Source organism: Artibeus jamaicensis, unplaced genomic scaffold (assembly GCF_021234435.1).
Source record: "Artibeus jamaicensis isolate MK-2021 breed Jamaican fruit bat unplaced genomic scaffold, CSHL_Jam_final contig_311, whole genome shotgun sequence".
In the NCBI taxonomy this organism is placed as follows: domain Eukaryota; kingdom Metazoa; phylum Chordata; class Mammalia; order Chiroptera; family Phyllostomidae; genus Artibeus; species Artibeus jamaicensis.
Genome location: NW_026521717.1, coordinates 4,765,478 through 4,909,656, shown reverse-complemented (window position 1 = coordinate 4,909,656; position 144,179 = coordinate 4,765,478). Strand labels below are relative to the sequence as shown.

Genomic DNA, 144,179 nt, shown 5'->3' with positions numbered 1-144,179 from the left:
AAGTAGTTCTTTTAATATCTCTTGCAAAGCTGGTTCGGTAGAGGTATATTCTTTTGGACTTCTTTCATCTGGGAAGCTCCTTATTTAGCCTTCCATTTTAATTGAGAGCCTTGCTGGGTAATGTAGCCTTGGTTGCAGGCCTCTGGTTTTCATTACTTGGAATATTTCTTGACATTCTCTTCTGGCCTAGTGTGTTTCCATTGAGAAGTCAGCTGCCAGCCTTATCATGCCTTTCTTATATGTTCCTTCCTGTTTTTCACTTGCTGCCTTTAAAATTCTGTCTTTTTCTTGAAATTTTGCCATTTTAATTATGATGTGCCTTTAAGTGGACCTCTTTGGGTTCGTCTTGATTGGGACTCTGTGTTTTCTGGGTTTGTGTGACTTTTTTCTTTTGAAATTAGGGAAGTTTTCTATCATTACTTTTTCAAACAGGTTTCATATCCCTTGCTCTTCTTATTCTCATTCTGGTGTCCCTATTACATGGATATTATTATGTTTCATATTTTCTTGCAGCTCCCTTACAATGTGTTTGTTCTTTCTGAGTCTCTTCTCCTTTTCTTGCTCAATCTGGATGTTTTTTTCTACCTTCTCTTCCCAGTCCCTGATTCAATCCTCTGCTTCAACAAGCCTGCTTATAATTCCTTCTAATGTGTTTTTTTTTATTTCTGACATATTTTTGTTTATTTCTCCCTGGTTTTTGTTTGTAGTTTCTATTTCCTTTTTCATGTTGATGTAGTTCTCACTCAGTTCTCTGTAGTTGTATGTAAGTTCCTTGAGCATCTTTACAATCATTATTTTAAATTCTACATCAGATAGTTTGGTCACCTTCATTTTGTTTTGCTCTTTTAGTGGGGAGTCTTCCATTCTTTTGCATGTACTTTTTTGTCTTCTCACTTTAGATGACTCTTTTTGTTTGTTTCTGCACTTTCTGGCATTTTGCTTTGGTAGCTTTCTTTGTAGGATGAACTTCTATGTTAGGAATTCTTTGAAGTTCAGTGGTGTGGTCTCTTTGATCTCCTTGTCTGGTTGTTCTAGGTTAGCCTTTTTTCTGTGTGTGTGGGATCTCTTGTTGTACTTGGGTTTTTACTTTTTGGTGGCTTCTTTGTTGTTAGTTTCTTTCCTCAAGCAGGTATACTGATGTTCACAGCTCCCACCTAATGTTGTATATGACCAGTGGCAGGGGGAGACAAAATGGATTAAGACAGCAAGAGAATATTACATGGGATCTAAAGTTCCAGCAAGTAGAGAATAGATAGGAGATTCTTTGGATAAGTATAGCATTAAGTGTAATATTTCACCCAACTAGCCATTTTTTATAAAAGGTGAAAAAGAGATAAGATTCTTGTTAGAGGGGAGGATGATTGTGAGCTGAATCCAGAAAACAGAGTGCTTGTGCAAGGTTAGATGATGAGATATAGTAAAATTAAAGGATAAAAAGTAGGCATAGTATGAGAGAGAATAGAGTTAACCACAACAAAAATAATGCTTAAGATTAAAGTGAAGTGAGCTAAGAACATGGAGGGTTGCTGTGTAGTATATACAATTGTATGGAGCAATAATTATTTACAATAGTACTGGAACAACAATAAAATGGCCAGAAATATATGATTTGGATAACCAAAATAGAAGGTACCTGATCAAGAGTTGTATGTTATTGGAACATGTTTGAAGTGAAAGAAGGAAAATTAAAATGCAATAAAGAATAAGGAAAATCAGTCAAACAAAATAATTAAACAGAGAAATAAAATGAGGAATGCTAAAGATAATGAGGAGAAATTTTAAAAATACTAATAAAATAAAAGTGGTAAAAACAATGAAAAGATAGTAATAATACACATAAACAATAAAATGCCAGCTCTAGGCATAGCAAAGTGACATTTGTCTCAGTTTCTCAGTTTTGGAGGTTAGCTTTTTTCTCCCCCTTTCAATCTGTCTCTGGACCCTTTGTAACTCCACATCTATTGTGTCAATTGAGGGAAGAAAAAAAAAGAGAGAGGATTAAAAAAAAATAAGCCTCCTGCTGACTTTAAACCTGTTCAGTGAGTTCTGCTGGTCTTCCTAGATGCCACGGGAAGTCAGGGGCTTGGCTTTGCTTTTCTCCCATCGTATGGGAGACCAGGCCTGGGTCACAATATTCACAGTTTCTCTGCTTCTTGCCCAGGTCCTCTGTGAGCTGCCAGGCTCAAACCAGCTACTCAGCTGCTCATAGCATGAGTCAATCTCAGGCAGGGATCCCCAGACAAGCTGGGCATGCAGTTCTGCTCAGCTACTCAGTTTCTGCATACAGCTGAAATCACCCTTGGCACAAGCCAGCCTCTGCTGGAGGGTTCCTTACAAAGCAGCTGCATTCAGTTCTTAATAAGAGCACTGCTTTTCACACAGCCCAACTTTCCAACCAGTCCAGAGACTATCCAAGTCAGGGTCCAACATGGCCCAACTCCTCCCTTCTCCTGGTGTCGCTGAGCCCCTCAATTTCTCTGGTGCTAGCAGATGTGTACTGCCTCTGTGTGTCTCCCACTTTGTCACTATTTCCCCCAGCAACTTCAGCATCCAGGTCCCTCCTGGTGCTGGGCTGCCCTCCCGGGTCTGGTAGGGAAGGGAACTGGTGATCTAACTTTCCTCTCCATATCCTGTAGAGGCACTCAGGACAAGGGTCTACAGCAGCCTTGGTCCCTGCACAGATCCCAGGGGCTTTACCATCACAGCACCATCTCCCCCCCCCATCTGTTTTTCAATGTCCTCTGCAATTTTTTGCCTCCAAACTTCATATAAATTGGGATTCCATTGGCTGTTCACTCTGTTCCTTAGAAGATCGGCAAGGTGTTCCAGCTGGGCACAGGAAGAATTGGACTCCACTCCCACCCACCTGGAAGCCATCTTCAAGGATCCATCATGCTTACACATTCTTAATAAGTCATGATGCATCCCCTTTCTCTGGTTTAGTATGTTTGTTATGACAAAAAAAATGCATTTTTACATATTATAAAGAAATAAAAACAGTTTTTTAAAATACAAATAATTGTTTCTACAAAATTTTAATGAGTTAACACCTCTACAAAAGCCAAAATTCCATATAGTTCCTGAAGTTCGTAGAGGGTTGTAAACTTTCTCTTATCTATGTTTTTCAGTTGTTCGGATATAAATAATGTTCCGTTCAACCAAAAAAGAATCCTGTTGCTTTGTTTTCAGAAGACATGGTTTAAACTGACTGGGAGAATTACCCATTTAGTAAGCCTAATAGAATCTTGGAAATATCTGGAACAAAAATAGACTACTGCTTCACTATCCAATAGGATAACATCCTTAAACCATGAGATCCCTGAGAAATACATATGACCATTTCTAGCAAAATCATTGGGTTCTCAGGTCTTACAGTCTTGGGCTATTTTAGCTATTTCCAAAGCCTTTTTTCAAATTTATCTTTTCATAGACATTACACACACACAACACAGATATTTTTATAGATAACTAAGTGACAGAGAAAGAAACATGACACTTTTAAGATAAATGTTAAACTAAGTGAGAAAAAAATATGGAGCTGAATATCCCTATAGTAATTTCTGTTATAAGGGAAGGCCCTCATTATTCTGGATATACTTTTGTCAGATGAAGTTTGTAAAAATGTTAGAATTTACTCTAGATGAAGTCAATTCCTAACTGTAGATTTATTTGTACTTTTATGATTATTGTGTTTTTCCATTAGAATGCAAACTCTTTGTAAGCAGTTATGAACCTGCATTATTTGCTATTATTTAGGTAGTACTTAGCACATAGTAATTTCTCAGGAAATTAAGTTTAGCACAAAAAAGTTTTTTTTAAATTGATTATGCTGTTACAGTTGTTCTATTCCCCCCTTCATTCCCCTCCACCCTGCCCCCCCATCCCCACCATTACCCCCCTTTAGTTTATGTCCCTGTGTCTCAAGTCCTTTAGGTTCTATATTTCCCATGCTATTCTTGCCCCCCCCATCTATTTTCTATCTACTGTCTATGCTACTTATTTTCTGTACCTTCTCCCCCCATCTCCTCCTCCCACTCCCCTGTTGCTAACCCTCCTTGAGATCTTCATTTCTATGTTTCCACTCCTGATCTAGCTGTCCTTTTAGTTTGCTTTCGTTTTAGGTGTGGTTATTAATAACTGTGAGCTTGTTCTTTCACTGTTCATGTTTCTTTAACTTCTTTTTCTTAGATAAGTCCCTTTAACATTTCATATAATAAGGGCTTGGTGATGATGAACTCCTTGAATTTGATCTTATCTGAGAAGCACCTTATCTGTCCTTCCATTCTAAATGAAAGTTTTGCTGGATAGAGCAATCTTGGTTGTAGGTCTTTAGATTTCATGACTTGGAATATTTCTTTCCAGCCCCTTCTTGCCTGTAAGGTCTCTTTTGAGAAATCTGCTGACAGTCTGATGGGGACTCCTTTGTAGGTGATTGTCCCCTTAGCTCTTGCTGCTTCTAGGATTCTCTCCTTCATTTTAATTTTGGCTAATGTAATTATGATATGCCTTGGTGTGTTTCTTCTTGAGTCCAACTTTTTTGGTACTCTCTGAGCTTCTTGGATTTCTTGGAAGTCTATTTCCTTTGCCAGATTGGGGAAATTTTCTTTTATTATTTGTTCAAATAAGTTTTCCACTGGTGGCTGTGCCTTTCCCCCTTCTGGTACCCCTATAATTCGGATATTGGAGCGTTTAAAGATGTCCTGGAGGTTCCTAAGACTCTCCTCATTTCTTTGAATTCTTGCTCCTTGACTCTTTTCTGTTTGGCCATTATTTGCTTTCTTCTGGTCCACTCCATTGATTTGAGTCCCAGTTTCCTTTTCATCGCTATTGGTTTCCTGTGGAATTCCATTCATTTCCATTAGTTTAGCCTTCATATGTTTCTCTAATTTGTGGCTATAATCAACCAGATCTGTGAGGATCCTGATGACCAGTGTTTTAAACTGTGCGTCTGAGAATTTTGCTATTTCTTCATCGCTTAGATTTATCTCTGGGGCTTTGAGGTCTTCCTGCAACATTTTTGGTCTGTTCTGGCCCTTTAAGTGTGAGAAGCGGCGCCTTGGACTCCCAGGTCGCTGGGTTGTGAAGCTGTATGTGGGGGCGTAGTCAGAGCGGGGAAATGGCGGTGCCCTCTATCCCCGAGGCCGCCCTGTATCGCCGCTGCCGGTCCAACCGCTGCCGGTCCAACCGCCCACTCCCTCGCCTGTTCGCTCGCGCGCAACTAGGCAACTGCAGTCAACACGCTGCACCGCCTCCCCACTGTCTCCTCTGCAGTCACTCATCCGGTGGGTTGCTCGGTCGCTCACTAGGTCCAATCCTGCATTTGGAACCCGTGTGTCTGGATTCGCGCGTCTGGATTCCGTGCCCGGGTCCGACCTAGCCCTCCTGTGCAATCCCTCACCAGACGCCGGTTTCGCCCCTTACCTGTTGGGCTGAAGAATTTGTTGTTAACGGACTTCCGAAAAGTTCAATTTTCCGTGTTCTGGTTGTGTTTTCTGATGCTAATATTTAGTTGTCCCTAAACTTGGTTGTGTGAGAAGGCACAGCACATCCACCTATACCTCCATCTTGGCAGAAGTCCTGTTTAGCACAAAAATTTTTAATTTCACCATAAAGTGATAAAACATCAGAGTCTTCTGTTTTATGTTATTGACCGCTTATTTGAAAATTAGATCTACCAGTATGTATTTCTAACACCCTTTTATCTGTCATGTCAAAATGAAACTTGAATATGTTCTGAAAATATCCTATAAGGAAATTAGAAAGTATTTTGCATTCATCAAAATGTAGTAGTAGTATGTAAATAATATCATTATTTTTATTACTGGTCCCCTCCCTATCTAATTTACAGCATTTAAAAAATCTAGTAAGAAAGCTGAATGGCCCACTATTTTATAATTCATCTCAATTTAGATTTTTAAGTTTTTCTGTTAATTTACCTTAATCATTTTATTACTTGATTACTCAGTTTTTTAATTGAGCCCACATAAAATCTAGATTGTGGAACATTAATGTTAACAAACGAAAGGAGTTCATTTGCCAGCACATATCAAAGCACAATAAAACAAAACCAGAAATTTGTAGCAAAGAAAATAAAGGTTTATTTAAGGATGGTGGTCTAAGACCTGGTTCCCTGATGTCCTCTCAGGGATATACTATACACAGGAGAATCATTAGTCATGGTGACCAAGGAAGTTCAGGTCATGGGCTCTACTGACTGGTTGGGGTCATGGGTGAGGAGAAGTTGATCATTGTGTCAGGTCTTAATATCAGCCATGCCATTGTTCTGTCTGGTTTCATGAGGGTGTGGTCCATAGGGTCATTCAACTTTTATGGGTCTGGGGCTAAAACACAAATAGGGTCAAGATGTTATATTTAGTTTGAACAAAGCTGTTTTTTTTGACCAGCAGGCCTGGGGCTTTACTATTAAGACAGTTTGACATAACCAGAGCCTGACAGTCTAAGGTCTTAATGATTAAGGGAGTGAACAGGCAGTATGTGCAAAGGTGGAAGGATCTGGATGAATGAAGACAAGTGAGTGATTGTGCTATTGGACTGGATGAAACTGGCTTGAATTAAAGAAAAAAAGTAATATTAAGGAAATGAAGTTCCTGTGTGATTATATTAATTTGAAAAATACAATACAGCCTTGAAATTAAAAAGTCACCATTTGATAATGGTTAATAAACTTATATTTGCATCAGTTTTATTGAGGATAACTTTCAAAAATATAGATTCCTAGTTTCCACCCAATAGAGCTATTAGGTCTGTCCTGGGGACTAGAAATCTGTATTTTTAAATATTAGTCTATCTTCATTCCTAGGTATGAGGAAAATACTGAAAATGCTGCCCTCACGGTTTAGGTTTCAGTTCACATTTTGTATGTTGGGAAACGGTCATACTTTTTTTTTTTAATGGAACTTTTTAAAATACAAGTATTTCCTATCATGCCATGGAGACTATCCTTTCTCTCAAGTATTGAATATCTCTGCATAAACAGTAGTTGATGTGGTGGGTAGACTTTCTGGAAATGGTTTCCTTGTACAAAGATGGTTAGTTTACTTCTTTCTATATACCTCTAAGAAGAATAAGGGCTTGGATTATGTAAAAGATAAGCTTGCTGCAGTATACTCCCATTGCAGATAAGCAAACTGACATAAGAGCAACAAATCTGAGAAAGACAGCCAAAGAGGGTTTTGGGGGAGGTTCTGGTCTAAGGCCTCTGGGATGATTGTGTTGTCTTCTCCAGGTTTGTAAAACTCTTTTGTCATTTCCCTAAAAGAAGTTTATCCTCTTTTCCAGGTAAATCATCATCCCAGCTAGATTTTCTCCAAAGCACTAATTATCTTTTGAAATGATAAATTCACACTTATATGTTTGTTTGCTTGATTGTTACTTGTTTCCCGAAATCAAATGTAAATGCTATGAGAGCAGATGGATATAAAGCAAAAACAACAATTAGAAATCCTAAAAATAAAATTACAATTTTAAAAATAACAGTATTTTTTAAATATATTTTTAAATTTTATTTAGTTACTTTTCAAGTACATTTTTTTTTTATCTATTTCTCCCCTCCCACCCCCCTCCACCCGGTCTCCCCCCTCCCTCCCATTCCCCCCCCAGTCCTCATCTCTGTGTCTTTCATACTTGTTCCTCAAAATCCCTCCCCCCTTTTTTCCCCTTAAGTTCCCTTCCCTCTCCCCTCTGGTCGCTGCCCACTTGTTCTCTATTTCAGCGTCTTTGTTTTTATTCTGTTTGCTTGTTTGTTTTATTCTTTAGCTTCCTGTCAAAGGTGAGATCATATGGTATTTGTCCTTCAATGCCTGGCCTATTTCACTCAGCATAATGCTTTCCAGTTCCATCCATGTTGTTGCAAAAGGTAGTAGCTCCTTCTTTCTCTCTGCTGCATAGAATTCCATGGTGTATATGTACCACAATTTTTTGATCCATTCATTTACTGATGGGCACCTAGGTTGCTTCCAACTCTTGGCTATTGTAAATTGTGCTGCTATGAACATTGTGGTGCATAGGTTCTTTGAAATTGATGTTTTAGGATTCTTGGGGTATAATCCTAGCAGTGGAATTGCTGGGTCAAAAGGCAGGTCAATTTTTATTTTTCTGAGAAAATTCCATACTGTTTTCCATAATGGTTGTACCAGTCTGCAATCCCACCAACAGTGAACTAAGGTCCCCTTTTCCCCACACCCTCTCCAACATTTGTTGTTTGTTGCTTTGTCTATTATAGCCATCCTGACTGGTGTAAAGTGGTATCTCATTGTGGTTTTAATTTGCATCTCTCTGATAGCTAACGATACAGTATTTTAAAATCTCTTAATAGGATAAACTTTAGATTTTTGTTAGAGAATTGGTGAATTAGAAAGTAGTACTGGAGTATTTTATTTCTAATTCATTATTTTTACTATTGTTTTTTGTGTATTTGTTCTCAATTAAATGCAAGCAAATGTTTCTTAAATGTCATGGTATCTACATATTAATTGGGTACACAAACATAAAACAAGTAAATGTACAAATGTATTTGAAATAGTTTAGTGCTCTGAAAAAAAAAACCAAACTGAGTAGCATGATAATTCTCCTTGAGGAGGGAAGACACATTATGTATGGCTGCAATAGAAGAGTTTTACAAATTAGGAGAAAAGAAAACTCTCTTAGTCTTTAGGCCAGGTCCTATCCCATAGATATCTCCCACTGCCTCTCTCTTGTTCATCTCAAATACTTGGATCACATGGGTACTATTTTTATTGTGTGATTTTTCTCTTGGACTTATTAATATGCATAGTAGTTTTTAAAATACCACTTTCATAAAAAATGGCTCCAGATGGTCTTGCCTTTCTTAGCTAGGAAGAGAGAATAGAGGCTTTATCACCTCAATCCATTTAGGAGCTGAACTGAGTTGAGTTTGTGTTGAAATTCTGGTAAGTTTCCTACCTTTTCTGGTTTGCTTCAACTCCAGAAATTCCAACTGAAAGCCTAGTTGTCTAACCAGGACTTTTCCACTTACAAGTACTGACCCTTAATCTTTGTCTCTTCCATATCACAGTAACAGAAGCTCAACTCTGCTTTGCAGAAAATTTCTGCTCAGCCACTTAGCCTCCAGCCCCATACAAACTTCAGAATTTGACAAATATCTTGAGAGATAATTGTTTATGTGTCAGGCTAAATTCTGTCTTCCTTGATGAGTAACATTTTGGCCTCTCAAGTCTTTCAGCACTGTAAAACCACCAAAAGTTTTCCCAGTTTCTTAATCTCTTCTGCCTAAAGAATACTAAGTCCTCAGACATTTGCTCTATGCTCAGAATAAGCAAATTCTCCAGGAAAAAATGGCTGAATATTATTAATTCACTTGTCCCTTCTCTCTGTAATCTTTTCATTTCTCATTCTGGTTGCCTTACCAGCTCTCCGAGGATTCCGAGCAGATTACTTTTATTCTATATTAGGCTTGATCTTGACTAAAGCACTGGTCTGCTGGAAAGTACTACTATGTACCTAAAAGTGGAAGTCTTAGACATAATTTTTATTAGTTATTTACTGTCATGTAACAAATTACATTAGAACTTAAGTGACTTAAAAAACTACAAGCATTTATTATTTCATAGTTTGTGTGCATCATTAATTGCTGGATGGGTCTGGCTCAAGGTCTCTCATGAAGTTGCCATGATGATGATGTCTTGGACTGGATTCTGAGATTCCAAGACAGCTCATCTCCAAGATTGACAAACAGGTGCAGACTATTTTCAAGAGGTCTCCATCTATTTTTACATAGGTATGCTTGAATGTCTTCATGATCTGGGAGCTAGCTTCCTCCATAACAAGTGATCCAAGAATGAGCAAAATAAAAGTCTTTTATGACTGAGTGTTGGAAGTTACATTTCTCTATTCTACAATATCCTACAGGTTATATAGATTAGTGTATTAAATGTAGAAAGGTTACACAGGGAATGAATACCAGGAGACAATAATCATTATCAATAGGGGCTATCTTGGAGACTGGTTCCCATGATACTTAAAAGACAATTTTTTCATATAGATATAGATATTTAAGAATTTTTATGCTGGTACTAGTGGATCATTCTAAAATAACCACAGAGTTTTGCATGTGTGGGTTGGTAGCAATTCTGCTCTTGTATCACACACCATCTTCATTCACACATCTAGACTGAAAAGAGCAACTTCTCTCTGGGACATGCTGTACTGTTGAGGGAGGGAGATGAGAACAAGAAATTAAATCTTTACTTGGATGTGGCATCCATTACTTCTGTTCACCTCATTGGCCAAAACAAGTCATATGGCCAAATCAAATAACAGTGGGATAGTGTGTATATTCCTCTGATAGAAAAACACTATTTCATGGAAATGGTAAGGATATATATAATATTTCAAAAAATGAACAATAAATAATTGGTAACAATAATAAAACTTACCACAAACTTTTAATACAAACATAAAGCAATCTATTTCATTTACACAAAACAGTTCAGTTTGGATGTGAATAGCTTCACTTACCATATTGGCCTTAGTCCTGAAGAAAAGCAAATGGTAAAATAATTTTTAATCTTTTAAGCTTTCCATTTTTTCTCATTTTTAGACATATTTCACTGGAATACTTTGGACAACTTAATGACTATTAACAATTCCTTTTTTATTCTATTTTTCAAACTATACTTATTCTACTCTATAAATGTAGGGTAAATCTGATCCAATTATAATTAAGAAATCAAATGATATTCTAAAAAAAGAGTAGGTAGAGAAACACTCTGAGACCTATCTCCAATTTTTTGAAAATTTTCTGAAAATATTAACTATCAATTGTGGGAAAATATTGGAATCAAACCTAATAATTTTATATACTATCTTTCTAATAATTCAACATCACAAGCAAATAAAATTGATGTTATAATAATTAATGACCTTGAGGACTGACATATATAATGTATCCATTCTCTGAAAGAATGTCATAACAAAATGATTAGGATAATTATCTACAAATTTTATTTTTAGCATGCAAACTACTCATACTTTTTTGTATAGAAGCAAGCTGATAATCATATTTAAAGACTCTATATTCTGATTTGGTATGTCAAACTGTGATAAATGTATGTCTCAAAAGAGAATAGTTATTAAATTTTTTACAAAACACAAAATAACACTGGTTTCTAATATCCCTTTTCAAACATATAGTTCTACTTACTTTGTTTAGGTGTGGCAATTAAAATTTCTGAAAAAGCTGAGGTTGCCTTTAGCCTTGTAAATGTAGGAGGAATTCTGTTGGCCTTAGAATGAAATTCAAGAAAAAATAGGAATTTTACATGCACATGGAATATAGTAAAGTATCACTTGATAAAGCAAACTGTGTTATCCCTCAGCTATATAGTTTAGTTCAGCTATAATTAATAATATTAATTGTGATCATTTTATTGAGTTCTAGTTCTCACAGTTTTTAAACTTAATTCTAACCTTTATTCATTTTAATGTCTCCGTGAGCCAACCTAGCTAATATGTATAAGTTAGAAAAATTGCTTTTATATGATGTTTCCTCAAGATTTTTTTCTGGCTGAGATCTCTGTCAGGTAAGAAATTGTTTTCACCAAGCAATCTGTCAAATGACTATTTATTAATTATTTCACTAACATTTTGGTGAAACAGCAACATTTTTCAGCATACACAAAATAAATACATCTTCAAAGCATGTTAAAACACATATTTAAAAATTGAGGTTCACGTTAATTTTAAAAACCATTGTATTGCTTATGCTATTTTTTGTTGTTTCAATTTTCTCCTTTGCCCCCTCCACCCAGCCTCCATTCCATTTTCACAGTCAAGCCCCACACCATGTCTATGTCTGTGGGTCCTTCCTATATGTTTGACTAATCCCTTCACTTTCTTTCAGATAGTCCCTGTCACTCTGATCCATAATCTATGCCTCTAGTTCTATTTTGCTTATTAGTTTATTTTATTAATTAGATTCCTCTTATAAGTGAGATCATATGGTATTTGTCTTACACTGACTGGATTATTTCACTTAGCATAATAATATCAAGTTCCACTGATGCTGCTGCATCCAGCTAGGAATTCCTTTTTTTCCTTTCAGCTGTATAATATACCATTTTGTAGATGTTGATTTTTTTCATCCATTCAGCTACTGATGGGTTCTTAGTCTGTTTCCAAATCTTATCTATTGTAAATATCACTGCTATGAACATGGGGGTGCATAAATACTTTTGAATTGGCATTTTGGGATTCTTCAGATATAGTCCCAGCAGTGGAATCACAGGGTCAAAAGGCAGTTTTATTTTTAGGTTTTTGATGTATTTCTAAAGTGGCTATACCAATCTGCATTTCCACTAACAGTGAACTAGGGTTCCCTTTTCTCCGCATCCTTACCAGCACTCGTTTATATTTATTGATGATAGACATTTTGACAAGTGTGTGGTGATTATTTCATTGTGGTTTTAATTTACCCCTCTCTGATGGCTAGTGATATGGAGCATTTTTTATGTGTCTATGGGACATCTGTATGTCCTCCTTGGAGAAGTGTCTATGCAGATCCTTTACCCATTTCCTAATTGGAATATTTGTATTCCTGGTGTTGAATCATATAAGCTCTTTATATATTTTAGGTATTAAAATATTGTCAAATATATCAGTGGCAAATATCTTCTGCCATGTAGTCAGTTCTTTTTTTCATTTTGATAATGGTTTCTTCAGTTGTGCAGCAGCTTTTTAATTTTATGTAGTCCCATTTGTTTATTTTTTTATTTGTTTCCCTTGCACTAGGAGATATATTGGCAAAAAATTTTATGTAAGATATCTGAAATTTTACTGCCTATGTTTTCCTCAAGGATTTTTATGGTATCACAACTTATATGTAAGTCTTTTAACCATTTTGAGTTTATTCTGGTGTATGGTGTAAGATGGTGGTCTAGTTTCATTTTTTCTTATGTACCAGTCCAGTTTTCCCAACATCATTTATTGAAGAGACTGTCTTTATTCCATTCTATGCTCTTGCCTCCTTTGTCATACAGTACTTGACCATAAATACATGGGCTTATTTCTGGACTCTCTATTCTCTTCCACTGATAAATGTGTATGTTTTTATGCCAGTACAAGACTATTTTCATAAGAGTGGCCTTGTAGTATAGTTTCATATCAGGTATTGTGATCTCTCCAACTTTTTTCTTCCTTCTCAAGATTGCTGAGGCTACTTGGGATCTCTTTTGGTTCCATAATAATTTTTGGAATGTTTGTTCTAGTTCTGTAAAATATGCCATTAGTATCTGTATTTGACACTTTAAAAATAAATTTATTTTATTTTATGTTATTCTTTAAGTTTAAAAACAATTTATTGTATTTTTCCATTACTATTTAGTTTTCTTATACACCACTCCAACCTACAATCATCACCCTATTGTCCATATTCATGAGATCCTTTTCCTTTTCTCTTGATCTCTCTATCTGCTACCCACCATGCACCTTAGCAGTCAATCTGCTCTTTATCTTTGAGTCTGTCTCAATGTTGCTCATTAGTTCAGTTTGTTCATTAAGTTCCACATACGAGTGAAATTGTATGGTATTTGTCTTTTTCTGACTGGCTTATGTCACTTAGAATATTGTTCTCCAGGTCCATCTATAATGTCACAAAGGGTAAAATTTTCTTCATTTTTACTGACAAGTAGTATTCTTATGTGCAAATGTCCCATAGTTATTTTATCGACTCATTTACTGATGGACACTTGGGCCACTTCCATATCTTGACAATTATAAGTAATGTTGCAATAAACAAGGGGAATTTATGTACTTTCCGATTAGTGTTTTGGGTTTCTTCGGATATATCCCCAGAAGTGAGATTACTGGATCAAAAAGCAGGTCCATTTTAATTATTTGAGGTATTTCCATACTGTTTTCCACAGTGGCTGCACCACTCTGCATTCCCACCAACGGTGCAAAAGGGTTCCCCTTTCTCCACATCCTCACCAGCACTTGTTGTTTGTCGATTTATTGATGGTAGTCATTCTGACAGGTGTGAGTGAGATGGTATCTCATTGTGGTTTTAATTTGCAGTTTTTGATGATTAGTGACTGATGTTGAGCATCTTTTCATGTGTCTATAGATTACCTGTATGTCTTCTTTGAAGAAGTGCCTATTCAGGTCCTTTGCTACTCTTTTAACTGAGTTGTTCATTTTTGTGGTGTTGAGTTTTGTATGATCTTTATAAATTTTAAATATTAACCCCATCAGATGGCAAAAAACTTTTTAGTTTGATGTAGTGCCATTTGTTTATTTATTTTATTTCTTTTCTTGCCTGGAAAGATACATATGATAAAATATTTCTATGAGCAGTGTCTGAGATTTTGCTGTCTATGTTTTCTTGTACAATTTTCATGGTTTCAGGTATAACATTTAAGCGTTTAACCTATTTGGAATTTATGAATGTATAGTGTAAGGATGTGGCCTAGTTTCATTTTTCTTCACATCTGTCCAATTTTTCCAACACCATTTACTGAGTAAACTGTCTTTTCTTCACATTTTTAATTGTTGTTCAAGTACAGTTGTCTCCATTTGTTCTCCACTACTCCCCCCGCCAACCCCAGCCATCCCAACTTTCCACCCTTGATCCTACACCACTTTGGTTTTGTCCATGTGTCCTTTATACATGTTCCTGAAAACATTTTCCCCTTTCTCCCCATTACTCTCTTCCCCTCCCCTCTGGTTACTGTCAGTTTGTTGTTAATTTCAATATCTCTGGTTCTATTTTGTTGATTAGGTTCCACTTGTAGGTGAAATCATATGGTATTTGTCTTTCACCACCTGGCTTATTTCATATGCATAATGCTCTCCAGATCCATCCATGCTGTTGCAAAGGGTAGGAGTGACTTTTTTCTTTCTGGTGCATAGTATTTTAGCTCATTGTATTTGCTTGCTTCCTCTGTCAAATATTAATTGACTATAAAGGTGTGGGTTCATTTCTGGGCTCTCTATTTTGTTCCATTCATCTATGTGTCTCTTTTTATTGTAGTACCATGCTGTTTTGATTACTATGGCATTGTAGTAGTGTTTGATATTAGGTAGCACAGTTCCTCCAACTTTGTGGGTTTTTGTCAGAATCACTCTTGCTATGCAAGGCCCTTTGTGGTTCCATGTAAGTTTTTGAAATATTTGTTTTAGTTCTGTGAAATGCAACATTGAAAACTTGATAGGAATTGCATTGAATCTATAGATTGCTTTGGATAGTATGGGCATTTTAATGATATTAACTTGTCCTATCCAAGAGCATGGTATGTACTTATTTGTATCTTCTTCAGTTTCTTCAGTGTCTTGTAATTTTCTGAGTGCATGTATTTTACATCCTTGGTTAGGTTTATTCCTAGGCATTTTATTCTTTTTGAAGCAATTGTGATTGGGATAGTTTTCTTAATTTCCCTTTCTGTTGTTTCATTATTGACATGTAAAAAATACAACTCATTTCTGAATATTAATTTGTATCCTGTTTCTTTGCTGGATTCACTTATCAGTTTTAGTAGTTTCTTGGTAGAATCCTTGGGATTCTCACTATATAGCATCTTGTCATCTCCAAATAAAGTTTTGTTTTTTACTTTTCAATTTGGATGTCTTTTATTCCTTCTTGTTTTCAGATTCCCATGGATCAGACTCCCAGTACTATGTTGAACAAGAGAGGTGAAAGCAGACATCCCTGTCTTATTCTCAATCTTAAGTGGAACACTTTTAGTCTTTGCCCATTGAGTTTGTTGCTTGCAGTGGGTTTGTCAAACATGGACTTTATTATGTTAGGTATATCCCCACTCTATTCCCACTCTGATGAGAGTTTTTATCATAAATGGGTGATGTATTTTATCAAAAAGCTTTTTCACATTATTGATATAATCAGGTGGTTTTTATCCTTCATTTTGTTTATGTGATAAATCACATGTATTATTTGTGAATCTTATACAACTGTTCCAGTCTCAAAATAAATTCCACTTGATCATGGTGTATTATCTTTTTCATGAATTGTTGTATTTGGCTTGTTAATATCTTACTGAGGATTTTAGCATCTATGTTCATCTAGAACATAGATGCTAAAATCCTCAGTAAGATATTAACAAGTCATATTGGCCTATAATTGTCTTCCTTTTTAGTGTCTTTATCTAGTTTTGAAATTAGGATAATACTGACTTCATTAAATTGGTTTGGAAACCTTCCCTCCTCTTGAATTTCATGAAATATTTTGAAAAGGAGAGGTGTTTGTTATTCTCAGAATGTTTGGTAAATTCACCTGGGAAGCCATCAGGTGTAGGGCTTTGGTTTGTTCGGAGTTTTTTGATTACTGCTTCAATTTCATTAGGTGTGATCAGTCTATTCAGATTATCTGATTCTCCCTGATTTATTTTGGAAGACTGTGTGTTTAGGAATGTATCCATTTTATTCAGGTTGTCCAATTTGTTGGCATATAATTGTTCATAATACTTTTTTTTACAACCCTTTGCATTTCTTTAGTGTCTGTTGTTATTTTTCCTCTTTCATTTTTTTAAATTTTTTTAATTTATTTTTTATTGATTATGCTGTTACAGTTGTTCTCTTCCCCCCTTCATTCCCCTCCACCCTACCCCCTGTCCCACCATTACCCACCCTTTAGTTTATGACCATGTGTCTCAAGTTCTTTAGATTCTATATTTCCCATACTATTCTTATCCTCCCCCTATCTATTTTCTATCTACTGTCTATGCTACTTATTTTCTGTACCTTCTCCCCCCTTCTCCTCCTCCCACTCCCCTGTTGCTAACCCTCCTTGAGATCTTCATTTCTATGTTTCCACTCCTAATCTAGCTGTCCTTTTAGTTTGCTTTTATTTTAGGTGTGGTTGTTAATAACTGAGTTTGTTGTCCTTTCACTGTTCATGTTTTTTTAACTTCTTTTTCTTAGATAAGTTCCTTTAGCATTTCATATAATAAGGGCTTGGTGATGATGAACTCCTTGAATTTGATCTTATCTGAGAAGCACCTTATCTGTCCTTCCATTCTAAATGAAAGTTTTGCTGGATAGAGCAATCTTGGTTGTAGGTCTTTGGATTTCATGACTTGGAATACCTCTTTCCAGCCCCTTCTTGCCTGTAAGGTCTCTTTTGAGAAATCTGCTGACAGTCTGATGGGGATTCCTTTGTAGGTGACTGTTCCCTTAGCTCTTGCTGCTTCTAGGATTCTCTCCTTCATTTTAATCTTGGCTAATGTAATGATGATGTGCCTTGGTGTGTTTCTTCTTGGGTCCAACTTCTTTGGTACTCTTTGAGCTTCCTGGATTTCCTGGAAGTCTATTTCCTTTGCCAGAATGGGGAAGTTCTCCTTTATTATTTGTTCAAATAAGTTTTCCACTGGTGGCTGTTCCTTTCCCCCTTCTGGTATCCCTATAATTCAGATGTTGGAGCGTTTAAAGATGTCCTGGAGGTTCCTAAGACTCTCCTCATTTCTTTGAATTCTTGCTTCTTGACTCTTTTCTGTTTGGCCATTATTTGCTTTCTTCTGGTCCACTCCATTGATTTGAGTCCCAGTTTCCTTTTCATCGCTATGGGTTTCCTGTGCAATTCCATTCATTTCAATTAGTTTCACCTTCATATGTTTGTCTAATTTGTGGCTATAATCAACCAGTTCTGTGAGGATCCTGATCATCAGTGTTTTAAACTGTGCATCTGAGAGTTTTGCTATTTCTCCATCGCTTAGATTTATAGACTCTGGGGCTTTGAGATCTTCTTGAGCCATTTTTGGTCTGTTTGCACCCGTTAAGTCTGAGGAGCGGAGCCTTGGACTCCCAGGTCGCTGGGTTGTGACTCTGTATGTGGAGGTGGGGTTAGAGCGGGGAAATGGCGGCCCCCTCCACCACCGCTTGCTGCTGGGGCTGCTGGCTCTTGTCCAATCGCCCACTCCCTCACTTGTCTATCCACACACCAATGCGCGACCACAGTCAACCCGCAGCCCTGCTCCCTGGCTGCTTCCCTGCGGTCGCTTGCTGAGTTGCCCACCAGGTCCAACCCTGCGCCTGGATTCCATGCACCTGAGTCCGTCTGACTGAGTTTTCCTTTGCTACCCTGCTCTGCCAGCTGCTGGTTTCGCTCCTCTTACCGGTCAGGCTGAAGAATTTGTTGTTATTAGACTTCCGAAAAATTCAATTTTCTGTGTTCTGGCTATGTTTTCTGTTGCTATTATTTAGTTGTCTCTAAACTTGGTTGTGTGAGGAAGCACAGCATCTCCACCTATGCCTCCATCTTGGCGGAAGTCCTCTTTCATTTTTTAAAAAAATCATTTGGGTCGTTTCTCTTTATTTCTTGATGAATCTGGTTAAAGGTTTGCCAATCTTGTTTATCTCTCAAAGATCCAACTCTTGGACTCATTGACCCTTTGTATCTTTTTTTTTTTACTCTATTCATTTATTCTCTGATGTTATTTCTTTTCCTTTCACTAACATTCATCCTGCTTTTTTTCTAGTTTCTAAATTGTGTAGTTAGATTTTTTTATTTGAGCTTTTTCTTATTTTTTGAGGAGTCCTGTAATGCTATGAATATCCCTGTCAGGATTGCTTTCCTTGTGTCCCACTGATCTTTGGATTGTGAAATACAGATTAAGTAAAAAGTAACCCATGTTGATAGAGATTATATAGTTATTAGTAGGGGCCGCAATCAGTCAGTAGTAATAATGTCAGGAAAAGTCAGAAAGAAACTTTCTTGAGTGGTGAATATATCTGATAGCTTGTTCAGGGTAATGGTACATAGAAATATACAACTGTTAAAACTTATCAAACTAAACAGTTACAATCTGTACTATTTATTACCTATCAATAATACCTCAATTGAAAAAATATCAGGATAATTGATTCCTTAATGAAGTAGAAGAATTCACTTATTTACCCATAAGCATAAAGAAAAACATCAGAGCTAACAGATTAGGCACACATTTACTTTTTGTCTGAAGGACAACTCTCTTTGTTTGGGTTGAGAAGTGAAGGTGCAATGATCAATCATCCTCTGTTCTAGGAACATCAGTTTAAGTATTTGGCACTAAGGCAAGTGCCAAGGCTTATGCACTCTATGGTTCTGAATAGTGTTTTATTGTATTCTGTGCACTTAACAAGAAAAAAAAAAACTTGCTCAATGATTGTATTAGTTATCTATTCTTGAATTACAAACTACCCCAAAATTTAGAGACTTCAACCAACATCCACTTACCATCTTATGATTTCTGTGGGCAATGAGTCAAAACTTAGCTGGGTCTTTCCCAGGTGGAAATCAAGCTATCTGCAAGGGCTTTGGTCCCATCTGAAGGCTCAAGTTGGGGAGGATCCAGTTTCAAGTTCACTCATGAGGTTTTTGGCAGCATTCAGTTCTTTGAGAGCTATTTGCTGAAGGATATACTCAGTTCCTCCTCTTAGTGCAGAGAGAAAGAGTCTACTAATAAGATACAATTCTGAGGCTTTTGTAACCTATTATGTAAGATATAAACTATCGCTTTTGCCTTATTCTGCTCATTGCAAACAGGTTACTAGGTTCAGCCTGCACTCAAGAAAAGGCTACCTCTGGCTGGTGTGGCTCAGTGGATTGAGTAAGTGGTGGCCTACGAACTCAAGGGTTGCTGGTTGAGTTCATAGGCAGGGTACATACCTCAGTTGTGGGCCAGGTCCCCAGTAGCGGATACCTGAGAAGCAATCAGAAATTGGTGTTTCTTTTGTTTTCTTTTTCCTTCTCTTCCCCTCTCTTTAAAAATAAATAAATAAAATCTTTAAAAAAAGGGGACTGTATGAGAGCTGAGCATCATTAAAGGTCATCATAAAATGCTTCCTGTCATGATATTTACTAATGTTCTTAGCATAGAAGATACTAAGTGTAAGGTACTCTTCTATGGAGAGTTGTATTTTCTAGCATTCAGTATGCATAAGGTATTTTATTTAATAACATTAAGAAATTTACAAGATAAATGGAAAATATAACAATTGTTAGCTATACCTTAATAGTATATAATGTAAACATTAATAATAGTGCATAATTGTGCATAATATATAAGTGTATAATGTAAACATTGATTGAGGGGGAACAAAGCAATCTTTCAGTTATGAATTATTCAATTTACATTATAATTTGTAAAGTTATGTACTAAAGAAATATGGTTTAAACAATTATTTTAATTCAATTTTCTTAGACAACTGATCATTTTCAGAAATATAAATCTGCATATGACATAATATAATAGCTTTTATAATATAGTAGATATAACTTGATTGCATAGACAATTATTTATTGCCTTTATTCTTTCAGGGACAGAACTCATCCCAAACCACCAAAAACAAATATGTAAAGTTGGGTTTATAAAATACTGATTAAAAAATAAACTTAAGTACACTATTTCTCTTATGTTCTTAAGATAGCCAGGAAAACAAAATTAGTTTGAAAATATTTATAATATAAGTAGAAATTATGTCTCTTTTACCCAATATTTTGAAATTACCATTGGTCTTCTACTGAATTCACTAAGCTAGGTACATTGTACATAAACAGGTAAAAAATGTTTATTAATATATTTATGCATCAAACTTCTGTATCATACATAATCCTGGATGCAAGAATTTTATAAATAGAGGGTATCACTTCTAAAAAAATTTAACAAATCAAAAAAAAAGTTAAAATCTTTTTAGAGACTGGAAAGTAGATTTTTCATTTAATCTTGCTTAAAATATGTTTTCTGTTTTTTCTTTCCTTCTTTTTTTGTTTTTAACTGAAATATTACTTTATTTGCTGACTATTCTAATAGTCTCCAGGAAAGAACTTAAACTCAGGGATTTTTTTTCTTTTTCTTTTTTAAAAATATATTTTATTGATTATGCCATTACAGTTGTCCCGTTTCCTCCCCTTTCATTCCCCTCCACCCTGCACACCCGCGCCCCCACCATCCCCCCTTTAGTTTATGTCCATGTGTCACAAGTTCTTTAGATTCTATATTTCCCATACTATTCTTGCCCTACTCCCCGTCTATTTTCTATCTACTGTCTATGCTACTTATTCTTTGTACCTTCTCCCCCCTTCTCCTCCTCCCACTCCCCTGTTGCTAAGCCTCCATGTAATCTCCATTTCTATGGTTCACTCCTGATCTAGCTGTCCTCTTAGTTTGCTTTTGTTTTAGGTGTGGTTGTTAATAACTGTGAGTTTGCTGTTCTTTCACTGTTCATCTTTTTTATCTTTTTTTTCTTAGATAAATCCCTTTAACATTTCATATAATAATGGCTTGGTGATGATGAACTCCTTGAATTTGACCGTATCGGAAAAGCACTTTATCTGCCCTTCCATTCTGAATGAAAGCTTTGCTGGATAGAGCAATCTTGAATATAGGTCTTTGGATATCATGACTTTGAATACTTCTTTCCAGCCCCTTTCTGCCTGTAAGTTCTCTTTTGAAAAATCAGCTGACAGTCTGATGGAAACTTCTTTGTAGGTGACTGTCCCATTATCTCTTGCTGCTTCTAAGATTCTCTCCTTCTTTTCATCTTGGCTAATGTAATTATTATGTGCCTTGGTGTGTTCCTCCTTGGGTCTGTTGCATCCGCCGTCATGAGAAACAGAGGTTCGGAGACTTTCAGAATTTTCAAGATGTTACTTTATTGGCCAAGTTTTACCTGCGCAGGGGCGAGCTCTCTGAGTGTCTGAGGACACTATGCTCAGGAGAGCTGCAGATGAGAGCCATGCCCCGGCGCTTACAGCTATGTCCTTATATAGGGGTATGCAAGCAAGCTTTGAACAGAAGCAGATGTGGCTGTTAGCTATTGGCTAGCTCTAAACAGCTGATTGCCATTGGCTTATTAGGGAAATTGGCGGTTAGCCCTTTTAGGAAGTAAAAATTTCCCTGCTCCTGGTCAGCCTAACTTTATCCAGGGCTGGTTCGGGATTGTCCCTTTTCAACATCTGTTTTGGACCTCAACAGGTCCAACTTCCTTGGGACTCTCTGAGCTTCCTTGATTTCCTGGATGTCTATTGCCTTTGCCAGATTGGGGAAGTTCTCCTTTATTATTTGTTCAAATAAGTTTTCCACTTTTCGCTCTTCCTCTTCCCCTTCTGGTACCCCTATAATTCGAATGTTGGAATATTTAAAGATGTCCTGAAGGTTCCTAAGCCTCTCCTCATTTTTTTTGAATTCTTGTTTCTTCATTGTTTTCTGTTTGGTCATTTTTTTCTTCCTTGTGGTCCACTCCCCCCACCTTTTTTTAAAAAGATTTTATTTATTTATTTATCTTTAGAGGAAAAGGAGAGAGGGAGAGAAACATCAGTGTATGGTTGCCTTTTGTGCATCCCTTGCTGGTAACTGGCCTGCATGGAACCGGTCTGCAACCCAGGAATATTCCCTGACTGGGAATTGAACTGCGATCCTCTGGTTCGCAGGCCTGTGCTCAATCCACTGAGCTACACCAGCCAGGGCTTACACTCCCTTGATTTGAGTCCTGGTTTCCTTTCCATCACTATTGGTTTCCTGTGCATTTCCTTTCATTTCAATTAGCTTAGCCTTCATTTGTTCCTCTAATTTGTGGCTAAAATCAACCAATTCTGTGAGCATCCTGATCACCAGTGTTTTGAACTGTGCATCTGATAGGTTGGCTATCTCTTGATTGCTTAGAAATATTGGCTCTGGGGCTTTGAGCTGTTTTTCTTGAGCCATAATGTTTTGGTCTGTTCAGGCCTGTTACATATGAGCCTTAGGTGTTCACCAGGGTGGGGCGACCCAGTCGCTGGGTTGTGACACGGTTGGTGAGGACAGGATCAGAGAGGGCCAATGGCACTTGTTCCACACTCTCTCTGGGATTTCGGTCCCCTCTGCTGCTTCCCCCAAGCAAACCGGGCCCCTCTGGTGCCTGCTCCCAGGTGTGTGGGCCTGTGAACCCTCCAGGAGCCTGTGGGTCTCTCCAGTGAACTCTCTGTGAGCCTGGGAGCTTCTCCCGGAACCTTGACCCTGAAAGTTTTTCCAATTGTCACTTTTAGACTTTAACTCCCGTCACTGGGGCCCTAGCTTTCATGGTCTGTCTCACTCCTTGCTCCTTCGCCTGGTTTATCTGAGTGTGAATGTGTGGCCACGGTCAGCCAGGTGCCCTGTGCCCTCACTGGCTCTGCCTGTTGCCACCCCACTCCTGGGATCTGCCAACCACCCTAGGCACGACTGGGTCAGTCCAGCCCCTTTTTCTTGTGTGACCCCACCCTGTCAGCCTCCGACTCTGCCCCTCTTACCAGTCTGGCTGAATGGTTTGTTGCTGGATGGTTTGTTGTTATTGGACTTCCATACAGTTCAATTTTCTGTGTTTTGTTGCTAAAACTTTGTTGTCTTTAAACTTGGTTGTGCAAGGAGGCACAATGTTTCCACCTACATCTTGGCTGGACCTTTGTCTTTAAACTTGGTTGTGCAAGGAGGCACAATGTTTCCACCTACATCTTGGCTGGACCTACATCTTGGCCGAAAATCCGGAATCTCCTTTTTTCCTTTTTAATACACTTTATTAATTATGCTATTATAGCTGTCCCATAGATAGGGGGAGGGCAAGTGATCCTTCTAGCATGTTTGTACTCTCTCTCTCTCCCCCTCTCTTCTCTTTCTTTTTTCTCTCATCAGGTGATTTTTTTTTTTTTTTTTAGATTTTATTTATTTATCTTTAGAGGGGAAGGGAAGGAGAGAGGGAGAGAAACATCAGTGTGTGGTTGCCTTTTGTGCGTCCCCTGCTGGAAACTGGCCTGCAGGGAACCTGCCTGCAGCCCCGGTATGTGCCCTGACTGGGATTCGAACCGGGGTTGTCTGGTTCACAGGCCCGCACTCAATCCACTGAGCTACACCAGCCAGGGCCAGGGCTTTCATCAGGTGGATTTTTTGCCAGTACTGTATAGCCAATAGCATCTCAGGAATTATTGAAATAAGTTTTTGTTTGATTACCTGGAGAAAACTCTCACCATTAGAGTAAAAACCTTAAGAATTTCTTCTAATAGAATTCTGGGGTGAATAAAAGCTTCCACAATGTATAAATGAAGTCACATTTTGATACAGACATACCTGTTGAAAGAAATACACAATAGAACAGATACAACGTTTGAACTTCTCAGAATGTGCCCACTTCACTAGTACCTTTATCCTTTCCCTTTTTCTTTCCTTTCCCTCCTTTTGTGGTGAAGTCCTCATCCAGTACCTTCTTCAAACACATTTTATTCTTCAGATCCCTCTCTCCAGATTACATTTGGTGCTGTCTCCTGTGTCCTTTCACAGGCCCCAATTCCTACTTAATATGAATCACATTTTACTTTAAACTTCTCTTTACATCTCTTTAGCTCACCTACTCTGTGAGCTAAAACAATAGAAAATAAACTTTGTTAAGTTCTTTTAGACCAGAGACTTCATCTCTATGTACCTTTTATACACTCTTACAATATTCCATCATTTTTCTTCACTAACCACTATTTGTACATATATATTTACGTGTGATTACTTGACTAATGTCTACCTGCCCCAAGACTAAAACTTATGAAGTCCAGGGCACCTCTGCTTTACATTTTATTACAATGTATAGCAGAGTACCTGACATTTTGCAGTTGAACACAATACCTGTTATAGCTACATTCACTTTCTATATACCAAAAAAATGCCTCCTTATTGTCTATTGCATATGATATGTCCATTTTCATTTGTCTTCACTATAATGTTTTTTTCTGACATGTGCCACTGTATACTTTAACATGTCTCTCCCTTCACTCAAAACACTAGCTGGAAAGTACAGTGACAGCAAGAAAATACCCTGAAGGCCAGTGCCGCAGGCCATAGAAGTCAGCCAACTGAGAGATTGGAAGGGAAGGAAGAAGAAAGCTAATTCAGCAACTGGAGATTTGTGTCCAGTTCTTTGGTTACACGTTTACAACAAAAAACCTTTTAAACTCCTAAGTATAAGATCAGGTATGCTCTAGCCTTGCCACCCTTAGAAATAAAGGATTAATTTACATGACTTGTCCAGATAACTGGAACAAGAAAACTGGATATAAAGAAACTTAGACTTTCGGTGCTGGCTCAGTAATGAACTCACAAAAGAACTCGCAAATTATCTAATTTCTCTGGGGCTTTCATACTCTGTGCCTCTTTACTCTAGAATTCCCTAAACTCTTTGACAAGTAAACTTTTACTCTTCTGCAAGACTCAGCTTGGTGTTACCTTCTTTCTGAAACTTCTGACTTTCCCCACCTACGCCTGAGCAGTCAGGTGCTGCTTCCTTTGTGCTTTATGTAGTATGGTAATTATTTATGTGACTGGTCCTCTCCCATTTTGCTCCTTCCCTTACCACGAACCTTACAAACTATAACCTCTCAGCATTTCTTTTATTTTTTAAATCTTAGTCTTGGCATATGGTTTGGCATAAACACTCAATATATGATTGTTGAACCTAATGAGTAAACTTTATGTCTTTATATTTATTCATATGTATATGATGCAGTTGGGCAAGATTGATGGTTTTCAAATGTTTAAAAAATGAAAGAACCAGTTTTCTTAGTTAAAAGTTTATTGACAGGACCACTACATTAAGGAAAAAATGAAGAAAGTGCTCTATTTGAAGAATTCAAGTTTAGAAACCTGTCAATTTGATTTCTCTTAAAACAGCATGGAAGGTAGAAAACTACAGTAAAACAAATTGCCCTAGAATCATGTTTGTTTATTTACCTTGCATCTATAAAAAATGTAATTCTTTGAAAAATTTTTTTCAAGTAGCAATGTTTTTATATGAACATTTTTTGGTGACATTTTCCCTGAAATGTAAAAAACTGACCTGCTTCTCTAAAAAACAGAATGTAGTACTAAGGTAATTAAATCTTTCTTTAATGACTCAGGCCATCATTAGAAACAGTCACTATATTGTTACATTGACTTTTTTGTGAATTGAATTCACAAAAGTGTTGTTATGACATGTTTATTTTCCTGTATCTTCCTTGTCTGCCAACTGTCATTTCTTCTGCTGTCATTTTTTTTCTGACCTAATAGCTCCTTTAGCTAACCTGTTTTTCTAAGTCCCTGAACTCTAAATTTTGTGTGACCTAAAACAATAGAATATAAACTTTGTTTAGAAGTGTGTGTGGTTACACAAAAAAATTAGTGGGATTCAAGAAAGTTGATGGCCATTATGTTGGCACTATGTGAAGGTCACTAAGGCTATTTTAGGTGTTTAGAGGCCTAGGGTTATTTTGTGGTTTCTATGTCTTTGGGTTTGAAATTCCTTAAAGTTATGCTTCTACATGAATGAAGTCAAGTGTTTATGATATTTAGAAAAACTAACCTTGGTAAGATCTGGGAATAATTGAATAAATGTACCTAAGGTGATTGAAAGCAATTAAACCACTTTTTACAAAGCAAACAATAAAATATTTTTGAGCATGAACCCCCAATAAATGTTTATTTATATATTATACACAAGTACTTCTGAATTAATATTGTATATATTATAAAACATACTTGAATATAGAAGTTACAAATAATAAAACAAATATAAATGTGCCTAATAATTTCTTCTCACATTCCAGATAACTGTCTTCTGCACCCCCTGGGATGCATGCTCAATTACACACCTTACTTTCAGCTCTCTTGTTTACATAACTATGTAATTACAGTAACTTTGACTTTAGTTAGGCAGATAAGCCTCTGCACCAATGAAAATTAATTTAGCTTCTTTTTAAGACATTGAATCATTGTCTTAAATCTCCAGAACATCACATATGGCCTAGCATATAGAGATACACAATAAATGTTTGATGAGTATTAAACGAATGAACAATGAAGATTAAATAGTCCATAAGGATGTTTTCTAAACACATTTAATTAATTAGTTTTATTTACTTAGCTCATGTAAGACCTCTTTCACAATGAGTTCACATATTATTATACCATCAGTAGTATGTATGTCATGAAGAAGGAATGGTTGTAAGGCACTTTGGGATATCAATGGCAGAAGGCTTTGAGCCAGGAATAGAGCATCCAGTGAAGGCTGGTTCCTATGCAAGGTTTTCAACCATCCAGATTGCTATAGTAAGAGCTATGGCAAAATCTGGATTAGTAAAAACCATCATGTGATACTCAGGAGCATCTGGAATGGTCTGTGGGACACAGGCATTATTGGTAACTAAATGACAGTGATTCTCAAAGCCAGGCTGATAATAGTATTATGGCATCAGGAAGGGTTTGGAGAAAGGGAGAGAGGCCAGTGACACACATTTGGATTGAAATTCAGAGAATGGCTGTATCTTGGGCCTTGTTCCTAAAATCACCCTGGGCACTGATAACCTTCTAGCAAGACTTTACACTACCTGCATGATAAACTCAGCAGCTTTCCCCCAAACCTGCTTCTCTTGAATATTTACTTCTCTGTAGAGGGTATAGCCACCATCCACCAAGATGCAGAAACCTGGAAGTTGTCCTTGATCATTTAGCTCCTTCATTCTTTGCCTCTGTCTTTTGGCTCTATTCCTTCTGCCAACATTATCCCTTACCTCCTAATTGAATTCCTTAGCTCCAGTATCATGCCCCCAAATTATTTCACACATCATACCAGAATGGCTTTTATAAATAAAAATTTGCATACTATATCCTCCTTGTTCAAAGAAGATAACATTCTGCTTTGCTCTTCTCTTCAATTTCAACCCCTATTTCTTTTTCCCTTGCATTTGGTTATCTTTTTATGTTGAACTTCTTTTAGTTCTTCAAAGATGCTACGCTACTTTCAAAACTCTGCACCTCTATCCAAGATGCTACTCTGCCTGAAACACTCTTTTCTCCGCTTTAACTTTCTTCTTCTGGTCTCAATGGAGACATAACTTTTTCCAGGGATATTTCCCTGATTTCTAGATGAGACTACATCTCTGCTAGGTATCATCGTAGCATCCTATAACTTCCCCTGCCACTCCATTCAGTGACTGTTGTGAGTGGTGTGTTCATACTTTCTTCTAGACTCTGAGCTCCATGAGGGCAATGGGCACATTATGATCTTCACTGCTATATTGCTAACACTCATGACAGGGCCTCCAACTTCCATACATATTTGCCGAATAAAAGAATGAGAGGATGAGTGCACTGATATACTCATCAGGAACCAAGATAAGTGATTAGTCAGAAAGACTAAACAAATACTGCAAGGGATGGGATAAATGGAAAGTTTGGGCATAGTTACCCATACTTAATTGTTAAAATATATCAGATGTCAGGTTTATTGATTTAGAGGACACCTGAGTTTATCCAATGAAGCAGAGTAGCCTGCAGTCAGACAGACTTGAGCTCTAAATCTGAGAGGCATAATCCTGGCAAGTCAATGATAGGGATGATATAAGAATTCATTGAGATAATTTGTGCAAACTGCACGGTGTGGTTATCTGATATTTTGATGTCGTCCTTGTGATATAGTCATTATGTCATGTTCAATATTACCCATCAAAATGCTTCTGCTGTGCCCTCGCTAGGTGGCTCAATGGGTTGGAGAATCATTCTGTACACCAAAAAAGGTCACGGGTTGATTCCTGGTCAGGGAGCGCACTTAGATTGTGGGTTCAGTCCCCAGTTGGAATGCAGATGGGAGGCAACGGGTAGATGTCTCTCTTTCTTTCTCTTATCCTCTCTACATAAAACTAATAACAACTTATCATCAGGTGAGGATTTAAAAAAATGCTTCTGCTGTATAATAATAATAGTCAATATTTTTTTGCACCTTTCCTCAAATCTGATATTCTTCTAGATGACATAAAGGAATTATCTTATTTAGTCTTCATGGGAGCCTATGAAGAGTTGTTTTATCATTTTCACTTAATGAGGCAACCAAAGCATAGAGAGGTTAAGTTGCCAAAATTTACATAGCTGAGCAAGATATAGCATTTGACCATCTTGGTGATTCTACCTCTCATTTGCTCTTAATATTTTTGTTTAAATTTTATTTTTTCATATTAAGTAAGGTATTTCAAGTTAATTGAAGGAGTATTAAATTGCCTACCATGTACACCAAATTAAGTATTATGTGAATTTATGTATTTGTGTATTTATGTATTTATTGTTATTGATTTTAGAGAGAGAGAAAGGGTGAGGGAAGGAAGAAAGTGAGAGAGGTATTAATATATTGTTTCACTTATTTATGAATTCATTGGTTGATTCTTGTATGTGCCCTGACTGGGTATCAAACTCACAACCTTGGCATGTGGGGATGACATTCTAACTAATTGAGCTACCTGGCCAGGGCCAGTACTGTGTGAATTTAAATGAACACATATTTATTACTGACTACTGAATAAAGTGCTGCACCTTATTAATATTCATCGACATCAACCTTGGAGGAGGCAGAAGTTGCCAACCCAAAATATTTATCACTGACTATGACTCAATCGGGATACTGATTATTTTAAGATGATTGTTTTTTAGGGAATGAAAGGCTCAGAAAGAAACTTTGATCTTCCCTGTAACTGCCTAAAAGAATTTAGAGGACCTGCTCTAGGAATGGCACTATCATTATAGCTACCTATTTTAATATGTGTGGTGAGGAGGAACCTACCAAGGCCCATTTGTTTGACGTCCTCTCTGTGTCCCACAGTTAAAATGGCTCAGCAAACATTTATTTTCCAAATATTTGCTTCACCATTTTCATGTGAATTGCCTTCTTTCCCTTTGAAATCATAAATTTCTCCTTAGCTCCAAAATGTCATTTAAATCTCAATTGCCCAATGAATGCCCTTGGGTCGCATATTTGTATGGAACCCCCTTATGTCATATGTAATAAATTTATTCATATTATCACTCTGTCTCATGTTAATTTCATTATTAGCTCACCCAGAAGAAATTTAAAAAGTAGAAGAAAAAACTAATTTTTCCACAATTAGTTAGTGGAATTACATCTTAGTGAGATGGCAGGGAAAAAGAGGCAAAGAAATATACAAAAAAAGGAATAAGACAGAATCTTCTAGAGCAGCTATCTTCTATCCCACTCCTTTGGTTACAGATTATGCTGCAGTAGACAGTGATGCTTTATAAATGTTTATTCTCCATAGGCAGAGCAGTCAGTCACCCTCAGAATTGTTCTGGTTCCATTCTGAAGATTCTAAATAGTCTAGGCCCCTAGGCAAGTTTTCAGAAGACTTAAGGCACTTTTATACACACCACTTTTGGAATTTCTAAATTAAAAATTAAAAAACACACTAATTCAAAAGAACTTAAATGACCTCTCTGTTCATTGCAGCATTATTTACAATCACCAAGATATGGAAGCAGCTCAAGTGTCCATCAGTAAATGAGTGGATAATTACAGAATGTAATACTGCTTGGCCATAAAAACAGAGAAAACTTTACTCTTTGTGACAGTATGGTTGGACTTGGAGAATATTATGCTAAGTGAAATAAACCACTCAGATAAAGACTAATGCCAAATGATTTCACTCATATGTGAAATCTAATGAACAAACTGAACTAACAAGCAAAATAGAGACAGACTCATAGATAGAGACAGCTAAGGAGAGAAAGATTAGAGAGTGGAGGAATTGAGGAAAATGAAAAAAGAACTCATGGACATGGACAACAGTATGGTGATTGCTGTTGGGAGGTGGGTATAAGGGGACTACCATATTTTTCAGACTATAAGACAAACTTTTTTACCACATTTTTTGCTTCAAAATTTTCCCCCTGTTTTCCTCCTCTAAAACCTAGGAGCATCTATTTTTTGGAAGATAAGATATACCTAGGTTTTAGATGAGAAAAATAGAAAAAATATTTAAAGCAAAAAGTGTGATAAAAAAGTGTGTCTTATAGTCCCCAAAATATAGTAAATGGTAATAGAAAAATTACAATAAAAATAAAGAAAACGTGTTTGTTAGTTATTGGTCATTAGGCAAAGTGTCATTGTTAGGAATATAGTCTGAATAACCACTCTCAGAAACATCAAAGGCAGTGCTTTTGAGGTTTCAGGTTTAATTGAGAGTAAGTTTGGTTGCACTGACTCTTTGAAAGTTAAAAAAAATAGGAGTGGGACTGGATGAAAGAAGTTGAAGGAGTTAGCCAAAGAATATATATGTATAACCCATCAGCACAGACAAGTGTCGTGGTAGCCTGACGGAAGGTGGGGCAAGGCTGGGTGGAAGTGGGCAAAGGGAGAGAAAATGGGGACATCTATAATGGTGTCAACAATAAAAATAAAGTTAAAAAAATAAATGGATTGTCTCAATCAATTGGAATCAACTGCATTTTTTTAAAGAAACAATATCCCTAGTGTATCATTATTCATGACACACCTAGAAAGAAGAGGTATCCAATGAATGTACATTTTCTTCAATTTTGATAACATAAGTGTAAAAAGATCTCTTGTCCTAGAGATTGAAAGAATGAGTTTGTTTTAGCTTTCTACAAATGATCTGCATTTTACTCAATTAAATAAAGGGCAAAAGCTATCTGAATGTATTTAAGGACTTTATATCTGCAAATTAATGCACTTTTGTTCTTGGCTCATCAGATTAAGCTGTAATTAAAGTCTCCTGAGGACTGGGGGGGGGAATGGGAGGAAGGGGGGAGACCGGGCGGGGGGTGGGGGGGTGGAATGGGAGAAATAGATAAATAAAAAAATGTACTTGAAAAGTAACTAAATAAAATTTAATATTAAAAAAATATTTACTACTCAGTCAAAACATAAGGAATATTAAGAAACAATTTGGAAAAGAAGAAATGCAAATATCAAACAACTATATTTGTAATAAATACATGTAAACAAAAACGAGAATGTGGATTAAGAAAAATAGGAATAAAAAATAAAATCTATCAGTTTGGAAAAGATGAAAAAAAATAAAAATAAATGGAGAGTTTACCTTACCACATAGCCGTTGTCAGACCAAGCATTCAGCCTGCAATGGGCCTGGCTTGGGGCCTTGGGCCAAGGCATCTTCGAGGGTGTGACTCTTGCCTGCCTGGATGCCTCCAGTGTGTTCATGCAACTGCAACCGATTTTACCAGATTCAAAGCCCTGTTTGACCAAAATAAACAAATAACTGAAAAGTAGAATAAGGGGAATTTCAGAATTAGAGATCATGAGATTAAACTCTCAAGTAGGGGTCAAGGTTATAAAACCATACTTTATTCCACTAGAAGAGTTTGGTATTTTTGCCTTCGGCATTATCCACCCTAAAGGTTTCTACTCTCCTCCTTGCATTCCTAGAATTTCATTTGTTCTGGGGCTGGACTGGGAAGAGTAGCTGGGAGACAAGGGATAGGATGACTGGGGTTGGGGTTGAGAGGGTGGGTGGAACGACTCTTGGGCAGTCAGGGACCAGCTAATTTACTTCTTTTCTCAGCTTGGGGGAAAAAAACCCTTTTTTTTCCCTATGGCTTTGGCCTCCTGACCCAGACAGAGTGGGGCACAAGGGAGCACAAAGCCTGCCAGGTCTGGGCTGTTGGCCAAGACTTCCAGCCCTCCCCATCTGGATATAATGAAAAGGAACAACAGAAGAGGAAGTGTGTCAGGAGTGTAGGAGTGGTGGAAGCCTTAAAGAGAGGCAGAGGGGAAAAAAGGCCCCTTGGGAGAACTGGTTAGGTTAGGGGCGGAGTCCAGGGAGTCAGATGAGCAGCCACTTCCCTTGTGGCCGCCTTCTGCGCAGAGCCAGAGGGAGGCGGGGAGGGGCATGGAGGAGCTGGTAGGGGCGGGCTTCACCACCACGCCTCAGGGCGAGATGAAACCTTTGCGGAGCCTCACTAACTTTTCCAGGCGGAAGAGAAGGAGAATGGGGCTTTGAGTGAGTTGGGGGTGGGGGGGATACTAAGGTAGGTGGTGGTCTCGCGGCCCTAGAGGAGGAAGGCTTCACTCCCTTGGAACTTCTAAATCCAATACCCTCTCCTCTACAGTGTGCCCCCACCCCCACCCCCAGCGACTTCCTGAGAATCCGCTGCTGTCAGCTTTCGGTAAACCATTTTCCTCCCGAGTTTCAAATCAAAACTTCCCCGGGGTGGGGTTTGCCGGAGGGAAGTGGAGGGGGAGGGACTGTCCTGCTGGGGTGATGAATTAAAACTCCCCTTTTTTCCCCCACCAGAAGCAGTCTTTTCCCTGCTCCTAGCACCTAAGAGCCCTTCAGCATCTGCCCAGCCGGGCGGCCAGCTAGGCAGCTGTCGCTGGAGCACCCCATGTCAAGCACTGACGCTGCCGTAGCTCCCGGGCCCCTGCAAGGGGCCGAAGCAAATGATGGTCGCCTGGGCTCCTTGGCCCAGGGTGAGTGCGCGCTTGCAAGTTGCAGGCTTCTTTGTCGTAGTTGCATTTTAAAATTTGTTAACACATTTATCGATTGGATTGGAGTGTGTATGTGTGTGTGTGGGTTGGGAGGGGGAGTGTGGTGAGGACATAATACCTACTTCATAGTTGTGAACTTTTTTGGACAGTGTTACACAAAGCAAGTTCTCCAGGGTTCTTGCTCTAGATCAACAACCGGATTAAGAGGGCGGGAGCTACTGGTTCCTCCACTCCCCTTTTGGCTGTGGAGAAACGGGATGACAGGACTGCTTCTTTCCTAAACATATACATGGAGGGCTCGCTAAGGTGTAGATTCTAGGTCTCTTCAGTTTTTCCATCTTCATCAGATCCAGGACAGCCTCTGTACTCTGAACAAGCAGGCATTCCCTTTATCTTTCTGTTTCTTGTGGACTACTCTGCTACTGGATTTATAATCCAGTTTTCTGTGACCAATTACTTTGGAATGGCCCATGCATGCGTTTTCAATAACTGTTTTGTTTTGAAATAAATATTCCTTTAAAGAAATACTTTCTGAGAATGAATTAGCTCCTTTATGTTCTTCCAAAGTATAAACACATACAGATTATAAGAGAAATACTCTTGTTTAAAAAACTTCTATAACAAGCTTATAAACAAGTCAGATTTTCTTTCTTCTGAAAGTAACAACAGGTTTTCATTGGTGACCAAGAAAGAGCAAGGGCCATACACTAATGATGTATTTTCCTCTTAGGATGGCTTTGATTAAAGAGTTTGATACTAATATGAACTCAATAATTTCCCGGAACTCAAAAACCTACTTTGTACTTTTGATTTAAGCATATCTGATAGTTTCCCCCCTTAACAGTAATATAGTGAGGTCTTTAGCATTTTTTTAAGCCAACAAAAATGCAAAAGAAGAAATGAATGTTGAACCTACAATAGGTAAAAGCAGAAAACATCTATGGCTGAATCAAAATGTCTGGCATTCAGGGCTGTTAATTGAATTATGTTTATTATTATTTTCTGGTTTTAAACAGTGAGCCAGAAAAAACAGAGGAAATCTGAAAAATCAGAGAACTAGAATAATAAACATGTTTTTCCAGAAGCAGCCCCTGTTCTGCACATTGTATTGTCAACACAACCATTTTCCTATCCTTCCGCATGTCCCCTGCAGTCATGGACTCACTGATGGGCTTTTTATGTTCACAGTTCAGCTGTTAATCACTATTGTTAAAGAGTGCTTATATTAAAAGTCAATATCAAACACTAGAAAAACTATTGATTTGCAAATAGTTGATGTCTACTATGTCCAACTTTAATTGTATGCATTTTTAAAATGCCCTAAAAGACCTTGCAGTGATACTTAATGTACCTGTGCAGACATAGTGATGTGAGGTATCCCATTATTATCTGACTTTAAGAAGCACATTTAGAATGGTTTAAAGGAGAATGTTGGCTTCATACAACACACATAGTATCAGTGTGGAAACTATTGGCTTAGATTTTACCTGTAAATTGGCTAAACCTCAGCAACAAATTTACATATTGCTTTCTAAATTAGTTTAATGTCAACTCACAACATCCTTTAAATAGATATTAATTAAATTGTAAATAGAATGTAAAGTTGATTTTTGTTAAAGGAAATTGTCAAGATTGTTAAAAAATACTGTGTCTCAAGCTGGTAGATTTCATAAGGTGTACTGAAAAAAAATTTGTTGGAGTGAGTGGGTAGGAAAAAAGATTCATGCTGTAGGCTTCCTAAGTTAGGTTGGTTTTATTGGTAAATACATTGGTGAAAAAGGTTTGCCAGTGGGCACTTTCTTGAATTCTTTTAGTCTGTTCCTTATGTCCCTGGATTCTTTATCATCTTTTCTGCAGAACAATTTAATAATTCTCTGGTATGAATGCTTACTTAATTGAAATTAATTTAAAACATTTATGTATTAAGGTGAGAAAAATGGAATGTCTTATGAAATAAAATAAGTTTTGCAAAGTTAATTATATGTATGAAGACATATATTTTAACCTATACACATGAGCTCCCTATACTGCTAACCGAAGACATAGATTGTTACAGTTGAAGGTAATTTTAGGGGGTGTCTGATGTGAACTCCCCACAAGTCTAAAATTTCTTTCTACATTCTGTTAGGTTTTTAGTTCTACAAGTGCATTCTACAGTATTCAGTGTTATGAAGATTTTCTTTATTGTGAGATAGCTCTGTCTCTTTAATTGTCTACCCATTTGCTTTGATTCTGGAAGCAAAATTCTATTACTATGAAAACGTTAAAAATATTTTCAATGAACTTTGCAAATTATTACACAGCAAGGACATAAGCTCATATGCTTTAGCATGTAAGAGGGAACCAGGGTGGATATGAGGAGTAGTGGGGATTGTCTGCCACTGGACAGCTAGTGGACCAGGAGGAGATACTTTTCAGCTTCAGCTTATTTTTGTAATTTGGGTTAATATTTTCAAATATTTCATGAGAGACTGCAAATATGTTCTTTTATGTATCAACTCTCTTTTTTAAGGAGTTGGCAACAAATTAAATAACAATTATTGTCTAAGCCAAATGAAAGAACAACATCTGCAGGCTGGAAATGGCCTGTAAGCAGGTGATTTGTGATCTGTTATAGAAAATAGAAAGCAAAGGTGAAATTTAAAACAATTTTCCTATTTGTGACTAATTTCTGAAAGGTTGATTGGATTAGCAAATTTATGGAAAGTACCTGTGCAAGTAACTTGATAAGTGAAGGGCAATTTGGGACAAATTTATTTTTGTTTTAAGACAGAGTTTATCTTGTAAATGTAGTTTATATAATTGTCCTTTTTTAGATTAAGGATGTTAAAATTTATTCTATTATCAATACTGAGAATATAAGTATTTGCTTTTTTGTGCAATAGTTACTAGAATCCTATACGTTAAAGAGCCTTTTAATTAAGTGCTCATTCATAAATTTGCAACCTATAGCTACAAGGGTCTTTAAACATAATTTAGTTTAACAGGCTCACTTTTTAGAAAGGATGTTCAGAGAATTAAAGTAACTTGCCCAAGATCTCATACACAGTCAGTAGAAATCAGGAAGGAAACACAAATTGTAAAGTATATTATGTCATTGTGATAAATATAGTTGAAGCAGAGAATCAATACAACTTTTTCCTACAGATGCATGAATCAAAGATAACGGGTTTTGGATACTGTGAATCTCTTGAGCCTGTTCCCATCCCTGCATATCCCACCCCCACCTCATTGTATCTGTCAAGACTTATTTAAACTGTTGGACTGTGAGTGCTGCAATATAGTTTAATGTGATAATATGTGATTTAATGCACTCTTCTCTCCTGGGAGAGTCCTCTGAGACTACTAGGCGAACTATTTTTATAGCAGGATGCAAAATGCCAGTGAAGTTAATTAAAAATAATTTCAAGTAGAAGCTTCAAGTTGAAATTACATGAGGATTGCTTTGACTTAGAAGCTTAGCTGAGTTGTCAGAAGTTTATAGTGGCTAATCAGATTTCATTTATGGGAAGCCTGTTCATTTCACTTTATACAGGGTATGCTTATAATATCCATCATCTTCTACTGTTATCATTATTTTATCCTTTTGATTAAGAGTGGTATTTCTCAAAATGTGCCATATTTGGACAGCTTTTATCTCTGGTTCTCAGTTGAGGATTATTGTGCCCTCTAGGAGACATTTGGCAAAGCCTGGAGACAAGTGTAGTCATAACAGGTAGTGGGGTGGTTGCTCATGGCATCTGGGGAGTAGAGGACAGGGATAATGCTAAACACGTTACAATGCACAGGACAGGACAACCCCTTGCAACAAAGAAGGATCTGGCTCAGAATGTCAACAGTGTTCAGAAACTATCTTAGTCTCTCAAGTCTATTGGCAGGTTGGCTTAGAACCTCCTGGTGTAAGACTCAAAAATTTGCATTTTTGTAGGTGCTCTTTATCTGTAATTGATAATCATTGTTTTCAGATGCTTTTATTTGTAGAAGGATGGTGTCTTGATAGGTTTTGAAGAGTTTTTTAAGTAGAAAAGCTTAAGAAAGCTTTAAAAAAGTTCCCTTTTCAAGTTCCAAACTTTAAATTACATCACTCCACATACATATATTTTCTTTTTTTTAAAATTTTTATTTAATTATTTTTTCAAGTACATTTTTTGTCTATTTCTCCCATCCCAGCCCCCCCCGCCCCATCTCCCCACCTCCCTCCCATTCCCCCCCAGTCCTCATCCCTGTGTCTTTCATACTTGTTCCTCAAAATCCCTCCCCATTTTTCCCCTTAAATTCCCTCCCCTCTCCCCTCTGTTCACTGCCCACTTGTTCTCTATTTCAGTGTCTTTGTTTTTATTCTGTTTGCTTGTTTGTTTTATTGTTTAGCTTCCTGTCAAATGTGAGATCATACACATACATATATTTTCTATTAGTGCTCTCCAGTGTTTTCATCACATACCCCATTTAAAAAATAGTTCTGAGTGTTCGTCCTTAAAAAGCTTATTTTCAATATTATATGTATTGAATATGAACATATTTTGGACATTAGAAAAACTGCATCCAAATTTAAAAAGATGAGCTAAAATTAAGGGCATAAATAGATTTGTTAGTACTTTCAGCTACCACCTCAGTAGATAGTTGTATCCTGCCACCCCGCACTTCTGATTGGTGATCCCAGCATTATGAAATAATAAGGAAAGGAGTACCTTATTTGCACATGAGTTGTTGTCATCTGTGAGTTAGAGTTTTTGAACCTGGATTAACCTTTCTCATAGAAACAGTGATAAATTATATTTAGTTCCATAGTAAATCTTAAAAGATTATTGTAATTAAATTTTATTATGTTTCATATGTTTACAATGATAAATCATAGAGAATGTAATACTGGCAACCAAATATAATTAGTTGAAAACAAAATTAAGTTGAATAGAAACTGTTTTTAAACACTTGAATATAGGAGCTCGAGTGAAGGCTGGCTTAATTAGAAAACTTATAGAAACTTGTCTAAATTTGAAGAAGATTTAGGGGCATTTTCAAATACCTTAGGGTTTATACGCCCAACTCCTTTTTATATCTAAAGGAACTAATGTTCATTTTGCAAGTGTAGTTATATAAGTGCAAGGCTTATTATCAGCTAGATAAGATATATTCATTTTCCTTTTTCTAAGAAAAAGAATCACATGAGTAAGAAGAGGATGTAGCTGGGGAAAATAATTGAGGGGAAGGTGGGAGGAAGGAAGGAAGGAAGGGATTAAAGAAGATGTCTATAAATTTAAGAAAGTGTTTGGAAGGTTGAATTGTTTGATCTGAAAACAATGAAAAAATGTTCTGGGGGATAGCACAGTATAGCTGTGCTGGCAGCTAGCGTGTTAAGAAAGTAAATGATGGGATAAAGTCTTGCATTAACTAGGTAGCACTGCTAACCTTGAAACAGGTCCTAATACATATTTGTGGTATAAATGATTGGGTAAATGGAGGACTTGATTGCTATTCAGAACAAGTGTGAGTCAGGGCAGCAAAAGACAATGAAAAGGAACAGTTTTAGGGTCAGGGTGGAAGATGGGATTAGAAAAACTATTTATGTGATTTATATTTGTATTTGTAATTCAGGGCGTGTGTATAGAGGTTTAATTTTAGTACTGATTTTTTATCTCTGTCATATCCTTTTTGTTTGTTTTTAAGTTATTTATTTCTGCCGTACTGAGATGCTCTACTACTTACACACACACATATTCATCAGAGGGAGAAGGGAGAGAGAGATAATAAATGAACCCTGATATATGAAAAACCCAGAACCAAGTACAGTACCTAGAGAAACAGATTGATGAATGATATCTGGGGCTTGCAGGATGAGAGAGAAACACATATATTCACACATAGCTATAATACAAGGTAGACTGACTGGTGCTATAACAGAGGCACAAAGAAAATGTAATGGTAGAATATGGGAGAGAGAGCATCTCTAACTGGGGTATTTAGAAAATACCTCAAGCAAATGTTATTTGATTTGGACCAAGAAGCATGGTCATAGGACTTGGATCTGTGGAGATGGGTAATTGAAAGCAAAGTTTGGAGGGGATTATTACAAAATGCTGAATACTTCACTGAAGAGTTGTATGGAATGTCCGCAGGAGCAGAGAATGAGGTAAAGTTGTAAAAATAAGTCATTTTGAGGATGGTCCTCTTGATCCTGCTGATGAGTTTGCATATTGTGTTTGTAGGCAGTAGTAAGCGCTTACAAAAGTTCTGAAAGAGGAATAACAGGGCCAACTTGGTGCTTTTAGCAAATAAATCTGGTGGCAATTCAAAGGATGATTTTGGAGGGAGGGGCAACAGTGAAGGCAGTGATTATACAGGAGGATATTACAATAGCCTTACAAAAGATTAGAGGACCTAGGGAAACACCAGTGGAAGTGGAATTCAGAAACTTGATTTATGGAACAGTAGCACAAGTAGGATAGAGCTCTACCTAGCTGTGAGAACCTCTTAAGGCCATTGATTTTTCACTCATCCATCTTTGAAATTCCTAAAACCAATCACAGTATCCAGATTTTATTGCATGGGAATTGATGTGGTTGGGAAAGTATTTAATATGGGAAATAGTGAAAAGGTAGAAATTTAAGGTAATCTATAGGTTTGCTTTTCAGTCTGAGTGGAAATGTAGGAGGAGCTGTCCAGTGTTCTTTTGAATATGTTGCTTCCAGGGAATTCACCAATTCACCATAGCCATGATAACTAGCAGTCCCCTGAAAAACAGAATTTGTAACTAGGAGAGTGCTGACCCTCAGGATCACAGACAAGAGGTAGCTGATGGGTTGGCATGAGAGTGAAAAAGAGGACTGAGGACTAGATTTGGGGGAGTGACTGTATTTTAGGGAAGGGAAGAAAAAAATACAGAAAAAGAATCTATTAGGATTAGTTTCAGAAGCATTAAATTTATAGTGGTCCTAGAAGATGAGAAGAGTTGTGGTTTGTTAAGGGAGAAACAAAGTGTATAGAAGGCTTATTTTGAATGTGTGGATTTTCAGCATGCTCACCACACATTAATGAAAAGAAAGCCAGGCTTAGAGATTAAAGGTGAAAGTGCATGGGGTGGAGTAGTGGCATAGTAGGTGTTTATAATTAAAAGAGTTGAATTCTGGAAGGAATGGCATGAAGAAACCGGTCTTAGGAAAGTTGTGAAGATGGGGATGGTAGAAAAGGATGATTGCCTTTCTCAACAAAGAACATGCAAGAGCTTAGGAACAGAGGAAGATAGAATAGATTTTTGAAATTAGTACAGGGTTGGAGGTTGGCAAGGTGAAAGCAGTGAGGGGCAAGGAAGGAAGATCATGTATGTATGGGAAGTGTGGTATGTACTAATGGATCTTGTATTACAGGCTCTTTAGGGAGTCAGAGAAGTGAGACAGTGCAGGTTAACTGGCCAGCAAGAATCATGCCTGTTGACTTTGTTTGGTTAGTTCACATTCAAGGATTTAATGTACATAACTGCTATTGGGGAAGCTGTGGAATTTTGGGGTGTGTGAGGGCCTTTCCTGTTTCTTTTAACCTTATTTCCTGGATTTTGTTGAAGTGATTTCATGGAGAGGTCTAATAACAGTGTGCAATTATTTTACTAGCATTATGTTTTTATAATAAAAGATTTGGGAAAAATATGGAAACATAAACTGACATGGTCTAAAGTTATGCCATTTGCAAATGGAAAAATAGAACAACAAACAAAACAGAAACCAACCAAATTGCCTTTTGGAATTAACTGTCATTATTCTACTATTTAAGGGCAAGGGATGTGGCTTTTATGTTATTTCCAAGAGTCTACATTCAATTTTTATTGAGGGAGCAGTGATTCAGCACTGGCTAGATTCTAGATATATGGACAGTGAATCTTGGGTGACTTGTTTAATCAGATTAAAGATACTGCAGCACTTCCTGTATTTTGATCAATTGATGCTTAGGCATCAGTGTTTTGGATGTTTCTCTCTCTCTCTCCTATCTCTCCTTTTTTTGCTCTTTCACTCTCTTTGTTCCCCTCTTTCCCTTCCCCCCTTTTTCTGTTAACACCACTGAAGTTACTTAAAGTTTTTTTCTTTTTTCACCTTAGCATACATATCCACAAGGAGGTAAGCCTTTAAACTTAAGTTTTGAAATTGCATTATATTTTCTAGATTCTAATTCTGATTACTTACAGTTCACTAAGTAGGAACTATGAAAAGTTATTTTAACATAAATTTCATTTGTGGTTTCTACTTGTAGTACACTTCTGTTTTCAGAATTCACACCCACATGATCTGAAGTAAGATGACTCACATACATGTGCCTTTTAAAAAATATTTTATTTATTTATTTTTAGAGAGGGGAAGAGAGAGAAAAAGAAAGGGAGAGAAACATCAGTGTGTGATTACCTCTCATGTGGCCCCAACTGGGGACCTGGTCCGTGCCCCAGGCATGTGCCCTGTCCGGGGATTGAACCAGGCTGGCACATGGTCCACTAAGCCACACCAGACAAAGCCATATACATGTGCCTTTGTGCCTTATTTTTTTTTAGTAATTTCAGCATAAAGTCTGAAATACTTTTTATGCTAGCACATATAATTTATTATAAACACATTTACTTGAAGAAGCCCTGTCAACACATATTTGTATGTGATTTCAATGTAAAAAGTCTTGTAAACATTAAAACTGTTTAATACTTAGTTTGCCCACAAAGAATTTATGAACTAGGTGAGAGAGAGGATGAGATGTAAATATGTGCCAAATTAAAATGTAATCCCTTCTCCAAGTATCAATGCAAGTTTCCCACAAGAACCATGTGACCAATTAGTTTATGGCCAGTTACCACTTACCTGGTACAAAATGGAGCATATGAACTTAGAGGTAGAAAGAGAATCTCAGAATGGCAAAAAGAAGTTGGTTTTGTCTGGGTTGGGCTGCTAGTGGCCCCAGAGTAAGAATGCACAGTTTGTAGGTGTTTTTGGTTTGAATTATGCAGAGTTGAGTGCTAAAAATAAGGCAGGCAGCTTGTGGTTGAGCAGGTGACAAGTGCTCTGAAGGCAGGGGGCAGAGCAAAAAGGAACCAGCTTCCTCTCCATGATGCAATCCCTCTACTTCTTTTTCATGATGGCTCAGCCTTTAGCTTTTGCATCTCCGTGAACATAGACCTACACTGTCCTTATTAACTTCTATCACCCAAGAAACATGTGATATCTCTAGTAAACTTTTCTGAGGGTTTTTACTATTTATTTTTCAGTGAAATACAAGATAAACTTATGGAGCATGAAAAAGGTATAGGAGTTATCACATTAATGTAGTGTGTACAATATTAAAGTAAACTTTCACTTTTTCATCAATATGTAAAATGAGCTAAAGGGAAACATACTTAATCTTTGTATTAGGAAAGTATTTGTGGTAGGAAGAGAGAAGGATTGGAGCATTGGTAGTGGGTGTGGAAAAGGTAGTTTTGAGAGAAATTAGGAAGTTGTAGCTAGCAGGATCTGGTACTTGATTATGTTAAGGCAGGGAAAATTAGGGGGAAACAGAGTTAAGAAAGGTTCTGGGAATAGCTTGACCAGGATGTGGAGCATAGTTGGAGAAACAGGCAGGGGCAGAAAAGTGGAGATGAATTTCAGGAAATGTTGATTTTGATTTGCTTAAAGATATTCATATAGAATTAAAACTTTAAATCTATAGTTTACAACAGGAATCAGGGCTAGGGTAATGGATCTACAAATGTTCTTCTTGGAGGTGTTTAAATAAGATTACAGAACCAGAATGGGTTCTAAAGAGAATCCAAAAAAATGTCCCAGAAGACAAGAAGAGGAGTTAAAGTAAGGTAAAGGAGGAGCTCCCAGTTTTGGCCCTTAGAAAAATTACCAGTGAGAATACATCCACTGACTTCTTATACATAGCTATCATTCTGAAGTTTAAGAAATAAATTTCATTTACAGGAACTAGCATGAAGGACACATGGACAACTACTAAGGGGGGGTGCAAAGGGGAGGGAGGTGGGGGGCATGGCGGGTGGGCTGGGAAGGGAGTAAAAGAAAGAATACTGTAGTTGAAAATAATTTAAAAAATAAATTAAAAAATAATAAAAATTAAAAAACATTAAAAAAATAAATTTCAATGTGATCAGATTCAAGTGATACCTTTGAAATGCCTTTACAGATTAAACAATCCCCTTTGGTTCACTTTTGAATTCTATTGGCCTTCATTCTTGTTAACCAGAGAGAAAGAAAGTGTTCTTGATGTAGCTGAGATGTAACAACAATTTTTAAAATTGTAACATTTTATAACAGTGATCCCCCCAGACAAAAAGGGGGATCTGTGTTGTCATTTTAAAAAGGGGTAGATGGAAGAGTTCTCCATTTCTTTTGGTTGTAGGGTTAATTGCTAAGTTAGGGAACAGCCATAGATATGGCATCTCTGGATTTCTGTAATCATTAAGGACACTATCATGATAGCTATCTAGACAAGAGTAAGAAGATTGTTATGCCTGTAAGAGTGAATAGAATGTGAAGGCTCTGAAAAATTGAGGGTATTTAACACAGAGAGGATAAAGACAAAAACAGGAGATATTTTCTAATACAAGACTGTCACATAGAGAGAAGATTAGACTTTGAATTGCAAAGAGCAAAATATGGTGAACCAATGAAAAATATAAGGAAGTAGATTTTAGATGATTGTGAGGAGAGTCTTTGAATAATGAAGCAGTCTAAAACTGGAAAAAACTGTCTTCTGAGGCTGTTTCCCTATTCCTGGAAGTATTCATGTCTAATCTCCTTGGCTTACTTAGGGATTTGTATATGGAATGTTTTTATCTGACCTCATGCTAACGGGTTGGGCTGAGACCTTAATGAGCCCATGTAACTCCAAATTCCATGAGCCGAGTTTGGTTTTAGCATGAGTATACTTGTCTGTAGAAAGAACACAATTGAATCTATAATTGAGGAGGCAGGAATTTAATATGCCTCAGAGTCAGTCATTCTGAAAAAAAATTTTAAGATAAGAACTTTAGATTTAGATGTAGAAGGTGCAGGAGATTAAGATGACTGGCATAATGTTTATGTCTTGGTGCCCAATATTAGCCTGTTGTTGTCTAACCTTTTCACTACATTTTTTTTGAAGTGGAAGGTGCCTAATTTTCCTTCTCCCCCCATTTATTTAGGGCCCTGATTTATTGAGATATTGTTTATTTGAACTATTACTGCATTTTGTACCTATCATTTTCATATTTATATTTAATTGCATGTGCATGTAATTTTGTAATTCTTTTCCACTTTGCTGTGTGTACAACCCACCCTTTACTCACTCCCAACCTGTAAACTAGTTGAGTCCATGCCGCTTTCTTTTTATATTCTTTTGGATTAAAACACACCATAAGGTTTTAAAAGCGTAAGAAGCCCTTTTGAAGAAATGCATTTTAGATTTTGCCTAGTCTCATTTTTCAAAATATTGGTAACAATTAATCGATTATATTAAACCTATTTAAATGTTTAATTTATTCAACAAACATATATACTATATCTGTGATGAAATAATTTTCTTGTATTTATAAAATTATGTAATTCCATGCATCTGTTTATTCAGCTGTTAAAAATGCTTTGATTTTCTCAACATGTTTTTTAGACAAAGCATGTAGGTTTCTTAAAGATCATTCATCTCAAGGGACTTTTTTCCTTTTGTTTGTTTCTTTCTTTTTTTTTTTTTTTTTTTTTAAGAAGTAAAATTCCAGAGCCTCAGGTCCTCCTGAAAGCTGCCATATCTTTGTTTTTTTTTTTTTAAAGGTTACATTTAGGAAGTATTTGTAGATGTCCACATTGTTCTAAGCCTCTGGGAAATACAGACCCAGAGTTTTTTACTTTTCCAGAGATTTTGGTCTCAGATTTCTTTAGATTTCATAAACTGAATACATATAGTTCTGAAACGATGATGGTATTTGAATAGGAGAGTAAAAATGAAATTAATGCAATTTTGTTTACAGATTAAAGAGGTATGAATATGGATTGCATAGCAAGAAGAATGTATACATATTATGTAGATTACAAATGATCTGTCCTTACTTATTATCAGATATTTAATTGAAGTAGATGAAATTTAACATGTGAAAGTCCAAAAATTAAGCATATAAGAAAGCTTATAGTCTTAAAAGAAATAAGTGTATTTTACACTAATTATGTTTTATGAGGTTTTATAAGATTTTTTAAGGCTATCTGTCATTTGTTCTCATTTCTATTAGTCTTTCATGATGTAAGCAAGTAAAATGTGGATAACAAATAGAAAATGTATTTGATGATTAGTTTGTGCATTTACACATTTGTCTGCCTACTTTAGCAAAATATTTGAGATGGTTTATAGAGTATATATTTTTTAAATGATTTAAAAAGAATAATGAAAATATATGTAGCCTAGGAGATTCAAACTGGGGGGAGAATCAAAATGTACCCATCACATTAGAGCGCAGGGTCAAACCCACTTATTCAATTATGATTGTAAATTTGAGTCAAATGAGGTGTTTTTAAAATATGATTTTAATTGTCAATAAAGGAAAAACAATATACATTTTCTTGGAGGAAGCAATATTTCTCCATATATTCAGTCTGTAAACATATTTCTTGCATGGTTTATGCAAGGTCAGGGATTATGGAATAGATACTACCCTCAATAGCCTCCCTCTGATAAGTTTATAGCAGATTTTAAAAAGGAGCTTATTGCAATAATACTTAATAATGGCAAATGTGAACAAGCCTTTATTATATACCAGACATTCTGCTTTCCAGGAATAATTCCATTTCTTTCTACACCCACTTTATGATGTAGAATTGTTATTCCTGTTTTGTAGATAAAGAATCTGACAAAGATTAACTTGTCCAAGATCCACATCGCTAGTGGTGGACCCATGCACCATCATTTCTGATCCTGTGGTCTTCACCAGTTCTCTAGTACAAGGTACAATTTAAGGATAGTATTTCTGTCCCAGAGAACCTAATGAGAGTCTTTTTATTATCAGGGGGGATTCAGATATCAGGACTTTTAGATGACAGTATTGTCCCTATTTTCTTGAAAAACTTGGAGTATACGGAATTTTATACCATAAAAATACTTTGATAAAAAGTACTTTTTTTTAATCAAAATATTGATTTTATAAAAATACTTTTATACTTTGAAAAAACTTGTGGGGGTTGAGGTGCCAGGAGAGACCCCCAGCCTCATGGGAGAGTTTGTTGGAGAAACCCACAGGGTCCTAGAACGTGCACAAGCCCACCCACCTGGGAACCAGCACTAGAAGGGCCCAATTTGCTTGTGGGAAGTGGCAGAGAGGACTGAAATCTAAGAAACAGCAGACCAAGCACCACTGTTCCCTCTCTGACACCACCCCCACATACAGCGTCACAGCCCAGCCACTGGGTTGACTGGGTTGCCCCACCCCAGTGAACACCTAAGGCTCTGTCCCTCATACATAACAGGTATGACCAGCCCAAAAACTTATGGCTCAAACACAAGAACAAATAAAAGCCCCAGAGCCAGTACTTTCAAGTGACCAAGAGATAGCCAACCTATCAGATGCACAGTTCAAAACACTGGTGATCAGGATGCTCACAGAACTGGTTAATTTTGGTTGCAAATTAGATGAAAAAATGAAGGCTACACTAAATGAAATGAAGGAAAATGCACAGGAAACCAATAGTGATGGAAAACTGGGACTCAAATCAATGGAGTGGACCAGAAGGAAGAAAGAAACAACCAAATAGAAAAGAATGAAGAAACACAAATTCAAAAAAATGAGGAGAGGCTTAGGAACTTTCAGGACATCTTTAAACGTTCCAACATCCAAATTATAGGGATGCCAGAAGGGGGAGAGGAAGAGCAACAAGTGGAAAAGTTATTTGAACAAATAATAAAGAAGAACTTCCCCAATCTGGCAAAAGAAATAGACTTACAGGAAGTCCAGGAAGCTCAAAGAGTTCCAAGGAAGGTGGTCCCAAGGAGGAACACACCAAGGTACATCATAATTATATTAGCCAAGATTAAAAAGAAGGAGAGAATTCTAGAAGCAGCAAGAGACAGTCACCTACAAAGGAGTTCCCATCGGACTTTCAGCTGATTTCTCAAAAGAGACCTTACAGGCAAGAAGGGGCTGGAAAGAGGTATTCCAAGTCATGAAATGCAAGGACCTACATCCAAGATTGCTCTATCCAAGAAAGCTTTCATTTAGAATAGAAGGGCAGATAAAGCACTTCTCAGACAAGGTCAAGTTCAAGGAGTTCATCATCATCAAGCCCTTATTATATGAAATATTAAAGGGACTTATCTAAGAAAAAGAAGATAAAAAATATGAACAGTGAAAGGACAGCAAACTCACAGCTAATAACAACTTCACCTAAAACAAAAGCAAACTAAGTGGACAGCTAGATCAGGAGTGGGACCACAGAAATGGAGATCACATGGAGGGTTAGCAACAGGGGAGTGGGAGGAGTAAAGGGGGGGAGAAGGTACAGAGAATAAATAGCATAGAGGGTAGGTAGAAAATAGACAGGGGGGAGGGCAAGAGTAGTGTGGGAAATATAGAATCTAAAGAACTTATGACACATGGACATGAACTAAAGGGGGAAAATGTGGGGGGAGGGTGTGTACAGGGTAGAGGGGAATGAAGGGGGAAATGGGACAACTGTAATGGCATAATAAATAAAATATATTTTAAAAAAAGAAAATCTTGGAGTATACGGAATTTTATACTATAACATTCCCAGGTTCTTCTGTTAGTTTATCAGTTAAAAGCATTTAGGCACTAAGGTAATATGTTTGCTTGATTACAAACTGATGGAAAGAATGTCCATCTTTAATAGTTTGAATGGTTGTCTTACAGAAAAGTAGAGTTTACTATTTCTACCTACAATGAGGAGAACTGGGTCTAGCTATAAATTAGCTGACAACTGATTGATGTTCAAGATGAAGAATAATTTACTGACCAAGAATAGAATGTGTTCCTTTTTCTTGGAATTTTCAGGAAGGTCTGAGAATTGCAGTGGGGCTTTCTACCCTGCATGAGATATTAAGTTAGCTGAAGTAAAAGATTCTTTCAAACTCTGGATTTTAACATCCTGTCTCCACTGAAAATCCGTCTCTGAGAGCCACTTTGTATTCTCGTCAGTAAAATTAAGCTAACATTTTTTCTTTATATCATTCAAACTTTTGAAGATCAAATACATATTAAAGACCTTTGAAAATTGCTAATACTGTAATTGCAAAAATTCATTAATATATTTTTTCAACAAAAGAAACTTTCATTTTTTAAAATTAGTACTTAACAACCACATATCAGCTAAGTGGCTAGTACATGACACATATAGTATTTTACACATATTCTCAAAATTTTAAATGTGGGTAATGCCAACTATAAAAAATATTATGGAGTTTTTAATTAAGTGGAAATTTTATTCACCTGAATCTCATTCTCTTTCAGAAAGAATCATTGAGATTGGAAAAAAATTGCTTCTCACCATTAATGCCCTTCTTTAGAAAAAAATAACATAAAATAAAGAGTATAGATCCTATAAGATAGTCATTTCTGAATAAGACATATTGTATTTAAATTCATAATTTAAAAATATTTTTTTTCTTGGATTCTTTTGCTTAATTCATGCTTGTTCATTTTAACTCAAATCCAATTCCTTCTAAAGGCTTTTCTATTACTCTCTCTATTTCATTCTAAATACCATTTAGTGTGGATATGAAGTTTTGGCTCTATTGTTTGGATCTTGTGCAGAATCAGATTTACAGAATTTTAGAGCTAAAAAGGGCCTCAGCCAGCATCTAGCTCAATCCCCTCATTTCCCATGAAGAGAATAAGGTCCAGCCCCACTCACACAGCTGATCAGTTTTTGAGCCAGCATTTTGACCCAGGGAAGTTTATATTACCTTTTGTTTTGTAGGTGCTTGATTGTTTCAGATGTATGTTTGATTTTCCCAGCTAGAGAATTTGTTGCAGGGATAAAGCTTTTTTCTTTATCCAAAGATTCTTCTGCACTTCTGTTTTCAGAGTAGGCACACTAGAATGTCTGGAAGCTAGACTTCCAGAAGCAAATGCCTGTGGTATACTTTGGTCCAGTGCTATTTTTAAAAGTGTCTTCACTTTTCATTTCAATATCTAAAATATATATTCATTTTTAGTACAAGTGATTAGCATTATGTATAATTCAGGTTTTCTCATAGTTGAGCTGATATGGAGGCAGAACTATATATCTATTAATTACTGATTAGATAAAATTGTATTTTCTGATTACTTGGAATTCTGTGACAAGGTGATGAGAAACAAAGCCTATATCTCAATATTTGATAGGCTTTTCTAAATTTTCTCTAAATTGTTTGGTATAGAAGAGCTTATTTGGAATAGTGTCCTAATTTTAACCTGGTCATATAATATGTGTTAATGACATGTCCCTTACCTGCACATCACTCAAATTAAGACCTCTGAGTTTGAGACCTGTGCATTTTTATGTTTAAAGATCGCTACAAGAAAAAACACAAAAAATGAAAAACAAAAAAACAGAGAACCATTGGCTTAGAAGAACAGAATAGTTGAGATGATGAAGTTTTTCTTTTAAGAGAAAATTACTAAATTGGGGGAGAATGCTTGTCATGTGTATAAATGCAATAGAAATCTTATTGAAAGTTATAGACTGATTTCATACATCATTGAACTCCTTGGCTTGCCTACACAATATGTCTTTCAGGCTCATGTGGTAATTGAATTGAAATTATAAACCTTCATAAATCCAAAAAGGGATTAAACCAGGACCACTGTGGCCTCTGTTTCTGCAATTCAGAGGTGACATAATAAGCCTACAGTGACCACAGAAATCTACTCTTAAAAACAGCTCTTTTGTCATTATAATGAGTAGTGGCTGACTTGAACTACTGAAAGTTGGAATAAAGTTGGTTCTGTGGCTGGACATCTTGGTGCCCATCTTATAATTGTCGATTAAGTCTCGCTCTACATGCATTTCTTCATTGTTAGGTGTAACTGTGGACCATTTATGATCCTGCCATATAGCTATTTCTTTTTTAAAATATTTTATTTATTTATTAAGAGAAACACCAATGTGTGGTTGCCTCTCACATGGTCCCACTGGGGACCCAGCCTGCAACCCAGCCACGTGCCCTGACTGGGAATTAACCAGCGACCCTTTGGTTTGCAGCTGGCACTCAATCCACTGACCTACACCAGCCAGGGCATAATTCTTAAATATTAAAGAGATATTAATAAAATAATGCACATACCTTATAAATCATAGAACAGTCAAGTGGTCACAGAAGTTTAGTTTGTAGAATGGAGAATTGTCAATAACCAATTTGAATTTTATACATAGAATCTTTTCTGAGCCTTTCTGTGGGCTGAGTACTATAGATCATAGGAAAAGCCCGACACCTAATTTTGAACCAAGACATTTAGTTTTTAAATGAGGGTAGACTGATGACTGTGATTAATTTAATAGTAATTACATATCATTTATTATTTCTTGAACATAATAAGATAAAAAATGCTAGGGTATATATTTTTTAAGAAGGGTTCTGGGATCATCTAATTACAAAATTTCACAGGTAAAAAAACGGAAAAAATCATTTGATAAACTGTTTCTTAACCAATATTTAATTAGGAAGAACTTTATTTTCCTCTTAGTAGAGGGTCACTAATAAATCTGTGTGTATATGGAACACATAACAATTTCATTCATTCAGTGGAGTGTTTAAAGGTTCTCTGTTTAGCACTTGAATGTTGGGCATGGTTCAAGTGTAAGTCAAGTGTGTCTAGAGGCTTTATTCATACCTATTTTCTTCTAGTCAGCAATACGTCATAATGCCCTGGTTCATGAATTAATTTTAATGGAATTAAACTTGAACAGCTCAAAATTATATAATTAATTTGATTCTGCTTCAATTAAAGTTACTAATTGAATTAAGCCTACTAGCGTGACACCTGGTGGCAGTCAGCTACATGACACTAACAGCAAGTAATATTGGGCTTTGCTGATGAGAGATTTCACGTGTAACAGTGAGTTTGTATAAATGTCTTTTCTGTTGATAATCTCACAAGGGCCTTGAGTTGACTGTGGTAGTGAAAACATATCTGAAGTTGTATAAAAAAGTCAAGATTTTAGCTGAAACCAGCATCTCTCAGGAAGATTACATTTTCTTTACCATAATGCTGAGTAGATGTTACATTAATCTAAAACTGTTGTTTTAGCATGCTTCTAATTTATATTTTATTGCTATTTGAATATGGTTTTGCTGTTTTAAAAAATTATTAATTTTTCTTTTGAGAAAGGGTAACAGAGGGGAAAAGGGGTAGAGAAACATCTGCGTGCATGTGGGAGAAACATCAATTGGCTGCCTTTTGCATTGCCCCTCTCTACAACTGACCTTTAACCCAGGCATGTGCCCCGATCAGGAATCCAACTGGCTACCTTTCAGTTTGTGATGATGTCTAACCCACTGAGCCACACACCAGTGAGAGTTATTTTTTTTTTAATACTTAGTATTGGAACTGCCCTCCTCTTTTCTTTTTGAGCTGTTACTGTATTTGGTCCTATATGGGTGTCCATCTATTTTCATGTGTTGAAGTGTGTTTCACGTCAGAACTTTTTAATTGTTGTGAAATCCCCATGGTACATGAGAAAATTCTTCATGCGCAGAAATTGTTTTCCTTCCATTGGAAATATAAATACAATTGACCAACAACTTCTGTTTGAATCTCTTCTTGCTTCCATGGCTTGACATCATATAGCTTCTCTTCTTTAATCCTTTCTAATTGTACAAACTCTACCTGATATACTTCTTTTCATGTAGTCACTTTCTGTGAACCTTGTCATTTGGATGGCTTCCATAATCAAGTTTAGGAACATGACTATTTCTAGCTATAATTTTATTTGTGATTTGCAAATTCAAATATCCAACACTAAACTCATCCACTAGACTTAAACTCCATGAAAGCCTGGGCTGTGCCTTCTAATTCATTGTATCCCCACTGCTTAGCATTGCCTAAACATTATATATATAATATATAATTAGTAAGTTATTTTCTTGGTCTCCAGGTTTTCTCAGTCAAATTCACATTAAGAGAACTCAGTCATTCAGTCATCTCCAATCCCATCTTCTCAATTATTTGTGCAATCCTCTAGTTATTTTCTCATATCTACCCCCTTTTCCATTTTGTTATGCAGTTAATTAAACTCTCATCAACTTCCACCTGGGCTGTGCAAGTCTCCGGTTTTTTCCCTTACTTTGTTCTCCTTGTTACATCCATACTTCAGTGACTCTTAAGAATGTAAATGCAATGGAATCACGTAAGCACCCCACCCCTAAATTGAAATAGAATCTTTGTTGATGGAGGCTAGAAATCTGTTTTTTAAAAAGCTGACCAAATGAGTTAAAGCACAGTCAGGATTGAGAACCACTGGTGTGTACAATTTTATTAATCTCCCTAGTGCATGGCTCTGATTAGGCAATTCATAAAGTTTTAATAGCTACTTTTACTTATTTGTCTTGCTCTTACATTAGGTCCAAACTTCTCACCTTGACATTTAAAATATCTGTTCTATGTCTCTATTCAAACCTTTAATGTCTTATATCCTAGTCCTTCTTAAAGTACTTCAGTTCAGGATTGGAACCATTGTCCAAGCGTCTGATATTGGAGTTTGCTCATGCTGTTTTTCTATCTGCAATAGCTTTTCTTCCATCTTTATTTTTAGAATTCTCACCAGTCTTTTAAACACCCTTGGTGCTTTGGGCTTCTCATAACATGCATTTTACCTTATGCTCTAGTTTGCTTTTTGCCTGAGTTATGTTTACAATTAGCTGTTCCTTTTTTCCCCCTCTGAACTCCTAAACCCATGTATAGATCTCTCATCCTAAACACCCTTCCTCTCTGAGAATGTATGACACAATTCTTGGCTATTTCCCAGGTTTCTATGAAGAAAACTCTGTATTTCCTCAATTCCCATTCCACTGCAGTTTGACTCTCATCTCTACTCCACACCAGAGTCCCTTCTTTGTGCTTTCTCTGCAGCTCCCACCCTCTCTACCTGTGTGGATTTACTCACTTTCATCCTTGATGTAAACTTTCCACATTTCTCTGTCATGCAGGTCACTTGCCATGTTCTAATGATTTGTTTACAATATTCTTGACATATTATTTTTATTGTAAACATCTGTTTCTGCAATGCTAGGCAAGTAAATGCTCAGTAAATATGCTAATGAGTCATTGTGTGCAAAAGTCAATTAATGTGCCATGCCCATTTTCTTAAATTTTGGCAGACTTGAAAACATTTAGAAAAAAATTTATAAAATGAAAAAATAGAGAAAAATATGTAACATTTAATGATAATAAATATATTTTTATTCAGAAAAATGTGATAAAGAAAATACTGAGAGGGGTATAACTCGAGCCACCGGTATCTGCCTCACACATGGAGAGATGCAGGACCAGTCCATTTGGGGAAATTGTTCAGATGATGAACTCATCAGAAGTAAGTACTTTTAAAGAAAATTGCAGTTATTTGGGGATATGACTGTGATGATATGCTCTGAGTTAATTGTATAATATAATTTTGCTGGAAACCTATAAATCAAGAGTTTTCAGAGTTTATTTGAAACTGTATTCATGAGAATTTAAAACAGTGCTAAAATGAGTATATAAATAATACTCTGTCAGGTTTCATTCTTTCTTTAGGAGAGAAAAATTTACATGTAAATTGTGGACTCAGTTCTCAGAGAGATTTGCACACAACTTAATTCTTTCTTGATCAGTGACTAAGTGAAAGACGATTTCTAAGTGCACTGTGAAACTAAAATGATAAAAACAGATCTAAAGGATAATAAGTAGGGCTTTGGTAATGTGATTCTGGTCCCTTTTCTTTTAAGCCAAATGATCCAAACTTTTTTTTTTACAGTTTTATATATATATATATATATATATATATATTTAATTACTATTTGGTTTCTTTTTATTTTCTTCCTAAGATTGCTGTGCAGAATATATACAAAAGTTTTAGCATATTTTTATTTTATTCTGGGAATATCCAGGAATACTGGTATCTTTTGGGTGCTATTCAGAATGCTGATTTCCCATCAGATTCTCCTCTGGAATCTAGGTTCTGGTCACTAAGTTTCCGCAGGTGGGTTCCAGATAAATTTATCATATAATGAGCTATTCTCTGTAGTACATGTCTAAATGTAAAGATCACTGCTATGCCACACCTGGAAGAACACTGTTGAAGGAAATTTCAAACTTTCAAATAAATCTCTTAAAGTGAATGTGTTTTATTTTAATTTTTGAACTATTTTGGTTTTTCTTAATTTTTGTCTTAGAGAATGGAATGGAAAGCAAATAAGGCTCAGAAATTAGCAAGGAACAAAATTTATATTGCTTTCTCCAAAGAATGAAGTAAAATGCTATTTCGAGTAACACATATACATATATATGTAATAATATATATATGTAATACATATATTTTACTGAAAACATATGTATTGGTAATCTATCTAAATGTTGATTCTACTGTTGTAGAACATAGTTTTGTGAGATACTGACTTCTTTTATTTGTGATTTCCTGACAACTAGAGAGTTAATGAGAACTAGAAAATATTTTAGAAATAATTTTATTTCCACCTTGGGGAGCATGATTGTTTTCCCCTTTTTTTCATAGTCACAGAATTTTAAGTATGTGTTTTATTTAATTTATTTACTCCCTCCCCAAGTCCTATCTATAGTAAGAAAACATGAATATGTACTCTTAAGATAAAAATCAAAATGTAAGCATTATTGCATAAGGATTTGGAGAGTTTTGTTTAATGTGCTAAATTTTTTGTGCTATTTGATTAAGTTCATTTTAGTTTCAGAATTCATACAATTAAAGGGAATTAATTTAAAATAAACTACTCTATGGTCAGTCTAGATTAAGTGGACAGTGATAAAAATATTGTAAATTGTGTGAAATTGTGGAGGTTTTTTTGAGATAATGATGAAGCTTGTACCATGGGACACTGGAGCATTTGGAAACAACTGTCTAGTTTCCTACTAATATGCATTGAAGGAATTGAGGGGAGAGGAAGAGACAGAGATTGAGAGATTGAGATTGATCGCCCCACTGGAGAGGGCTGCTATGAATACTGACAGATGTATGGACATACAAAAGATAATGGCCAATGACAATAATGTAGCTCCTGCTTGAAACATTAGCTTGCAAGAATTCCCAAATGTGTGGGTGACATCGGACTCTGAATTCTCTTAACTAATTTCAAAAACTCTGTTTTGTTATTTTCCTTGTCACACATTTCCAGACAAAGGCATGTTTTATTGTGTTTACAGGAAGATTTGATATCTGGATTTGATGAAATGAAAAATTTTATGTCATCTTTAAACCTGACTCAAGCCGGGATAGCATGTGAAAGTTTGATATTGTGACAGCTCCTTACATTTCAACTCCCTGAATTTCTTTCTTTGGCCCTTCTCATGGTTTTTGAGCATCTCCATATACTACAATGTTTGTCACTCTTAACTCTCCAGTTAGGGAGATGTGTGTTTTCCTCTTGATTCAACGTGTAGCACATTTTTGGGGCCCAGTAAATCGTTTGTAATAACAATAGGCCCTGGAAAGAAGGCTCTGGATCAGAGCTACCTGGGAGAGGAGGCAGACAGCTGGCTCTCACAGAATTGATTTTAGTGTCCCCACTGTAATGTGAGGTTGACTGGATGGAGGGATCAGCAGAAAATAATTAGGCCAACATTTGCAAATGTACAACCCACTCTTTTTCCAGGCTTCCATGGGACAGCTCAGCTGCATAAGCAAGAAATAAAGGAGAGTGACTTTGTTTAATACTTCTCTTTCTCTATTGAGAGTGGTTAGTGAGGGCTGACAGCTAAAATCTCTTTGTCCCGGATGCCTGCTGCCTTCTTTGTTGGGCATTTAAAGCATAATTTATAGAGAACTGTTAGCTGTCAGTATGATGAGGCTGTTTTTACTTTTCTGAGAATAACTGAATTCTGGAAAGTCAAGGGAGTGGCTGCTTTGGAAATTGTATTCTAATTAAAGGGTGTATTCTCGGGCCTCATAAAAGAGATCCAAGCTGAGAATAAATTCCAAATTATTCTGTGAACTTTAACCCTGACCTCAGTGGACCACTGACTTGTGCCTCACACTTAGTTCTTGCTCCACACAGACGTTTTAGCTTCGTTTGTCTTCTGTGGTCCTTCTAGAAAACATTGCAGGTAACAGACCTGAGGTAACATGCTCTCAGAGCCTGGATTCCAAATTGGTTGGCTTTGAGTTGCTAATTTGTTAGAGAGAGTGCTTTCTGTAAGTTAGAAGTAAAAAAGAAGAAATCCATATGGAATCCAACATTTCAAATAAGCAGGCCACACACACAATGTGGTCCAGGAATGTACATTGTGATTCTCTTTCTTAAGAAATTTAAATTAAAAAGACAATTGTAACTACTCAAGTTTGTTTTAAAAAAAGAAAGACTAAATGAAGTAATAAAGGTATAAGAACTAAATGGAAGTTTTGTGAGGAAACTTTATAATTGGAAAATTTTTATTTTTCATTGTGAATTTTTATTCTTTTTACAATTTACAAGGCTTTCATATTTTGAGAAAATATTGTGCCGTATAATTTAATTCCTGGAATGGGGGTTAAAGTTTAGAGTTTATAAGGGCATCTTGGAATGAGAATACTAGTTAAGACTTTGGCTTTTCTTGTCATATTAGCATATATGATACACTATATAATTTGAAGCTATGCCTCGTTTTAACAATCACTGCGCCTCTGACTCTGACTTAGTTAAATAAATATATCATACAAATGATACCCTCAAATAATATGATTTTTTCTATTTAACCCATAATATGTATAAACTGGTTACCAGCAATGGACGATAATTCATGTTTTAACTGGACTAGAAAAGGAACAGAAGTAACATTTTGATCTCAATCTTTGGGGTATTTCTAAAGTAGGAAGGAGTGTGTGTGTGTCTTCCTGTGCTCAACTCATAAGACTGTCTAATATTTTCCTTTAATTTAGGTCAAATTCTATTATCCTAATTATTTCCTATAGAGAGACTTACATTTTCTGTGTTCCTTTTCCTAAACTGCCTCAGGTCTCTAGCTCAGATTTTTCTGTGTCTTTCTGAAAATTTTCACTACTTAATCTTATCCATAGACATTGCTTTTATATAAACATCTCCTAATTTAAAATGCTATCACTTAACTACAGAAAATTTTTAGCTTTCTTTTGAAATAAATTTTCCATTAAATTAAACTGTTTGGTTCACCTAATCTTTCCTTTGTGATTTTATAGAATTCCCATGATCTGAAGCAAAGTTAGAATGTTCTACTTAAACAGTAATCCCTATTCTATTGAACCCATTTATTCATTTTGAAGAGTTTTTCACTCTCATAATAGTAAGCACTTAATTGGTAATAGAATGCAGGCCCTCTCTCTAATTCACACTTGCCAATGCATCATGCTTTTTCATTCATCCTACTACTTGAAGCCTTTGTCTTGGCATCTTCTGAGTTTCCTCTCAACATCAACAGGCTCCATTATTAGAAATACTGTTATTTCTTTTCCTAACCTTTGTCACTTACCACTCATAACTACTTAATGAATACCATTTCATCACTAGAGAGAATGTCTTCTCTATGTAAATTACTGGAAGAAAGGCAAATACTCAGGTGTACAATTTATATACTTAAGACACTTCTCACTTTAAAGGTAAGAAAAGAACACTGAGAAGTTTTAATTTAAATTTTTCAGTGGATCTCATGTTTGAATGCACATTATACTCAGTATTGTTTGATTTTCTTTGAAATTTTATATGAAAGAGACTCTAAAGAAGTCCCTCCAGATAAGTGCCACCCAGTAAGACTGGGAGGGGTAGCTTTTGTGTTATGTTTCTTAGGTAAGTAATCTAGTCTTTTCTTAATATTTCATGCTTATTCATTCTGGAAGCCCATCTTGGGAGTAAGTCATGTGACTTTCATCTTGCTCAGTGTCTTTTCCTTCATTGGTCTTTCAGAAAAATGTTGTTTTTCTATATGCTGACCAAATAGTTATGTGGCTGCAGTTCAGATTCTTTGATTGTTGCTATTACAGAGGAATCTTTAACCATCAATTGTTCTAAAATCCAAATCATGATTGGGTTTCAGGGTTGGGTGGATAACAATAATCCATTTTTGATGGCTGCCTGTATTTATCTTGTTGGTCAAAGAGAGCCATGAGGCTGTGTTCTAGGATAGAGTTTAAGTTCCCTGACATAATTCTTCCTCAGGGTGCATTGTTTCATGCCCATCTGGGTTCCATTGCCCAGATCCTGGAGGCCAATGGAAGCCAATTGCCAAGATTCAGACCCTGGATGTCCCATGAATACTGGTATTGGACAAGTTACCTAATGTCTTTGAACTCTACTTTTTCATTTTTAGAATGGAGGTACTGATACTTGGTGATTCGGGGGGACTATACAAGAAAATTCATATTTTGTCCTTAATTGGTACAGAACTGAGTCAGTTTATTCACTGAATTTACTTGTTTCTATTATTGTTGTTTTTGGACTCAAATACCAGTTTTATGGCTTTGTTGTTGTTGTTTTCTTTGTTGTTCCTTTGTTTTATATATCTAGATATGCTAGGTGCATAGACCAGGTCCCTCTGAGACCCTTGATATTTATGTCCGCAACAGATAATCAGCACAATGGATACTACATAATCTATGCTTAATAAATGATGACTTAAGTTTATTGAATTAATGCAAGGAGGGCAGAGATGTTTTGCACATGTTGCTTCTATGACTTTAGACTTTAAGGTACTATAACAAAGATTCTAAGTCACTACCTTTTTCTTTTATTCTTTCTAACCTGCTCCTTACTCCCAAGCCACATGTGATTTATTCATGTCAGATTCTAATGTCTATAGATGACCTGAATGAAATTAAATTGATCAAACCCTCAGTTTGGTTGCTGTTCACTGATATTATATTCTGAAGAGTTCTCAGGGAACTGATAGCAGTGCTGTAAATAACATTCATTGTCTGTGAGAGTAGGTAGGAATGACACTTTATTTAGGGCCTTCTCTGCTCTCTTATTATTTTTCTTTCCTACCTGTAAGAAAAAGTTTGAGACTACTTTATTTCTGTCTTTTCTTCATCTCCCTTTCTCTTGCTTTACTCTTTACCATCCCACCCTCCTTACTTCTCTCCCTTGTTTCTTGTTATATCTTTCTCTGCCTTTCTAAAAATTGGATTGTAAATGCTTTGTATACTATAAAGTGCAATGTATGTTGTTACTATTGTACTTATTAGTTTTATTATTATTCTAATTTATTACTTTACCATTCACTCTTATCATGCACCGTGACTCATTCAATTTCCAATCTATATCTTACTACATTTTGTTAAAGATTTTCAGTGTTTTCCTGATAGTCCTAAAATGTTTTGAACTTTATTAGGGGAGACGAGAAGATATTGAACTACAAGTGTTGAAAAAAAGGTGTAGTGAATGAACCAGATTTATTCCTTTTCCATTTGGGAGCTCTCTGAGCTTCAGGGAAGAGCTGAATATGCTAAGCACTGTAGAAATAAATAACACTCAATGATTAAGACCATAAATGCTGTGGTCTAGATAATTTTAGCTTTCAAACCTTAACCATAGAAATGAAGATCTCATGGAGAGTTAGCAACAGGGGAACGGGAGGAGAAGGCGGGAGAAGGTACAGAAAATAAGTAGCATAGAGGGTAGGTAGAAAATAGATAGGGGGAGGGCAAGAATAGCATGGGAAATATAAAATCCAAAGAACTTGAGACACATGGTCATAAACTAAAGGGGAGAATGGTAGGGGTGGGGAGTGCAGGGTGGAGGGGAATCAACAGGGAAAATAGTACAACTGTAATGGCATAATCAATAAAACAAAAATTTAAAAAAAAGAAAAAATAACAAAAAATAAATAAAAGTGCAAAATGGAAAAAAACCCCTTAAAATTCCTGGATGTGAACACATTATGAATTTTTATACATAAATTATTTTTTGAGAACATGTTGTTATATTGAAATTTCAGGATCAAGAATCAAAATATAACTTTGAAAACTAAATTTTAAAAATCATTTATATTAAGAAGGGATACTTACATTGTGCTTACTTGTGTTATGGTGAGGATACAGTGGTGAACAATACGGGTGTGGTCTCTGCATTTAGTTTATAATCTGGTGGAAGAGGCAGTTCATCTTGAAATGGTAATGAGTGTTTTGAGAGCTATGATAGGAAGTATAGGCTGTGTATGTTTCCATTTGAGAAACACATATCCTTGCATGAAGGGGAGGAGTCAGAGAGGGCTTTCTGGAGGAAGTGATGTCTACTACCATACCTAGAGGAGTTAGCCAACCCAAGTAGAGTATGGGATGGTGTGGGGTCAGTGTTGTAAGCCAAAAGGACAACACACCTGTAGGTTAGAGGTAAGAGAAACCAGCCAGTTTGAGTAAAGTTGGAGAAGCTGGGATGTAAAATGTTAGATGAAGAAGTATGGAGAGAGATTGGAGGGAAAGAATCTGTTAACAAGGGGTTAAGGAAAGGTAGAAGTTGTTGAAGAGAGTAGCAGCTGAATCATATTTATATTGTAGTTAGCCTATATTTTAGGGTGATTACTCTTGCAATTGTTAGAAAATAAGGATAGGAAGAACTGAAAGCAGTTCTCCCAGGTGGGAAACTTGTATTAATTCAATGGAGAATGGAAAAATATCTTGGACTGCAGTAATGGCAGGTGGAATTGCAAGGAGTAAATAGATCAGCTTTATTATGGGTTACAATCAGTAAGACATTTGAGGTAAGGGAGTGGTACGTGCTGAAAAGGAGGCCAAGATTTTTAGTTTGGACAAGTGATAGTTGTGATAAAAGGACAATGGTGCAAAGTATTTAAGGACATTGTCTAAAGAGATTGCAGTGAGGAGCGATGGGTGTGAGATGGGTAGAGAAAGAAGTAAATACAAGAAAGGTATTATAAATAAGAAAAAACACAGGGGCTAAAAATAGCTAAAGGTTTCTACTCTTTAAGAAACAATTAGGTATAGATACAGTATGTGAATGGGACAAGTGTAAAAAGAACATGGATCATGAGAATTAGAAATATGAATGTAAGATTTCTGAGGTAGAAAAATCCCTGGTGAGCATTATATCCAAGGTGTGGTCATGAGTTTGGGTAACTGAAAAATGTCTCTGCTACATCCAGAGTGCTAGGTTTGGAATAGATTTTAGAGGCTTCATTGCCATATTTAGCAGGTGGAGAAACAGAAATCCAGATGTTTCCTTTAATCAGCATGGCTAGTAAGAGCCATGATTTCCCAGGTATCCATGTTTTTTTTGTGTGTGTGTGTCCAGATCTCTTGAATTTCTCACTCAGCCTTAATGGTTTATAAGCCAACCAGTTGTTTATCTCTGGTTCTTTGCTGCTTTTCCCTAAGATTAGTGACCTGTTGTCGATGAATGAAATAGTAATTTGATATTCTCTAGAGCTGAAGACCCTGAGGAGAATGAAAATATATTGTTTGAAGCCCTTGGTTTTCAGTATTGTAAGGTCTAAAGGGTCTTTTCCACTTAGTTCAGCAGACATATATAATTGGGATTTTTTGAAAAGATATATATCAGTGTGTGTGTATATCAAATTATAAGTGTGTTTATCTTTTTTCATAATGGATTATTTCTCTTCACAATAGTTACATTCAGGGACTTACGTGAAATTGGGGACATTCATTTAATATTCTGTATAAAGAAAATTCTCCCATATAACAAAAATTATCAGAATGAAGGCCCAACTTCTCAAAGCCTCATTAGAGGACAGTCACCTGTAGGAAATGCTTCAGGTCTCAGGTAAGCCAGGATATTGTTTCCTACAGATTCTGCAGAAGATAGGACCAAGTACATAATTTTGTAGGTGTAGAGCAATGCAAACTGTGAATGCACAGCTCTGTAAAAAACTATTATGACTTTTAAGATGGCAAGAGCAGAGAATTAAATGAAGTGCAGGGCCCTTCTCAGCACAAGCATGAGGCTTACACCCATGAAGTGAGGGTTGGCTAGAGGTTTTGAGGGGATGGGGATTCACTTCTAGTAAAGACTACCTTGTATCTTTTTTCATTAAGTTCCTGAAATTCAAGAATGAAGCAGTTTTTCTGGATTTGGCAAATCAGTTGATATGTTAGTCATAACCATGAGTAGTTTGTATAGCTATATAGAACAACTACAGTGTGGGAAATTCTTTAAGGCAGTGGTTTTTGTTTTACCCAGCCACAGAGGGGTGAGACTGAGCGAGTTTCATAGGTTCAGTAGTGGGGGTGAGGGCATGTATATCAGAATGAGGAGCATTGGTAAAATTCCCTCTTCACTCCTTTCAGGAGCTCCATTCTCCCTTTGCCAAAGCCTGGCCGAGAGACAGTACTATGACTTGTCCAGTGTCTCTTTTAAGGAGTCCTTCAGGACTTAATGGTAAATCCATGCTCCATTGGAAGCTGGATTTTTCCCAAGTCCCTGAGTTCTGCATTAAGACACACAGAAGTCAGGAAAATATCTTTTAAAACCCTCAGTGCTGGTATTAAAGGGTAAAATTGCATTAAGTGAACGAGAGAAGGTAGTGGGTAGAAACATCTGTTATGGAACATTATTTAATTAAATACATTTTCCATGTTTTTTTGAGAACTTGGAATGGAAATTTAAGGGAAAAAAGATTTCCACCATCTCACATTGTCACGTATAATTGATTCATGTCGATGTGATTGCTAAATGACCATACATCTCATTGAAGGATGCTGCCCATTATTCTTGTCTTCATGAAAGATATATTTAATGTATTATCTATGTAGAGGCCTACCTTTGTAGGTTTTGTTGTCCATATTCCTTCAGCCTACAAAGATGCTCTCATAATCGCAAAGGTAAGTGATAATGTAGGCAGCAGTACTGACGATAACACATCCACCAAATGGTGTAACAATGTGTAATTATCTTTTTCCTACTATTCCTTTGAGTTAGGTTCTTATTACACTTCTCTCATATCCAGTAAATTTTCCAAAGTCTTATTAATTAGCTCTAAATATGAATATGTACTGTTAGAAATGTAAAATTAAACCTATATTCTAACAGATTTAGGTTTTTAATATTTTTTACTTTAGCCAGTTTAAGATGGTTGATTTTTGGTATGACTTTACATTTTGAAAGAACAAAAGCTGTTCAGTATTTTTTATTTAAATATACATAAACTCATCCTTTAATTTTTTAAAATATAGTTGTTTTTTAATAAATTTCAAAGATTTTCTAATAAAATATATATTTATAATATATATCATAAAATATTTTATAGAGGTTTAAATAATACTGACTTTTTTCATACAGTCCAAATTTGCTTGGGCTCATTCAAGGTTGTATAGTTTCAGGCTACAAGATCTTCTGATTATTTCAATATTAAATTCGAGCCTTGTTGCCAATCTAGTACTTAGAAAGTTGATGGGAAGGGTTGTTGGTAGTACACTAATTCCCATAGAAAACTGAAAATGAAATGGCACAACCTTAAATTAGTGCCCTAGTGAGTGTGGTTCAGTGGATTGAGCACCACCTGAAAACAGAAAGGTTGCCAGTTTGACTCCCTGTCAGGACATATTCCTGGATTGCTAGTCAGGTCCTCCATTGGGATTGTGGGAGAGGCAAGCAATTGATATTTTTCTCCTTGTCTTTCTCCCTCCTTTCCCCTGTCTCTAAAAATGCAGACAACTGTACTTGAACTACAATAAAATAATGTAAAAATAAATAAATAAATACATTAATTAATTATTTTAAACAACCTTAAATTAGTGAGTCAGTTATTGTGTGTAGTGTCAGATGGTGGTCTGTGTGATGTTGCTGTGATTCTTTATTCATTCCTTCTTGACCTTCTACCATAACCTATTTGATCCCTAACTATTATCTTGTCATCTAAGTCAAACTTCCCAGTGTTTGATGTAGAATTAAAAAAAAATGAAATCACAAAAATTCTAGCCTTTTTTAACTCTAAAGACCTTACATCTATTTTACTTTAGCCATCTTACAAATATAGACATACTCTGGATCTTGTTATCACAGGGATCTGCTCTCTTCCAAGATTTTGAAATCAGAAATTTACTCTCATTTTTCCTGCTTTTTCCTTTAATAATTAGGCCTAAACTTCTGTGTTCTTTTCCCCCTGTTAACTCATCTCTTTCTTAACTTCACCTGCCTTTTTTCCTCTGGCCATCTAAAAGGACCTAGAAATGATCTTTCATCATCCTCTAAATTCTATGATCTTATGCCATATCTTCCAAGTTTATGATGAAATGAAGGTAACAGACCACACCATCAGTCTTCTCAGTTGAGGTTCCATGGACTGTGGATCACAGAGAAAAAAAAATGTTGTATAACAGAAGGATTAGCTGTAGTATAAATGTGTGTTCTTTCATCTCAATTGAATCATCTCTACTACTCACCTGTATTTTAATTTCTAGTTGATTTTCTTTTTTTGGTTCCTTCTTGCTTTTTTATTTTGTTACATTTTATTATAAATATTCATATTATATTCTAATTCCTTTATCACTGGCACATTTTAGGTTATATTAACACCAGCTCCTGGGTACATGTGTATATTAACACCAGTTCTGGAGTTTGTGGCTGATACCTTAGTGCATCTTTATATCTGCCCTGCATGGAACTAAAATAGTCTTTTGAACTTGATATATCCCTTTTCCCAATATGTACAGGGATCTCTTCTCAGTCCTCATTCTTTCTGTAGCATTTGACAGGTTATGATTCTTGCCTGAAATGCCATCCCTCTTCTGCCACTCTCCTCTTCCCTCTTTCTGTTTCTCTAACAGCACAAGCCTTTCAGTGCCTCCAACGCCTGAAGTTACTTCTGACTCTGGGTTTTTTCATACCTGGAGGTCTCCCTCCAGGCTTAACTGTCATTTCTGAAAAGAGGCCTTCTCAGACCTCTCAATGTAAAGTAAATTTCTCTATTTCTCATAGTACCCTTTTCTTTCTAGCCATTGTCACAATTTGAAATTTATTTTTTTTCTATTTCATGTTTAATATCTGCTGGCTTTAAGTTGCCTCCCCAGCAATTAGCATCATTCCAGGACCCATAGTAAACTTTCAGTAGACAATTTTGGATGATTGTGGGAATAAAATAAATTTCACTGTTTCCTTCACTGCTTCCTTTTATTAGCTTTTGCCACAGCGAACATATATTCCTTGCATTTCCCACTACATGTCCAAAGTGTTCCTTCTCCCAAGCTTAACTCATGTTACTTCTCTCCCCATATCTCCAACCATATAAGTAGGCCTTCTGCAATTTCCCTCTGGAAATTAGAGTGTTTTCCCATTTGGACTCACAGTGTTTACCTTCATCTTTCCTAAAGAACTCATTAATTTCAAAATTATAGTGCATATTGTGATGGGTCTCTTCCCTATCACTGAACTGAAGGATCCTTAGAGGCAGAATTGATGTCTCATTCATGTCTGTAGCTCTCACAGTGTATAGCCCAGGGCCATGCTCAGAGTTTGTTCCTATTACTTATATGTTAATTGTTGAATAAATGAAAATCTGTATCTTTTGACTTTTTAGATTCTCTGTACGAAACTGACAGCTTTGAATTGGCTAAGCTGTAATTATTTGTCTTAAAATGTGGATTGACTATCTTTGATTTTCTTAAGGAGCTAATTTTCTTAGTCTACAGTTTGTTCATATCAAAAGATGCTTTTTATTACTAACAGTGTTATTGCTTAGAGTTTTTTATAATTAATGAAACTTTTCAAATTGATGATCTAACTTTGCTTATCAACAACTTTATCAGGCATATGGGATATGAATTATCTGTAGATAAATGACACTGAACTCAGAGAAGTCCACAGCTACATAGCTGTGTATTAGTTAAATACTCTGATAATCCAGAAATGAGTCTCAAATCAGGGGTGGAGTAGAGGGAAGTACATTGAGTTTGTGGTGTTTATGGTCTCCTACAGATTGCATTAAAATCAAAGGGGAGGTGACAATTTTCCCAAATTATTACCTAATTTAAAGACAAACATTCAAAGGCAAGGTATAGCCATATCATTAAGAGTGGTAGAATGACAATAATTTCCAAATATACTTCCCTAGTTGGAGATTATTATCATTCTACCACTCTTAATGTGGCTATATCTTATCTCTGTGTTGGGTGAGAAAAACTTGGGAAAATTGTAATATATTGTACTCCTTCAGAATTTCATCATTGTTGTGAGAAATTCAAGTCAATGCCTGTTCTTAATATATACTTGATATCTTAGGAAAAAAAAATTTTTTTTTAGTTTTGGGGACCATTTACTCATCACTTCCATGAGAAATTGGTCTCATTGCAGGACAGAGAATCTTAGCATCTGCTGTTCTTTTGTGGTACAAAAGTATATGTTTAATTTAAGTTTTATGATATTGGAAAAAACGATTATAATTTGTTCTTTTAGCCTCATTAAATAGCACAATGAGATTGGAGGCACAATGAAAGGATTTAAAATCTAAAACTTGATGTAGTTATAGGAATTATTATATTAGGATTTTGATATATTAAACCAAAATCAAGGTTTATGTTACATATGAGTTAATTTTTTTAAGAATATAAATTATTTTGCTTGTTCTCTGAAGAAGTACATGTATGCTTCTTTCATATTCTTTGACACTCTGTCTAGAATTGGAGTAACCTATCTCTTTTGGGTAAAAATCTCTGGAATAAGCAGCTTTCCTTCCAATCAAGTGTTTGTAGATATGTTGGAAAGAATATTTCACTAACTGTTATAGGTACAGTTTGTTCTTGGGTAAAACAAAGTCTCTTATAATAGAGATACAGTTTACCTAATAAGAGTCATATTAATAAGTTAAAAAATCAGCTTTTTGAATAATATATGAATTCGTATGGTATCAGTGGTATCTAGGCATTTGGGACAATGGATAATTAGTTTGAATTCCCTTTGAGAGGGAGATGTGGATGTTAAAATAAATTGCTGATGAAGCATATACTTTGGAGAACACTGTATTTCAGAACTTTGTGCAAAATCAGCTATTTCTTTCAATGATATGGAAGTATAGCCTAAGACTGAGAAGATTTATTAGGGGAAGCTTTAAGCCATTCTTACTGTATAAAAGTTTATAGTTTGCTCACTTAGGACTAGTTACTAAAAGAGGAAGAATGGCACATATTTATAGGCCTGCTGGGAAAACATTGGTACTATACAACTGCAGGCACCATTGTTTGCAGCCAATAAAACAATAATAATCAGAATCACTATATTTAAGCACTTAAAAGTATTTGGTCATTTAGTTATTAAGAATTTTTCTTTTATAAAATACTGAATAATGGATCTCCATAAAAAAGAATTTACAGAGTAAGAAGATTTAGACTTGTGGAAGAAATATATTCTGAGCAAAAAAGGGGGAAGCAGAGTTTGGAATAAATTGATTTTATTAAGTGAAAGTGATAAAACTGCCTCTGTAGAAGGAATTACTTTGCTACTAGAAATAAATATTCCAAACTAAACTGTTCTTGCACAGAGTATCTACCAGATTTATTGTGGAAAATAGGCTATACTATACACAGTATATGTAGTATAAAGGATAATGCAAGCACAGTTTACTATCTACCCCTGAGTTTTTGAGACACACAAGCAAAATACTGTGCCTTCTCTTATTTTGCCTTCTGAAATTGGTGTAGTTTATCGTTATCTTAAATATGTTCAAAAGTTATCTTCCTGAGAAAGGGAGTACATTACTTAGTCAAGGAATCATCACTCCTTGTTCAGCATCTTTCTTGGGTTTCTTTATTTTGGTAAACATTGGATACATGATCAGTTCCTTGTCCCAGTAAGCCTAAAATAAATGAGGGGTTTGTTATAACACTCACTGGGAAGAAGTCTTCAATTTAATTTGTTTTTCTGATGACATTCATGGTGTTAAAGTAAAAATATATAAATGAAACAACTCAAAGGGTGCATATTTAGTGTGCAAAAAGCACAAATGTGTGGGAGTGCTCATTTTTTGCATTATTTTTTTTTCCCTAAAAAACAAACAAACCACTTCTTGGACTTAAACAAAATAGGATAACTATGCTCATAGAGTGAGAGAATCTACAGCTCATAGAATCTACAGCTCTGGGAGAGTGACTAGGTGCAATTATAGCTTGGTCAGTAATAATGACATATTTTAGTGTATGAAACTCTAAATTCCAATGAATTGAAAAAAATGGGTAGTTTTTGTGTAGTTTGTAGTCCTAGAATAGCATTTCTTGGGGTGTAAGTATGACCTTAAACATTTTGGGATTTTTAAAAATCTTTTTTTCCTTTTAACTGCTGGTATGGTGTTGTTTTCACTCCTCTGAATATTAATATAAATGTGGAAATAATTGTGGATGGCCTGTGTTCAAGAGAATCTCTATGATATTTTTTAGCAAAAATATTAAAACTCAGTTTCTTGGAGAATTATCACTTTTCAGATAATTTTTGTAAATCTTCATAAGGGCTGTTTTAACTGAGAGAGTTATTTCCATTCAGTTGGGCCTGATGCAGTCTGTTCCAGCATGCATTGAAAAATACTGAAATCTCATATACTGTTAGTGATTATGTATGAAGACTTTGGAAAAACTGGAGGTCTCATTGACCTCAGTGTAAACATAGCATGGTATTTTTTTTTTTTTTTTTACATAAGGGAAGGTATACATGTGCCAAGCCAATGAGCTCAACTCCCTTATTCTAAATAATGAAAAAAAAAAAAAAACACCACATTTGGCTGGGGGGAACCGAAAATGAAATAATGGCCAAAAGCTTGACTTACTTGTCAGCCAGTTCCATTTTTGACAGGAATAAGTCTCCTGGTCAGATATAATAAATGTGCAGCATATAAACTAATGCTTAGAGAAAGCCTGTGTATATGTAGAGAAGGTAAGGTGTGGAGTGCTGTAATTTGGATTCTAGTCCTCCCTAAAATTTACTAACCATGGAGCATGCGGCAAGTCACTTTTGTCTTTCGAGTTTAACCTCTGTCTGCATCTTTAGAATAAAATAATGGCATTCCCTTCTCTTACTACCTCATGAGGATGGTGAAGGGTCAAACGTCAAAGTGTAGTTGACAGTGTTAAGTCTAAGTCTTTAGGTGGATATTACTGGTACACAGTGATAAGAAAAACTGGCATCTGGGTTAAAGGAAGAAGTAAAGGATCACTCTGAGTTATACTTTGGCAAGAATGGAACTTCCTAATTGCATTTTTAGGCTGATCCAGGGATACCACAGAGAGAACCTGGCAGAAAAAAGTAGAGCATGATGCTTTGGATACTCTCCTTCTTACCCAGGAATTGAGGGGGAGAGTGGTGTATTCACATGATAGCCTGTTTTATATGATCATAGACACAAAAACCAAAAAAACCCCAGAATTTCCCATAAAATGTGGAAAAAAATGAAAGAGCCATTGCACTCACTAGAACCCTCTTTATTTTAAAATTAATTTTCAATTAAAAATTGTATTGTTCAATTACAGTTGTCTCCATTTTTCTCCCATTACTCTCCCCAGCCCTACCCACCCACCTTCCACTTTTAATCCCCCTGCCCCCTTGTCCTTGTCCGTGGGTCCTTCGTACATGTTCCTTTACTTGATCCTTCCCTTTCTTTCTCCCATTAGTCCCCTCCCCCCTCCCCTCTGGTCACTGTCAGTTTGTTCTTTATTTTCATGTCTCTGGCTCTATTTTGCTCATTTGTTTGTTTTGTTGATTAGGTTTCACTTATAGGTGAGCTCATATGGTATTTATCTTTTGCTGCCTGGCTTATTTCACTTAGCATAATACTCTCCATTTCCATTCATGCTGTTATGAAAGACAGGAGTTCTTTTTTTCTGCTGCATAGTATTCTATTGTGTAAGTGTACCACAGTTTTCTGATCCACTGTTTCACTGATGGGCACTTAGATTGTTTCTAGCAGTTGATTATTGTAAATAATGCTTCTATGAATACTGGGGTGCATAGGTTGTTCTGAATTGGCATTTCAGGATTCTTAGGGTATAATCCCAGCAGTGGAATTGCCAGGTCAAAAAACAGTTTCATTTTTAGTTTCTTTGTGGAACCTAGTGACTATACCAGTCTGCATTCCGACCAATCATTATTGGTGGCCATTAGGGTTCCCTTTTCCCCCCAACCTCTCCAGTACTTGGTTGTTGATTTGTTTATGATGGCCATTCTAACTGGTGTGAAGTGGTATCTCATTGTAGTTTTAATTTGCATCTTTCTGATGGGTAGTAATGCTGAGCATTCTTTCATATGTCCATAGGCCCTCTGTGTGTCCTTGGAGAAGTGTTTGTTCAGATCTTTTGCACATTTTTTATTGGATTTTTTTTGTCTTTCTGGTGTTGAGTCACATGAGTTGTTTATATATTTTGGAGATCAAACCCTTGTCTGAGGTATCATTTACAAATGTACTTTACCATATAGTTGGTTAATATAATGAAATATTTTAGATATTAATTAAAATATATAAAAGTATATTGCAAACACCAGTGTACCAACCATTCATATTTAATAATTGTTAACATTTAGCCAGATTTTCTTGAGTTTTTTTTGTTTGTTTTGAAAAAATAAAACATGTTGTTCTTTAACATGGCAGATTCATATATATTACATTGTTTTGGAGCAGGAAAAAACCAGCAAATTATAGATGTTGAGTATTTCCTGGGATATATAAAGTATATGGAGAAATAATAACTGACTTTGTAGCACTGAGAAGTCAGAACCTAAATGTTAATATGACACAATATGGTACTATACCAAAAGGCTCAAAATTTGGAGGCATCAGGGTATTTGGAAACTGAGATGAATTTAAGACTTGAGAAAAATGTAGTTCAGAAGTTTGAGTACAGAAAATTAAACCTCCAGTTCATCTCCAGCCCCAAAATCTGAGCAGCTACTCTCCCTTCTACCCTCACAAGTCATGAGTGATGTTCTGGAAAACTTAAACCAGGGAAGCTACAGACCCTGGGCACCTGGCATTACAGAACGTGGGAGTGAATGTCATACTGACCACAGGGTATTCAGTGAAGTTGACTGCCTGAATGACAAGACACATAAAACAGTTCCATCTTCCTTTTCTTCTAAGCATTGGAGGTCATGATGCAGACATCATAAACCAATAGAGAAAATATTTATTTTTATATTCTATTTTGTTCACTACATTCTGATTTTGAAAAAAAAATGAAAGAGATTTAATCTTACTCCTGCTGGTTGTTGTTGTCACTAGAAGCTACCCTGAGCTCTGGCACCTGGCTAAGAGCATAGGGGCTATGAACCTTGTTAAATTAGTAATTGCTGTCTGTAGGTGGACAGAAAAGTGCTCAATCATTACTGATACTCCTCAGCTTAATTGTGTTCCCAATAAATGTTTTTAGTTAAAGTGTCATACCTTCAGCCTTGGCAGTGTTGAGTGAGAGCCTGTGAATCAAAGGGTCACTGGTTCGATTCCCAGTCCAGGGCACATGCTTGGGTTGCAGTCCAGGTCTCCAGTAGGGAGCTCTCAAGAAGCAACCACACATTGATATTTCTTTCCCTCTCTTTCTCCCTTCTTCCCCTCTCTAAAAAAAATTAATAAAATCTTCTTAAAAAACAAATAACATGTCATACCTTCAACCATCTAATACTTTTTTCTCTAGAAAAATAAACTTTTAATAGTTATATCAATAGATGTTATTGAAGTGGCTTAGATTCTAAATTACAAGCCCCCAATGAATTGGGTACTTACACTGATTCTTTTCAGAATGTTTTCTAATGTTGACAATGAATCATGGGTCTTACACACTTGCAATATTAAAGTTAGGCAAAGTGCCTCAGAGATCAGTATGTTCAGTCTGTGTTTTCCTACGTTGACAAATTGAAGAGGAAAAAGGTAAACCGTTTGTCCAAAGATATCCAGGTAGTTACTGACAGAAGCAGGGCTGTAATTTTTTTAAAGTGGTCTTTGATTATCAGTAAAAATATATAGTTACCACTTAAAATTTGTGAACTACAGTGTGGTTTCTGTGGTATATAAAAGGCTATATTAATAGAAAATAGTTACTAGAAATTAATAGGAATTTTTAAGGCTCCAGGTAGATAGACTTATTCAATTCACTGTCTAATTGTGCATTTTGTTTTCCCTTAAGAGTTTGCTTTTATGATAAAAATTACTCTTGGTCAGCATTCTACTCATCTGCGTTTCCAGTGTTAGAATTATGATTCTTCAGGGGTGTGCACAAGGCAAGAGATAAGAGAATCTCTGGAGAGGAAGTATATTTTTTGAAACCACACAAGGTATTATTAAAGGGTATTTGTTGTTCAAATAAACCCTATGGAGTTGGAAAAAGTTTGAGAGATACTGTTAGAGAGTTTTAAATTAATAAAAGAATTCGATTTAGGAAATTGGAATAAAACAAAGATAAATACAGAATGATAGTCTGTCTCATTTCTAAAATCTGAGCAGATTCTTAAGGATAGTAGCCAGATTTCCTCACAACCATTTATTTTACTATTAAAGAACATAAAATAATTCATGCTATTTTCTCTAATCTCAGAACAATTTTCACCCAATTCCATATAAACAGATTGGTATACGTTGAAGAGAAATTGATGTGTTTTTTTTTCTTGGAAAGTAATTAAAGGATAAGATTTCTATAAGTGTCTTGATTGTTCAAATTGTGGTTGTATTTTACATTTATAAGAAGTTATGTTTATATGAAGTTACCTTTATGTAACTTCCTAAGAACTTTCTTAATGGAAGTGTCTTGATTGAGAATAAATATTTAAGCCAACTTCTGGTCAGATATATAGAGAGTGGTCTTGCAAGTAAATAATTTATTATAGTAATGACATGTAGTAAAGAAGCACAATATCTGGAAGAAAATTGCCAGGAAAGTTTTATAGAAGCACATTCTATGATTTTTCTAATATACTTGTGCGTTTTAATAATTTTATTTATTTATTTATTTGTTTGTTTGTTTGTTTATTTATTTATTTATATTTTAAAGATTTTATTTATGTATCTTTAGAGGGGAAGGGAAGGAGAGAGGGAGAGAAACATCAATGTATGGTTGCCTCTAGTGTGTCCCCTGCTGGGAATTGGCCTGCAGGGAACTGGCCTGCAACCCAGGTATGTGCCCTGACTGGGAATTGAACCACAATTGTCTGGTTCACAGGCCCGCACTCAATCCCCTGAGCTACAACAGCCAGGGTAAATTTTTATAATTTTAATTGGGCAATAAATATATGGCCATATAAATATTCTTTAGCTACACTGGCTTTCCAACAGTTCAATAAATTTGTTGACCTGTTCTGCTTCAGGGCTTCGCCGGTGTTATTAGTCTAACCTATAACCCTATTACTCATTCTCTTTGAAGATTCTTTCCCCTCAGATCTCTGTTGAAATGCTCTTCCTAGCTATCTAAACCAAAATAGTTTCCCATGTTATTCTTTCTGATTGATAGTAATATTTTCTTTTATAGCATCATTATAATTTTATATTGTATAGCCTTTTTATTACTTGTTTAGTTACATGTTTAATATCTTTTTATCCACCTCTGTTTAGTCTTAGCACTGCGTCTGATACATAGTAGATGTTTAAAAAATATTTGGTAAAAGAATGACTAACAGCCTGGCCAAGTAGCTCAGTGGTTTAGAGCATTGCCCTGATACACCAAGATTGCAGGTTCAATCCCTGGTAAAGGTACATATAAGAATCAATCAGTGAATATATAAATAAGTGGAGAAAGAAATCATCTTCTCTCTTTCTTTTCCTCTCCCATATTCTTCTCTTTCTAAAAGTCAATAAATACAAAATAATTTAAAAAATGAGCAACACATATAAAACATGTATAATGAACATTTCTGCCCCCTCTTTTTCAAGTGCTAAGATATCTTATAGCTTTTTAAAGATTTTTATAATCATTTTGGTTATTATTTATGGCTCTTTGTATTGTTGGAAACAGTAATAATCTTCTAAATGTTCATTAAGCTGGTGTGAGATCTATAGTGATGAATAAATTTGACATTATCATTTTACCAGTTCAGTTGAATTACAAATAGGGATACTGGCCAAGATGGAGGTGTGGGTTGATAGGCTTCACTTCCTTACACAACCAAAAGAAGGATAAGAACCAATTTAAAAACAGAAAACCATCAGAACTGCCAGAAAATCAAACTGTTTGGAAGCCTGACTACCAAGACAGCTGGTAGACTAGGGCAGGCGAGGTGGTGGTTGGTGGACCAGGCAGGGCCACATTTGTGTGAGGATAAGCCGGGAGGAACAACTGGAGAGCTAACTGTGTGACCCAGGGCTCCAGCACGGGAAACTATGTCCTCAAAACCTCTGGCTGTAAAAACCTGTGCAGATCAGAGTGGTGGGAGAAACTCCCAGTATCAGGGGAGAGTTTTTTGGAGAGGCTCAAGGGATCCTGGAATATACACAAGCCTGCTCACCCACCTAGGAATCAGCATCTGAAAGGGAATAATCTGTTTTTGGGAAGCCAGAAAAGTGATGGAAAGTTGGGTGAGAGCCAAGCAAGCATCACAGTTCCCTCTCTGACCCCACCCCCTTCACAGTGTCACAATGCAGCAAAGAGGGTTGCCCTGCCCTGGTGAATATGTAAGTCCCCTACCATTACAATGTAACCAGTGTGGCAAGACAAAGAAATAGGGCCCAAATGAAAGAACAAACAAAACTCTAGGAAAGAAACTAAGCAACAAGAAGATAGACTCCTATCAGATGCAAAGTTCAAAACACTGGTAATCAACAATTGCAGAAATGATTGAACTCAGTTGCAAAATGAAGGAAGAAAAGAAGGCTATACAAAGTGAAATAAAGGAAATATAAAGGGAACAAGCAGTGAAGGGAAGGAAACTGGAGCTCAGATCAACAATTTGGAATAGAGGAAGAAGTAAACATTCAATCAGAATAGAATGAAGAAACAAGAATTCAAAAAAATGTGGCGAGCCTGAGGACTCCCTGGGATGTTCCAACATTCGAATCACAGGGGTGCCAGAGGAGAAGAGGAAGAGCAAGACATTGAAAACTTATTTGAAAAAAAAAATGAAAGAAATCTTCCCCAGTCTGGTGAAAGAACTAGACATGCTAGTCCAGGACACTCAGAGAGTCCCAAGGAAGTTGAATCCGAGAAGAAACACATCAAGGCACATCATAGTTAAGTAACCCAAGATTAAAGATAAGGAGACAATCTCAAAAGCAGCAAGAGAAAAAGAAGATAGTTACCTACAAAGGAGTTCAAATCCATCAGCTGATTTCTCAAAAGAAAATTTGCAGGCAAGAAAGGACTGGAAAGAAATATTCCAAGTCATGAAAAGCAAGGACCTACAACCTAGACTACTTTATCCAGGAAACGTATCATTTAGAATGCAAGGGCAGATAAAGTGCTACCCAGATAAGGCCAAGTTAAAGGAACTCATTATCACCACCCCCTTTATTATTTGAAATGTTAAAGGGACTTATCTAAGAAGACGAAGATCAAAAACTATGACAATAAAATGACAACAAACTCATAACTATTAAAAATTGAACCTAAAAAACAAAAACCAAGCCAACAAACGATTAGAATAAGAATAGAATTACAGAAATGGAAATCACATGTAGAGTTACCAGTGGCGAGGGGGAAAGGGGAAAAGGGGGAAAAGGTACAGGGATTAAGAAGAATAATTGGCAGGTACAAAATAGACAGGGCAGATATTAAGAACAGTATAGGAAATGGAGAAGCCAAAGAATTTATATACATGATCCATGGACATGAACTAAGGGAGGTGGGAAGGTGTTAGAGGGAGTAGAGGTATTGGGCAGAAGGAGTCAAAGGGGAAAAAATAATTGGGACAACTGTAACAGCATAATCAATAAAATATACTTAAAAATAAAAACATAAATTTAGTGTGCTGATTAGGTAAATGTGAAGTGCTGAAAAATGAAATAGGGTTTATTATGGAGGAGCAAGGCCTGTGGCAGCCTAAAACTCCAGGCTCTCTGAAGTGTTTCCCCCACCCACTGCCCATCAGTAGTTCATATAACTCATTCACAAGGGATACACAGCTTCAGAAGGAGCAGCCTCTGCTGGTCAAGCCTGTTTACCCACAGGAGTAAAGCCAGTGACAGAAAGACATTAAGTTGAGACTGAAGGAGGCACAGGGAGCTCAGAACTCAAGGACAGAAATGGCAAGGCAATGGACCAGAGTCAAAGATCATTATGTGATTAAACTTTTGGTTCCAGTTACCAGAAAATAAATTTTTGTACCACCAAGTCCAACAAATATACATTGATGCTAACAAAGGTGTTAAAGAAATTACATTGCAGAAAAATCCCTAGCCTAACAAATAAAGGTTCATGACTGTTCCACCCTAAGGCAATCCCTGATTCTAAATCCTTGTTACCAATAAGAAAAAAACCAGGAACTCCCCTGCAACAGAATCTTCCTGAAGCCCTTCTCTGAGATGGCCATAAAGGACACATAACAAGGGAAATCTTAGCAGATAATCCTGGAGTTAAGACATCCACTGGTCACAGAACCCAGACCAAGGCTAAGGAAGAAACTCAATGAAGAAATGCTTATGATATTCTATGGTCATATAATCTTTTGTACTATCCATACCAAAGAATATTACTTAGATAAGTACAGTACTTGAGAAGTTATAGACAACTACCTTATACTTCCTTTGCCATTATACAATCATATATATTTTAAGGCATAAATTGCAGGATCATAAAGAGCTAAATCCAAACTTGATCAAGGTAGATTTTTGAATAATTTCAGGGGAAAAATAAACATCACCCAGAGTTTATGGAACAATGACTGCATGACATTTGTTCTAGATGCATCATCTGGATAGGACTTTGATTCGCCTCTCATTATGGAGAGGCAAAGTACATATATATTTGTTCAAAGTATAGCTGGATCTTGTTAAGTAGGAAGATTTTGAAATGATATGTATGGGGACAAAACATATCTGTGCAAATACACATATACACAAATGTGTGCTGGTCAGCCAAGAATTGACCCATTGTAGACACCTGTTCTTGGTCCATCCAACATCGCCCCCTTTATTTTGGTAGCAGTATAAATAATAATGAGAGCAGGACCTCAATTTACTGACAGTAACCCTTTAAAAAATAAAGTACTTTTAGTTACCTACATTTTGTACAGAGAGCTGGACAACACTGGGGATTTGCTGACTTGTCTTTGTTATATAGAAAGTGCTCTAAGGACAAGATTCTGTCTTAGAGTCCCATCAACCTTATCAGGTACATAACTGCTGACAATGGGCCTTGTAAAATGTTCAGCACCCAGTGGATACCCAGTGAAAATTAACTGATGATGATGAATTATACAAGCTTTTAAGCTGTCACTTGATCCCAGTATATAACAACTTTCCTGAATAAATCAAGGAACTGTTTGGTATTCAATACCATTATAAAGTTCATCCATCACCTTCATGAGTCTAGCAAATTGCTGTAAAAGCATAATATGACGATGGTAGAACTCTAGAAATGATTAAAAAAATTCTCTTTGTTATAATAAGAGAATTAAAGATTAAGTTACAGATAGCATAGTATGTATAGGGAAATTCATAAAAAATATTAGTTAAGTGACCTTTTTGAAAACAGCAGAAAAAAAGTCAATACCAAATTTTGTGTGTGTGTGTGTTGTGTGTGTGTGTGTATAAAAAACTCTTTCCTTGTCCCTATAATAAAAGTTCATCTGACTTAATGTTTAAGTAAAACTGGATCTCCCTGAGGTTAAAGCAGATGAAATCTCAGTTAGAAGATACAGAATTAGGCAGAGGAAACTATGAATTGCTACCTGAACATTTCAAAAGTAAATTTATTTCCAGGAGCTTATTCAAAGTGAATCAGAAGGTAAATTTTGTTATTATGAATCCCCTGGAGCCTTAAGGTATAGCTCACAACCCTCAGAGTTCATTGGTGAGTATCTGTTAATAGATTTTCACTCTTCAATAAATTCCTTTAATATGTGGCCTGACACAAAGAAACCTTTGTGCTTTAGTCCTAGTAACAATTTTCATTACAGATAAGTTTCTCTGACGTAATTTGAAACTTTAGCACTCTAAGCAAAGTTCTAAGAATTGACTCTAAGACAGGGATATTCTTAATTATCATGTTCAACCTTGATAGGACATCCCGAAGGGTTTACACCATAAGGAGCTTTTGAATAAGCTCCTTATCTGACAAAAATAACAATATCAAGGAAAATGGTGCAATAAAGTTTTCTACGCCTATGGAGATAGATTCATACACATGAATTTTTTTTTTATATGTGAACAAGAGATTACAGCCTAAAAATAATGGAAAACCTACAATATGTGAGTTATTAGGGGGAAATAACACTATTTGGTTATTATATTTGTTGAGAATATTCTATAATGCCAGCCACTGTTCCAGGCATAAGGGTTATTACACTGAACACAATCTATAAACACCTTGCCCTCACAGAGCTTACAGATACTTATCTTACATAACTAATCCAAAGATAGAGTAGCTCTATTATTATTAATTTTGCAGGTTCTATACCCTCAGTGTCATCCTCAGTATGTAAACATTCTGATTATGCCCCCCATAGTTATAGGATAAAGTTCCAGATATCACATCTAGAGATGATGACAGCCTTGGACAAGAGGGCATTCTTTCCAACCATCTCTTTAAAAATTAAAATCCCTTTCTTAGAAACCTTCTAGGAGCTACTGTTCAACATTGGTTGGTTACATGGTGACCCCAAAGTTCCTTTCATCTCTTCCCACAGAACAGACACTTTTTAAAGGTCTACCTTCTCTCTCCACAGGACTGGATGCCTGTAGCAAGAAATATGGGATCCATTTATTTGTATATTCACTCAATCAGCATTTTTTAATTTTATTAAATTCATCAGGGTGACATTGGTTAATAAGATTATATAGGTTTTAAATGTATACTTGTTTGATACATGATCTGTATACTGTATTGCATGCCACATCCCAAAGTCAAATAATCTTCTGTCACCATATATTTGGTCCCCTTGACCCTTTATTATCCCTTATCCCCCCTCCCTATGGTAACACCAAGCTGTTGTCTCTGTCAATGAGTTTTAGTTTTATATGAGTGAAATTATATGGTTCAGTGAACATGTAAGTGCTAGATCCAACTGCTCAGCACTTTTGAATAGCTGCTCCAGCACCTAGAAGAGTGGTCATTTAGAAAAATCAGTGAAGAAACAGTAGAAGGAAACAATAATAACCGTTCTGCAGCTCATAATTTCAATCATTTAAATACATCTTAATAGTACATATTGCTAACCCAGAAAGTAAACAAGGGAAACAAACACAATCACCTTTTCCCTTACTTCCCTGATGATGACTTCTGTTTAACCTAGATGATTTTTAGAACCTCTGGCAGATATGTTCATCCTCCAAACCCCCACAACTATTTCACACATATTGTGTAATTAAAAGGCCAATTAATATTTGTAATACCAGCAGTGGCTGCTCCTTCTGAAGCTGTGTATCCCTTGTGAATGAGTTATATGAACTACTGATGGGCAGTGGGTGGGGGAAACACTTCAGAGAGCCTGGAGTTTTAGGCTGCCACAGGCCTTGCTCCTCCATAATAAACCCTATTTCATTTTTCAGCACTTCACATTTACCTAATCAGCACACTAAATTTATGTTTTTATTTTTAAGTATATTTTATTGATTATGCTGTTACAGTTGTCCCAATTATTTTTTCCCCTTTGACTCCCTCTGCCCAATACCTCTACTCCCTCTAACACCCTCCCACTTCCCTTAGTTCATGTCCATGGATCGTGTATATAAATTCTTTGGCTTCTCCATTTCCTATACTGTTCTTAATATCTGCCCTGTCTATTTTGTACCTGCCAATTATTCTTCTTAATCCCTGTACCTTTTCCCCCTTTTCCCCTTTCCCCCTCGCCACTGGTAACTCTACATGTGATTTCCATTTCTGTAATTCTATTCTTGTTCTAGTCGTTTGTTGGCTTGGTTTTTGTTTTTTAGGTTCAATTTTTAATAGTTGTGAGTTTGTTGTCATTTTATTGTCATAGTTTTTGATCTTCTTCTTCTTAGATAAGTCCCTTTAACATTTCAAATAATAAAGGGGGTGGTGATAATGAGTTCCTTTAACTTGACCTTATCTGGGTAGCACTTTATCTGCCCTTGCATTCTAAATGAAACGTTTCCTGGATAAAGTAGTCTAGGTTGTAGGTCCTTGCTTTTCATGACTTGGAATATTTCTTTCCAGTCCTTTCTTGCCTGCAAATTTTCTTTTGAGAAATCAGCTGATGGATTTGAACTCCTTTGTAGGTAACTATCTTCTTTTTCTCTTGCTGCTTTTGAGATTGTCTCCTTATCTTCAATCTCAAGGAATTTAATTATGATGTGTTTTGGTGTGGCCCTCTTTGGGTCCAGCTTATTTAGTATTCTCTGAGTGACCTGGATTTCTATGTTTATTTCCTTCACCCAATTAGGGGAGATTTCTTTCATTTTTTTAAATAAGTTTTTAATTTCTTGTTCTTTCTGTTTTCCTTCTGTCATCCCTGTGATTTGGATGTTGGCACATTTGGAGATGTCCCAGAATCTTATTCTTTTCTTGTTTTTTTTTTTTTTTTTTTTTTTTTTTTTTAATTCTTGTTTCTTCTTTCTGTACTGGTCGACTTTTTCTACCTTATCTTCCAAATTGTTGATTTGAACCCCAGCTTTCTTTCCTTCACTGTTGATTCCCTATAGATTTTTCTTTATTTCACTCAGTATATACTTAATTTCTCCCCTTATGCATTTGCTGAACTCAGTGAGTTCTTTGAGCATCCTTATCACCAGTGTTTTAAACTCTGTATCTTATAGGTTGGCTATCTCCACTTTGCTGAGTTTTTTTCTTCAGTTTTGATCTGTACTTTCATTTCGGCCATATTTCTTTGTCTCTTCAATGTGTTACCCTCCCTGTGTTTCTTGTTGTGTATTAGGTAGAGCTGCTTCTATTTCCTGTCTTGGTACACTGTTATGTTGTACAGGGTGGATCCTTAGGTGTTTATCAGGATGGGACAACCCACTTTGCCACTTTGTGGTGCTGTATGTGGAGGAGGGGGTCATAGAGGGAACAGTGTCACTTGCTGTTCTTATTCCTTTTCCAGTCACTGTCCCCACTTCCGTTATGCTCCTGGCATCCTTTTAGCTGCTGCCCTGGTGCTGAATCTTCAAGTGGGTGGGTTTTTATATGTTCCTGGACTGTGAAGGTCCTTTAAATGGACTCTCCTGAGAGACTGGCTGTTTTTTCTGCCACTCCAACCCCCACTGGTTTTTACAGCCAAAAGTTATAAGGCTTTATTTTCCCAGGTCTGTAACCTTGGGCTGAGTGGTCAGGCCTAGGGCTGGGATCATGTGCTCCCTAGGTGTCCCTCCTGCTTTTTATCTTGTGTGTGAATGCTGGCCTGTGCACTGCTGCCTTGTCACTACTGCATCATGTCTTCTCTGCTCTGGCTCCTGGTCTCCACCCCTGCTACCAGTCTAGGTGAATATTTTTTCTTTAAATCCTTGGTTTTCAGACTTCCCTACAGTTTGTTTTCTGGCAATGGTGATTATTTTTTTGTTTTGAGGTTAGTTGTGATCTTTCTTATGTTTGTGTGAGGAAGTGATGTGTGTCTCCCTATGCTTTCATCTTAGCTGGAGCACTAAATTTAGACCATAAGAAATAATTTGGCTGCTGAAATTCAGCTAACATACAGCTAATCTGTACTTTATGGTTCTATATCACTGGCCAGGGCTGTTGCTTATGGTTCTAAATATATCTGTGAACTGCAGAAAGGCAGTGCAGATCTTGTTCTACTCACCAGGGCCTGCACTCAGGTAAGGATGGCTATTTGAAATTTGTCAGTACAGAGGAAAGTACCTTCTTGGATCTACACAATTTCAAACTTATTTGACTATTGCTGGTTAGGGCTATGTTGTTTCCAGGTTAAAACAACTTTTTGTAATAAAAGTTGCCTACTTTTTTTAGCTGGCTTTTCTTTTTACCTTGGCCAGTTGGAATGGAGTTTGTTGTTTTATTGTAACAGCTACTGAAAGCCGTAAGAAGTGCAATACACTGATATGTGAATAGTTTTCTACAGTTACCTGAAAGCGCCAGTCTAGAATACATACTGTCTGTGTCCCAGGGGCTGGTGGTAGCTCATTTTCATTAAGTACTTTACTAGTGTCTCATATTATCCACTGATTCTCTAGGCAAGGAGGGAGCAATCCCACTGTTCCCATTCTTGCCTTTTCTTAGTTAGTATCACATTTCAGCCTACTGATGCTGGTTACTGTATTAGATAGGAGTTCTTGATTTCTAGATTTTTGACATGTGTCTTTGCTTTACCAGAAAGCTCTTACCACATGGAGGAGAACTAATGGCAGATCTAAATTCTAGGACCTATATCAGGGAGCATTTCTTCATCTATTCAAGTGTGAAAATGTATTTATCCTGAATATGCCCATTATTACCAATGAAAAAACTCGGGAGTGATGCTTCAAAAGACCATGAAGATACTATTATTCCTTGTAAAGTTACCATATTTTAATAAAAATTTTGGTATGTAAAATAAGTTTCTGGAAGATGGTTGCTTTGTGCTTTTTTTTAATCAAATTAATATATTTTCTGTCATACAAAAACACTGTTTAGGCTACTTATTTCTGTAAAATACAGGTACATATACTTTCATTGGATATACTTACAGAGTTATAAATAATTATATGTAGAGACCAACTTTGTCAGTTGAGTCAGAGAATAAAGGATATCATGGCCAATGCAAATCCCATATTTTCTGTGGATTATGTGGGAGGGCAGCATGATCTTTTAAAATATAAATAAAACTTGTAGGCAGCAATCCATAATGAAAGCTGCCAACTTAAACTGATAATATTCTGTTCTCAATTATATGACTGGTAGGCTCATATAATCTAGATAAATTAACTGAAAACTATTGTGTATAGTAGCTGGCATTAAGTAAGATGAAACTTGTTGTTCACTTAAGGATAAAAACAAGCATTAGAGTAAAATTACACTAGGAAAAGAGACGATCAAGACTTTGTTATTCATGGATTTACTGTCTGATATTTTTTTTTAAGATTTGCATGTATTACTTTTTAGTAAATACCAATTGCTGACCCTAGAATTCAAACCCTAGTGAGTCTTGTTCAAAGCCTATGCATATCATACCACCTGTTGTTGCTAGTGTCTTGAGGAAGACAGTTGTGCACAAATTGCTCCTGATATAAAAGTGACAAACTTGTCCACTTTGCTTGAGACTGTTCTGGTTTTAAAACTGAAAGTTCTGTACTTCAAGACCTCTTTTTGTGCAGAGCAAAGTGAGATGGTTGCCCACCTACCTACCTGACTTTTTCCCAGCCATGGTAAGGAGAGAAAGTTGAGGGTGTTAGAAAGTTTTCTTCAAATGGTAGGGTACAACTGAGTACTTTTCTTCCAAACTACATAATGTATCATCCTCCCTCAGTAGTAATCAGCTCCTGAATTGTAAAGCTGAGCTGCTGCTGCTTTCTGAGCTCTACCACAGGCTGTGAATTTGGTGGTAGTCTTTATCCTGCTATTACTATATTGTGGAGTTTTTTTTTTTCACAGTACATATGGTATGTACCCAAATGACTTTTGGGTCATTTAGGCTTTGGGTAGTTTAAGTATTTATATGTATGTATACCATACATATTTGTCAAAAGGCCCTGGTAGAAGCTATTAATGTTTCCTAAAAGAATCCCAGTGTTAATCCCATAGCTAAATAAAAGTTTATTTTTTATGTAATAGTATGAGGTGATCATTCTACATCAGCAAGAGGCTCTCCTTCCAGCTGGCATGAGGATTCCTTCCGTTTGTCTTCTGTAGTGTCTCTTAAGATATTTCCCTCATTTGTGGTCAAAGCTGGGTTGTTGCTAAGGGCAAGAAAGAAAGCACGGAGAGGGGACACTCATGCCCAAAGGTTTAGGATTAGAAATGGCAGAAATAAATATCTGCTCTCATTACCTTCAGATCTAACATGGATACATGGCTGAACCAAATTGCAGGGAAGACTGGGAAATGGGTTAGCCAGGTGCCCAGGACAATGAAGGGAATGGATGTGTGAAACAGCTGGCAGTCTCTCCCTCTAGGCTCAAATTAAATATGTTTAAGTACTTTCTAAATGCTTTTTCTTTTTTAATACAGGAAAATGATCTCTTCTCCAAATAATTTCTAAAGTTTTATCCTCTTGTTTTGGGAAGAAGTGCCCCCAACCCCTGCTACCCAGGGATTTCTTTTGCAATGATGAAAACTGTATTACTATTGAAATACTATTAGGTATGCAATATCATCAGAAGAAAATTTCCTCAATCCTGCAAATTCCCAGTCATGTAGTCCCAAGATCTAATTGGTATCCTCAAATTGGTCAATGTTCAAAAAAGTCACAGTTCCAAAATATGCTTCAATATATTAATATATACAGTAAATAGAGTGAAGATGAAAAATACAATATATGATAAAAGTCCAGAAGTTCAAGAGGTAAATAAAAATTTTCTGAAGTCTTTTGGAGTAGAACAAATGACACAGAGATAGAAAATGCCAGAAGTTTCCAGACTGTGTAAGCATTAGGATGCAGGGGCCACTCAGGGTTTGCCCACTGAGAAAGGTTTGTATCAAGCTTATAAACAGAGTCATCCATTAGCACATATATTTTAGCAGATATTAGCATAAATTACATTACAACAATAAATAAAATAATTTTATTGTATTTGCATATTGAAGTAATTTAAAGCTTTTATTTATACATGCGTAGTATATATATTTATATAATAAAACTGTTTTAAATATATATGTAAATATATATATATACATTTTACATAAGTATATAAAATCACTACCATTGTGTGTGTGTATATGTGTTCATGTTTATCTCATAGTGACTATAGAGTAGTAGAGTTACTGGGAACCCACTAAAAGCTTGTAACTCTCCTTGGGAAGAGTAATTCAGTTTCTAGTAATTTCCTGCCCTTACCTTTGCTCCCATATTCTATTTAGATCATTTTGTTACTGATAATTTTAAATCCTAAGCATTTAATTTTGATTTTTTTGTATGTGTACAATAGCTATTTAAACTGAATGGCATAACAATACTTTTATAGTTTTATTAAATCTAATTTATGTGAAGAGACCAGCAACTGTGGATGTATCGCTCATGGTAATAGATTATATGCTCTATCAAAATGCTGCTTTTGTTGCTTCTCCAACAGGTGTAGTTTCAAGTATGGTTAATACTAAGCTACAATATCACACATATAAAAATTATCAAAAGAAGTTTATGCTGTTGACTCATTACTCCCATATATATTGTTATTACTGAAAGTCACTAGATCTAATTCTGTTGGTTTTCTTCCAGACTGAACTACAAAGCACAGTGTTTCTTAAGTCATTTGTAGCTATCCACTATGGATATTAGAATTACAATCATGCTGCATTGTATGAACAACGATTAAAAAAAATATTTACACATATGTTAAGCAGGTGACCAATGCTATCCAGGTTTGAATATGCTGAGTGTTCATATAACTGGTATTTAAATTTTTGATGTGTATTGCATTTGTTACTGAATATCAAGAATATGCTATTTTGCTTATATAGAATAAGTTCAAAATGGGTTTTTTTGTACAAGTACTCATCCTGTTCAGAATGATATAACAGAAGCCTGAATGTTCATATATCAAACAAAATGCCAGCTTTCTGTGGAAAATAGGTGTCAAAAAGTTTCTTTGTGTCACTAACACATGTGATTATGTAGTACAAAATGCAGAGTTTGTAAAATTTCTTGAATACACAGGCAAAAAAAATGAATAATTCAGAACAACTCATAAGTTTTGCATTCTATTGTCCCTTTATAACGCAGGGAGAAGATAACAGTCAGTATGCTCCCAATAGAGCTGAATTTGCACAAGTTACACCTCTGAAAATGCCAGATGGTTTATGGTCTACTTTTGAGAGCTGTCACATATGTAAAGATTTGAAAAAAGAAAGACAGCTGAATGAGAGCAGTGGATCGTTAAAGGGAGAGTGAGGGTCCCTAGGCATCACTTGTGTTTTAAGAAGCATTGTGTCATTCCCATATTAGCATGTTTTTTTTAAGCCATTAACAACTTTTACACAATAAGAAAAATCTATTTAAAGTCAAGTAGTTATGGTTTAGTCAGTCAGATATTTTTGTTCTTTATGAAATAATAAAATTACTCTTCTTACTTGTTTTTAGTTGTTATTATTATTTTAAATCCTCACCTGAGGATATGCTTATTGATTTTAGAAAGAGAGGCAGGGAGAAAGAGAAAAAAATAACACTGATGTGAAAGAGAAACGATTGCCTTCTGAATGCACCCTTACTGGGGATCGAATCTGAAACCTAGGTATGTGCCATTACCAGGGATGGGACCCACAACCTTTTGATGTATGAGTCTGACCCACCCAGCCAAGCCAGGGCAATTATTATTTTACTGTAAGAATAGGTGTCACCCATGAATAATTATCAATGAAACTAAAATAAATGTTTCTTGAGATAACCAATATATCTAGGGTCTATCCAGTTTTGTTTTGACATATGTACTGGATGATGCATTTGACAGAATCATATAACTAGGAATGTTTTAATGTTAAAAAAAAAAAGAAAAAAATAGAATGGAGAGATAGTACTTGGTTATCTGACCATAAAACCATTATTTTTACCTGATTGTAAAAATAATTAGGTGACAGTGAAACAAAAATTAAGGTACTGTAATTTATCTGCCAACAGAAATAGATGTCATTTTGAAGACTGAGATATAGATACATTATTACAGATTTGTTTGAATATCACTCCAGCCATACCCAGTAATTTGCCTATAGTCAATTTTGATAGTAGAAAAAGGTCAGATCTGTCAGTTTTAGAATTTGGTGGCAAGACATAGTTGTCTTTTACAACCTTTATTTTTATGTATTGAGAATGTTTAACCATTACCTAGTGATTTTAAATTTATCTTGGATTATGGAATATGACAAGACATTTTTGATAAGAAATCTCCCCAGCATTGGTCAATGACATTTCAGCTTAACCAAGCTCTCAGATTGCTTGAATTATTCTTTTCAGAAAAAAAAAAGTGGCCCAGTATGTTCCATTTATTGGTGAAATTACTGGAAAGTGGTCTGAAAAGAGCACCAAATTAGGTTTAACTGTCTTCTTTGGCATTCCTTTAAATAAATATGTATAACTAGCTTTATGTTTAATAGCAGTCATTAGGATGTCATTCTCATTGATACAAGAAATTACAGGAGAGCATATTAATCTCTCGATCAAAAGATTACTCACCCATAAGAAATAGATCTGTCCAAGTTGCCTTGATTGCCAATTTTAGTTATATGAAGGACATTTATATCTTTTAAACAGAGAAGTAATCCTATCTTCTTTTTTTATCTTTTCAATAGAAATTGTGAGAAAACTAAAATATTTTGATACATTTTACAACCATTACTTGGTGTTATTCACAAATATTTAATGTTTGACAATTTTTCTCCTTCGTTTATTGTTGGATAACTTAAAAACTATGAGATATTCATGTATTAGTTTTATAATTTAGGTATTAAGGGTATGAGATCATGCTTTTGTAAAAAAAAATCAGTTTGTCTTTCTTTTCCTTGAAATCTGTACATTTATGAGTAGAATATTTTGATATATTAAGATGTTTATCTTCAAAAGACATATAGGATATGGAACAAAAATAGACATAAACAGTATGTGCTAAAGACATTCTTAAACACAAACTACCTTCTTTGTAAAAAATATATGCTGAGCCTTAGCTAGTTCCCAGATCACATAAAATCAATCTTTTAGACATTATTTGGTTTTGCATACAATAGGCTCTCTAAGTTGAAGAGTTCTTAGTATTTCGACTTAATTTACAATGTATAAATGTTCATAATTATAAATTGAAAAGAAGACTAATTATATAGCAGTTTTAGATTCTGAAATTCTAGGAAATTATAAAAGAGTAAAATTTGACAATAATGGTTTTTGTTATTGCTGTTTTTAACTGAAATGCTTTGATTGATAGCATTACTTGGGAGCTATACAATCAAGATAAATGTTGATTTTAATAAGCCCATTATTTAACCAGTATAAAAAAAGTAACCATTTCTGGAGAGATTAGAGCTCCTTAGCTGCAAAATCAGAAACCATGTTAGCTAATTTAAATAGAAAATAAATCTATTAGCAGCACAGAGACTCTCAAGAGTTACACAGCTAAAGATCATGCCTCTATATTCAGCCGAGCTTCTTTAAAGTAAACCTCACTGATGTGCTTTTGGCCCACGGGTCTGCTAGGAGTTGAACATCAAACACTGAACCCCACAATATTTCTCTATATTGTCTAGCTTTGATACCTGAATCCGTTGTTCTTTTTCTTTTATTTCAAAAGATAATTTAGTAGTTTACCATTATCTGGGATAGGAAGATAATACTTTTGTGTCTCTGGCACCCATAAGAGGACCTGGTACATAGAAAACCATCTACTTTTGCTGTTGAATGAGTGTTGAATTACTTTTTCAGATTTCTAATTTCAATTTTGTTAAAAAACAAAACATATTTTTCTTCTTTTTTAAAAAGTTCTGTGTAATGTTGCCTTTGATGACCCCCTTTCTCATTTTCCCTTTTGGTAAGGATGCTTTTCCTATATTTACTTATTATTATTTGTTATATATTTTGCTTATTATTACTATATACATACTTATTAGTGTTTTAATTTTTCCCCCTTTCATTTTTAGTATTATGAGTAAAATTCAAGAAAAGTCTATTATGGAATGTATTTTATTTTAAAGTATTAATTAATTTTTTTAACCTAATAAACTTTTTCTGCTTTTTAACTTAGCCCAACCTCAGCGCTTGCCTCAGCTTCTAACTTCAGCACCAGAACCAAGTGAGGAGGAAATAGACAAGATAAAGAACTGCCACAAAAGTCTGAGCAATGGAAATGGAATTCACCATGGGGCCAAAACTATATCTGCAGAGAGTCAAAGACTTTCAGCTCCCGTTTCTCAAAAAATGCATAGGAAAATTCAGTCCAGCTTGTCTGTAAATAGTGATATCAATAAGAAGAGTAAAGTAAATGCTGTCTTTTCCCAAAAGCCAGGCTCTTCACCTGAAGGTAAGTTTGAGATACATACATATTTTATTTGACCATGTGTAAAATCCTATTCACTAATATTTCATAATTATTTGATTGAGTAAACAAATGAAGAATATTACTTATCTGTAAAATGCAGCTTAAATCCCTAAAGAAGAGCACAGGCTGTGGAAGGAAGCATTGGCAGCTGATATGCTGCTTTTAGATTATTGTCTTCTTGAGTGAGTAGTCATTAGTTTATATATAACTGTGGGCTGCCACAGATGAGAATAAGTCAACCAAGACATGCTCTGCTTGGGGAGGAAAGGTGGCCAATCTCAAAGGAGAAGGGCCAAGAGCCTTTTCCTCTGTGAGCTTTTATCGGGTTTGTTTAGCATTGGAATACAGGTAAAGCTCATTAATCATTATCAGGCAGTAAGGTTCAAACAATAGATAACATACAAAGAACTCTGAGAGTCTATTTTGAGTCAGGGTCCAATTAGCTAAAGAGCCATAAAACTCGAAGGAACAAGCTCACTTCCTGCTTGGATCCTTACCATTTAATTGAGAATATTCTAAACAAAGCAGGTTTCACAGGACTTTACACATTCTTTGTTAGCCCTGATCACCCTAGGGAACCCACCCTTTCTAGCACAAGGCTGCATCGACCACCAGCATTGTTTCAGGCTTAAGTCAGGCAGGGGAAGTAAGGCAGCCAAGAGATTAGGAGACTTCTCGCAGACAGAATGAGGACTTGGGCTATGTCAAAGCAAGGGGGGAGGGTCCATCACCCCCTTTTGCTGTAGCCCCCTGTCTTAGCTATCATGCCTGTCTTAGGTCATTCTCCCCTTGGGGAATCTTACCTGTCATTGGCTAACGGGTAAGATTATGGGGGGGGCAATTATGGATGAAGTAAAAGGAGCAGAAGCAGTGCTCCTGCCATGGAGATAAGCTTTGTCTCCTTAGTGGCTTATGGTCCAAAGGTCGCTCACTTAGCTTTAGCTATGGCTGGGATTACAGCCTCTGAAACCAGGCAGGGTAGTTCCCAACATATAACTACTTCTTTTTAAAAACCACATTTAGAAATATGAGTGTAACATTGTGGTGCCACATGAATGTACGAGAGTATTTTTTTTGTTTCCGGTTTAATATGCTATTATGTGGTTTAGAGATAAGATTACTTGCTTGCAAATCAGTTCTTAAATACGCAAAACAAAATCAGGAAAAGATTTGGTAATTTTTATCTTCTTGCCAAGGAGTGGGACAAGTAATCTGTGTTGCTTAACTGACCAGCATCTTTCAGCTACCCTGCCCCATTCCAAGCTCACTGTGGTCTGGTTGTTAGCTCCTCTCAGGAACTAATTATTACCTCTTCAACTCTGTCTTATCCTGCTCTTGGCCAGGTTAAAGTCAGGTTAAGTACTATGAACCTGAGAAAGTTTTTTTTTTAAATTTTAACACAAGTCCATGTCATGACATGTATTTATAACAGACTTCTTTATTTTTTATACAAATGGTTTTCAGTATTACATAAAAAAAGGAATAGTCTTCCTCATATTTAGGATTCCAAATTTCTCCTAGCATATCCATGTTCTTCTGTTCTTCCTCTCTCCACTTTAACAGTTCTTAAGCATCAAAACACTCAAATATTCCATCACATATATATATGTATGATAATATATATGATAAGATATATATCTTTTTAAAGATTTTATTTATTTATTTATTTATTTATTTATTTATTTATTTATTTATTTATTTATTGATGGGAAAGTAGGGCAAAGAGGGGAAAGAAATATCACTGTGTGGTTGCCTCTTATGTTCCCCCTACTGCGGACCTGACCTCTAACACAGGAATGTGCCTTGACAGGTCATTAAACTGGTCACCCTTTGGTTCTCAGGCCAGCACTCAATCCACTGAGCCACACCAGCCAGGACTATATATTTCTTATTTCCTTTGCCTTTCTATTTTAATTGCCATGAAGTTTTAAATAAAGGAGATTCTGTGGGTGCTTCTGTGAAGTTGGCCATGCTTATTCATAGAGATAATTTGAGTTGTAAATAGAAAATTTACATAGAAAATTGTATAGAAAGTTACCAGTAATAAGTAGGAGAAAGAATATTACATTTTGGGTATAGGTGCTCAAATTCAACCGAGGTAAAGTGTTAGGTTGATCGAATGATATGATAATAAATGGTCTGCATAGTTCCAGGTCAGTGACACTACTTTCCAAACTAATTAGATTGAAAGGGACATGATTGACACTTTAAAATTAGTTTGACATGTTAGCTATGTGGTCATCTCTGAAGCATGGGTAGGCTGTTAACTAAACTGGCTCTCCAAGGAGTTGGGAAGGCAATGCAATTTTCTTTAGACGATCTTCATTTTCAGGTGATTCGGTGAAATAATTAAATTCAATTGAAATCCACTTGTTTTTTACATTTAAATTTACTTAGTATATCCCTACCCTCTTATTTTTCATTTGATATTTGCTTATTATAAAAAATAGTAACACATATTGATCCAATTTAAAATTGCTTATGAAATTTTTATAAAATTTGTTACTATTTGCTTACTTTCAATATCATGTATGGATTTATTTCCAATGTAAGAATGCAGCTTCCTAAGCAACGTAGGAAGGAAGAGGAAAATCAATAGTATATAAATTAAATATAGATCTGTAATTCCTGTTCTCCTCCCTCTCTCTTTTCCTTTGTTTCCTCTTCTAACATACTGATAGCCCACCACAAAGATATGGATGAGGGAAGTCCCTTATAATCCTGGTATTATCACAAAATCTGTTGCAGATTGGGTTTTGGGGCTGTGAGAAGTATGAAGCACAAATGAAGATGATTAAAAATACTGTTCCATGTGCTATCCCCAGCTTTGCTGTTAGGCTATAGAATTTCGCCATTTGTAAGTTTATTTTATTTTTAGTGCTTAAATCTAGATGAAAATTTCATTGTCCTAATTCACATTTACTCAGATGTGTTTATGCTTTTGCTGCTCTTTATTAAGGCCGTGACCTAAATTCTTTTTGTTTCTTCTGATTTTCAGTTTTAAAGTTAAGGTTATTTTCTTGGCAATGCACCGTAGTTAAACAAACAAACAAACAAAAAAACACACGGGGCGGGGAACAAGCATAGAACTGGTAGATGGGAAATGAAAACGAGAACGTTCTTAGCTCTGCCATCAGATAGCTGGGGGACTTGGTTTTCCCTGGGGCTTCTTTTTCTATAAAATGATGTGAATGTGTGAATTAGAAATCTTCAAAGTAAGTTTCAGTTCAAGATTTTGTGATACTGTCTTTACAGCAAAGCTGCTTTGCTCTACAGACAGGTCTTTTGCTTTACAGACTACCTGGGATGCTTGGTTGAGAAGAAATATAATACCTGTGGAATAGAATAGGGCAACAGCAGAAATGATTTTGATGACATAGTATCTGGATTTCAGGAGAATTATATTTAAGAACAGCAAGTCTTGAACAGGCTTGATTTGTTACACTAATAAATTGGATATAAATTATTTTTTTAAAGCAATAACAATAGGGAGATTTAATAGCTAGAATTTTCTCAATTCTGTTTTTTGTTTGTTTTACATTTTTCTTTTTTATCAAAATAAGCAAACAAGTAGTAAAATAATATTCACTGAAAACTTCAGAAATCAGCTGACCATGCTGTTTGACAATGTGTGTTTTTTTGTGAATAAATGGTGATCATGGTTATGCTCTTTGTATTGCACATAAATAATATCGACAAGTAGAGGGGCATTTTGTGATTCCGATGATAGAATTAATATTTATTATTTTCATAGTATTTCAGTAAGGGCCCTAAGGACTTCTTTGCTGATCATGTTTGAAAAACACTGCTAAGATATGGGCCTGTTGCTTATACAAAGGTAAAGATTGACCCAGCCACATAATTGAGACAGAGTTGGTGACATGTTAAAATATGTTTTTGACTATGGGTTGAGTACACATAGACAAATAGACATGTGCTCCATCAGATTATTTTTTAAGTTGTCTTGATTGATGTAGTTACTTAGATTTATACTGTGTACCTGGTATTGTTCTGTTTCTCTCATAAGAACTCATTTAATCCTACCAGCAGCACTATAATGCTATGAACTATATGTAATTATCTAATTATAAATGAGGAAACTAAGGCACAGAAAGGTTAATTAAAACCATCAGAGTCAATTGGTAAGTGATAAAATTGAGATTTAAACCCAGATAATTCTGAATCCACAATCTATGCTACTAACCACCGATGTTTTGCCTTTTTAAATTTCTCTGAGAAAAGGATAATTTACTAGCCATTCCAACATCACATTGGATGTTGCTGTTACAGCTGTGAGTGAAGCAGTGATCTTCTTATTACTATAAGTTTGCCTTCTTGAAGCCCTTCTATCCAAAATTTTAAAAACATTTCTTACACCTCTACCCAGTGTTTGTTTTCTTCCCTACTAAACTCTAAATTATTGAAAGACTGGACTGAGTCTGAGTCTTTTTTTTTCAATTTATGGTGATGACCAGTATATTAGCTTCATAGACTTTCCCTGGAATTAGTATGCAATGCAGTGTTTTTACTAGCACTAAAAAATAAATATGTGAAAAAAAATAAATATGTGCTTATATTCATTTAAATAAATGTTCTTTTGAAAAGTACATTTTATGTGGTAGAGAGGAAAATACTATGTGAGAAAATATAAAGGTTTTAAATTAGTAGTTTCTACTTATTTTTCTTAATTAAATATTTTCATACATAATTTTTCTGATTGCATCACCCACATGTAGAGTTTTGAGACTAAATGTTTAAGATTCTTCACATTCGAAATGATTATAGTATAATTTATTTTCTTTTTTTAAAGAAGATTTTATTTACTTACTTTTTAGAGAGAGAAGGAGGGAGGGAAAAAGAGAGGTAGAAAAACATCAATGTGCAGGAGATACATTGATCAGTTGCCTCTCACATGCTCCCAACTGGGAACCTGGATGCAACCCAGGCATGTGCCCTCACTGGGAATCAAACTGGTAACCTTTTTGTTCACAGGCTGGCATTCAATCCACAGAGCCGCATCAGTCAGGGCAGTATAATTTAACTTCAACAATGTTGAAATTTCCAAGGGTTTTCATTAGATTCTAACATACTTTTTTTTATTATAGAAATGAAAAATCCTAACACATTTTAGAAGTGCCAGTTATTTTGTAGAAAGTAAGTTTCAACAAATATAGTTTTAGAAGGGATTTTATGCTTTTCAAAGAATATTTGATCATTTACACTCCATGTTGATAGATTTAGTACTTATAGTGAAGTTGCATATCCAATCCCAGCAGGTCATTGAACTCAAATGTTGAACAACGGAGTCAGGAACATTTCATACATAGCAATATCTCGGATCAGGCACTTTTTCTAATTACACAGAGGTAGCTCTGCTAGTTATCAGAATGTAGACTCTGGAACAAGTGTGCTTCTTTGTGAAAATTGGCTTTATTGACCAATGATGTGTCTTTGAGTAGGTTTAACTTCTGTATGCTTCAGTGTCTTATCTATAAAATGGGGATGTTATTAGTACCTACTTCAACAATTAGCATTGTTGTGAAGAGTACCTGAGTTGACAGTACATTAAGTTGAGTTAGAACACAGCCTGGTCCAGATGAAATATTTGAAATGTTAGCTCCTGTTTAATCATCATCATTAAGGAACACAGAGCTGCCTGGAGAAGGCAATGCCTGGTTAGAGACCTGAAAGATAAAATTAGGTTGGAGTTGAGGGAAGCATTCAAGACTGAAGTGACCTTATGAAATAATGTGTTTTGTTCAGAGAACCATAAACTATTTGTTTCTGAGAAGGTGAGTTAGGTTAAATGAGACTGGAAAGGCAAGAAAGAAACAGTCCAGGGCAGCTTGGAATGCCCTGTATTTGGAAGCTACGTAGCCAGGTATATATGGCTTCTCAGAAGGACATCATTTTAATTTTTTTTTGTTCTCATTAGAGGACATTTATTATTATTATTTTTCATTGGTTTTCAAGAGAGAGGAAGGGAGAGAGGAAGGTAATGAGAAACATTGATGTGAGAGAAAAGCATTGATTGGTTATTGGTTGCCTCTTCTATGTGCCGTCCTCTATGTACACATAAGAAACTGTGCCTAGACCAGAGATTGAACCCACAACCTAGGCATGTGCCCTGACCAAAATCAAGCCCACAGCCTCTCAGTTATGGGATAATGCTCCAAACAACTGAGCCACAACAGCCAGGGCTCTGAATCATTTTATATCCAGTATCCTTTGTATGTCTTTGATATATTGTATTTTCTTTTCTCTCCATGATGCAGAAATTTTGTAGATCAATTATGTAAGAACTATTACCATAAATAAAACCAACTAATTGGTTTTAGGCTTGTTGACCTTTGGATGCTAACAAGATCTTTAGGAAGCCTTTGAACCTATGGAGGGACTTAAGCCCAACCCTCCGATTTTACCGGTTCTCTCTCATTCCTTTTCTTTAAACTATTCCCTTGACTTCTAGCCTGTATGATATTTTTCTGTCTCTTTTAGACTTCTCTCACCTTTCTTTTTGGTATATTTATCCTGCATTCGTAGTGTATATGTTTTTACAACATCCCCAGACACAAGCATCATACCCTCAATAGGGTGAAGGACAACCATAGTTCTGTGAGAGACAGACTATGTGGAGTGCACAGCTTTCAAAGGGTTGTGCCATAATGCAGAACAGTTTGAAAAGCCTACTAGGTGATCGGCATATGTCTCGCCTCCTTCTTCCTTGAAAATCACTGGTATACAATGGTAAAAATATATTTTCTAGACCTAATAGCTTCCTCTTCTCTCCTCATCATCTGCAAACCCTGACCTAACTCCTTGTTCTTGAAATTGTGCCTTTACTGCAATGCTTTCCTGTTACACATGGTAACACAGCTGAATGCCTTTGCTTCTTTTTAAACTGGATTTTTCTCCTAATTTCCCTTGCCTTCTTGATCTTTGCTTTTCAGAACTCAACTCAGGTATCATATTCTGATGCTCCAACTTGGGGCAAGTTGCTCCTATTGTACCTGCCACATAAAAAATGATACTGAAATTTATCTATTTCTCTGACTAAAATGTAATTTCAGTGAAGACAAAGACTGTCTTATTCATCTCTTGATTTCCAGCATAGAGCCTAGTGCCTGTCTTACCATAAGTGTTCAGTAAATGCTAAAGCACATAAGGAATAGAAACTGGAGAACATCACTACTTACTGTTTAACTTTCTGTAGATATTATAGTTGAAACCTCTGAATGGCTAAAACTCTCAAGGGAGAGATAGGGGAGATACTAGGCAGTGCTAATATTTGAGCTAAAACAAAAGGAAAACGAAACTCAACTGAGGCAGGATTGGAACTTAGAACTCCTGCCTATCATCCCATTGAGTTTTCTCATTATTCTGTATGGTTTCAGTTATATTTCTGTATGATTTTAGAAAAGTAAAATTGAAATTGAACAATTCATTCTTAGTTTTCATAGTATTAAAAATCTTATTCATTTTCTCAGAAAAAATTCTCAGTTTTGCCTGTAATGGTACAAGTATTAGTATTTTATGATATGACCATAGAATAATAATCTGGGACTTTGGCAAGATATGTTGCTGCATCCTTCAAAATACTTACAAAGTATCCAAGCAATACTTTGCTTAGATAATATTTTGTTTTGTTCTATTATCTGAGGCACAGTGCCTTTTATCCATGTCAGAATAGGTTTAGAATTCTGCTTTCTTGATTAGGTTCCAATTAAAGGTGGGGGAAGGAGAGGCAGAAACCTGTACTTGAACAGTAGTAAAAAAAATGTTAAAAAATAAAAAAAAATTCTTCTTTATCATGCAGTATTTGCCAGTTCATTGGAAAACAGGTTTTTAATAAATTTGCTTAGCCAACAAACTGAATGGAACAACACTAATACAAACAGAAGGGTGTATGTATATATGTGGAGAGCAGACATGATCAAAGTTGTATATGTCAAAGTATAAATCATTCTTCAATTTTAAATCATTGCTTCTTTGATTTAATCTTTTTTCTAGTTTTTCCATTATTTACTTAAAATATTTAATTATTTTTCTGAAAAATAAACAAATATCTATCCCAAATATTATAAGTGGTAAGTTTACTTTAGGGCTGAACATAGATATTTAAATATACTTCCTTTAGCATTTCGGAAAACAGGTTAACTGTATAATTTATGACATAGTAAATTATTTTTATACTCATCCATTTGATGAGGAGCAAAGAAAAGATTTTACAAGGTTATAAAATAAATGTAATTTAATATTTGTAATATAGAAACACCTCCACCTCCCAGTCTGCCTCAAATCTGAGAGTGCTCCTTTGATAACTGACAACTTTGCAAGCCATGTTGAAGAAGACATAGATGCTATCAGCTGTGCGTGGACTCCACCCTTGATTTCTTGGTTTTGTAGACAAACTGTTTTAGGCCACTGCTCAAAGAATTTATATTAGTTTAGCATTCATTCAGGAGATGGGTGGAGAGGAAATAAAACAATGGAAATACAGATAGATTGGCCAGGAAGCTTTTGGGTGTGGGTCATCAGAGTATGGAGACTATTTAGAAACCCAGTGTCAGAATAATAGGCAAAATGGAAAGAATTGTACAAACCTTAAGGCCCTGTTAATAATACAGCAAGGTTTTAATTTTTGTTTTGTATAGTGATGAAAAGTTTAGATGATGCTTTTATTAGGTCAAACAGTAATAGCTAGATAAAGTAGCCAAGCTTCTCTAGGATGAGAGTTTGTTTTCAATACCAAGAGCTGTTCCAAGTATCAGTAGTGGAAAACCTGAAGGTAATGTTCGGGGTTTCAGGATTGAGTGAAGGGTCCAGGCCAGGGATAAAGCCAAATAAAAGTGGAGCAGCAGTCAGACATGTATTCTAAACAGGACTGTCATTGATTTTTTAGTTCAGTTAGCTAGGAAAATACAAAATTAGCATGTCATGAGGAATAGTTGAATATTGTTTGAAGTTGACCGTGAGTTGCATTTTAGACTTGTTCAATTTCAAATGGTGACACGCAATCCAAAAGTATTTGAAAATATACACTGGACCTTGAACAAAGGAGTAAACATTAGAAGTAAACATACTAATTTATATTTGTTCTCATAGAGGGGATATTTGAAAATGAATCTGAATGAGTTTTCCTCAATAGAGATTTAAGAGAAAAGGTCAGATGGATAAAAACTGAATGACTCAGGGATCACTGTAGGCCATCCAATTTGGTGGGATGGGAATGTGTGTTCAGCTTGAGTAGTTTTCTCCAGAGGTGATGTCAGAAGTAAGTCAGAATGAGGCCATGGCACTGATAAAATGACTTAGGGGAGAGGTCAAAGGGAGAAGAGAAGAAGATTATCAGCTGAAAGAAAACAAAGGTGAGAGAAGAAACAAATTGGAGAGGGTGATGTCCTGGAAGCCAGGAAAAAGTGTTTTAAGAACACTGTACCGTATACTGCACCAGATGTTATTGACAGTTTCAGGATGAGTACTGAAATTATTTTGTTGAATTTAACTATGTGGACATCATTTGGCTACCTAACTAAGGACCATTTTCATGGAGCAGCCAGAAAAATGTGGGTTATGGATTATGTGGAAACACAAGAGCTCCAGAAAGGCCAGAGTCCAGGTTGAAAGTGTGGGTCAAGGAGTTTGTTTTGTGTTACTTTGTTTTAGTGTGGGAAAGTTTTGAGTGTGTTTACATTTGCATGGAAAGGTTTCAGGAGACAGAGAAAGCATGTGAAGATCTTAAGAAGATAATAATGATACCTTCATGAAGAACCAGCATATTATTTCTTTAGATTTGAGATCTTGAGTTCAGTATAATGAATTATGTGAATTTGTTACGTAACAGACCGAGGTGGAGGATGAATAATATAGTATTACCAAAAGGACCCCCCCTTTTTTTCTCTGGGTGTTTCACCCCCCCACCCTGTACTAGGTTCGCTTTGCCCACTGCCAGAGGAAAGACGTCTCTCAGTGCCAGAGATTGGTGAAAAGGAAAGGAATTACTTATTTAAAAGTTATACAGACTTAGAGTAATGACTTTATGTTTTCATTAAAATACTAAAGTTCTTTAGAATACCCATAAACACACATAGTCCTTCTTTCTCCCCTTTGCTGAGTCCGGGGTACCGTATCTCAGGACAAGAAGCAGAAGTCTGTGATTCAGGCTCCCAGCACCATCAGCTGTGTCGCCACCATGATTTCCAGTCAATCCAAAGCCATGTGGCACCTTCTTATGGCCCAGCAGCAAGAGTCCTTTCACCCCTTTTCTTCCAGGCAAAGTCTCTCCTGCCTAAGCCATGTGGCAAAAGGGAACACCCCAAAGCTGCATGGTCCCATCCTCTGCCCATGCCAAATGGTGAATCCCAACTCCTCCAAAGCCTTTTGATCCTGTCTTGGTATCGCTGCTGTGCCTGGCTTTACTGTAGCCTCATTTCTGACTCCTCCCACAATCAGTTACATCTGCCAGCATTCTTTCAGCTTTACTGGGCTGCCATAGTAGGTCTGGGTTGGCATGGCCCCATGGTGTGGAGCCAGTCCTCTCCAAGCTCTCACCCAGGTGCTGTAACCAGGGGGAGTTGCTTCCCAGTTGCATCCTGGGTTGAGTCATTTTCATCCCCATATCTCAAAGCATGGCCACAGCTATTTAACATATCTATGAAACCAGTTAAAGGCTATAGATATATTAATTGACCATGCCAGAGGTTATCTGCAAAGCTGTTGCTATGCAAAACAGGTCTCAGTGGCCCTGCTCCATGTGTCCTATCCCCCAGCTCAAACCGGTGGGCCTGAGAATATCGTGTATATATTTTTCTCTAATATTTCCTGGACACCCTGAGTTCTGGACCCCATTACAAATCCCCATTGCCCCCCCCTCCACCGGCTGCACCCTGTTACAAATTCACATGTATTATCAAAGCAAGAGAGCCGAACAACCAGAGGACCTTTACTGAATGATTAATCTAGATGATTCTACCCTGTATGGGTTATGTGGTTCATTAATCTTAGAAGCCTTTGAGTAATTCTGAGAGTCATTCTGTGGAATGACTTTGTATGAGGAAATGTAACCTTTGAAACTATTTAAAAGCCTATCTCAAGTCCTACTCCTACTTCATTCCACAAGTAGTTACTGCATTTGGATGAATGTAAGGCATTGATTGGGCAGGCATTTATGATTCTGAGTTCCAAATTTCTGACTTTATTTTGGAACACAAGTTAATGGAAGTTGATAGATTCTTATACTTTAGATTGTTAAGTCCTCTAATTGAATTTAATAATAGCTTTTATGCAAAGAGTAGTGGTCTGAAGAAATGAAACATAAATAACTAAATAAGCAGTTAAAGAGTTAGAAAAAGTGTAGGAAAAATAAGTAGATAGAAAACAGTAGCTTAATTTAAAAATGTATTTAAAGTAAATTTGTGTTTGCTTGTGAAGAGTAGGCCACCTTAAAAGGCTTAAAGGGTTAAGACTTAACCTATAATAATTTGGAATTTTGATTAATTGTGGTAGTCTTTAATATAATAATTCTGATCATTTTGGAGCTTCTTTGAGAATTTGACAAAAGTTTTTATGAAATATGGAAACAGAATATTGTTCTTCTTCTTTTGTTCCTGGAAGTAACCAAAGACATTGAGTGCTTTCAGATATCTTATTTTAAAGTCAAATGTCTCTAAGACCTGAACAGTGAAGAGGATAGCAAGTAATCAGCCAGGGTTTTGATTTTGATCTGAGTGCCAATGGCAGGTTTTAAGCAGATGACTTACATGATCTGACTTACCATTTTAAAGCATCACCTACTTCTTGTGCTGAGAGTAGACTACAGGTATACAAGGGCCAAAAAAGGGAGTCCTGCTATGTGACTCTTGCTGTAATTCAGATGGGAGGTAATACATTTGGATCAGGATGGCAATGTAAAAATAGTGTTGCATATAGAGCAAGATCTACTGAAGGACAAGATTGGTGTGTGAGATAGATAGTGGTTAAGGATGACTCCAACTTATTTGGCCTTAGCAGTTGAAAGCATGGAGTTGCCATTAACAGAGATAGGAAGACTGGGTGAAGAGCACATTTGGTTCTAGAAGGAAGATCAGGAGTTTAGTTTTGAAAATGTTGGATTAAAATGATTGTTATCTACCCAAGGGATGATACGACATAGTTGGTTGGATAGAGGAGTCTGAAGTTCAGAAAAAAGGTATGAACATTTTGTGAATCATCAAAGGTGGGAATGTTCAGTGGATGAGATCCTCTTGCGCAGGGGTTCTCAACCCTGGCATCCTGCATATTTGTAATAGGAGCTTCTAGGCTTTGTCCCCAGAATGCAATGGAATGGGTCCAAGGCATCAGCTTCTTTAGAAGCTACCCACAGTAGGTAAAGTTAAGTTCCAAGAACTGTAGAAGTCAGAAAGTAAAGAACAACTGTGAAAAAAGTGAGGATCAGTAACCCATAACAAAGAAGGAACCAACAAAGAGGGACAGTTCAGAAGAAACTGAAGAAAGTGTTTCAAGATGGAGGGAATGATCATGTGTCAAATGCAACCGAGAAGTCCAGTAAGGTGAATGAGAAGTGATCACTGACATTGTCCTATGAAAACGATTGGTGACCTTTATACTTTTGATGTTGTGATGGGGACAAAAGTCTGATTGAAAGGGGTTCTAGAGAGAATGAAAAGAGAGCAATTAAAAATTGCAAACCTAGGCCACTCTGTTCAAAAAGTTGATGTGGATACTGGCCCACAGTGTCCGTGTCATTATGGATGAAATGAGACATTCGCACGGACTACCGAGTCCAGTGGAGGAAAAGGGACAGCATGGCTTTTGCTCTCAAGGGGAGCAAAAGCCATGGCTCTTGCCGTGACTAACCTTTATTGGGTTTCTCGGCACATTACAAGATGGTCCTCATTTACTATGCATAGGTTGCTTTAGGTGGTTACCTTTTACAGAAAACAGAGGAGCCAATGTCGATAATCACATCACAGAAGAGGGAATATTTGCAAATGAAAAGGGCAAAAGTGGTTGAACCAGTTACACTGGTTTTTGGAAGGTTTAGCATGGATTTTAGGAAGTTACTTTGCAGTAAATGTTTGCCACTGGGGGCTAGGCCCATGCCACGCAGAATGGTCTCCTGCTGAAGTTTTCCTGAAGACAAGTAGTAAAATTGCTGTGAGCTAAAAGAAGATGCTTTTAGGAATGGGATTTTTTGTAGGCTGAGCATTGTTGGTAATGAGCTCATGGATTGAAGATATTGATAATGCAGGAGAAGGATATCCTTCAGTAGGCAAAAGGGAAGGAAATCCATTACAAAGTGCCATATGTTGTAGCTCTTAATTGATATCTGTATCTAAATGTCTATATCTACATCTTACTATCTCTCTCAGGTTTTAGATTATTAGGAGAAAGCAGTCATACTTTGAGATTTCCTTTTATAGTAACTGCTTTAGTAAAGTGACTTACACTTATAAGGCACTGTCTATTTAGTTAACTGTATATCTTTCAAATGACCAGTAGGATTTGGTATAGTAGATTTACAGTTTTGGGAACCTTTTATCTAAAAAAAATTTGTTAGCATTTGAAATGATGTTAAATATACTACAAGTTTCCATTCATTTTAGAAGGATTTTAAAAAATTATAATTTCAATAATAGCACTATACATTGCTTAATACTATAATTCTCAAAGGAGGACATTTTGGGGAAGAGATACACAATGTGCAAGATGGTTCAAATCTGACAAAAACTGGCTGATGACTCATAAGTCTCTTGTAGTTTATAAAGTGTGTACATAGAGAAAATAGTATCAGAGTACTATTTACTGAATATAATTTTTGCCTTTAAATATTTAAGATGATAGGCACAGTAAAGCTTTCTCAGATGCTCACAATAAATCAGAACATTTTCTTTATGTTTGTAGTTTACCTAATTTTATAACTTTAGCTAAACTGTTTTTACTTTTTAAATAATTAGTTCCATTTTTGAGGATAAGAGAGTAGAAGTGTTTATATCAGCTGATAAACTGAAAAAATACTGTTGGGTAATCTATACCATAGTTCATGTCCAAATGAGGAAAGAGAAAATTCAGTATTAACCTAACTTGTTATAGTAGTGTTATTTGTCTTTAACTAAAACTACTTCAGTAATACTGTATTTTATATTTTTTTAATTGTTGTTTTTGGTGCCAGCAAAAGACAACATATAGATTTATATAAAATGTAAATATATCTGTTTTGTGCACTAATCGGAAAGCTTCCATATTTGAAGCTCTGGCCTGCAAGCCTAGTTGTTACTCCAAAAAGCATACATTTGGTGTGTCTGTTCATCTCTATGTCTCTCTCCCCCCTCTCCACTCTCTTTGTTCTCCCTCACCTTAGTTCTCTCGCTCTCTCTTTTTTTAAAATATTTTATTTATTTATCTTTAGAGGGGAAGGGAAGGAGAGAGGGAGAGAAACATCAATGTATGGTTGCCTTTCGTGTGTCCCCTGCTGGGAGCTGGCCTGCAGGGAACTGGTCTGCAACCCAGGTATGTGCCCTGACTGGGAATCGAACCGCAATTGTCTGGTTCGCAGGCCCGCACTCAATCCACTGAGCTACACCAGCCAGGGCCAGTTCTCTCTTTTTTTTACTTTGTGTTTCTTCTCATTAATTTCAGTTAGAAGTTTTGCCTGATTTCATGAACAATTTATTGCATTTTAGAAGAACTTAAATGGCATTAATCCATGGTATTTTTAATAATAGTTTTAATACTCTTTTCAGATAGTTTTGGTCTTAGCTTGCATGTCCGTGAATTTGGGTACACAGCTTAAAATAAATAGCTCCACAAATCTCTAAGACTCAAGACTTCTAAAATAATTATTTTTTTCCTAGATTCAGTTAGATTGTCATGGTATTTGAGTTGATTTCTTGCAGAACACATAAGTTTCTTCAATGTTTGATTTTCAAAAATTACACTCTCAAATTAACCAACCTGACTCTTAAAACTGATGGAAGTGACAGAAATACTAGTTTCAGTTAGATATATTTTTACCAGATATAATCCTTGCATATAGCGTTAAGTAATTATTTGAGAATCTTTTATAGTTAATTTGTGTAACTCTCAACTAGTATAGAATAAAACAGGATAAGGGGAGCTTATGGTCTAAAAGTTGCCAATTTCTGAAAAACTCTTGCAAAGTGAATTTTTTTTACAGGAGGTTTGAGTATACTAGGAATCTATTTGAAAGATTCACATACGATTCTCCAGCTCAGTGATTTTTAATTTTTGGAGGGGTCATGACTTTGATGAGAATAAAGAAATGAAACAAACAGAAAGCAAACAAACTTAATTTTGTTAATGTCTACAAATTTAAATGAAATTTGACATTTCCTTAAATTGTAAGTGTAAGCAATAAATTTAAGTTTCATTAGTAGTACCTGTGACTTTGTCATTGATACTTTCATAGCATATTACAGTTATTGCAGAAATCATGAAATATCATTTATGCTAATTGCTGCTTTAAAATTATAGTTAGTATTAGATCACCACTAGATCTTGTTTTTAATGTGTTTTCTAAAAAGCACATATATATCTACCTCAGCTTTGAATATTATGAAAGCTATTTCAACATAGTTTTCTTTGAAATTACTTTATTTTATGCATTTAAAAATAATAATCCTCTTTTAATGGCACACACACATACAAAAGAAAACAAGAATATCTGCTCTAGTCCTCTCTGTAGTATAATTAATATCTTTTGTAATATACTGTGTTATAAACTTAATTTGTTTTCAAAATACAGGGAACAGAGTTATTTTTTTAATAGCCTTTTTTTCTTATATGAAATTGAAATAAGAATAAAGGACATATCCAAATTTTTATTTAAAAACTCTATTAAATCATAAATTCTTAACTGTTATTCTCATGTTTATATTTTGATGACTTATTTTTACTAAGGCATGGATCCAGAGGCAAGGAGAAAATTAATTTCATGGTTTTGTCTGCCACAATTTGGGTAATCTTTAAACTCTTCATAAATAAGTAAAGGAGAAAACTGAGAGAATGTATCAAAAGTCAACCTAGTGAAAAATTTGATTCAGGACTATCAGGCAGATCTTCCAAAGAGATTTAAATTGATGTGCAACATACTGTGCCTCCAAACCCCTTCTCAGCACAGGATTCTGGTAATTTTTACTGGCGTTTCTACTTCTCATACTCTTGACTGAAGTGAGAAAGGAAAGTGGTAGACATTCCTTCAGGAATATCAGTAGGAGATAATTAGAAGAATAAAAATGAATAATTATAAAACAAGTTGCTCAGGAAAAGTAATCATATTTTTAATTTTGGAGGAAAATATTGATACAAATAAATAGCAGTTATCTCCTAGAAGAATGAGAAATCCAGGTTTTGGTGGGAAGTGTAAAGATAATTGAAAGAAAATAGCAAAATAGATTAATATATGTTTTCCAAAGACATATTAAATCTGCTTAAATTTCTGCTCTGACTTTTCCTGGTAAATCAAACTGGAGGAACTGGACCTCTGTGTAATAATATGCCTATAATAATTTAAAGATGATGCTAGATGTTGAAATTTATATTTTTTATAATTACGCTTAGTGAGGGATGCAGAAATCACATTTTGGAATGACAGGAGAGTAGTTATTCTAGAAAGAACTTTTCAATATCTATGGTAGATTTCTCCTAGATAATGTGTCCTGTGGAGTGGCAGCACAAGTTAAAGTCAAAAGTAATCTTTGCTTTGGGCCATACAAATGACTTTCATCACGTCAATACAACAGATATTTCTTAAGGGTTTGCCATGTGTCCAGAGCAGTGTACTAGATTCTGCAGAGCATTCTCATTTTATGTTTTGTGACATACACACACACATACACAGATGCTTCTAGTTAGAAATAAGTATGAACATACTGGCTCTTGAACCCTGATTACCAAATGTATATGTTTTATATATGTATCTGTTCCCCCATACATTTTCTTCCTTATTCAGATTTGGATGTATTGATGAAACTTCTAACTTGCCTTAGACCTTGTCACGGCATACTGCCTTGCAGAACCAAAATTTAGATTTTCTGTCTTTTCAACTTTTGTCTATATCAAGTAGCTGAGCACTACCAAGGAAACCTTGATGCCATGAAAATCACTATTACTTACCTGTGTGTGGTCTTGGGTCTCAACTGGATTCTCAGATTCCTTTACCAAATCATCACTGTCCCTAATTCATTCAACAAATCACTGAACTGGCTCTGTGGCAAGCACTCTTTTGGGAACTGTGCTACAGCTTTGAACTATGCAGATAGCAGGCCTACCCTTTCCCATTTCCCATAATGGCTATTTTATTTTGCTGCTACTCTCTAAAATGAAGCTCTCCAAAACTTTCTTTTACTCTTCATGGGAAGGAAGAGGTCATCCAGCCATTCCTCAGGGTCTCTCTACCTCAGGCCCCACTTACAAACTTACCTAGATCTGAACTTGTTTTTACTCCCCATTTCAAAGGAAAAGATGTCTCCTTTCCTGTTCTAGCAGCATCCTGTTATTGCAGATCATATTATATCCACTCACTCTATTGAGTAGCCCTTTTCAGATTATTTTAACTCTCTTCCAGAGAACAGTACACATGTACAAGTCTCCTGTTGGACAGTGTATATGTTGAGAGTGTGTATGTTTGTGCATATCTCTTCCTTGATTGTGCATCCCTTGTAGTTTTTCCTTGGGTTCTCTTTCCCTTTTTGTATTTATTAAAAGTGTTTGGTGGGCTAAATAGTCTGTTTAGTTTATTCGTTTTTATTTTGACCTATAACTTTATTGATTTGGGTATTTTGAGTATGTTGGCCATCTCCTGTGTGGTATAATGTTGATTGTTTTCAATTAATGTCTCAATTTGATTACTGTCAACTTCAACTGGTCTACCTAACTACGGAGCATCGTCTAGCGAGAAGTCTCCAGCACAAAATTCCCAAACCACTTTTCTTTTCACTTTATTTTTGTTCTATTACAGTTGTCTCATTTTTTCCCCTGTTGTTCTCCCCTGCCCTGCCCACCCCCATGCTCCCACAATCAATTTCCACATTGTTGTTCATATCCATGGATCATATATAAATGTTCCTTGACTAGACTTTTCTCCTTCTTTACCCTCTTAACCTGTCAACCCTCCTCTCTAGTCACTCACAGTCTGTTCCTTGTTTGTATGCATCTGCTTCTATTTTGCTCATTTGTTTACTTTATTCATTAGGTTACTCCCATAGGTGAGATCATATGGCATTTGTCTTTCACTGCCTGGATTACTTCACTTAGCATGATACTGTCCAGTTCCATACATGCTGTTGCAAAAGGCGGGACTGCTTTCTCTCTGCTACATAGTATTTCATTGTGTTAATGTACCACAGTTTTTGAACCACTCATTTAATAATGGGCACTTAGGCTATTTCCAGCACTTGACTATTGTAAATAATGCTACTATGAACATTGAGGTGCATAGGTTGTTTTCAATTGGTGTTTCAGGATTCTTAGGGTATAATCCCAGCAGTGGAATTGCCAGGTCAAAAGGCAGTTTCATTTTTAGTTTTTTATGGAAATTTCATGATGTTTTCCACAGTGGCTACACACTACTTCTCATTCCTACCAACAATATACTAGGGTTCCCTTTTCTTCACAACCTCTCCAGCACTTGTTTGTTGATTGTTAATGATGACCATTCTGACCTGCGTGAGGTGGTATCTCATTGTTGTTTTAATTTGCATCTCTCTGATGGCTAGTGATGTTGAAAACCTTTCACATACTTATGGGCCCTCTATATATGTTCCTTGGAGAAGTGTCTATTCAGGTAGTTTGCCCATTTTTTAATTGGATTTTTTGTCTTCCGGTGTTGAGTCACTTTAGTAGTTTATATATTTTAGAGATCAAACCCTTGTCAGAATTATCACTGGCAAATATGTTTTCCCATATGATTGGTTCCCTTTTCATTTTGCTGATGTTTTCTGGAGCCCTGCAGAAGCTGTTAATTTGATACAGTCCCATTTGCTTATTCTTTCCTTTATTTCCCTTGTCTAAGAAATGTATTGGTGAAAATGTTGGTGCATGGAATATCTGAAATGTCTCTGCCTATGTTTTTCTCTAGGATTTTTATGGTGTTACAGATTATGTTTAAGTCTTTATTTGTTTTGAGTTTATTCTGGTGTATGGTGTAAGTTTGTAGTCTAGTTTTTTTTTCATGTACAAGTCCTGTACTACCAACATCATTTGTTGAAGAACTGTTTTTACTTCCTTTTATACTTCTGCCTCCTTCATCAAATATTAATTGACCATAGAGACATGCGTTTATTTCTGGGCTCTCTATTCTGTACCATTGATCTATGTTTCCATTCTTATGCCAATACCAGACTGTTTTGATTACAGTGGCCTTGTCATATTTTTTGATATTCAGGTGTTGTGATCCCCCTTACTTTGTTCTTTCTCAAGACGGCTGAGGCTATTCAAAGTCTTTTTTGGTTCCATATAACTTTTTGAAATATTTATTCTAGATCTGTGAAATATGCCATTGGTATTTCGGTAGGAATTATGTTGAATCTATAGATTGCTTTTGGTAGTGTGTACATTTTAACAATGTTAATTCTTTCAAACCATGAACATGGTCTATGCTTCCATTTATTTTTGTCTTCCTTAATTTATTCAGTGTTCCCTAGGTTTCTGAGTACAGGTGTTTTACCTCCTTCATTAGGCTTATTCCTAGGTACTTTATTTTTCTTGTTGCTATAGTAAATGGGGTTTTTCCACTAGTTTCTATTTTTGATATTTTGTTGTTAGTGTACAAAAATGTCTTCAACATCTAAATATCGACTTGTATCCTCATTGTTGTCAAATTCTCACTTACTAGGTCAAGTAGTTTTTTAGTGGTGGAATCTGTAGGGTTTTCTATGTACACTGTCATGTCATCTGGAAATAATAACAGTTTTACCCCTTCTTTTCCAATTTGGATGCCATTTATTTCTCTTTCTTATCTGATTGCTACAGCTAGAACTTCCAATACTATGTGAATAAAAGTGGTGAAAGCGGTCATCCTTTTGTGATTCCTGATCTTAGGGAAAGCTTTTAGTTTTGCCCTTTTTGTATAATGTTGGCTGTAGGTTTCTTATATATGGCCTTTATTATGTTAAGGTGTGCTCCCTCTGTTTCCACTTTGCTACGTGTTTTTTATCATAAATGAGTGCTGTAGTTGATCAAATGCTCTTTCATTTTCTATTGATAGGATCATGTGATTTTGTCTTTCATTATGTTTATGTGGTATATTATGTTTATTGATTTGCAAATATTATAACATCCTTGCATCTCTGGTATGAATCCGACTTGATTATGGTGTATGATCTTCTTAATGTCTTTCTGGATTTGGTTTGCCATATTTTGTTGAGGATTTTACCCTCAACAAACAAATCTGTTGATCAGCAATATTGGCCCACAGTTTTCTTTTTCTATTGTGTCTTTATCTGGTTTTGGAATTAGGATAATGCTGGTCTCATAAAAATAGTTTGGGAGTCATCCCTCTCCTTTAAGTTTTTGGAATAATTGAAAAGGTTAGGAGTTAGCTCTTCCCTAATAGTTAGGTAAAATTCACTTGTGAGGCCATACAAGCCAGGGCTTTTTTGTGCCAGGAATTCTTTGATTTCACTAGTTGTTATTGATCTAATCAGGCTTTCTCCTTCTTGATTCAGTTTTTGAAGATTATGTGTTTCTGGAAGTCTGTCCATTTCACCTAGGTTGTCAAATTTCTTGGCATATCGTGTTCATAGTAATTTCTTACAATCTTTTGTATTTCTGTGGTATTGGTTATAATTTCTCCACTTTCATTTTTATTTAATTTGTTTGATTTCTCTTTTTTTCTTTATGAGTCTAGTTAAAGGCTTATTGATTGTATCCTTTCAAAGAAACAGCTCCTAGATATATTGATCCTTTGAAGTGTTCTTTTAGTTTCTGTGTCATGTAATTGCGCTCTGATCTTGATTTTTTTTCTTTCTTCTACTTTCTTTGGGCTTAGTCTGTTCTTGTTCCTCTAGTTCTTGTAGATATAAAGTTAGATTGTTTGAGATTTTTCTACCTTCTTTAGGTAGGCCTGTGTTGTTATGAACTTCTCTCTCAGGGCCACCTTCACTGTGTCCCATAGGTTTTGGGCTGTTATGTGTTCATTTTCATTTGTTTCTATAAACTATTTGATTTCTTCCTTGATGGTATTATTAAACCATTCATTATTTAATATTATGTTATTCACTCTCCATGAATTTGAGTGTTTTTTGAGTTTTTTCCTTGGGGTTGGTTTCTAGTTTCAACTAATTGGTTTCTAGTTTCTAGCCATTGTGATCCAAGAAAATGCTTAATATGAATATAGTTTTGTTGCATTTGTTGAGGCTTGCTATGTGTCCTACTGTGTAATCTATCTTTGAAAATGTTCCATGTTCATTAGAAAATAATGTGTATTTTGCTTCTTTAGAGTGCAGGTTTCTGTATATATCAATTAAGTCCGTTTGATCTAGAGTGTGTTCAGTTCCACAATATCCTTGTTGATTCTTTGCTTGGAAGATCTATCCATTTTACAGTGGGGTGTTAAAATTCCCTACTTTGAGTGTGATACTATCAGTATCTTTCTTGAAGTTCTGTGAGATTTTCCTTATATATTTGGTGCTATGTTTGGTGCACTTATGTTTACAATGGTTACATTTTCCTTATGGATTATTCCTTTTAAGGATTATGTAGTGTCCTTGTCTTTTTATGGCCTTTTAAAAAAATATATTTTGTCTGATATGAATGTTTCTACCCCACCTTTTTTTCCATATCATTTTGCGTGGAATATTTTTTTTTCTTCACTTTCTGTCTCTGTAGATCTTTTATTCTGAACTGGGTCTCTTGCAGAAAAGCGCATATGTTGGTCATGTTTTCTTATCCATTCAGCTATCCAATATCTTTTGATTGGAGCATATGATCCATTTACATTTAATGCTATTATTGATAGGTGTTCATTTATTGCCACTTTTCCCTTTGTATCTGTGTTCCTCTCTCTATCTTTTTCTTCATCATCTGAAAGCAGTTCCTTTAGCATCTCTAAATGAAATGCTGGTTTGTTGGAGATGTATTCTTTAACCTCCTATTTGTCTGGGAAGCTCCTTATTTTGCCTTCTTTTTAAATGAGAGCCTTGCTGTGTAGAGTAGTCTCGGTTGCACATCTTTGGTTTTCATTTCTTGGACTATTTCTTGCCATTCATTCCCTTCTCTTTTATAGTGTTTCTGTTGAGTTATCAACTTATAGCCTTACCAGAGCTCTTTCATGCATTATTAGCTGTTTCTCCCTTTCTGCCTTTAAGATTCTTCCTTTTTTTCTTTTTAATTTTGCAATTTTCAGTATGATGTACCTTGGGGTGGGCTTCTTGATTGGGACCCTCTGTGCTTCCTGGACTTGTGACTTTTTCTTTCATTAAGTTAAGAAAGTTTTCTGTCATTACTTTTTCAAATGGGTTTTCTATCCCAGGCTCTTCTTCTCCTTCTGGTATCCCTATGATATGGATATTATTATGTTTCATGTTGTTCTGCAGCTCCCTTAAACCCTCTTATTCTGCAGTGTCTCTTGAACTTGATGCTCTGGGGGTACCCTTAATGCTGTTTATGTGGGCTCTCAGGTTTGTAACTGGGTTTTGGTTGTTGTTGGGTCGTTCTTTATTGGGTCTTTCTCTGTGGATGGCTGACTGAGTCACTCTGCTCATCATATCTTGAATGATGTTGTACAGGTGCTGCCAGAACAATATTGAACAGTCTAGGGAACAAACCCATCCCACACAAATAACACGCCCCTACTATCAACACCATATGAACCATTATTAAAAAGTTGTAAAAAGATTAATACTATTGTAAAAAAGGAAAAGCAATTATGAGATGACTGAAAGAAAAATGATTTTGAGAGGGTAGAGGGAGAAGCAATAATAAGAGCAGGGAATAGATATAAGGCAAAGAGAGAAAGTAAAGTTTACATTTTAAATAAAAAAGAGAGGGGAGAAGTCAGAGTTGAGTTAGAGAAGGGACATGTATAGTACTAGGTTTAAAATGAAAATTAAAAATATATATAGTGAGAGAAAAAAATAGAAAACAAATTGGCAAAAAAGATCCACCATAACAATATCTACAACAAATGAGCAAAGGTTAATATAGGTGGGATGAGAATAATAGGGGAAAAAGAAAGAAAAGCTTAACAAATATCTAGAGAAAAGAGAAGTGAGTTTGAGAGAATAAAGGGAGAAGGCATACTAAATTTGAGTAATGAAAATCAGGCTAAGGCAGGGAAAAATTTAAACTTAAATTTAAAAAAAGAGCAGGAAGAAGGAAAAATGGAGTAAGGGAGGGGAATGGTAACGTTTGAAATTTAAAATACAAAAGTGGTGAAGATCTAGAAATAAAGTTGATGAAATGCAACAACTACAATCATATCCACAGCCAGTGAGCACGTTGGTAAAGGTGAAAAGAGAAAAAGGGTGTGTTAAGAACAGGAAAATGAATGTGAGATGACTAATGACAAGAAAAATGGTTTTGAGGGACTGGAGAGGGGAGAAATTGCAAATTACGAAATGGAAACAAGTCATAGCAAGAGAAAAAATAAAGTTTAAAATGAAATCAAGAAGAGGAAAGAAGGTAAAATGGAGTAAGAGCAGAGGAGCAAAATATGAGATTTGAAATAAAGTATAATATAAAAACTAATGACATCATAGGCACAAACTTAAAGGACAAGAAATAAATGTTAAAAATCTATGCAGGAGAAAAAAATAACACAAGTCATGAAGAAAATGGTGGTGGAATATGTTTCAGTAGAATCTAGTGTTTACCACTGTCTTTTCTTTTTGGATCTGCCCCTGGTGATGTTAGATGCTGTCTCTTTCTGGCCCTGGGCAGCCTTTCATGACTACAAGTGTTCCACAGTCTGTGGCTGTCTCTTTCAGTTGTTAATCTAATCAACCTGTAATCTGCAGTCAGGTTTAAGCACCATAGGGTGGTGCAGAGTAATTCCTTTGGGCTCAGTCAGCTATTGCTTCCCTAAAGGATAATGCCATCCAGAGAAGTTGTTCTGCCTGTGGGCGATGATTTCTGCAGTATGGGGAATGACTCAGGACAGGGATCCTGGTGGTTGTTCCCCCAGTTGTCTCCCCAGAGCCACCAAACCCAGACTCTCCTTAAGTTTCTCTAGTTCACTCTGCCCACCCTTTGCTGGAGCAAATTTCTGGTCACCATCTTTTCGTTTCGTGTTTCAGTTGTGTAACTTTGTTGAAACAATAAACATGTTATGCCTAGTATGCCGAAAATGTTCATTTTCTTCCACCTTCAGTATTAAAAGGGCTTCACAAAAATTCATCAATTTTGATTTTTTAAAATATATTTAATTGATTATGCTATTACAGTTGTCTCATCCACCCCTTTAGTTCATGTCCGTAAACAAAATTATAAGTTCTTTGGCTTTTACATTTCCTGTACTGTTCTTAACCTCCCCCTGTCTATTTTCTATCTACTGTTTATGCCACTTATTCTCTGTACCCTTTCCCCCTCTCTCCCCCTGCCACTCCCCCACTGATAACCCTCCATGTAATCTCTATTACTATGATTCTGTTCCTGTTTTAGTTGTTTGCTTAGTTTGTTTGTTTTTTTTTAGGTTTGGTTGTTAATAAATGTGAGTTCATTGTCATTTTAATTTTCATATTTTTAATTCTTTTTCTTAGAGAAGTCCCTTTAACATTACATATAATAAGGGTTGAGTGATGATGAACTCTTTTAACTTGACATTTTCTGGGAAGCACTTTATCTGCCTTTCTATTATAAATGATAGCTTTGCTGGAGAGAGTAATCTTGGATGTAGGTCCTTGCCTTTCATGACTTTGAATACTTCTTCCCAGCCCCTTCTTGCCTTCAAGGTTTCACTATTGGTTCCCTGTAGATTTTTCTTTATTTCACGTAGTGTGACCTTCATTGCTGCCTGGGTCCTTTTTATGCTGTTGAAGTACCCAGTGAGTTCCCAGAGCATCCTGATAACCAGGGTTTTGAACTGTGTATATAGGTTGGCTATCTCTTTGTTGCTTTGTTGTATTTTTTCTGGAGCTTTGAAATGTTCTTTTATTTGGGCATTTTCTTTTTTTTTTGTCTCATTGTGCCTGTTATGTATAAGGGGTGGAGCCTAAGGTATTCACCAGGGCGGGGCAACCTAGGTAGTGGCATTTGATGCTGTATGTGGGGGAGGGGTCTGAGAGAGAATAATGCCACTTGCTCTGCTCTCTGTCGGTTTTCAGTCACTTTCCCCATTATTCACAATCAGATTGGGCCTTTCTGGTGCTGATTCCCAGTGGGTGGGTTTGTGTACATTCTAGGACCCTGTGGGTTTCTCCAACAAACTCTCCTATGAGGCTGGGCGTTTCTCTTGCTGCTGCCTCAACCCGCTAGGTGTTTCCAGTCAAGGCTTTGAGGCTTTATTTCCCCACACTGGAACCCTGGGTTGTGCGGCCTATCTCACTCCCAGGTTGTTCCTCCCGGTTTGTCTGCATTTGAATGTGGGACTGCAGTCTGCAAGCTACCACCTCACCTGGTCCACCAGCCACGGCCTTGCCTGCCTCGGTCCTCCAACCGCTGCCTTGCCACAAGTCTTCTCTACCCATCTGCCCGTCTTCGCTCCTCCTACTGGTCTGGATGAATGTTTCTTTAACTCCTTGGTTGGCGGACTTTCATACAGTTCGATTTTCTTTCAGTTATGGTTACTTTTTGTTTTTAAATTTGTTGTTGGCCTTGTTTTGGTTGTACGAGGAGGTATAGCATGTCTACCTACGCTTCCATCTTGGCCGGAAGTCTCAATTTTGATTTTTTTTATCATGGCAATATGACAGCTGTAACAGTGCAATCTAACAAAATTGTTTTGAATTAAGTTGAATACAACTAAGTACTACTAGAGCCATCTTACAGGGGTGGAAAAATGAACTTTTTTAGCCAACCCAATATATATGCCTTAGCATGCTCTACTTCCTCATTTTTCAATCACTCCCCATCTCACTGCTATTCATTTCCCTAGCTATCACATCACTCAAATGTATATGGCTAAACAGTGTTTGACACAATTTTCCTGAACTTTTTTTGTATTTTACTTCTATAGTGCCTCTGTTTCCTGGAGTTTCCTCTGCCTAGCCTTCTTCCTCAGCCCTTTCCTTAAATGCTATCGTCCCCTTTCATTTTCTTCTATTTTTACTTGGCACATTCTCTCAGGGCAACTTAATAATTATATTCTGTGTAAGAGTTTCAGCTATCTCTAACTTCCTTGCTAGAATTTATTTACCCAGCTCCAGACATCTCCATTTGAGTATCCTCAGACTTATTATGCCTTAATGTTTAAACCAAACTATTTTTTCTACATTTCTTCTGTGGTAAATAGGTCCAAAAACCAGTGAATTGTACTTGACTCTTCCCATCACTGCCTCATCCAGTGTCTTGTCAACTCCTGGTAACACTATCTTCTTTATATTCCTCAAAATCATCCTGGCTGACCCTACTGACATCGTATTATCACTAATGCTGTCCCTGGCTCCTCATTTATGTAATGGAGAATTGAGACTTGGTACCTTTTTTTCCCTGCCCCAACATTGAGCTACTCTTATCTCAAAAACTCTGTTTTTTCATAGCCATCCCAGTGCTTGAAACTTCCTTTGTTTTCTTTTTCCCTAATACATTTCATCTGATTATCAGTTCCTGATGTTAAACGAACTTGAAGTCATCTCTTATTCAGCATTAAGTTATTACTTTTCAGAGGAAATTACTTCATAAGTAGCTGTAGATCTATATATGCCTAAAGGGGAAGGTGAGTTCAGTATCTTCCTATGTCACCACTTTCAACCTGAACTCCTCAAAGAGAAATCTTTTAGTCACTAATATTAACCTATTACAGAAACCCACAGAGTGGGCCAGCCAGGTCACCTGTGACATGAGGTCTTTATGGCAGCATGGAAGTAAACACTTTAAGAGGGAGCTGATAGTATTTGTAGGCCTGGGATCAGGCGTAACAATTCTCTAGGCACTTGAACATTCCTTAGCAAAAATTTAAAATGATGAGGCTGAACAATGACTGTTCTGCAGGCCCCCACTGAGGCAGCGTAGCATTCCCAGCAGGATGTACATACCTCATAAAGGCATGGGAAGCTTCACCTTAAGAAGTCCCAAGAGGCACTCCCTGGCCTGACCAAACAGCCAGAACAATCCAATATATATGCTAGGCAAGGTGAAGACGAACAAGCCAAGTGAAATGTTATAGCAAAATGAGACACTACAGCACATTTCAATGCAATGAACAAAAGACAAATACTGTTATTTATGTAATTAATTTTTGAATCTGTGTTTGAATTGTTAACTCTTTCTACATCCCTTCCTCCCCACCTATGTTATCTATTAATACCATTTGTGTTTATTAGGTCACCTTCATAAGCCTCTGATAAACAGGACAGCATGACATTAAAATTAGAAGATATAAATACCTCCACCTTAATTTAGTGTACAAACAATTCCAGAGCTAAGGAAATCTATGAACATGTTGTTTGCAAGTACTCTAAAATTGACAAAAGCAGATAAACAGAGTTTTCTCATACAATAAAAAAATTTAGCCTAACTATATCGCTTAAATTGTGGAAAAGAAAGTAAAAATAAAAACCCTCCTACTGAGTTGTTTCCCAGTGCTCTGTACTTCATCAGGGCCATCCCCATCTGAGGTTTTCCTGAGTCACAGCTCTACCTTCTAAGACAATTCAGGAAGGCAAATGCTAGAATCCCTAAAAGAAATCTCCTATGTGCTTGTGGTGGTGGTTGCTGTTTGCATGTTTAGTTTTGGTGAGGTTTCTAGCAACAGAGAAATAACTTTCTTGGAGGCACAAAAACAAAGATGTTTCATTTCATGATCACCCTGCCATCTTCATGATTAGAACAGACACCAAGTATTATCCTGTTTATTATGATCTAGAAAATTAAAACCTGCTTCTAATCTTGACTCTGTCACTAATTGGCTAATAACCTTGAATAAGTCATTTCCCTCAGTGTCCATATGCTTATAATGAAGGAGAAAATTATCCCCAAGTTCACTTCAAACACTAAGTCTCTATGATGATATAGTCTGTTTTTTATAAGTCAATGAATTTTGAAGTCTATGTAGGGTCTATTATTGACCTTTAAAAAGCCATTACTTGGCTTAATACAACATTCAAAGCACAATGAAAAGTCAGTTAATGTTGTAGTAAATGTCTCCAGAAACCAGGGCATTGCACTTTATTCTTCCCATGACTGCCTCATCCAGTGTCTTGTCAACTCCTGCTAACACTGCCTTCCTTATATTCCTCAAAGTCATCCTGCCTGACCCCACTGACACCATAGTATCACTAATGCTGTCCTTCTTCATTTCTGAAATGGAGAATTGAAGGCTTTGTACCTGCCCCTAAATTTCAAGAACCCGCCTAGCCACATACATAGTTATTATGATATTATTGACTATATCCCCCATGCTGTTAACTACCCATTTGTACTTTTTGTCCCTTAAACTTTTTCGGCCAACTCAACAAATCCCTTCCTCTGTCAGTTACCCATCTGTTTGCTGTATTCACGAATTTGGTCTTTAGATTCCACATAAAAGTGAAACCATAAGGTATTAGTATTTCTCTGATTTATTTCACTCAGCACAATACCATCTAGCTTCATCCATGCTTGTTTCGTTTTGTTTTAATATCCAAATAGTAGTCCGTTGTATGTATGGGCCACTGCTTTTTTATCCACTTGTATATTGTTAGGCACTTGGGTTGCTTGCATATCTTAGCTGTTTAAATAGCTGCAGTGAATATAGGGGTACATACAAATTTTGTATTAGTATTTTGATTTTTTTCAGATATATTCCCAGAAATGATATCACTGGATCATAAGGCAGTTCCGTTTTTAATTTTTTTTGGAACCTCCTTTCATAGTAGTTGCACAAATCTGCAACTCTAGCAAAAGTGCAACAGGGTTTCCTTTTCTGCACATCTTTACCAATGCTTGTTTGTTGATTTATTGATGATGGCCATCCTGACAGGTGTGAGGTAGTACCTCATTGTGGTTTTGATTTTTTTTTTTTATGATTAATGATGTTGAGCAATTTTTCATATATCTATTGGCCATCTTATGTTTTCTTTGGAAAAGTGTTTATGTAGGACTTCTGCTCACTTTTTAATTAGGTTATTTAGTTTTCGGGTGTTTAGTTGTCAGAGTTCTTTATACATTCTGGATATTAACTCTTTATAGGATAGATCTTTAGGGAATAACCTTCTCCCATTTATTAAGTTGTCTTTTCATTTTGTTGATGTTTTCCCTTGCTGTGCAGAAACTTTTCAGTTTGACACAGTCCCATTTGTTTATTTTTTGTTTGTTTGTTTCTCTTGCCCAAGAATATAGTGAAAAAATATTGCTAAGAGAAATGTCTGAGATAATACTGCCTGTTTTCTTCTGGAGTTTTACAGTTTCAGTTCTTATATTTAAACCTTTCATTCATTTTGAGTTTTTTGTTGTATATGGTATAAAAAGGTGGTTAGTTTCATTTTTTGATGTATCTATCCAAAATTCCAATACCATTTTTAATAGACTATTTTTTTACTGAAGTGAATGTTGTTGCTTTCATTGTTCTTACTTTCCTATATGGTTAGATTAATTAACCATATAGGTATGGGTTTATTACTGGGCTCTCTATTTGTTTCTGTTCATCAGTGTATTTATTTTTGTGCCCATACTATGCTATTTGTATTACTATAGCCTTGTAGTAAATCTTGATATTAGGTAGTGTGATATCTCCCAATTTGTTCTTTTTCAAGATTGCTGTGGCTATGTCTCTTTTGTGGTTCCATGTAAATTTTTGGATTGTTTGTTCTAGTTCTGTGAAATGTGCCATTGGTATTTTGATAGGAATTGCATTGAATCTATAGATTGCTCTGAGTAGTATAGAAATTTTAATGATGTTAATTTTTCCCATTCATGATCATGGTGTATGTTTCTAGTTATTAGTTACTTTTGACATTTCATTCCCATAAAATTTTCTGAATATAGATATTTTATCTCTTTGGTTAAATTTATTCCTTGGTATTTTGTTTGATGCAATGGTAAAAATGATTGTTTTCATTGTTTCCCTTTATAATATTGGTTTGGCCAAAAAGTACATTTGCTTTTTTTCCATAAGATGGCTGTAGTAGGCTTAGTTGTCTTTAACTTTATTTGAAACAATTTTGTTAGATTGTATTTTGACAGCTGTCATATCAGCATGCATTAAAAAACTTATCAGAATTGGTGAATTTTTATAGCCATTTTAATATTAAAAAGATGAAAGAAAATATGCAACATTTTTGGTATATTGTTCTTTATTATTTCAAGAAAGGCAGAAACACAGAAGTTTTGTGCAGTGAATGGAGAAGGTGTTGTGAGTGATGGAACATGTCAAAAGTCATTTGCCAAGTTTCATGCTGAAGATTTTTTGCTGGACAATGCTTCACAGATGGGTACACCAGTTCAAGTTGAAAGCAATCAAATCAAGACATAATTGAGAACAATCAATGTTACACTATGTTAGAGATAGCCAACATACTCAAAATATCCAAATCAATAAAGTTATTAGTGAAAATAAAAAATGTGCCTTATTATACATAAAAAACTAAATGAAACTTTTGGCCAACTTTTTTGGTGTACTTTTTTATGCATTTAATGTTTGAGTATTTATTTTATATCCTGATACTTTACTGAATTTATCATTTCTAGTTGTTTTTTGGTGAATCTTCAGGATTCTCTATATACAGTTCACATATCTGCAGATAATGACAGTTTTACTTCTTTCTTTCTAATTTGGATGCCCTTTTTTTCTTGTTTTATTGCTAAGGCCAGTACTGTTTTGAATAAGAGTGGTGAAAATGTACATCCCTGTCTTATTCCTAATATTCAGGGAAATGCTTTTAGCTTTTCCACATTGAGTATGATATTGGCTGTGGGTTTCTTATATATAGCCTTTATTATGCTTGGCTATGTTCTCTCTATTTCTACTTCACCAAGAGTTTTTATCATAAGTCAATTCTGGATTTTTTCAAATGCTTTTTCCATATATATATATATATATATATATATATATACACACACACACACAATTTAAAAATTTTGTTAATGTGGTATATCACATTAATTGATATGCAGATATTGTACCAATCTTGCATTCCAGGAATAAATCCCACATGCTCATGTCATATTTTATACAATATATTGCTGGATTTGATTTGAGGATATTTGCATCTATATTCATCTATCATATAGGCCTATAATTTTTCCTTTGTAGTATTTTAAGCTGGGTTAGGATAAAGTAACATGCTGGCCTTGATAAATAAACTTGGGGTTTCCTTGCTCTCGAAATTTTTGGACTAGTTTGAGAAGGTCAACTGTTAGCTCTTTGAATATTTGGTTAAATTCATCTCTGAGTATTCTTGGTCAGGATTTATGTTTGCTGGAAGGTTTTAATTACTTGTTTGATTTTATTAGTTTTAATCAGTCTTTCAGAATTTCTGTATGTTTCAAAGAATTCATCCCTTTCTTTCAGATTGTTTAATTTGTTGGCACATCATTGTTCATGTTATTTTCTTATAATTTGTGTTTCTGTAGTTTCAGTCATTACTTCTCCCATTTCTGATTTTATTTATTTATTTTCTTTCTTTCTTATTGAGTCTGATTAAAGGTTTATAAATCTTGTATATCTTTTCAAAGAACCAGCTCTTGGCTTTATTGATCTTTCATGTTGTTTTTTTAGACTCTTGTTTCATTTATTACAACTCTGATCTTCATTATTTTCTTCCTTCCACTCACTCAGGGCTTTCTTTGTTGTTCCTGCCTTAAAATTATGATTTTTAGTTACTTTATGTATAAGTTTATATTACTTATTTGAGATTTTTATTTTGCTCCTTTCAATTAGGCCTGCATTGCTATGAACTTTTGTCTAATGACTGCTTTTGCTGTATTTCAAAAAACTAAATGAAGTATGAAGAGAGGGAAATGCCTCAACATAATAAAGGCCATGTATGGTAATCCCACAGTTAATATCATACTGAGTGGTAAAAAGCTGAAATATTTTTTCCAAGACCAGGAAATAGACAGGATGCCTTCTCTTATCACTTTTATTCAATACAGTATTAGAAGTTCTAACTAAAGCCATTAGGCAAGAACAAATAAAAAAAGGCATCATCTTGAAAGGAGGAAGTAAAACTGTCACTATTTGCAGATGACATATTATGTATAAAAAACCCTCAGGACTCCACCAAAAAAAAAAAAAAAGAAAGAAAATATTAGAACTGGTTAATGAATTTAATTAAGCTGCGGGATACAAAATCAATATACAAAAACATGTTGTATTTTTATACACTAATGATCTATCAGAGTAAAAATTAAGAAAACAATCCTGTTTAAAAGTGCCTTAATAGGAATTAAATACCTATGAATAACTTTAACCAATGAGGTGAAAGAACTACACTCTGAAAACTATGAGACAATGATGAAAAAATTGAAGGTGACCAAAATAAATTGGAAGATATTGTGTGTTCATGAATTTGAAGAATTAATATTGTTAAAAATATCCATACGACCCAAAATAATCTAAAGGTTCAGTTCAGTCCCTATTATGTTTTTTTTTGGGGGGGGGATTTGATACAACAATCAAAGGTAACAAAAGCAAAAAGAAGAATACATCAAATTTTAAAAAACTTCTGCACAGCAAAGGAAAGCATCAGAATCATTTTGATTTTTTCATCAAAAAAAATGAAAAGACAACCTGCAGAATGGGAAAAATATTTGCAAATCATATATCTGAAAAGGAGTTAATATAAAAATATATATAAAGAACTTTATAACTCAACAACAACAACCCAAACAATACAATTTTTAAAAAATGGGCAGAGAATATGAATAGACATTTTTCCCGAAAAGACATACGGATGGACATCAGGTACATGAAAAAGTGCTTAAATCACTAACCACCATTGAAATGTAAGTTGAAACCACAATTAGATATCACCTCAACATCATGGGAATATAATATAGCCACTATGAAAAACATTTTGGAGTTTCTTCAGAAAATTAAAAATAGAACTACATATGATCCTAATTGCACTTCAGGGTATTTATTTGAAGGAAATGAAAAGAAAGATATGTGCACCCCCATGTTCCCTATAGCATTATTTGCAATAACCAAGATATGGAAGCAACCTAAGTGACTATCAGTGGATGAATGAATAAAGAAGTAATACATATATACAATAGAGAGTTTATTCAACCATAAAATGAAAAAACAGAATGAGGAAATATGGTCATTTACAACAACATGCATAGACCTTGAAGTGTCATCATCCTTAGTGAAATATGTCAGACCGAGAAAGACAAATACCCTATGATCTTAAGTATATATAGAATCCTAAAGGGAGAAAGAGAGAGAGTGGAAAGGAGGAAGGCAGGAGGGAGAGAGAGAGGAAGGAAGGAAGGAAGGAAGTGAAGGAAGGAAGTGAAGGAAGGAAGTGAAGGAAGGAAAAAAGGAAGAAAGGAAGGAAGGAAACAAGGAAACAGTGAGCTCATAGATAAAAAGAACTGATGGAGCGCTGGCTGGTGTGGCTCGGTGGATTGAGCATGGGGCTGGGAACCAAGCAACCACGGTTCGATTCCCGGTCAGGGCACATGCCTGGGATGCAGGCCAGTTCTCTCCCTCTCTCCTTCCTTTCCCCTCTAAAGATAAATAAATAAAATCTTTTAAAAAAAAAAAAAAAAGAACTGATGGACAGTAGCCAGAGGTGGTCATTGGGGCTGGCAAAATGATACAATGATACAAATGATACAAGTTTCCCATTATAAAATAAGTAATGGGGATGTAACTTAACACCATTGTGAGTGTAGTTAATATTGTATTACATATTTTAAAGTTTTTAAGAGAATAGATCTTAAAAGTTCTCATCACTAGAAAAAGAAATTGTAACTAAGTATGATGATGGATGTTAACTAGGCATTGTGGTGATCATTTCACAGTATAAATAAATATAGGATCATTATTTTATGTACCTGAAACTAATATAATGTCGTATGTCAATTACACCTCAATAAAAATAAATAAAAAGTGTCTAATATTGCAAGGATGTTATTTTATCATCATCATCATCACCTTTTACAGAACTACCCCAGTAGATAATATGTCTTTTTTTAAAGCTGATTTCTTTTTATAATAGCTTGCATAATATTTCAACAAGAACAAAAAAGAGGGAAAGCTGAAATGTGATTTGTGAAATACACATGGTTGTGTAAAGATCCTGAGAAACAAAAGGTGTCCTAGTATATATGTTATTTTCTTAAACTTTATAAAATGTGACTTTTAGAAAGGACCACTTGAATAAGTGCTCCTGTTAGGTCATAACCCAATTACTGGATCAAACTCTGACAGTTTAGGATATTTAAATAAATCAACTAAAGATCAAGTAGTGGGCTTATTGAATAGTGAAGCAAAAAATTTGTAGTGTATCCACTTACTGTAATTTAAAATACAAACATGGAGTGAAAGGGAACCCTAGTGCACTGTTGGTGGGATTACAGACTGGTACAACCATTATGGAAAACAGTATGGAATATTTTCAGAAAACTAAAAATGGATCTGCATTTTGACCCCGCAATCCCACTGCTAGGATTATATTCTAAGAATCCTAAAACACCAATCCAAAAGAACCTATGCACCCCAATGTTCATAGCAGCACAATTTACAATGGCCAAGTGTTGGAAGCAACCTAGGTGCCCCTCAGTAAATGAATGGATCCAAAAACAATGGTACATTTACACAATGGAATACTACAAAGCAGAAAGAAAGAAGGAGCTCCTACCCTTTGCAACAGCATGGATGGAATTGGAAAGCATTATGCTGAGTGAAATAAGCCAGGTGGTGAAAGACAAATACCATATGATCTCACCTTTAACAGAACCTAATCAACAAAACAAAGAAACAAGCAAAATATAACCAAAGACACTGAAATAGAAAACAGGCTGACAGTGACCAGAGGGATCAGGGGAGGGAATTTCAGGGGAAAAGGGGAAGTGTTTTCAGGAACCAAGTATAAAGTATACATGGACAATAATAAGGGGTGGGGGTGGAAATGGGAGAGAGGTGGGGAGGGCTGGGGGTGGGCTGGGGTAGGGGTAAAAGGCAGAAAACTGTACTTGAACAACAATTAAAATTTTTAAAAAATTAAAAGTCAGGCTTAATTAATTCACTAAATTATGTAAAAATTTAAAAAGCATTAAAAATAAAAAATAAAAATAAAAGCTATCCAAATATGTTTTCAAAAATAAAATACAAATGTACCTTCCATAAGAGGAGGATGAATTCCAGAATTTGGAGAGGTGATAGGAAATTTACTGAGGAGTTCTTTCATTAGGTATTGGAAAATGTTGCTGTTTTTTTTCCCCCAAGGTTCTTTTAAGTTTGTTGAATGAAAATTATAAGGATTATTGTTGCTTCATAAGTGTGGTCACCCTTGTTTTGCAGTATAAAACATCATTCTCTTTATTTTACTCCTGATCTAACTCAGTTTCTTCAACAGGAGAATGTGTTCTGGCTAAGACCCATGACCTCATGGGGACAGCAGTGTGCCAGAGAATTTTTCTGTTTAGGAGGCATACTTTCAGTTTATGCAGGCAGTTGGTCAGTCTGTACTATAGGCCAGATACTGTGAGTCCTCTGACTTAGAGACACAGAGCTACTTAGAGCTGAGCTACTATGCTATATTAGTAAATATTTCTTGCCCCCATGAACACTTGAGGAAGTGAACTCCCTGAAGATGTCTGTGTCTTGTTCTGCACAGATGTCTTTTCACCAAAGCCATACACTAACTTAGGTATTCTGGCTGGGATTCAGGACCACCAAAACCTACCTCTAGCCTGCATTTTTTGTGTTGAGAAGTAACAGTAAAGCAGTATCTGGGAGTAGGAATGCCCCTAGCCAGTTGGACTTCCTCTGCACAGTGAGCACTCCTATCAGGCAGATGTTGTAAGCCTTAGCAGTAAGTCATGGGGACAACTCATGGTTTCTCTGTAGCTTTGGTTGTAGAGCTGCAGAATCAGGTTTGTTCTCAATGCAATTTCCTAAATTACTAATTATACATGTTCTCATCTGCAAGTTGTTGTTTGGTATATTTTTTTGTACCTGTGTTTCTCAGTATATAGTTTATGTGATAGGGACCTGATTAACAAAGTATTTTCAAGTATTTTAAGTCATAGGAAATATTATTTGAGATTAGTCAAGATAAGATACATGCAGATCTGCATTTGCTCAAAGAGGCTGTAGGTTGGTTATTCTCAGAAACCACTGCTCTTTAATTTCCCTGTACTCTGCTGTTTGGTGTCTTTGTTCAAAGAAATTCAGAGCAAATCATACCATATCTTAAAAGAAGGAAACTAAAGAAATAGAAACTTGCTTCGAATAGAGCTGAGTTTACTGTGCAGATTGTTTTCTGCTGGCTCTTTAGGGATCCTTTTACTATTAAAACTGTTTTCCTTGCATTTTGCTAGTATTTTTGCCCACATATGATTTAGTAAATTAATTGGGGATAATTTTATTATTGAACTAACATATTCTTATAAAAATGAATCTACAGTCTCATTTTAAACACAACAAAGTCCCTTGGATCAGTCATCTGAAATACTTTCACCAGTCATCTGAGGTGATGTTTTAGTAGGTTTCAGTTGTCTTCATGGTATTGGGAAGCTAGCTATTTTCCACAGATACCAGCTACATGGGTTTAACACTGATGATTTTACATAACACACAGAGTTTTGATTCAATTTGTGTCTGCAGTAATTCATAACCTTTTATTATTATTTTTTTTAATCAAATGCTCTGCTGAAGACTTCCTGTCATGATTTTAGCTACTTGGCTGCTGGTAGTTTCCTTTGTTTTCCTAAATTTATAGTAGTCAGTCTTGTGCTGTGTTTTCTTCTCAGTAATACACTACATTGTGCAGTTCTTGCTTGGCCAAGTTCAGGATGGAATCCCTTCTGAAAACCTTAGTTGACTTGTCAAAGCTTAATACTTTGGACAAAATCTGCAGCTATGACTCAATAAAACCATAAAAACTAAAACCCTCATGAACAGTGTGAAAAGAATTGTTTCTGATGGTAAACTACATAGATGAGGAGGATTCATCTTTTTTTGTTAGTTTCTCTTTGTAACTTTGATAATTATAATCCTGTGTTTCAGATAAAACCAATATTTAATACTTTTTATGATTCTTTTTTTAAAGATTTTATTTATTTTATTTTTAGAGAGGGGGAGGGAGGAAGGGGGAAAGAAGTAGAGAAACATCAATGTGTGGTTACCCCATCGCACACCCCCTACTGGGGGACCCAGCCCACAACCCAGGTATGTGGCCTTGACTGGGAATTGAACCAGCAACACTTTGGTCTGTGGACTGGCACTTAATTCACTGAACCACACCATCCAGGTTCTTTTATGATTCTTGATTCTGCTGAGGATGATGAGAGTGATAGTGCTAACAATTAATCATTATTTTTTTCTTAGTTTATTTTAACCTTTTTATTACCCCAAGTCACAAACTACTGTTTCTAGAACACAACCAAAAAGAAAAATGTTTCTGGCAAGGGATAAAAATCATATTACTAAATTGATTGATAGTATTATGGATTTGTTTGTATGTTTGGTTGTTATATCTAGGAATTTCTCTACTTTCTGGTAGATGTCACTTTAAATGTACCTTGCTTAATATCACTTTAATCTCTAAAATGCATTTTGGTTTGTGGCTTTTTCTTAAGAGACTTGGTATTTCAGAGTAGCCTCAAGTGCTTTTCTAGTAAATTAAATTGAACCTATGTTTAGAGATGTTTATTTTTGTTAAATTTTTGTTTGTTTTTTAATCTTTTTATTGTTGTTCAATTACAATTGTCTCCATTGTTTTCCTATTGCTCTCCTCTACCCTGCCCACCACCCTCTCCCACATTCAATACTCCCTCCACTGTTGTCCTTGTCCATGGGTCCGTTATTCATGTTCCTTGACTTGACCCTCTCCTTTCTTTTCTTATTCCCCACTGCAGCTCCCCTCTGGTCACTGTCAATTTGTTCTTTATTTCCATGTCTCTGGTTATAGTTTGCTCACTAGTTTGTTTTGTTGATTAGGTTCCACTTACAGGTAAGATCAAAGGGTATTTGTCCTTCACACTGGTTCATTTCATGTGGCATAACACTCTCCAGTTCCATCCATGCTGTTTCAAAGGATAGGCTTTCCTTCTTTCTGTATGCTTTGTAGTATTCCGTTGTGTAAATGTACCACAATTTTTTGCTCCACTTATTTACTGATGTATACTTAGGCTGTTTCCAGCAGTTGGCTATTGTTTATTTTGCTCTTATGAACATTGAGGTGCATACGTTCTTCTGAATTGGTGTTTCAGGGTTCTTAGGATATAATCCCAGCAGTGAAATTGCTGGATCCAAAGGAAGGTCCATTTTTAGTTTCCTGAGGAAATCCATACTGTTTTCCACAGTGGCTGTACTAGTTTACATTTCCACCAACAGTGTACTAGAGTTCCCTTTTCTCTACAACCTCTCCAATACTTTGTTGATTTGTTTATGATGGCCATTCTGACCAGTGTGAGGTGGTATCTCATTGTGGTTTTAATTTGCATTTCTCTGATAGCTAGTGATGCTGAGCACCCTTTCATATGACCATGGGCCCTCTGTATGTCCTCTTTTGAGAAGTGTGTAGTCAGGTCCTTTGCCCATTTTTTTATTGGCTTTTTTTGTCTTCCTGCTGTGGAGTCATGTGAGTTCTTTATGTATTTTAGAGATCAAACCCTTGTCTGAGGTATCTTTGGCAAATATGTTTTCCCATAGAGTTAGTTCCCTTTTTATTTTGCTGATATTTTCTTTAGCCACCCAGAAGCTTTTTAATTTGATGTTTTCTCAATTGTTTATTTTTTCTCTTTATACCCCTTGCTCTAAAGGACATGTAGGTGAAAATATTGCTATGTGGAATATCTGAGATTTTCTATCCTATGTTCTCTTCTAGGAATTTTATGGTGTCACAACTTATATTTGTCTTTTATCCGTCTTGAGTTTATTTTTGTATATGGTGTAAGTTGGCAGTCGAGTTTCATTTTTTTGCATATAGTTGTTCAACACCATTTGTTTAAGAGGTTATTTTTACTCCATTTTATGCTTCTGCCCTCTTTATTGAATATTAATTGACCGTAGAGACTTGGGTTTATTTCTGGACTCTCTCTATTCTGTTACATTGACCTATGTGTCTGTTCTTATATCATTATCAGACTCTTTTGATTACAGTGGTCTTATAATATACTTTGATGTTAGGTATTGTGATCCCTTATACTTTGTTATTCTTTCTCAAAAAAGCTGAAACTTTTTGGGGTCATTTATGGTTCCATATAAATTCTTGAATTAAGTTTTAACATTTACATAAAGAGCTTATTCTTTTGAGACTTCTTTCTACCATTCTAGTTTTTCCACTAGAGTTCCTAGGTAATCTCTACATTGTTCTTGTTCATATAACTGTAGACTTTAATTTTTTTTTTAAATCTTTTTTTTTTTAAATCTTTTTTTTGAGTTTTTTTATTTATTTTGAGGGGAGGGGGGGATTAATTTATATTTTAAATTCACAGAGTTCTTTCTTTCGATTGAGACATCATCTCTTTGTTATATTTTAACAATTGACTAGCAGCAGCTCATCAACTTTGCTCTTACTTGTTGCAGGTTAACATTTACTATAAACTCTTCATTAAAACTGAAATTCAAAATTATCTTTAGAATGGAAAAGAAAGTTAACTTTAGGCCAAAAACAAATCCTCAAGACAAATCAGCCGGAATTTTTGTATTTATAGCTACTCTTCCTTCCAGTAAGATGAAGCAGCTGTTTGTTTGGAGTGACCCATCTCTGCAGTGGTAGCCCACACAGCATGCTGTATCAGAGCATGGTCAATGTGTGGGCTCTGACCCTGGCTCTGCTACTTTATTGCTTCTATGACCTGGGTCAATTTCCTAAATTTTCTCTTTCTGTATTGGTAAAATGGGGATAATATCAGAACTGCTTCTAAGGAATGTTATAGGAAGTGAATGAATTAATATTTATAAAGAGTGTAAAGAGAGTTTAGTACAAAGCAGGTTTCTTAAATAAATAGTGTTTTTAAAAATGAAAGAGTGATTAAAAACAACACTGCCCTAAGATGACACCTGTCCTAAATCTGACAACAGCAAATAAATACTTCTTCTTCATTAATGCTAAGCTTCCCTTTTATGGAAAACCACCACTTATACCCATTAATTATAGAAATCATGTGTTCTAAAAGACAGGCTAGAAAAAGAGTGTTTGGTCTATTTAGGGCTAAGAAATTTTTGTTTTTATTTCCTTTGTTTACTAAAAATACAAAGACATTTTAATAGACAAATTATCTAGAAGATCTTGTTGGCTAACTATATGAGTGTGGAGAAATTTTCTTCTTGGCATAGGGCTTGTGATTTCCAAATGAAAAGTGCCATTATTATCCATGATCTGGAAGAGATTTTAATTGTCAAATGAATATATCCTGAGTGGCAATGAGTTGCTTAGTTTGGAATGTCATTCCCACTCTTCTTCATGGGGGACTGATACCTTTTCACACTGAACTAATGGGCACATATGAAAGTATGACAGTTTCAAAGATTGGTGAGTATATAAAATAATGAGCATTTTCATACTTGATTGGTGGAGTAAATTTTGGAACAGTCATTTTAGAAACAAATTTAGAATTACCTAATAAGGTATGCACATATGCACATCCTGTGACCCACCCATTCTACTGCTAATTATTTAACATATGTTCTACCAGACTTACACAAAAGTATTTCAAACAGTCACATTTGGAATACCAAAGATACTGGAAATGAACAAAACATTCATAAATAGTATGATGGATAAATAAATTATGGTGCATTAAATCAAAGGAATATAATGCACCTGCAAAAGAGATGAACCATTCTTACATGAATCAACAAGCATAAGTCTGAAACACATAGGTTGAATAAAAAATGCTCTACAAATGGTTTACTTTACTTTCTGGTCAATTATGTATGGATGTTTATATATGTTTTGTGTTCCATTCTTTACCCATATGTACTGTCTTTTAAATTGAAAATTTAGATTGTTGTGTGTACTGTATCCTGCCCTGCTTTGTTCTGTGAAGTCCTGATTCTCTACAATATTCACTATTGTAAACAATGAAAAGCAAGAGGAAGAATTATTCAACATTCATGACAGTGATTATATCTCAGAACAGGAAGATATACTTAGGAAGGGACCAAAGGAGGCTTTGAAGATACTATAGCCCTGAGTCCAAAGGCTAGATAAGATTACCATTCTTTCCCCTTTAAAATGGATTCATTTTATAAATATTTCTAAAATGTAAACAGTGCCCAATCAATCACATTTTCTAACCATATCTAACCATTATTAACTGTTTGGTTTTGATTACAAAATGTATATAAATTTTAATGAAACTTGTACACATAGCCAACAGACATGAAAAGATGCTCCACATAACTGTCAGAGCAATGCTAATCAGAACCACAATGAGATGTCACCTCCCACTTGTCAGAATGGCCACCATCATCAATAAATTAACAAACAAGTGTTGGCAAGATTGTGGAGAAAAGGAAACCGTCATGCAAGTAATGCTAGGAATGAATATTGGTGCGGCCACTATGGAAAACAGTATGGAGGTTCTTAAAATAATTAAAAATGGAACAGCCTTATGATCCAGTGATTCCACTTCTGGGTATGTATCCACACAAATCCAAATGTCTAATTTGAAAGAATATGTGCACCAGTATGTTCCTTGCAGCATTATTTACAACAGCCAAAATAGAGAAGGAAACCAAGTGCCCATCGGTAGATTGGATAAAAAAAGAAGTGGTGTGTGTGTGTGTGTGTGTGTGTGTGTGTGTGTGTGTGTGTTCAGCGGAATAGTATACAGCCATAAAAAGAGTGAATCTTACCACTTGCGACCCTTGAGGGTATTATGCTAAGCTAACTACATCAAAGACAAATATCATATGATTTTACTTATATGTGGGAGTTAAGGAACAATATAAAGAAAAAAACAAAACTGAAACACACTCATAGATACAGAATATAAACTGTTGGTTGCCAGAGTTTGGGGCTTGGTTAAAAAGGTGAAGGGGTTAGGAAATATTGATACAAATAGTCACAAGGATTAAAGTGCGGCATAGTAAATATGTCGGTAATATTTTAATAACTATATATGTTGCCAGGTGGGTACTATATATATTGGATGGAATCCTTAGTAAAGCATATGATTGTCTAATCACAGTGCTGTACACCTAAAACTAATACAAAATAATATTGGGTGGAAAGCTGTAACTGAAAATCTTATGCCACGTACAAGAATAAACTCAAAATGAATTAAAGATTAAATGTTAGATTCAAAACTAAAAGTCCTAAAAGAAAACATAGGTAGTAAAGTCTCAAACATTCCTTGTAGCAACACTTTTTTTCTGATATATCTCTTCAGTCAAGGAAAATAAAAAAAAAAGAAAGAAACAAGAAATGGGACTACATCGAACTAAAAAGTATTTACACAGCAAAAGAAACCATCAACAAAATGAAAAGACAGTCCACTCAATGGGAGAACATATTTACCAGTACATTGGATAAGGAGTTAATATCCAAAATTTATAAAGAACTTTTAAAATTCAACAGCAAAACCCCCCCAAACTCAATTAAAAATGGGCAAAAGACCTGAATAGACATTTCTCCAAAGAGACATACAGATGGCCAATAGACATGAAAAGTTGCTCAAGGTCACTTATCAGAGAAATGCAAATTAAAACCACAATGAGATATCACCTAACATCTACCATGATGGCTATCATCAATAAATCAACAAATAACAAATATTGGCAAGGATGTGGAGCAAGAGGCATTGTTGTTAGGAAGGCAAATTGGTGTAGCCACTGTTGGAAAGCAATATGGAGTTATCAAAAAGTTAAAAATGGAACTGCCCTATTACCCAGAGATTCCACTTCTGGGAATATATCCAAAGAAACCAAAAAAATATTTCAAAAGAATACATGTGATGTTCATTGCAACATTATTTACAATAGTCAAGATTTGGAAGCAGCTCAAGTATCCATTGGTAAATGAATGGATAAAATAGCTATGGTACAGTTGCACAGTGGACTACTACTTAGCCATAAAAAGGAAGAAAATTTTACCCTTTGTGACAGCATGGATGGATTTGGAGAACATTATGCTAAGTGATATAAGCCAGTTAGAGAAAGACAAATATCATAAGATTTTACTCATATGTGGACTCTACTGAACAAACTAAACTAACAAGCAAAATAGAGGCAGACTCATAGATAGAGAGCAGGCTGACAGCTCTTTGGGGGCAGGATTTGGGAAAGGTAGAGGGATCTAGCAAAAAAAAAAAAAACACTTCAATGCATGGACAATGGTGAGGTAATTCTGAAAGGTGAGGAAGATGGGTGGAGGTGGAAGATGTTATGGGGGGAAAACTGCTAAACTAAAAATGAATAAAATAAATAAATTCAAAAAGAAAGTAAAAAAATATTAATATAAAATGTAGATTTTAACCAAAAAAAGGAATTGATCCATCCATACATATAGTTCTAAGTATTATATATGTTATGATAAATACATAAAGAATTTACTGTTTTTTGCCATGTATAATACACACCTACATTTTTGACTCAGACTTGTAGGAAAAAATATTTTGTTTTAATTTTTCAACTCATTTATTTATATTTAGAAACAAAACTTATTTTCATATTCCAGGGTATTATTTTGCACATGGATATTGTTATTGCTTTTTAGAGTTACAGTTTTAATGAAAAGCATAAAATTAAAAACATTTATATAGATACAGAATTAGTACTACCCATGTATAATGCACATCCTTATTTTTCCCTCAAAACTTTGAGCAAAACAGTATGCATTGTACATGGCAAAATACCATAATGCTCAATAACTATTCTTAGGTTTTCTTATCTTTTTAAAAATATTTTATTTATTTCTATTTTTAGAGAGAAGGGAAAGAGAAAGGGAGAGAAACATTGATGTGTGATTGCCTCTGGCAATCCCCCTTCTGGGGACCTGGCCCACAACCCAGGCATGTGCCCTGACTGGAAATCAAACCAGTGACCCCTTGATTCACAGGCTGGCACTCAACCCACTGACGCACACCAGCCGGGGCTATTCTAAGGGTTTTTATTTATTTATTATTTTTTAACTTTTTTTATTGTTCAAGTACAGTAGTTTCCATTTTTCCTCCTAATATTATTTTTAACAACTCTTTTCCTTTAATTTTTAAAATGGTTTTCAATTCTTTCTTAAAATATTAAAGTATAGTTGTACAATATTATATTGGTTTCAGGTATACAATACAATGATATGACTTCTACTTTACAAAGTGATCACCATGATAGATCTAATGACCATTTGTCACTGTATAAAGTTATTACAGTATTGACTCTAGTCCATATGCCATGCATTATATCTTCATGACTTGTTTATTTTATAACTGGGAATTCATACATCTTTTTTTAAAATATATTTTATTGATTATGCCATTACAGTTGTTCTATTTCCTCCCTTAATTCCCCTCTACCCTGCACACCCCCTCCCCCACCCTTCCCCCCTTTAGCTTATGACCACGTGTCTCAAGTTCTTTAGATTCTATATTTCCCCTACTATTCTTGCCCTCCCCCCTGTCTATTTTCTACCTACCATTTATGCTACTTATTTTCTGTACCTTCTCCCCCCTTCTCCTCCTCCCACTCCCCTGTTGCTAACCCTCCATGTAATCTCCATTTGTATGGTTCACTCTTGATCTAGCTGTCCTCTTAGTTTGCTTTTGTTTTAGGTGTGGTTGTTAATGACTGTGAGTTTGCTGTCCTTTCACTTTTCATCTTTTTTTATCTTCTTTTTCTTAGGTAAGTCCCTTTCACATTTCCTATAATAAGGGCTTGGTGATGATGAACTCCTTGAACTTGATCTTATCTGAGAAGCACTTTATCTGCCCTTCCTTTCTAAGTGAAAGTGTTGCTGGATAGAGCAATCTTGGTTGTAGGTCTTTGGATTTCATGACTTGGAATACTTCTTTCCAGCCCCTTCTTGCCTGTAAGGTCTCTTTTGAGAAATCAGCTGACAGTCTTATGGGAAGTCCTTTGTAGGTGACTGTCCCCTTATCTCTTGCTGCTTCTAGAATTCTCTCTTTCATTTTAATCTTGGCTAATGTAATGATGATGTGCCTTAGTGTGTTCCTTCTTGGGTCCAACTTCTTTGGTACTCTCTGAGCTTCCTGGATTTTCTGGAAGTCTATTGCCTTTGCCAAATTGGGGAAGTTCTCCTTTATTATTTGCTCAAATAAGTTTTCCACTTGTGGCTATTCCTCTTCCCCTTCTGGTACCTCTATAATTCAGATGTTGGAGTGTTTAAAGATGTCCTGGAGGTTCCTAAGCCTCTCCTCATTTTTTTGAATTCTTGTTTCTTCATATTTTTGTTTGGTCATTTTTTCTTCCTTCTGGTCCCCTCCCTTGATTTGAGTCCCAATTTCCTTTCCATCACTACTGCTTTCCTGTGCATTTCCCTTCATTTCAATTAGTTTAGCCTGCATATGTTCCTCTAATTTGGAAATCAACCAGTTCTGTGAGCATCCTGATCACCAGTGTTTTGAACTGTGCTTCCGATAGGTTGGCAATTTCTTGTTCACTTAGATTTATGGGCTCTTCTCAAGCCATGTTTTGATCTGTTCGAGCCTGTTACGTATGAGGAGGGGAGCCTTAGGTGTTCGCCAGGGCAGGGCCACCCAGGTCACTGGTTTGTGATGCTGTATGTGGGGCCGGGGTCAGAGAGGGACAATCGCGATCCCCTCTGCTGCTTTCCACCACTGGGCCCTGCGCGGTCTGTCTCACTGCTCGCTCCTTCCCTGGTTTATCTGCGCAGGAACGTGTGACCACATTCAGCCTGCCGCCTTGTGCCTTCACTTGGTCCGCCTGTTGCTACCCCACACCTGGGATCCATTCTCGGCTGTGTGCCTGGGTCAGGGGATCTTTCCTGCCCAGTGTTGCTCCACTGCTGGCTCCACCCGTCTTACCCATGTGGCTGAAAGGTTCATCGTTGTCGGACTTTCGTACATTTGATTTTCTGTGGTTTGGCTGCATTTTTTGTTGCTAAGTGTTTGTTGTTTTTAAACTTTGTTGTACGAGAAGGCTCAGTGTTTCCACCTATGCCTCCATCTTGGGGAAGTCCTATTCTAAGGGTTTTTTAATTACTCATTTAAATGTTATTCATTTTCATGTGTTTTTGATCCCCCCACTTAGTCTTTTTTTTTTCTTTTTAAAGATTTGTGTATTTTAGAGAGAGGGGAAAGAAGGGAGAGAGGGAAAGAAACGTCAATGTGTGGTTGCCTCTGGTACTCTCCCAGCTGGGGACCTCTCCCCCAGACATGTGCCCTGGTTAGGAACTTAACCACTGACCCTTTGGGTCACAGGCAGGCAGGCACTCAGTGCAATGAGCCACACTACCTGGGGTACCCCCTATTTCAGCCTTGAAATACAATGATTCAACAGAGGAAAAGAAAGGTAAGGTCAACAGTGTTGTTAGAATTAGTTAATATGAGTATTTGATTGAAAGTATATTGACTAGAACTAGCTTGCTATAAGTTAAACTCTATTTTCATAATAGTAATAATAATAATGACAATGAAGCTAGCTGTTTATAACATGTTGAATATTTTAGAAATCATGGTAATAACCCTTAAAAGCTCAAATACACAAAAGTATGTAAAGAGGTATTAGGATAAAAATTTATTAAAAATGTAGAAAGAGATAAACCGCAGACACATTCTAGAAACCTGAACTTCCCAAGGTTGTGAACGTGGACTCAGTGGTTGCTTTCAGCATTCTCCTGATATGATTGGGAACTACTAAAACATGAGGGGAATATGGAAAGAAACCCGCAGACTCTTACAACTCTATGATATTTTTCCAGTTGTTCCATAGATTATTGTATGTGAGAGTTAGGCTTGGCACCGAAAAGAGTGGAACAGAAGATTGATATGTTCTTTTAGCCTTTAATTCTACAAACAGCTCTGGGTTCCCATTTGAGGTTTTTTTTGTTTTTTTTTTTCTGACCGTCCCTCCTTTTTTCCATGTAGCATTTAGAATATCACCTTGTGTTTACATAGTTCCCACTTTTGCAAAGTTAGAGATTCTCTATGAAGTTAGAGACTACAAAGAAATAGGCATATCCAAGCAGTTGAGGAGTTTACTATAGGATGATCACACAATTTACTGAAACTCATCATAGATACTCAGTTTTAAAGCTACTACAGAAACACAAAGGGTATATGACTGTTCAAGGGGGTGGTGATTGTTCTGTATTGTTGCTGTTGGTATAAGTGGAATCCCCTCATTGAAGCTTGCATGTGTAAACTACCAAAACAAACAAACAGACAAACAAACCCCAAAATAGTCCTGGTGAAAATTCACAAATATTTCTGAAATTGGACAAATGTCTTACAACATTGTTCTTAAATTATTTTATGTCATGTGTTAAATTCCTCTATAAATAGATTTCTTCATCTGATCCTTTTATTTGTCACAAAATTCTAAGGCAGCAATTTTCAACTGGTATGCCACAAGAATTTTTAAAACACACAATACCCAACTATTTAGTCAGTAGTACTGACCTCTCTTCCTTTAGATTGTCAAATAAAAAAAAAAGACAACAGCCAACACAAAAATAACTATCTAGTGTGAATGAATCTAAATTATACACTTTTTTTGTCACATGAGCAATAAATATATTTTTGATGTGTCACAGAATTTCAGTAATTAGCTTATGTATGCCATGAGAAGAAAAGGATGGAAAATCAGTGTTCTAAAGGAAAGAGTGTTAGATTGTGATCCGTTTGATTCCTCACCTTTTTGTATCAGTTCACGAAGTTTGGTAAACATTGTTTAGAAAGGGATTATTAGAGATTTCTCAGGAAATAATAGAAATGTAAACTACTTTGCCACACAGATAATGGAAAAGCAGTCTTACTGTGTCATTCACATTTATTTTAGTACCGATCCTTTTGTTAGAAATAGGCAGAAGATCGTGGATTCCAGAAACAATAGTTGTACCCAACCAAAGTGTCTGGGTTTTTATTTAATTCTTGTGAAACCAAAAATATTTGGGACCATGTAATTGAGTCAGTTTTATTGGCAAGTAGAACATGTTGATCTCAGGTTAATAAATTCCAATTAACCATTGATTCAATTATTCAGTAACACACTGAATATGTCATTTTTTTCTCTCCCAATTTTGGAGCAGTTACTGGAGCAGTTGAAGGAAATTTCTATTTTGAAGAACTTTAAGGTCATGAAATCATTTTAGCTTATGTTACAGAGAACAATAGGATATAGGGAAGATGGATTTCCAGAAAGTGGAACCTAGGACCAAGGACCATTGCACAATTTGTGAGTAATAATCTAACTCAACATGTACACACACATATCTATACAATTACAATCATTTTTTTTCAGATGGAGTATCTACTTTATAAATATCCCTTATCTAGAATGTTTTTTTTTTAGCTTCCAGCTTCCAAAAGACTTCTAAATGACTGTGCATCATTGGATTTTAGATTACTTATTTTGATCAACTCATTATTCAGTTTATTGATGATTTTTATATTTTGTGTTTCTTCTTTTTCTCAACTCACTATGTGGTCTCCTCTGGATGGAAAATGAAGATTGCTGTGTCCACTGTATCCTGGCCTGCTTGTTCTGTGAATTCCTGACCCTCTGCAATGTTGTCCTAGGACAAGCTTCATGTGGTATCTGCACCTCGGAAGCATGCTGCTGTTGCTGTGGAGATGAAATGGGGGATGACTGTAACTGCCCTTGTGACATGGATTGTGGCATCATGGATGCCTGTTGCGAATCATCAGACTGTTTGGAAATCTGTATGGAATGCTGCGGAATTTGTTTTCCTTCATAAATATTTATCTTTTGTTTGTGTTAAAACTGGAGAGTTTTTTAAAAAAAATTGTTAAGAATAAAAGCACATGGTAAGATTCTTATGAAGCAAGCAACCAAGTATTTGCTCTATTAATGCATTTAAAGTAATTTCTAAAAGCTTTTCTTTTTCCTCTAACCAAATCTACATGGTTTAATATGTGAAATTTTAATTACTTGTAAACTTCTTAATAGAAAACAGTGACCAAAAGACATTTTGACCAAAAAAAAAGCTAAATATCTCCCCCCTGTCATACATATTTCTGTTTCTTTTAATCATTCACAGGAATTTCTCTCTCCAAATGTATTATTTCTCAGTGGGTACTAAAACCAGACTTTTTTTTTATGTGTATCTATTAATGGTTAACAGTAAACATTTTTACTTTAAACTTTGGGAAACAAATCCAAACAATAGTTGGGCACCCAGTGTTTATCTGCATGCTGGTTTCCACTTTCTCCATTTGTTCAACAGACATTGAGTGCCTACTGTGTACCATCTCTTGCTGAGATGCAGAAATGAATGTCATTCAGTTTTCAGCCACGAGAGGATACATTTTAGCACAGGAGAGAGACCTGCGAAAAATGAACCTTAAGGCATACCAAAGTGAGGATTATGAGAGAGAGACTCAAAAAGTTATAGGAATAAACAGAAAAAAACAGCTAATATCTAAGGAATATTCAGAAGGCTTCAAGCAGAATGTGACATTTGAGGAAGCTTCTTGATTCATCTGCTGCTTGAATGATTATTTAGATTTAGAACAAAGTTTTAGGTGAATAGCATGAACTGTGTGTGCCCTTGAGGAAAGATGCAGTTAAAAGAAAAATGCCATAAGTATGTATTTTCTTTAGTTGTAGGGCTATAGCTTTAAAAAACTATAAAATTTAACTAAAATATTCATTTTACACATAATTTAAAAGTTATAATAAATGTTTAGATAAAAACATAAGGCCTTATAAAACAAGCTATATTTCATAAAGAATGTGAAGTAGTTTTGACAGATTACATTTAAATTAGGAGATTTTTAATGTTATAATACCAATGTTTTGATTTTGTTTTATTCAGAAGTTTTCTTTTTATTTGAGAGCTATGTGTATTGTTTTTTAAGGGGGAGGTTGTATGTTTGTTTTGGTCTGTGTCTGAAGCAATGTTATGTTTTATATACAGTTAATCTTTAATACAAGCCATTACAAACAATGGGAGTCTCGACATGCACTACTGTGACCAGATTTTAGTGTTGCAATTTTATGATAAATTGAACTAATATGATATGTTATAAAACCTTAAGTGTACAAAAATAAGTCAATGATAAAACTAACTATACAGTTATTGAGATAGAGACTTTGTGTTGCACGGATAAAAGGAAGAGGAAATTTTCACTCTATGTACTCTCCTAAGTTTGATCTTCCCAGAGTTGTAGTTTGGTTGGATTTAATGTAATGTCTTATGGAAATGTTGAAAATATACTTTAGATTAATAGTTACTTTCAGTTTTTCTGGTTGAAAATCAAATCACTTATAAAAACAAATGTATTTTTTTAGGAAGCTTTTAGCAAACCTAGCCTTTTAAGAGAGGTTTTAAATGTAAAGCATGACAATACCAGCTATGTTTTCTCCTTTAAGATGAAACCTAGTTACTACTTATACCTTTACTTAAAGGGCTTTAAAAAAATTAGCAAATTCTTGAATCCCCTGTTTACACACATACACACACAACTTTAAATGTTCTGGTTTAAATAGAATTCTAGTAAACATCTGTCTTTCTCTTGTCTAAAGAATGTGTTTCGATTGCTACATCAAATATAAGAACATCTTTGTACTATTTCTTACTAACCAGAATCTGAATATTTACCTATACCCAGCATTACCTTAGGCATAGATATTAGGAAGTAAAACTGTCATCCGTGTATTGACATATAAAGCCTTCTAATGGATCTGAAATTCTTAAACTATTTTGCTTTTTATCCTGAAAAAAATTTCAACTAAATGGTTTGTCTAATATTTAAATATATTCTGCTACTGTTCATAATAAAAATATTAGCACTTTTAAATAATATTTTTCTGTAAGAGAGAACACTAACAGAATTCTTCATATTTGTACCCATAGTACTTTTCCTCTATTGTCTACTTTGCAGTCATTCCATAAAAAAACCTTGTATTATTTTTTAAAATTAAAGTAGGCAAATGTGAAAATAGTTACAATATATTTTAGAATTTTTGTATGTAAAATGTTTTGTTGAATTATATGGCCATCTTGACTAAGTGCTATAGTTTAGAGTTATAGATTTGGTCTCTTTTTAAATATGGAAACTTAATCTTAAATATTTTTAAACTCAACCTGTATTATCCTGAATATATTATTTTGAAATAATAAAAAATGACCTCTCGTGCTTCAGAATATTTTCTTTTTCTTTTTTTAATTTTATTTATTTATCTTTAGAGGGGAAGGAGAGAGGGAGAGTAACATCAATGTATGGTTGCCTCTTGTGTGTCCCCTGCTGGGAACTGGCCTGCAGGAAACCGGCCAGCAACCCAGGCATGTGCCCTGACTGGGAATCGAACCGTGGTTGCTTGATTCCCAGGCCCGCGCTCAATCCACTGAGCTACACCAGCCAGGAGAATATTTTCTATATACATACTATGTCACTGATACTTGAAAAAATTCAACTATTAATTTGAAAAATTCAACTATTAATTTGAACTATTCATTGAATAGCCTCAATTTTAAAACCTGAGGCTTTTATCTTGTTACTTTTCTTTTTGAAGTTTTTCTAGGTTCCTTATATAAATCACATGACTCAACATACATAATAAACTTGAAAGATTCAGACTAGTTTATATTGCAAATCACAGTTGACAGGATTTCAAAGCAAAATATTTTCTTAAATGTTCATAATAAGTCAAAATTTAAGTTTGTACCTTTTTTTAAGCAACTTGTTTTCATTTCTTTGCTTTGGAATTATCTCCCAAGTTGTAAAAATTAAGGTAATTGAGAAAAAAAAATTTTACTGATTATGCTATTACAGTTGTCCCAATTTTTCCCATTTTGCCCCCCTTCCACCCAGTATCCCCCTTCCCTCGATTAGTCCACTGTCCTTTAGTTCATGTCCATGGGTCATGCATATAAGTTTTTCAGCTTCTCTATTTCCTATACTGTTCTTAACACACCCCCTGTCTATTTTGTACCTACCAATTATTCTTCTTATTCCCTGCACCTTTTCTCCCATTCTCCCCTTTACCCCTCCCAGCTGATAACCCTCCAAATGATTTCTATATCTATGATTCTGTTCCAGTTCTGATTGTTTGCTTAGTTTTTTTGTAATTTTTATTCAGTTGTTGATAGTTGTGAATTGGTTGCCATTTTAATGTTCATAGTTTTGATCTTTCTCTTAAATAAATCCCTTTAACATTTTATGTAATAACAGCTTGGTGGTGATGAACTCCTTTAGCTGTACCATGTTTTGGAGGCACTTTATCTACCCTCCCATTCTAAATGATAGCTTTGCTGGATAGAGTAATCTAGGTTGTGGGTCCTTGCTTTTCATCACTTTGAATACTTTTTGCCAGTCCCTTTTTGCTTGCAAAGTTTCTTTTGAGAAATCAGCTGAAAGTCTTATGGAAACTCCTTTGTAGGTAACTCTTCTTTTCTCTTGCTGCTTTTAAGATTCTTTATCTTCAACCTTTGGCATTTTAATTATGATGTGTGTTAGTGTGGTCCTCTTTGGGTCCAAGTTGTTTGGGACTCTGTGCTTTCTGGACTTGCATGTCTATTTCTTTCACCAAAGCAGGGAAGTTTTCTTTCATTATTTTTTTCAAATAAACTTCCAGTTTCTTGCTATTCCTCTTCTCCTCCTGGCATTCCTGTGATTCAGATGTTGGTATCTTTGAAGATGTCTGAGAGGCTCTTTACGCTATCCTCATTTTTTTACATTTTTTCTTGCTCTCTGGTTGAATGCTTATTTCTTCCTTATGTTCCAAATTATTGATTTGAATCCTTGCTTCATCCCAACTGTTGGTTTCCTGTAGATTTTTCTTTATTTCACTTAGTGGAAACTTTATTTCTTCCTGGGTCTTTTTTATCTGTTGCTGGACTCCGTGAGCATCCTGATTATCAGTGTTTTGAACTCTGCATCTGATAAGTTGGTTATCTCTATTTCAATTTAGGTCTTTTGGGGGGGTTTGTTCTGTTCTTTCATTTGGGCTATATGTCTTTGTCTCCTCAATTTGTCATCCTCCCTGTGTTTGTCTCTGTGGTTAGGTAGAGCTGCTTTGAGTCTCTGTCTTAGCAGCATGGCCTATTGTAGAAAGAGCAGCTGTAAATTGTGTAGGGTGGAGCATTAGGTAATTACAAGGACGAGGCAAACCGCTTCACCACTTCAGCCACTTTGTGGCTGTCTGTGGGAGGTAAGGCTCAGACAGGGAACAGTGCCACTGCCTGGCTTCTGGAGGTTTGCTCAGCACTCACCCCATTTCCATTCACTTCACCAAACTGTACATAAGAAACTGGAGCCCTTCCAGCGGCTGCCCTGGTACTGAATCCAAGAGTGTGTGGGTTCGTGTGTGTTCTAAGACTTTGCAGTGCCCTTTAAGAGGGGCCTCCTTAAAATCTGGCAGTTCCTTTTCCCACCCCAATCCTTACTGGTTTTTACAGCCAGAAGTTATAAGGATTTATCTTCCCAGCCCTAGAACCCTGGGCTGTACAGTCTGGCCTGGGGCTAGGATTGATGGCTCCCAAGATATCCCTCCCAGGTTTTATCCATTACAGTGAATGCGGGACTGCTTATTTTGCCACTGCCATCACCTCACCATGCCACCCCACATTCCCTTGCCTCTCTGCCTGTCTCCACATCTCATCTCCTACTCATCTGGATGAATCCTTCTTCAAATCCTTGGTTGTCAGATCTCTATACAGTTCAATTTTCTGGCAGTTTTGGGCATTATTTTGAGGTTTAATTGTAAATCTCTGTGGTTGTGTGAAGAGGTAAAGTGTGTCTACCTATGCCTTCATCTTGTCCAGAAGTCCATGGTAATTTTTTATGCATCATAAATTAAACATGAACAATATGAAATTAGATATTAGATTTAATAAATTTCACCCAAAGGCAAGTCGTCATTAGTATTTTCATCTAGGCTTTTTATTTGACACAATTTTTAAGTAGCAGGAAAGTTTTTATAGTTAGCATTTAATCCATTCCATCACTTTAGAAGTTTTTGATTTTTAAATGTAATAATTTCATTTTTTTTGTTTTTTACAGTATATTAACTATATCCAATTTTCTCACCTAAAGTAGTCAGTGTTTCTCTGAACAGTTCAAGGAGTAACCAAGGCAACCTTATGTAATAAAATTCCATTCTTTATCTATACAAACTATCAGTGCCCTAGATTCCAATGCTATAAATGTCAAAGTCATTTCCTAACTTAAATAAGACTCAAGTCCAGAGGCTTTGTGGTATACCCTCTTGAATTCCAATTCTAATGCTTTGATTTACCCA

The 144,179-nt window shown here is 35.7% G+C and overlaps 1 protein-coding gene across 4 annotated transcripts; it reads left to right on the top strand.

Moving 5' to 3' along the window:
* Nucleotides 1–32,670: 32,670 nt before the first annotated feature.
* On the top strand, nt 32,671–141,076 carry MDFIC (MyoD family inhibitor domain containing). Of its 4 annotated transcripts, XM_037150049.2 has the most exons (6): nt 32,674–32,782; nt 32,892–32,948; nt 33,077–33,252; nt 53,652–53,774; nt 89,267–89,542; nt 138,425–141,074. In XM_037150049.2, exons 3-6 carry the CDS (start codon nt 33,168–33,170, stop codon nt 138,670–138,672), a joined length of 732 nt encoding a protein of 243 aa, XP_037005944.2. In that variant the 5' UTR covers nt 32,674–32,782; nt 32,892–32,948; nt 33,077–33,167; the 3' UTR covers nt 138,673–141,074. The 4 variants fall into 4 exon arrangements, with proteins under 4 accessions (XP_037005945.2, XP_037005944.2, XP_037005943.2 ...); XM_037150048.2 differs by lacking the exon at nt 32,892–32,948; XM_053662953.1 differs by lacking the exon at nt 32,674–32,782 and having other exon boundaries at nt 32,789–32,948.
* Nucleotides 141,077–144,179: the final 3,103 nt, after the last annotated feature.

What these genes read in the sequence shown, in the direction of transcription:
- MDFIC (XM_037150048.2), top strand. Translation starts at nt 33,168, where the DNA reads ATGTCAAGCACTGACGCTGCCGTAGCTCCCGGGCCCCTGCAAGGGGCC. An exon ending in CCTGGGCTCCTTGGCCCAGG is followed by an intron (nt 33,253 to 53,651) that starts GTGAGTGCGCGC and finishes ATTTTTATTCAG; the next exon opens with AAAAATGTGATAAAGAAAAT. An exon ending in AGATGATGAACTCATCAGAA is followed by an intron (nt 53,775 to 89,266) that starts GTAAGTACTTTT and finishes TTTTTAACTTAG; the next exon opens with CCCAACCTCAGCGCTTGCCT.